At 44.5% G+C, this 144179-nt stretch overlaps 1 long non-coding RNA gene across 1 annotated transcript; it reads right to left on the bottom strand.

Moving 5' to 3' along the window:
- Positions 1 to 25381: 25381 nt before the first annotated feature.
- Positions 25382 to 66432, bottom strand: LOC121278319. The gene is made up of 3 exons (XR_005943102.1): positions 66266 to 66432; positions 51895 to 52024; positions 25382 to 27413 (listed from the first exon to the last, which is right to left on the bottom strand). It is a non-coding gene; the product is annotated as an uncharacterized LOC121278319 (long non-coding RNA).
- Between the last annotated feature and the right edge of the window lie 77747 nt (positions 66433 to 144179).

Raw genomic sequence — 144179 nt, 5'->3', positions numbered from 1 at the left:
CACATGAGCATCAACTGTGAGCAGTACTTCCCTATTTACATACACTGGTTATTTTATTTCAATCATTCCAAACAACGGATCTTTCTAGGTGTCCTGTTCAATGTCTCTCCAAATTGTCCTGTGACAGACAGATCTTGTTTCCCACCAAATTCGACTAAAAACAGGGGCTCTTCAATCCTGCTCCAGCATTCAGTTGGATCATGGCTGATCGTCTACTTTAACTCCACCTTCCCACACTATCCCTTGACTGTATAATCTGTCTAATAACCAGGCATTGCAGTCCCTCTAAGGAAAGTTCATCTGGCCTGAGGTAAGGAGACTAAAACTACTCATGTTGTCCAGGTATCTCTCCTCAACAACATACCAATCCACTGAAAATTGTACGGAGGTGGGTCTTCGAGTTTGATACTGAAGACTATATGAGACAGTATACTTTCGAAATTATATAAAAGTTGTTTCAGGAACTGAAAATGCAATTCAATTTTTATGGTAAATTAATCACAACATTGACAGTTCTAGGAAAAGTAAGTATATTCTTGACTCTAATAGAGAATCCAAATCTTATTCAAGTTACAAAGAAATATCCATTAATATCTATCGTTGTTTGGTAGTAGAGAACATGATCATTGGTAAAATAGAAACATGTCAAAGCTTTTTATCTTGCACTCATCAGGATACTTCTCAAGAATACCAATATAAGGGGAAAACAACTATTTATACTGTATGAGAAGAGAGTGCTGATTGTTTGCCAAGTGGATTCTAATTGGTAGAGGCATTGATATTATGTGAATCAGTATTCATTGAACCTATGAACTTGGCAACTTGTGCAGTTGAGTTCAGTTGTAACCATGCCATGTAGGCCAAAGTAGATGGTGTTGCCATAGGATCCCCTCTAGGCCCAGCTCTCATGACCATCTTTGTTTGGTTCCATGACAAATGTATCTTTGATGTAATGACACCTAATCATCTACCTCTCACACATTTCTGATATGTGGATGATACATTTGCCATATTTAAATCTGCAGCTGCATATAATAATTTCCTTACACATATTAATGGTCTCCACCCCGTGCTCTGATTATCCTGGAAGGGCAAGCTATCCCAATAATTTGTGCAGCAGCAATAAGAGTGGTATTCGCTAGTAGCAGGATGCTGCCATCAAGCCAATAGGTCATTCTGCCTATCACACAAATGAGTGATGTGGTATATGATTTTTCGTGCCAGTGTGATGCTAGGTATGTAGGCCGGACGTGCCAAAGACAGGGGATCACATCAAACAGCATGTCCCAGCTGCTGTTCACAACGGGCAGGGTACAGGCCGTATCCAATCAGCCCTTTCTTGCAAAAATCAAAACACAGTGTCCAACATTAGATGTGATTGGGTGAATGGACAACATTTGCTAATTAATCCTCAGTGTGCTAAGAATGACGCTGACAACCAATTGAAGATTGTCAGTTGGGCTCGCAGTGTGGCACTTTTACATGAACTGGAAGCTACACATGTTAATACACAGGGCCCTGCTCATTGCAGACAGAAAGAAGATGTACACATGGGGAGGTGATGGTGTTGTGGTATTTTCACTGGACTAGTAATCCAGAGACCCAGGGTAATGCTCTGGGGACCCACGTTTGAACCTGCCAGCGCAGATGCTGGAAATTGAATTCAAAAACAATCTGGAATTAAAACTCTAACGATTATCACAAAACCATTGTCGATTGTTTTAAAAAACCATCTGGTTCACTTATGCCCTTTCGGGAAGGAAATCTGCCATCCTTACCTGATCTGGCCTACATGTGACTCCAAACCCACAGCAATGTGGTTGACTCCTAAATGCCCTCTGAAATGGAGCCACTCAGTTGTTTCAAACTGTTACAAAATCTCAGAAAAGGAATGAAAACTGACGGACCAGTCAGCATCAGCCAAGCAACAGGCTGACATATTCATACTCACGGAATCATACTTTACAGATAATGTCCCAGACACCAGCAGCAGAGGTGGTGGCACAGTGGTATACAGGTGGGAGGCAGTTGCCCTGGGAGACCTCAATTTCAACTCGGGACCCCATGAAGTCTCATGGCATCAGGTCAAACATGGGCAAAGAAGCCTCCTGCTGATTACCACGCACAGCCCTCCCTCAGCTGATGAATCAGCGCTCTTCTATGTTGAATACCACTTGGAGGATGTTCGGAGGGTGGCAAGGGCACAGAATTTACCCTGGGTGGGAAACTTCAATGTCCATCATCAAGAGTGGCTCAGTTCCACCTCTAATGACTGAACTAGGCGAGTGCTAAAGGACATAGCTGCTAGACTAGGTCAGTGGCAGGTGGTAAGGGAACCAACAAAAGGGAAAAACACAGTTGATGCTCACCAGCACAGCTGCGTCCGTCCATGACCGTATCGATAGTAGTGACCAACGCACAGTCCATTTGGAGACGAAGCCTCATTTTCACATTGAGGGTACCCTCCATCATGTTGTGCGGCACTACCACAACGGCAAGTGGGATAGGCTTGAAACAGACCTAGGAACTCAAGACTGGGCACCCATGAGGCATCCAAGAGCAGCAGCAGAAACATGCTAGAACACAACCTGTAACCTGCATGGCCCAGCATATCCCCAGCTCCACTATTACCATCAAGACAGGGGATCAACACTGGTTCAATGAAGTGTGCAGGTGGACTTGGCAGGAGCAGCACTAGGCATGCCAAAAACTGAGGTGTCAGGCTGGTGAAGCTAGAACACAGGGCTACTTGCGTGCCCAACAGCATTACCAGCAAGTGATAGAGTTAAGGGATCCCACAACCAATGTATCAGGTCTAAAATTTGAAGTCCTGCTACATCCAGTCATGAATGGTGATAGACTATTAAACAACTCGCTGGAGGAGGAAGCTCCACAAATGTCCCCATCCTCAATGATAGGGGAGCCCAACACATCAGTGCAAAAGATAAGGCTGAAAATTTCTGGCTGAACAATCTTCAGCCAGAATTGCCCTGTGAATGATCATTCTTGGCCCTTCCGGAGGCCCCCAGCTTTACAAATGCCAGTCTTCAGCCAATTCGATTCACTCCACATCTGAAGGCACAATATTGTGCAAAGGCTATGGACCCTGACAGTATTCCAGCCATAGTATTAAAGACTTGTGCTCAAGAACATGCCATGTACCCAACCAAGATGTTCCAGTACAGCTCCAACACTGGCATCTACCCAGCAATATGGAAAATTGCCCAGGTATGCTAGACAAATCCAACCCAGCCAATTAATGCCCCGTCAGATTACTCTCGATCATCAGTAAAGTAATTGAAGGAATCTTCAACTGTGCTATCAAGCAGCACCTGCCAAGCATAACCTGCTCATTGATGCCCAGTTTGTGTTCCTCCAGGGCCACTCAGATTCTGACCTAATTACAGCCTTGATTCAAATATGGACAAAAGAGCTGAACTGCTGAGGTGAGGTCGGGGTGACTGCCCTTGACATCAAGGCTATATTTGACTGAGTGTGGCATCAAGAAGCCCTAGCAAAACTGGAGTCAATGGGAATCAGGGGGAAAACTCTCCACTGTTTGGAGTCATACGTCGCACAAAGGAAGATGGTTGTGGTTGTTGGAGGTCAGTCATCTCAGCTCCAGGGCATCACTGCAGCCATTCCTCAGGGTAGTTTCCTTGGCCCAAACATCTTCAGCTGCTTCATCAATGACCTTCCTTCCATGAGAAGGTCAGAAGTGGGGATGTTCGCTGATGATTGTACAACGTTCATCACCATTCATGACTCCTCAGATACTGAAGCAGTTCCATGTCCAAATGTAGTAACACCTGCACATTATCCAGGCTTGGGCTGACAAGTGGCCATAAGACCATACGGTGTAGGAGCAGAAGTTGGCCATTTGGCCCATCAAGTCTGCTCTGCCATTTAATGAGATCTTGGCTGATCTGATAATCCTTAACTCCACTTTCTTGCCTCTTCCCCATAACCCTTGATTCATTTGCTGATTAAAAGTCTGTCTATCTCAGCCTTGATTATACTTAACAACTCAATGTCTACAGCCCTCTGCAGAAAAGAATTTCACAGATTTACTAGCCTCTGAGAGAAGAAATTCCTCCTCATCTCTGTCTTAAATGGATGGCCCCTTACTCTGAGATTATGCCCTCTGGCCTTTGGCTCTCCAACAAGGGGAAACAATCTCTCAGCATCTACCCTGTCAAGCTGCCTAAGAATGTTATCTGTTTCAATAAGTTTGCCTCTCATTCTTCTAAACTCCAATGAGTACAAGCCCAAACTATTCAACCTCTCCTCACAAGAAAATCCCACCATACCCGGGATCAACCTAATGAAACTTCTATGGGCTGTCTCTTAAACCAATGTACCTTTCCTTAGATAAGGGGACTAAAACTGTTCATAGTATTATAGGTGTGGCCTAACTAGGGTCGTGTATAGTTTTAGCAAAACTTCCTTATTTTATACTCCAATCCCTTTGAAATGAAGGCCAACAGTCCATTTGCCTTCCCTATTACCTGCTGAACCTGTATGCTAGCTTTCTGTGATTCATGCACGAGGACCCCCAAATCTCTCTGTGCTGCAGCTTTCTGCAGTCTTTCTTCATTTAAACAATATTCAGCTCCTCTCTCCTTCCTGCCAAAGTGCAGAACCTCACATTTTCCCTCATTATATTCCATCTGCCAAGTGTGTGCTCACTCGTTTAACCTGTCTATATCCCTCTGTAGACTCTTTGTGTCATCCTCACCACTTGTCTTCCCACATATTTTTGTGTTATCTGCAAACATGGCGATAGTACATTGACTTCTCTCATCCAAGTCATTAATGTATATTATAAATAATTGTGGCCCCAGCACTGAACCCTGTGACACTCCACTAGTTACAGGTTGTCATACTGAAAATACCCCCCTTATCCCAACTCTCTATCTTCTTTAGTTAGCCAATCCTCTATCCATGCTAATATACTACCCTATACCCCATACTACACTATGGACACATCTTTTTAAGCATCCTTATGTGCGGTACCTTAGTGAATGCCTTTTAGAATTTGAAATAGATTACATCTACTGGTTCTCCTTTATCTAACCTGCTTGTGACCTCCTCAAAGAATTCTAATAAATTTGTCAGGTATGATTTCCCCTTCATTTCTCCCCTGCTAGATTATATTATGCATTTCTAAATGCTCTGTTATTGCATTGTTTATAATAAACAACAACATTTTCCCAATGACAGATGTTAAGCTAACTGGCCTAGAGTTACCTGTTTTTGTCTCCCTGCCTTTTTTGAATCAGGGTGTTACTTTGACAGTTTTCCAACCCTCTGGGACTTTTCCAGAATCTAAGATTTCTTGGAAGATTGCTATCAATGCATCCACTATCTCTGTAGCTACTTCCTTTAATATCCTAGGATGCAACCCATCAGGTCCAGGCTATCAGCCTTTAGCCCCATTAGTTTTCCTATTACTATTTGATAGGTATTGTATTCATTTCCTCCCACACTCCCCCTGCCACCCCCCCCCCCCCCGTCTTTTCCCCTTGATTATTTAGTATCTTTGGAACGCTATTAGTGTCTTCTAACGTGAAGACTGACGCAAAGTATTTATTCAACTCCTCTGCTATTTCCTGGTTCCCCATTATTATTTCCCCAGCCTCATTCTCTAAGGGGCCCATGTTCACTTTGGCCTCTCTAACTTTATTGACAAGACAGCAGCAGCAACTGCGCGTGTGCATCAAACTCCATAACTAAAGAAGAACTCTACTGCAGAGCTTCCCCGTGCTGCTAACATATTGGTTTACGCAGATCATGTGATCTTACAATGCAGGATTAATCTTAAAGCTACAGTCCAACATTTCCCAAAATGATAGTTACTACTTTCCTCCCCCTTTAACTTTTCTGCACGTTTTGAATGTACAAGGATTTTTATCTCATGACATTACAATGTTTACACAGGTTATGAAATTACAAGTTCAGTTTTTCAGGTGGTTTCCTGACTCCTGTGGAAAGTCGCAGATCCATAACTTCAAATTCTTTTGTAGGAAACACATTCTCTGGAACCGCATTAACGTCAGATACCTCATTAGGCACTTGCAGTTGTGTCTTCCACTCCCACAGAGACATCGGGCATGTCTGTCCTTGATCGAGCAACTTCAACAGGAAATACTGGCTCAGTAATGGTTACAAGTGGAACATCATTTTGCTGGGGTATCTCCATATTTCTTAAATGATCCACATGTTTACAGGTGATCTGGCCCTCCACTTCCACATGGTACAACAATGGTCCGGTAACAGAACTCACTTTACCAGGTAACCACTTCAATCCTCCACCGAAAATCTTTACATATTTTGCTTCTCCAGCTGTAAATTGTCACTCACGACTACGCAAATCATGAGTCGCTTTTTGGTTCCCTTGGCATTTCTTAGCTTACCCTCCAAATTGGGAAGTACTAGGCTTAGTCTTGTCCAAAGTCGGAGCCTCATCAGTAATCCTGTCGGTGTTGCTCTTGCCGTAGTGTGGGGGACTTGTTTTGTTGTGAAATAGAAAACAAGCAAGTTTGGTCTCCAACGAATCTGCTGTTAACTCTTTCATTCCCACCTTAAATGTTTGCACTGCCCTTTCCACCAGTGCATTTGATGATGGATTGTACAGTGCAGTCTTCATCTGGTTGATACCGTTGAGGTTGATAAATCATTGGAACTCAGGGCTTGTAAATGCCGAACCATTATCTGCGACGATTACCTCTGGCAATCCATGGATGGTGAAGCTCTAGCATAGTTTTTCTATAGTAATGCCTGATGTTGGCGACTTTACCTCATAAACATCTAAACACTTGGAATGAGCATCTATAATCAGTAGAAACATGGTTCCAAGGAAAGGACCCATGTAATCAATGTGCAATCGCACCCAGGGTCTACTAGGATACTCCCATGGGTGTAATGGGGCTGCCAAGGGCAACTTTTGTAGCCATCGACACTGCACACAGTGTTTAACCACCTTCTCAATATCACCATCCATCCCCGGCCACCAAAGATAACTCTGCGCTTTCATCTTCATTCGGGAGATCCCTGGATGGGCACAGTGTAGCTCTACTAAAAATGGTTCCCTTCCTTGTGCAGGAATTACTGGCCATGCAGCCCATAATAGAAAACCATCATGACTGCTCATCTTCTGTCTGCGGTTGAAAAATGGCTTCAAATCATCAGAGACTGTTTCCTGGGGTTAACCCTGTAACACTTGGTCTCTCACTCGAGGCAGGACAGGATCATGGTTCATCCAGTTTCTTATCTACCTGGCACAGACTGGTGAGGAATCCTGCAAATTTATCACTTACATGAGCTCCTGTGGGATTGGGACATGTTCATCATTCTCTTGTAAATGGAGGTGACTTAGGGCATCCGCATTTGTTTTATGAAGCCCTGGTCTTTATACAAGGTTGCATTCATGTACCACCAAAATTCGGGCCCATCTTTGTATTCTTGCAGAGGCTTTGGGTGGTATAAGGCTTTCCTCTCTAAGCAGACCCAAAAGTGGTTTGTGGTCTGATGCTATCATGAAATGTCACCCGTGCACGTATTGGTGTAATTTTTTTACACCAAACCTAATGGAGAGACCTACCTTTTTGATCTGAGGATATCCTTTTTCAGCTGTTGTAAATGTCTTGGATACATAGCCTAATGGCGTCTCTGTGCCATTGTCCATTTTGTGAGATAGTACTGCTCCCATTCCAAAGGGGGACACATTACAGTTTAGCACCAGTCCCTTCATCTGGTCGTAATGCACAAATAAATTTGAGGAGTGTGGGAGCTGTTTTACTTTCATGAAGACTTCTTTTTGGGGTGTCTCTCAGAACCAACACTGCTTTTTTCTTAGCAGTGAAAGTAGAGGGATTAGAATTGTGGACAAGTTTGGTAGAAATCACCCTTAATCATTTATCATCCCCAAAAGTGATTTAAGTTCAGAGGTGTTCTTGGGCCTCTCTGATTGCATTAACCCGATCTTCAACCAGGTGTAACCCTTGGGTATCTACCTGGTGGCCTAAGTAAATGACGTCATTTTCTTGAAAAGTGCATTTTTCCTTCTTCAGGCGCATTCCTGATTCTAGAAATTATTTCAGGATTTCCTCTAAGTTAACCAAGTGTTCCCCTTCAGTGAATCCAGTTATCAGTACATCGTCCAGGTAGGCTACAACCTGAGGTAGTCCCTGTAATAAGCTCTCCATTGTCCTCTGAATAATGACACAGGCTGAGGAAACACCAAAGGGCAGGCGTGCGTATTGGTATAACCCTTTGTGGGTACTGATGGTTACAAATTCCCAGGAGGTGTCACCCAGCTCCAGTTGCTCATGTCAAGCTTTGTATACATTGTCCCTCTTGCTAGTTTGGCATATAAGTCTTCAGTCTTGGGAATAGGGTAACTGTCCAGTTTGGCTGCTCTGTTGACTTTTAGTTTATAATCTCCACACATCCAGACGTCTGGTCTGATTTAGGGGCAGGGACTACGGGTCCTGCCCACTCTGAGAACTGAACTGCTTTTCAAGTCTAGCAAGATGCCTCTGCCCAAGTTAAGGGGTGAACGATCATCACTACACTATAGCAGCATACCTTCACCTTGAGAGATGCTGGAGTGAATCCAACAAATCTAAATATCCTACTGTGTAGTTCCAATATATGTTTACGGACATGCGAACAAGGAACAGGAATAGACCATTCAGCCAGCTGAGCCTACTCTGCCATTTAATAAAATCATGGCTGATCTGATAGCAACCTGAAATCGGCATCTCGCATACTGCCGATAACCTATCACCCCCTTACTTATCAAGAATCTATATATTTCTGCCTTAAAATATTTAAAGACTCTGGTTCCACCACTTTTCCAGGAAGAGAGTTCCAAAGACTCATGAATCTCTGAGTGAAAATCTTTTTGTCTCATCTCTGTTTTAAATAGGTGACCTCTAATTTTTAATCAGTGACCCCTAGATCTATATTTTTCCACAAGATCAAAAATCCTCTCCCCATCCACCCCATCAAGATCCCTCAGGATATATATTTCAATCAAATCACCTCTTACTCTTCCAAACTCCAGCGGATACAAGCCTAGTTTGTCCATAAGACAACCCACATATTCCAGGAATTCCGGTAAACCTTCTCTGTACTGCTTCCAATGCATTTATATCTTTCCTTAAATAAGGTTACCAATACTGTACACAGTGCTCTAAATGTAGTCTCACTCGTGCCCTGTAGAACTAAAGCATAACCTCCCTACTTTCATTCAGTCCACCTCACAATAAATGATAATGTTTCATTTGCTTTCCTAATTACTTGCTGTAGCTGTATTCTAGCCTTTTGCGATTCATGCACTAAGACACCCAGATTCCTTTGCATCTCAGAGCTCTGCAATCTCTTGCCGTCTAGATAATATATTTCTGTTTTATTCTTCCTGTCAAAATGGACAATTTCACATTTTCTCACATTATACTCGATTGGCCAGATCTTTGCCACTCACTTAACCTACCTGTATCTTATTATAGCCTCCTTATGTCCTCTTCACAGCTTAATTTCCTACCTATCCTTTTGTCATCAGCAAATTTGGCAAACATCCCTCCAATTCCTTCATCCAAGTCATTTATATAAATTGTAAACAGTTGAGGTCCCTGTGGCACACCACTCGTTAGATCCTGTCAACCTGAAAAAGACTCATTTATGCCTACTCTCTGCTTCCTATTGGCCAGCCACTCTTCCATCCATGCCAATTTGTTACCCCATATACCATGAGCTCTTACTTTCCACAATTACTTTTGATGTGACACTTTATCAAATGCCTTCTGGAAATCTAAATATAGTACATCCACCAGTTCCCCTTTATCCACATGTTACTTCCTCAAAGAACTCCAATAAATTGGTTAAACACAATTTCCCTTGCACAAAACCAATGTTGACTCTGCCTGATGACCTTGAGCTTATCCAAGTGCCCTGATATTTTCAAAGGTACCTCAGCAGCAACTACACGTGTGCTTTCACTTCAAACTCTCTCTCTATGCAACTAACTAGTAACTACAGAGGAAGCCTGTGCTTGTCTCCTATTGGGTCTTAAAGATTATGTGATCTTCCTTAACAAACATTCTTCTTAATGGTATATTACACATTAGATAAAGCCACAGTTAACACATCCCTTTAGTTCTTTGTTAATTATCTTCATTCTAGGTGGGCTGGTACCCAACCATGCTACCAGTGCAAGCAGTTTCCTATTTCAGAGAACCAGACTGCACTGATGGAGGGCCCTTGACCCATTGTGTCTGTGCCAGCTCTTGGAAAGCACAATCCAATTATTTCCACTCACCCTGGCTTTCCCTGTAGCCCTGCAATCTTTATCTTTTCAGTGCATGTCTGAATCACATTAGAATATAAAAGCTGCTTCCACCATCTTTTCAGACAATGTATTCCAGAATATAACTCACTGGGTAGAAAGTAAAATGGTGTGTGTCTCTCCTCCTGTTCTGTGAAAATAAAAATGTGATTCCGGTGTGATTCTGCGATTAGACAACACTTAATAAACAATCCCAATTATACTAAGAGTTACACAAACATCCAATTTAAGATAAAATTTGTGCTTACTATGTGGTTCACTTCTGCAGGTTAGAAGCTACATGTATTCACAGACAGAGGCCCCTACTTTTCAAACAAAAATAAACATGCCCATGCATTGCACCTTTTTCAACTAAGCAAAAGCTTGAGGGACAGACATTCCCTGGTTCATTCCCATGGCAACACTTGACCAATCAGTGCTGACTTGCCTGGTTTGAATTTAAACAGAATTTAAACAGAACAGGTAACTGTTCCTGACTTTCTATGGTGTATTCTCTATGGAAATGCCTCCACTAATCAGATTCCAGTCAGCACCCTTTTCTCATGCAGTATAAGTTGTTGTTCCCTTTGAAATTTGATATTCTTGAATCTGCTGTATGCATGCAGAACAAAAAGCTTTGACAGCATGTCTCTTTTTTTGCAATACTCGAGCCACTAAAGATAGGAAAGGAAGAAAAGGGGGAGGGGTGACAATATTGATTAAGGAAAGCATTGCAGGGCTGGAAGATGTCCCAGAGGAGCCAAGGACAGAATCAATTTGGCTGGAGGTAGGAAAAAAATGATGCAATTGCTTTGCTCGGTGAAGCCTGTAGGCTGCCAACTATTGGGAAGGATGTAGAGGAACAAATTTGAAAGAAAATTACAGAGAGGCACAAAAATTATAGGACAACATCTTCCGGTCGTCAATCGGTTTGGGGTGGGGCGGGGGGGAGGCGGGGTTGAGGTGGGGCCGGGGTGGGGTGTAGTGTGGGAGGAAGCCCACTTGCCAACGCATAAAATGATGCAGGGTTACATCAGGCGTGTGTCCCAACATCACCCCGCATCATTTAGACTTTCAGCTGCTAAACTGTCAAAGGCCTATTAAGACCATTAAAATAGTAATTAACCTGATTGATGGACCTGCCCATCTAACCTTAAGGCTGGCGGGCAGGCTGAGAGCCCCAGGAGGGCCTTGGAAAAAGCATGAAACTTCATCCACAGGCGGGATGTGGTTTCATGAGGGTATTTTACTTTTTATTAAAGGCTTCAATAAAAGTTATGGACATGTCCCAAATCATGTGACAGTTTCACATGAGGAGACATGGCATGGAAACTTTTTACATACCTTTATTTAAAGTTTCAAATTGGAGACAATCTCCCTGGGGCAGCACTTTGTCTCAGGGGGATCTGTGCGCTCTTTCGCATGTGTGCAATAAAGTGCACTCTTGGCTGAGGGAATCCTCCCCCAGCCCTCAAAGGAAGCGGGCTTCCTGGCGGACATCACGCTGGGCAAGCCTTAATTTGCCCGCCCACCCAAAATGGCGGCGGGCCCCCCAAAAGGGCATGCCGATCGGAAGGCTGCACACCCACGGCCGCTCCCACATTACTCCAGATGTGGCTTCACATGTGCCTTGCACGACTGAAGCAGAAGCTCCCCACTTATGTAATCAACTCCCCTCACAAAAAACAATAACATTCTATTGGCTTCCCTAATTACCGGCTGTACCTGCATTCTAGCCTTTTGTGATTTATGCACTTGGACACCCAGATCCCTCTGAATCTCAGAGCTCTGCAAACTCTCACCATTTAGATAATATGCTTCTCTTTTATTCTTGCTGCCAAAATGGACAATTTCACATTTGCCCACGTTATACTTCATTTGCCAGATCTTTGCCCACTCACGTAACCTATCGAAGTCACTTTGTAGCCTCTTTACCTCCTCTTTACAGCTCACTTTCCTACCTATCTTTGTGTTGTCAGCAAATTTAGCAAATGTGCCTTCATCCAAGTCATTGATCTAAGTTGTAAAAGTTGAGGTCCCAGCACTGATCCATGTGGCCACCATTTGTCATATCCGGCAACTAGAAAAATATTCAATAATGTCAACTCTCTGCTTCCTGTTAGCTAGCCAATCTTCTATCCATGCCAATATGTTACCACCTACTCCATGAGCTTTTATTTTCTTCAACAACCTCTGGCGTGGCAATTTATCAAATGCCTTCTGAAAATCTAAGTGCAGCACATCCATTGGTTCGCTTTTATCTACAACACATGTGACTCCCTCAAAGAACTCCAATAAATGTTGACTCTGCCTGATTGCCTTAAACATTTCTCAGTGTGCTGCTACAATATCTTTAACAATAGTTTCGAACATTTTCCCTCTGACAGATGTTAGGCTAACTGGCCTGTCGGTTCATTTCTGTATCCCTCCCTTTTTGAATAAAGGAGTTACATTTGCTATTTTCCAACCTAATGGAACTTTCCCCAGGTCTAAGGAATTTTGGAAAATTAAAACCAATGCATCAACTATCTCACTAGCCACTTCTTTCAAGACCTTAGTATGAAGTCCATCAAACCCACAGCTCCAACAATTGATTGTGGCAAGGACACAGAATGTACTCTGGGTGGGGGACTTCAATGTCCCTTATCAAGAGCAGCTCGGTAACACCACTACTGAGCGAACTGGCTGAATTCTAAAGGACATACCCACTAGAATGAACCTGCGGCAGGTGGTGAGGCAACCAAGAGGGAAAAACATACCTGATCTCATCCTTACCAACCTGTCTGCCACAGATGCATCTATCCATGACAGTATTGGTAGGAGTGACCACCGCACATTTCTTGTGGAGTCAAAATCCGTCTTCACATTGAAAGTACCCTCCACTGTGGATAAATTTCAAACTATTCTAGCAACTCAAGGCTGGGCATCCATGAGGTGCTGTGGGCCATCAGCATCAGCAGAACTGGATTCAATCACAATCTGGAACCTCATGGCCTGGAATATCTCCCACTCTACCATTACCATCAAGCCAGGGGATCAACCTGGTTCAATGAATAGTGCAGGAGGGCATGCCAGGAGCAGTAATAGGCATACCTTAAAATGAGGTATCAACCTGGTGAAGCTATAACAGAGGAAAACTTGCATGTTAAACAGCATAAGCAATAAGCGATGAACTGAGCTAAGGGATTCTCTAACCAACAGATCAGATTTAAGCTTTGCACTCCTGCCACATCCAGTCATGGATGGTGGTGGACAATTAAACAACTCACTGGAGATGGAGGTTCCACAAATATCCCCATCCTCAATGAGGGGGAGCCCAGTGCATCAGCGCAGAGGATAAGGTTGAAGCATTTGCAACAATCTTCAGCCAGATGTGCCGAGTGGATGATCCATCCTGGTCTCCTCTGAATTCTCAGCATCACAGATGTTGGTCTTCAGCCAATTTGATTCACTTCATGTGATATCTCGAAATGGCTGAAGGCACTGGATACTGCAAAGTCTATGGACCCTGACAATATTCTGAAGACGTGCTCCCAGCCAGGCTGTTCCAGTACAGCTACAACACTGGCATCTACCCAGCTTTGTGGAAAATTTCCCAGGCACGTCCTGTACACAAAATCAGGTCTAATCCAACCCAGCCCCATCAGTCCATTGTCGATCATCAGTAAAGTAATGGAAGGGGTCATCAACAGTGCTATGAAGGGGCACTTGCTTCGCAATAACCTGCTCACTGATGCCCAGTTTGGTTTCCACCATGGCCACTCAGCTCCTGACCTCATTACAGCCTTAGTTCAAACATGGAGAAAGGAGCTGAACTTCCAAGGTGAGGTGAGAATGACTGCCTTTGACATCAAGTCGGCATTTGACTGACTGTGGCATCAAGGAACCCTAGCAAAACTCCAGTCAATGGGAATCAGGGGGAAAACGCTCCTCTGTTTGGAGTTATAACTAGCACAAAGGAAGGTGGTTGTGGTTGTTGGAGGTCAGTCATCTGAGTTGCAGGATATCACTGCGGGAGTTCCTGAGGGTAGAATGTTGGCACAAACATCTTCAGCTGCTTCATCAATGATCTTCCTTCCATCATAAGGTCAAATGTGGGGATGTTGGCTGATGATCGTCCAATGTTACATACAAACATACAAACAAGCAGCAGGAGTAGGCCATTTGACTGCTTGTGCCAGCTCTGCCATTTAAAAAGATATTGGCTGAGCTGATAGTAACCTGAAATCTGCATCCTGTCTACCCCTGGTACCTATCACCCCCTTTCTTACCAAGAATCCATCCACCTGAACCTTAAAAATATTCAAAGACTTTGCTTCCACTGCCTTTTCAGGAAGAGAGTTCCAAAAACATACCACCCACTAAAAGAAACAAAATTCGCCTCATCTCCATTTTAAATGGATGGCCCTTATTTTTGACCAGTGACACTAACAGTGAATCTATTCTAGATTCTCCCACAAGAGGAAACATCCTCTCCACATCCACCCTGTTAAGACCCCTCAGGATCTAATATGATTCAATGAAGTCATCTCTTACTCTTCTAAACTCCAGCGGATACAAGCTGAGCCTGTGCAACTTTTTTCCATACGACAACCCACCCATTCCAGGTGTTAGTCTGGTAAACCGTCTCTGAGCTCCTTCCAATGCATTTACATTCTTCCTTAAATATGGGGACCAAAACTGTGAACAGTACTCCAGATGTGGTCTCACTAGTGCTCTGTAGAACCGAAGCATAACCTCCCTACTGTTGTATTCATTTCCCCTTGCAATAAATAATTGCTGTAGTTGTAGCTGTATACTAATCTTTTGTGATCCATACACTCTGCATCTCAGAGCTCTGCAATCTCTCACTGTTTAGTTAATATGCTTCTCTTTTATTCTTCCTGTCAAAATGGACAATTTCACATTTGCTGACATTATACACCATTTGCCAGATCTTTGCCCACTCACTTAACCTATCTAAACATTTTTGTGGCCTTTTAATGTCCTCTTCACAATTTAATTTCTACCTGTCTTCATGTCATTAGCAAATTTAGCAACTGTCCCATCCATCTCTTCATCCAAGTCATTTATGTAAATTGTAACAGTTGAGATCCCAGCACTGACCCCTGTGGCACACCATACTGCCAATCTGAAAAAAGAACCATTTATGCCTATTCTCTGCTTCCTATAAGACAGCCACTCTTCTATCCATTCCAATATGTTACCCCTGCTCCATGAGCTTTTACTTTCTGCAATAACTTTTCATGTAGCACTTTAACAAATGCCTTCTGGAAATCTAAGTACAGTAAATACATTGGTTCCCCTTTTCCACAGCACATGTTATTTCCACAAAGAACTTCAATAAGTTGGTTGCCTTTCACAAAACCATGTTGACTCTGCCTGATTACGTTGAACTTATCCAAGTGCCCTGCTATAGCTTCTTTAATAATATCCTCTAACACTTGCCCGATTACAGATGTTAAGCAACCTGGCCTATAGTTTCCCGCTTTCTGTCTCCCTCCATTTTTGAATAATATTGTTACATTTGCATTCTTCCAATCTAATGGGACCTTTCCCGAATATAGGGAGTTTCAGAAAATCAAAGCCAATGCATCAACTATCTAATTAGACACTTCTTTTAAGACCCGAGGATGAAGTCCATCAGGACCTGGGCACTTGTCAACCTGCAGCTCCAACAATTTATTCAGTACCATTCTCTGGTGATTGTAATTATCCTGAGTCTCTCCCTCGTTTCCATTTCCTGATTTATCACTGTTACTGGGATGTTACTTGTACTCTATATTATGAAGAGTGATGCAAAATACCAGTTCAGTTCATCTGCTATTTCCTTGTTTTCCATTATCAGTCCTCCAGACTCACTTTCTACAGGACCAACACTCACTTTGTTAACCTGTTTCTTTTTAAAATATTTATAGAAACTCTTCCCTACTTTTTTAATATTTCATGCTAGCCTTCTCTCGTACCCTAATTTTCCCTCATTATTAATCTTTTTGTCATCTTTTGCTGTTCCTTATATGCTGTCCAATCTACCTTTGCACATCTGACTTTCCCAATCTATATGTAGATTAAAATCTCTTATGATTATCGCTGTGCCTTTGTGACAAGCTCCTATTATTTCTTCCTTTATGCTCCATCCTACCTTGTAGTTACTATTAGGGGAGTTGCACATGACTCGCACAAGTGACTTCTTGCCTTTACCGTTTCTCACCTCTACCCAAACCATTTCCACACCCTGGTTTCCTGAGCTTTAGACATCTCTCCTTATTGTGCTAATAACATAATTAACTAACAGAGTCACCCTTCCACCTTTCCCTCACTTCCTCTCCTCCCTAAATATCTTATACCCTTTAATATTCAGCTCCCAATCCTTGTCCTCCTGCAGCTATGTCTCTGTAATGGCTATCAAATCATACTTATTTATTTCTATGTGCGCTCTCAGTTCATCTGTTTTATTCCAAATGCTTCCTGCATTCAGATACAGAGCCTTTAGATTCATCCTTTTATTCTTTTTATAACATCTTGTCTCATCTGTTGATTTATTGTTGGATTTGTATTCTCACTCCCTTTCTCTCATGGTCTGCTTTTCATTTCCGGTAATAATACCTTTCTTTTTAGTTTTGGCTCTACTCTTAGATTTACCACATCTTCCCAATTTTGTATCCTTGCCCCCACTATTTAGTTTAAAACCCTCAGCACCTTTCACGACTCTTCAGATACTGAAGCGGTCCCTGTTCAAATGCAGCAAGACCTGGACAACATCCAGGCTTGGGCTGTCAAGAGGCAAGTAACATTCGGAGTGGAGAATTGTCAGGTCATGACCATCTCCAGCAAGAGAGAATCTAACCATAGCCCCTGACATTCAATGGCATTGCCATCACTGAATCTCCCACTATCAACATCCTGGGGGTTACCAGATACTGAACTGGACTAGCCATATAAATATGGTGGCTACACGAGCAGATCGGAGGCTTGGAATCCTGTGGCAAGTAACTCACCCCCTGTCTTCCCGAAGCCTGTGCACCATCCACAAGGCACAAGTCAGGAGTGTGATGGAATACTCTCCATTTGTCTGGATGAGTGCAGCTGCAACAACACTCAAAAAGCTTCACACCAGCTAGGACAAAGCAGCGCACTTGATTGGCACCACATCCACAACCATTCACTGCCCCCACCACCAACCACAGTAGCAGCAGTGTGTACCATCAACAAGTTACACTGTAGAAACTCACTCCTGAGAGAGCACCTTCCAAGCACACGACCACTCTTATCTGGAAGGACAACGGCAGCAGATAGATGGGAACACCACCACCTGGAAGCTCCCCTCCAAGCCACTCACCATCCTGATTTGGAAATATATCACCGTTCCTTCACTGTCACTGGATCAACATCCTGGAACGCTCTTCCTACAGTACTGTGGGTTTACCCACATCACATGGTAAAGTGGTTCAGGAAAGCAGCTCACCACCATCTTAAGGGCAATTAAAGATGGACAAGAAATGCTGGCCCAGCCAACGATGCCCAGAGGGCTGTGCTGTACTGTGCAGGCCGATTGTAAAAGGAGAAAATCTTAACGGTGATTTAAAGGGGTCTTTGAGATAGTATGTGGAGAAGTTTGGGTCTGACATACCCCTACTAGCTGAGCATTTGAGTAGGTTATGAGAGGAGATAGACAAGATCCAGGAAAGCATATTATCAAATGCGACTTGTCAAACATCAGATTTTGCAGAGAATTAAAGATATTCCAGAAACATCTTGGTGAGATGCAGGGGATATTTTTGTAATATGTTCCTGCATGAATGTAATATTGTATGTTCTGGTAGGGGTACAGCTTCGAGTTGTAATGTATTTAGTATGCGAATCTTGTCAAAAGTGTAATGTTCTCAGATGAAATTATACACTTCAGGGTGGATGCTGTAAGCCAACATATCAATTCCCTTTTGAATTTACAATCGCTTTTTAACGATGTAACGGTTTATTTCTTTTATATTGATTAATGGAGACCGGTTGTGGTGTAAACCTGTATGTGGCATTTGCCTCATGGTGGAAACATAGAACATCAAGGCAATAGAAGAACCCAGACAAAAGATTTATCCAAAGAGTTGAAATGAACTGCTCCGTGTGCTCAAAATGCAAAGCATGATGGTTAATTTAGCCAAGTCAAAGCCTTGCCAGAATCAAGAAGTTCTGCAAAATGACTTAACCTGTAGAAGTGCTCGTACCAGGGAAGATAAACAGACTGAGATTCATTAAGGGACAACAGATTTGCCACCTTCTCCCAGCTCCCAGTGTTGGAGATAACAAACAAAATCCAAGCTTGTTATGGTCCCTCAAGTGTGACCTTCAAAGGAGGCCTGGCCAAGGATTAGCTGGAGAAAGCATGGAGATGGACAGTGATGTCATTAATAACCAATTAAAAGGATAAAAAGCAGGCTTTACCTTATATGGCACAGGAACACAGCAATAAAGATATATAGACAGAGCCCACAGAACCATCTCCACTGCAATGGTTAGAACAACTTGGTCAGTTGCTCAGAAGACACACACGGAGGATTCATCATTGGATTGGCCACTGAGATGGACTCCGCCTCACAGGGAAGCTAAGCAACCGGTATTATTGTGAGTGTGTAGACTTGCTTAGTGTTTTCATAAAGGGGAAATTTTAGTGAAATTTCATCCAAGTTGTTGTATGCTGTTGATATCCAAGAAAAGAGTGCTTAGACCAGGAACATGGTCTTACAATGGAATACTCTCCACCTTCCTGGATTAATGCAGCTCCAATAACAATCAAGAGGCTCAACACCATCCAAGACAGAGCAGCCCACTTGATGGGCACCCCATCCACCAGCTTCAACATATGTTCCCTCCACCACCAACACACAGTGGTAGCAATGTCTACCATGTACAAGTTGCACTGCAGAAACTCACCAAGGCTCCTTCAGCAGCACCTTCCAAACCCGCAACCTCTTTTATCTAGAAGGACAAGGGCAGAAGATACATGAGAACATCAGCACCTGAATGTTTCCCTCCAAACCGCACACCATCCTTACTTGGAAGTATACAGCTGTTCCTTCACTGTCGCTGGGTCATAAATCCTGGAACTCCCTCCTAACAGCATTGTGGGTGTACCTACACCACATGGACCGCACGTGTTCTTCTGTCTTTGTCCTTCTTCTCCTGCACACATATGCAGTGTCCCAAATGTTATGCCACACATTATTGACACTCACGTGATCTTATCAAAAGATCTTGACATCTTTGATTATCCCTCTACATATGGTCCTGATGTGTTGGGTGTTGGCCAGAAAATCAAATTCAGTTCTCTTAAAAAAACCCTAGAAAAGGACAAAAATATCACCAACTGAAAGCTATCAACTTACGAGCCTCATCTCTGCTTTCCTTTCACCAGAAAGTGCATCAGTACCAGATTGAAATGTTCCATTGAATTACACCCAATATAGATTATTCCAATTCTCATTGGGGGCTGTGTTCTCTTGTCTCCATCTTCCACCCTCAATTACTTCCTCTCATTCAATTTCACACATCCCACTAGTTACTACCCTATCTCATTCATGAGCCCTGGAGAAATTTTGCAGTCCAATAAAATATTCTCCTAACGTGTTTAAAACAGAAATCAAACATTTCTGTTTGATTCCAGGCATTAGTATGTTTTGCTTCTTTGTTCTGTATCTTAGATGACATCATAGTTTTACAGAAGTAACTTGCTCAATTAGACAGCACTTTTCACATCTCAAAATTGCCCCAAATTCAAACAATTGGGCTGATAGATTTCCTTTCACATTTAATTCATCTCTTCTTCAAATAAAACCTTGGGGAGAATTTTGCCCTTGATGGGTGGGCGGGACCGACTGGCTCGGTGGTGGGCGGGCAGCCGATTGCCGATGCTGAAACAGGCCCTGCCGCCATTTTGAGTGGGTGCAGATATGGATTGGGACCTGAATATTAAAGGGTATAAGATATTTAGGAAGGAGAGGAAGTGATGAAAAGGAGGAGGGGTGCCTCTTAATTAATTATGGTATTAGCACAATAAAGGGAATGAATTAAGTTCGGGAAACCAGGATGTGGAAATAGTTTTGGTAGAGATGAGAAATGGTAAAAGCAAGAAGTCACATGTGGGAGCCATGTACAAGCCCCCTAATAGTAACCACATGTTAGGATGGAGCATAAAGGAAGAAATAATAGGAGCTTGTCAGAAGGGCACAACGATAATCATGGGAGATTCTAATCTGCATATAGACTGGAAAAGTCAGATGGGCAAAGATAGTCTTGATGAGGAGTTCATAGAATGTCTCCGGGATAGTTTCTTGGAACAGCATGTTCCAGAGTCAACCAGAGAGGAGGCAATACTCCACCTGGTATCGTGCAATGAGATGGGATTAATTAACAACCTCATAGGGAAGGTGTCCCTAGATAGCAGTGACCATAATATGATTGCATTTTACATTCAGTTTTCAGGTGAGAGGAGTGGGTCTAAGACTATGTATTTAAACTTAAATAAGGGTATTTATGAGGGCATGAAAGCAGAGTTGGCTAAAGTGAATTAGCAGATTAGGGCAAAGGTTAGGTGAAAAGAGATACACATTGGCTAATACTTAAGGGGATGTTTCACAGAATAGATACATTCCAATGAGTAAGAAAAATTCAAGGGACAGACACACCATCAGTGGGTAACCAGAAAGATTAAAAATAGAATCAAAGTTAAAGAAAATGCATATCATTGTACAAAGATAGGTGGAAGACCAGGAGTTTCGACAGAATATAAGGAACAGCAAAGGGTGCCTAAAAGATAAATAAGGAGAGAAAAATTAGAATACGAGAGAAATCTAGCCCGAAATATAAAAACAGATGGCAAGAGTTTCTATAAATATTTGAAAAGAGAAATGAGATAACAAAGTGAGCATTTTTCCTATTGTAAGTGAGTCTGGAGAATTGATAATGGAAAACAAGGAAATGGCAGATGAATTGAACAGGTATTTTGCATCAGTTTTCACTATGGAGGATAAAAGTAACATCCCAGAAGCAGCTATAAATCAGGAAGTGGAAGAATGGGAGGAACTCAGGAGGCTACAATAAGTTATAGATAGGTTAAGTGAGTGGGTAAAGATCTGACAAATGGAGAATGATGTGGGAAAATGTGGAATTGTCCATTTTTGGCAGGAAGAATAAAAGAGAAGCATATGATCTAAATGGTGAGAGATTTCAGAACTCTGAGATGGAGAGGGATCTGGGCATCTTAGTACATGTATCGTAAAAGTTTATTATGCAGGTACAGCAAGTAATAAGGAAAGCTTTGGGGAAAACAAACACACTGTATGGTTTCTTCTGGCTAAATTTTAATGGCAATTTTGAAATTCAAATGACTCTGGTTTATCTAAAAATGCAAATTTCCCTTTACACCTCACATTCTAAAACTTCAGCTGTGTTTAACTATTTATAATTTCAAACCCGGCTTCACTTCTGTTACATCAAAGCCTTCAGACCAGCTATCTTTAATTCAATTAAGTCTTAACTTACAATAAATAGTGATACCATTATCAAAATTATTATAACAAAAACAAAATACTGTGGATGCTGGAAATCTGAAACAAAAACAAAAGTAGCTGGAAAAACTCAGCAGGTCTGACAGCATCTGCGGAGAGGAATACAGTTATTGTTTCGAGTCCGTATGACTCTTCATCAGATAAAAATTATTATATTTTCCTAACAAGGGGTAGGAGGTTCGGTGTCACTCCATCAAAGACACGTTTCTCATGGAAACCAAAAAAGATGTTTGAGAGAGCTGGGCCTTGAGTTAATCCTATGGCAACACCATCTATTTGGGCTTACATGATGTCATTAAATCTGAACTCAACTGCGTGAGTTGTCACGATCATAAGTTCAATGAGTACTGATTCACGTCATGGCAACGCCTCTACCAGTCAGAATCCACTTGCCAATCAATCAGCATTCTCTTCTCATACAGTATAAATTATTGTTTTCCCCTTATATTGCTATTCTTGAGAAGTGTCCTGATGAGTATAAAATGAAAAGCTTTGACATGTCTCTGTTTTCAGCAATAATCATGTTCCCTACTACCAATATTGCAATGTTAGTAAGACTGCATTCTATATTAGAGACAAGATTATACTAAGTTTTCCTCGAACTGTCAATATTGTGATTGATTTAACATAAAAATGAATTGCATGCTCGGTTCATGAATAAACATTTATATAATTTAGGAAGTATATTGTCTCATATAACCTTCTATATCCAAACCCGGAAACACATCTCTGTACAGCCTTCACTGGAGAGTTATATTGTTGAGGAGAGATGCCCGAACCTCAATAATATCTAGCCTGTTATAATCGAGTTTAAATTTGTTTAAAAGGCTCTTTGGAGGACAGCAATATTCTCTCCTTTCCTTCAGGGAGAGTTAGATCAGCTTTAAATATCTGTGAGGCCTGTTTGTCTAAACCTGAAGTGAGAGTGATCATCCGAGGAGTGTGTCTGATCTGGAATAGCCCAAAGAGGGGCTAGGATTATAATCCATTTCATCCTGACGCAGTTTTGACCCTGTCGGAGGCTACACTAAAAACATAATTGTCAAAATCCCAGCTCCCAACCTCCGGGATTCATCCTTGAATTGAGTGGTTGCTTCCTGGGAAGGATCATCATGGAGCAGAATATTTGGTTGCCCCATGGATATGCTGCTACTCTGCCTGGAATTCCAGGATGAGGACGATTGGAATATATTGGGGCTGTGGCTGTGATTTCCTCACTAATTGGTGTGTCTGTCTGAGTGGGGTTTGGAGGGATATCACTGTGTTATCTTGCTGTAATGCAAGTGGGGCCTTTTCCCTGGAACAAAGACCCTTAAAAAAATAACAAGACCTGATTTTAAATGTTTTGTTTTTGCAGCAGGGAAAGTGTCCTTTAGATGGAAAGCAGGTCTCACTCCAGCCAGGATCAGGCCCTGGAATCCTAGTCTCCCAGTTTCCTACAGGTGGAAGCAGCTTTCACACAATGGAGGTGGAACTGACAGAAATCCCAATTGATGAGATTCTCCCATCAGCTCAACCTCTTCCTGGAAATTGTGGAGGGAAGGAGTTTCGGACCCTTCTTGGGTGGAAATTTGAACATGTATGGAAAGGGGAAAGAGACCCGGATTAACCAGATCCCTCCCCAGAATCCTCCCTTACCTGCCCAGATTGGCAGAGTTTCCAAGCGAGATAAATTTCACAACACCCGGCCGATTATTGATCCATGATTTTTGTGTGTTGGACTCTGTCTATCCTGTGAGTTTATCAGTGAAATCCCATTGAGAGAGTTTTAAACACTGTTCAGAGTGGAGTTTGACAGGTTGAAGTGTCTGTCTGCATGGGGTGTGAGCTGTCACCTGGAGAATATGGAGCTCACTTACCAAGTGTTACATCTCTCAAGAAATTACTCCCTGTCTCTTTGTTCCTTCTCAGTCTTTCCTCTTACAACTTAATATCTTGACAGAATCATTTCACTGAAATGTGGAGAGGTTATTTAAGATATTTATTTCATCTTCCATGAGATATGGGTGTTCACAGAATGACAGAATCACACAGTGCAGAAGAGGCCCTTCGGCCCATCAAGTCTGCACCGACACTTGAGAATCACATGACCTACCTACCTAATTCCATTTACCAGCATTTGGCCCTTAGCCTTGAATGTTATGATGTGCCAAGTGCTCATCCAGGTCCTTCTTAATCAATGTGAGGCAACCCGCCTCCACCACCCTCCCAGGCAGTGCATTCCAAACCGTCAACACCCTCTGGGTAAAAAAGTTTTTCCTCACATCCCCCCACTGTTACCACAACAACGCTATCTCCCCAGATATAGCCAATGAGTGACCCAGATTTATTTCTGAGTAAGAATCTAACATGAGACCAAAAGTTGAATTGCATCACCCTCTTTATTTCACAGTGAGAATACATTCCCAGCAGTTTGAAAAATAAAAGACAAACAAAGGCAAGAAGACAATGGCTAATTTACTCCATGAGAGAAGCCTGTGAATGGGTCACCTGTTAACAGGGGTAATATCTGAATAGATCATGTTCTCAATCACAGGTTCAGTCTGTCGATGTTCCGAATGTGAGCTCCCAGTGTGGGTGTGAGGAGATGGGAATCTGAACTTTATTCCATGTTCAGTCTCTGGATTCTAATTTTAGATTGGGATTCTTTCTCAGTTTTAAGCTGCTTCAAACCAGAGTCGTCAAATCTTCCACTTCAGGTTCCTCACGATTCTAATGAAAATTTGAAGTGGTGGTGGTGTGCATGGGAGACGTGTGTGATCATGCTGCGGGGAAGCTTTTCAGTGGTGAATACTGTTGTCAGCTGACAATGCAGCAGGTACAGGTGCGTTATAAAGGAGTCTCCTGGACAAACAGGGAGCATCTTCATCATGACCACAACTTTCCTGCCCAGCTCCATTGCTATTAACGGGAGACTTATTGAGAGCAGAAAGGTGGACTGCGTGTTTTTCAAATTTAAACTTCATTGTAAGTATTTCACATTACATTGGTTTCTCTTTATTCATGTTTCATCATTATTGTTGAGGCGAATTTAATCAGAAAGCTGAATGTCCTAGCACAGCTCATAGTTGGCTCACCTTAAGGGTTACAGAAGAATTAGGGACATACAATATTATCTCTTCCACAGTAAAGGTGTTTTTTGATTCAGTCTTTACTGAATGTTCATGTTAGTGTCCAGTGTTGCACTCACTGCTCTGTGGAACATGACTGAAGTTGCCGGCTCAGCTGGTTCTCCTTTCTATGCATTGTAAAGGAGATTGTCGGAGATCACTCTCCGCAGGGATAATTGGAATCTTGTAGGTGAACTCAAGGACTCAGCCAACCAACAATTAGGAATGGATCCACATGTCCTGATATTGTCCTTTAGGTGCCTCATTTTCTGATCAAAAACTCCCTTTCCCCACCACCCCTATCCCCACCCCTACCAGACCCAAGATGTCAGGCCCCTCCTATTTCAACCCTCCCTGTCCCCAACTCCACCCTCCGCCCTTCTTGGATCTTTCTGTGTTTGATTTCTGTTTTGAAATTGCCATCTGTATGTATTGTTCACTGGAAGCTTCCTGACAGAAGTATACCCACAGAGGGAGTCTGCAGGAAGAAGTGGAGAGCCTGAAGAATATGTTTTAATAAAAGGAGCCATGTTGCTCATACACTTTAATTCTTGGTGTCTCTGGGTGTTTCTATTACCGAGCACCTCACACACTCTGTAACTCCACATAGCCCTCCAACACTGAGTCACTCGTGCCAGTCCTGGGCCTCAATGCAAGCTGCCATTCTCATGCTCCCTCCCTGAGCTCAGGTACAATGCCAAATCTGACCACTCCATAATTTCATTCGTAACAACTTCAATTCTCTCTGCTCTGCAACACATCCCATTTTCAATTAGCTCTTTTTGCTTCAACTTTAAACATTCTGATCAGGATGACTTTGATAAACATAAAGATAATTCATCACTGTATCAAGATAGACATCCTAGAACTATGTCAGTCACTAGGACCACCTCAATGTCAGTCTGTTCATGATTCATTTAAAGCAAGATTACAGAAAAGGCAAATTACTGCAGTGATGAATCCCTGTTCCCCAATGGAGAGCCCACTGCCCATGTCCAACTGGGATTAGGCCTGTGTATGTGCAGTGTGGAGATGTTAGACTCATTTCACCATTGCTGCCCACAGAGTTGGTTGGTCAGAAATGAACCTGCAACATGAGCAAATAATTTGGAATTGAAGGAGGAACCTAATTATAAACAACATGAAAAGCAACAGCAGCAGTCAGAGCTCCTCTGTCAGGGACAGTCAGATCTGCCAAGGCTGGATCCTCATGTCTGGTTAACGTGTGGGTAGAAGACCATGTGGTTTCTCCATATTTGGTTGATTAAGTGAATGGGTAAGAATGTGGCAGACAGAATATAATTTGGGGACGTGTGAAGTCAGTCAAATATAGGAAAAACATAAAAGTGGAATATTTTGCATGGGTGAGTGACTGAAAAATGTTGTTATTCAGAGGGGCTTGGGTGTCTTTACACATGAAGCATAAAAAGGTAATATGCAGTTACAACAAGCAATTAGGAAAGCAAATGGTATCTTAGCCTTTATTACAAAGATAGTAAAGAGAAATAAATTTGACTTCAATTATATAGGTGACACCACACCCATAGTTTTGGCCTCCTTACCGAAGGTTGGATGAACTTTCCTTAAAGGGACTGCAATGCCTGTTTATTAGACAGATTACACACTCGAGTGATAGTGTGGGAAGGTGGAATTGAGGTAGAAGATCAGCCATGATCTTACCGAATGGTGGAGCAGGATTGAAGAGCCTCTGTTTTATTTGACTTTGGGAAAGACAAGGAGGTACAGCCCCTGGTGAGAACCATGATCTCTCTGTCAAAGGATAGTGTGGGGAGACATTGAGCTGGACACCTGGAAAGAGCCATTGTTTGGAATCACTGAGCAAAACAACTAAAGGGACCAGTGTATGTAAATGGGAAGGAATGCTCACTGTTGATGCTAACATGTTCGTATAATTTTGAATGAAGAGTAAATGCAGCAGTGTGTGTGGAAGTTAGAGTTATCTATCAGTAGAGGGCAATATTCTAAACAGGGTTTCAGTGCTGAATGTGTTGTTGGTGGAATTGTTCATAACCCCAATAACGGCACATATATGTAATCTGTCTAATAAACAGTCATTGCATTCCCTCTAAGGTAAATATATCCTTCCTTAGGAAAGGAGACCAGAAATTTGCACAGTACTCCAGAATAAACCCAATGTGTAATTAGTGGAAGGTTCAATCAGTTTAAGAATAGAGTTAAGCACATCTCACTGTTCGATGTCTATTGAGGTAACAAAACCTACCCATGAGGATTTACTATCTTTCTAAAACCTATTTGCATGAGCCCATGTGTGTTTAAAAAAAAGCAATGATAAATCTCGGATCAAAGTGTTGATTGTCTTGTTCCAAGTCCTGCCGGAATTCAGTCACAAGTTTTTCATATTGTTGTACATCAACTTGCTGGTCAAAAACCCTGCAACAGAATTAAGAATATATAATTTTCATTTTTGTTCCTCCTGACACAGCCCGTATGGAAGCCAAATGGATTGTCAGGACAATCAGCCCACTGAGGACCCACCACCATTCAGTTCATCCACAGCTGTAGTAACATAATAGATAAGATAGCCGAATGGGCAGACAAGTGGCAGATTGGATTTAATACAGAGAAATGACATTCAATGGCATTATCATCACTGAATCCCCTACTACCAAATTCCTGTGGGTTACCGTTGACCAGAAACTGAACTGGACTAGCCATATAAATACTGTGTCTACAAGAGAAGGGCAGAGGTTGGAAATCCTGTGGTGAATAACTTACCTCCTGACTCCCCAAAGCCTGTCCACCAACTACAAGAATGTGACGGAATACTCTCCGCTTGCCTGGATGAGTGCTGCTCCATCAACACTTGAGCAGTTTGACATTATCCAGGACAAAGCAGTGTCCCATCCACAAACATTCACTCCCACCACCAAGGATCATTAGACAGCATCTTCCAAACTCACAATCGCTACCATCTAGAAGGACAAAGGCATCAGATACATGGGAACACAACCACCTGAAATTTCCCTTCCAACCCACTCACCATCCTGACTTGGAAATGTTTCACCATTCCTTCACTTTTTCTGGGTCAAAATCCTGGAACACACTACAACCTGCACCTTGTGTGTATCAACACCACATGGACTGCAGTGGTTCAAAAAGGCAGCTCACCACTACTTTCTCAGGGCAATTCAGAATGGGCAATGAATGCTGCCCTAACCAGCGATGCATACACTCTATGAATGAACTAAAAACAAAGTGAGGTGATGCATTTTGCAGAAGGTATAGGGAGAGGAAATGGATACAACATGAAACAATTCTAAAGAGTGTGCAGGGATAGAGGGATCTTGGGGTGCATGGATCTTTGAATGTGAGAGTATATATTGAGAAAATATTCAGCAAAGTTCATGAGAACTTGGGTTTCATAAGTAGAGGTATTGATTACAAAAGCAGCGAAGTGATGCTAAACCTTTATAAAGATCTGGAGAGGCCACAATTAGAGTATCAAGTTCAGTGGTGGTCACCACGCTTTAGGAGGGATGTGAGGCTCCTTGATGGGGTGCAGAGGAGACTTACTCGAATGGTTCCCCGGGTGGGTGATGTTAGTGACGGGGTTGGGTTGGAAAAGCTGGGGTTGTTCTCCTTGGGGCAAAGGAGGCTGAGGGGTGATTGGATAGAGCTGTACAAGATTCTGACAGGGTTGAAGAGGTAGAAAAGGAAAAGCTGTTCTCATTAGCTGATGGTACAAGAACTAGGGGAGACAGATAGAAGACTTTGGGCGAGAGATTCAGGGGGAATCTGAGGAAAAACCTTTTTATGCAGCGAGTGGTAATGATCTGGAACTCACTGTTTATTAGGGTGGTGGAAGCAGAGATGATGAATGATTTCAGATGGAAATTGGATGGGCATTTGAGGGGAATAAACTTGCGGGGTCACAGGGTTAAAGGGAGGGTTTGGGACTGATTGGATTGCTCTATATAGTCAGCATGGTCTCAATGGGCTGAATTACCTCCTTCTGTGCAGCCATGATTCTATAGGCCAAATTTATTCTGCTCCCTTGAGGCAGGGTTGCTGGCAGAGAGGGCATTTAATTGTACGTGTTGGTGGTGGGTGGGCACCCCGCTGCCTTACTGCCTCCACCAAGATTAAATCCAGTGATGGGAGATTCGTGCCCAGGCAGCCCAACCCTTCCCAACCTGCCCTCAATGGAGGCACTTAAATGGACAATTCATGTCAACTTAAGAGCCTCTTCTTGTAGCTGATGGCCTTAACCCAGAGGCAGGAGGGCCTGTCACTATGCTGGTCGCTTTTGACATTTTGGGGGGGGGCATTTTGTTGTCAGGGGACTGGCTTCGGGTAGGCAGGCTGAGCCGTGGAGAGCCACCCTTCTGCCCTTTATTACTACACACTTCACCCCCTCTGCTGTGACCCTCTTTGATGTGATTCTCTTCCTCCCATCACTCACCTGTTATCTTGGGGTCCAGCACTAATCCTAGGCCTCTCAGGAACAGAGCCAACAGCAGCCACTACACCTCCTTGATGCTGACAAGTGCTGAGACCTGCTGACCTCTGATTGGCCAGCAGCATTTGGAGGGTGAGGTCTCTGTCCCCTGGGGACATTGATTCCGAGAAAGACCTGTCATTGGCCACCTGAGTGGCACTTAATGCAGCAGGCCCTCCCTAAAGGAGGTGATGCAGGGCCCTTGTTAGCTCTTCAGCCGAGATCCCCATCGCCTCCATTAAAATACCGCCCTATGAGTCTATGATCCACACATCCACTCAATTTATTTAATTTAGCTCTGCACTTTAGAGTGAATAGATTTGTAGTGGGTGTAGGGGACAGTATAGTCAGGCAGATAGATACAGTGTTCTGCGGCTGTGGGCAAGAGTGCCAGGGTTAGTGACGTCTGATCAGGGCTGGAGATGAACTTGCAGTGGGAGGTGGAGGATCCAGTTGTCATAGTGCACGTGTGGACCAATGAAATATGTAGGATGAGGAAAGAGGTTCTGCTTAGGGAGAATGAGTAGCTGTGGCTTAAATTAAAAAGCAGAGCTTCTAAGTTAATATTCCTTAGATTATTACCTGAACCACGAGCAAATTGGCATAGGATAAATCAGATGAGAGATTTAAATGGGTGGATCAAGGTGAATATACAATGGTATACATCCTATCGTAAAGATAGGCAGGTTGGCAGAGGGGATGGGGTTGCTTTGTTAGTAAGAAATTAAATTAAATCAATAGCAAGAAACAACATAGGGTCAGATGTTGTAGAATCTGTGTGGGTAGAGTTGTGGAACCACAAAGGTAAAAAAACTATAACGGGAGTTAAGTACAGGCCTCTGGATAGTAGTCAGGATGTGGGGCATAAGATACACCAGGAGATAGAAAAGGCGTGTAGGAAAGGCAAGGTTACAGTGATCATGGGGGATTTCAATACGCAGGTAAACTGGGAAAATCAGGCTGGTAGTGGATCCCAAGAAGAGGAATTTGTGGAATGTCTACGAGATGGCTTTTTGGAGCAGCTTGTGGTGGAGCCCACTGGGAACAGGCAATTCTAGATTTAGTGATGTGTAATGAGGCAGATTTGATAAGGGAGCTTAAGGTGAAGGAACCCTTAGGAGGAAGTGACCATAATATGATAGAATTTACCCTGCAATTTGAAAGGAAAAAGCTGGAATCAGGTGTAATGGTATTACAGTTGAATAAAGGTAACTACAGAGGCACGAGGGAGGAGCTGGCCAGAATTGACTGGGAGATGAGCCTAGCAGGAAAGACAGTGGAACAGCAATGGCAGGAGTTTCTGGGAGTAATTTGGGAGACACAGCAAAAATTCATCCCTAGGAAGAAGAAGCATACTAAAGGGAGGACAAGGCAACCATGGCTGACAAGGGAAGTCAGGGACAGCATGAAAGCCAAAGAGAAAGCATACAGTGCGGTGAAGAGCAGTGGGAAACCAGGGGATTGGGAAGCCTACAAAGACCAACAGAGGACAACTAAAAAAGAAATAAGGAGGGAGAAGATTAATTATGAGGGTAAACTAGCCAGTAATAAAAAAGAAGATTGCAATATTTTCTTTAGATATATAAAGGGTAAGAGAGAGGAAAAAGTGGATATTGGGCCGCTGGAAAATGACACTGGAGCAGTAGTAGTGGGGAACAAAGAAATGGCGGAGGAACTGAATAGGTACTTTGCGTCAGTCTTCACGGTGAAAGACACAAGTAATATCCCCAAAGTTCAAGAGAGTCGGGGTAAGACGTGAGTATGGTGGCCATTACCAAGGAGAAGGTGCTAGGAAAACTGAAAGGTCTGAAGGTGGATAAATCACCTGGACCAGTTGAATTACACCCCAGAGTTCTGAAAGAGACAGCTGAAGAGATAATGGAGGCATTAGTGGTGATCTTTCAGAAATCATTCAAGTCAGGGAGGGTCTCAGAGGACTGGAAAATTGCTAATTTAACCCCCCTGTTTAAGAAGGGAGTGAGGCAAAAGACGGGAAATTACAGGCTGATTACCCTGACCTCGGTCATTGGTAAGATTTTAGAGTCCATTATTAAGGATGAGATTTCAGAATACTTGGAAGTGCATGGTAAAATAGGGCAAATTCAGCATGGTTTCATCAAGGGAAGGTCATGCCTGACAAATCTGTTAGAATTCTTTGAGGAGGTAACGAGTAGGTTAGACAATGGAGAACCAATGGATATTATCTCCTTGGACTTCCAGAAGGCCTTTGACAAGGTGCCGCACAGGAGGATGCTCAGTAAGATAAGAGCCCATGGGGGTGGAGGCAAGGTACTAGCATGGAAAGAAGATTGGCTGTCTGGCAGGAGGCAGAGAGTGGGGATAAGGGGGTCCATCTCAGGATGGCATCCGGTGATGAGTGGAGTTCTGCAGGGGTCAATGTTGGGACCACAACTTTTCACTTTATACATTAATGATCTAGATGAAGGAACTGAGGGCATCCTGGCTAAGTTTGCAGATGATACAAAGATAGGTGGAGGGACAGGGAGTATTGAGGAGGTGGGGAGGCTGCAGAAGGATTTGGACAGGTTAGGAGAATGGGCAAAGAAGTGGCAGATGGAATACAATGAGGGGAAATGTGAGGTCATGCACTTTGGTAGGAAGAATAGAGGCATAGACTATTTTCTAAATGGAGAGAGAATTCAGAAATCTGGAGTGCAAAGGGACTTGGGAGTCCTAGTCCAGGATTCTCTTAAGGTCAACTTGCAGGTTGAGTCGGAAGTTAGGAAGGCAAATGCAATGTTGGCATTTATTTCGGGAGGACCAGAATATAAAAGCAGGGATGTGCTACTGAGGCTTTATAAGGCTCTGGTCAGACCACATTTAGAATATTGTGAGCAATTTTGGGCCTTGTATCTCAGGAAGGATGTTTTGGCCCTGGAGAAGGTCCAGAGGAGGTTCATGAGAATGGTCCCAGGAATGAAAGGCTTAACATTTGAGGAACATTTGAGGACTCTGGGTCTATACTCGATGGAGTTTAGAAGGATGAGGGGGGATCTGATTGAAACTTACAGAATACTGAAAGGCCTGGATAGAGTGGACGTGGAGAAGATGTTTCCATTAGTAGGAGAGACTAGGACCCGAGGGCACAGCCTCAGAGTAAAGGGAAGACCTTTTAGAACAGAGATGAGGAAAAACTACTTCAGTCAGAAAATGGTGAATATGGAATTCATTGCCACAGAAGGCTGTGGAGGCCAGGTCACTGAGTGTATTTAAGACCGAGATGGATAGGTTCTTGATTGGTAAGGGGATCAAAGGTTACAGGGAGAAGGCGGGAGAAACTTATCAGCCATGATTGAATGGCGGAGCAGACTCGATGGGCCGAATGGCCTAATTTCTGCTCCTATGTCTATGGTCTTATGGTGTGGGAGAATTAGGTTTCGATTCATGGTCGCTGGCACCAGTATTGGGGAAAGTGGGAGCTGTACTGCTGGGACAGTCTTAATATGAACTGTGCTGTAACCAGTGTTCTGGCGAGCCATGAAACTAGGTTGGCAGCTAGGACTTTAAAATAATTAGTGGGGCTGAGGGATCTAGTATTGGAGGATGTGATGAGAGAAGACAAGGTAGGAGAGCAAGCAATCAATAGGGGAAATGATAGTTGGAGTGTGGCAGGAAGGGACAGAGGGTAGAAACTTGTAAGAGTCCCAGCAGATAGACTGGAGGTTGTGAAAATGGAAAAAGCATAGAACTAAAGGCTCTGTATTTAATTGCATGGAGCATTCACAATAAAATGAATGGATTGAGTCCAAACATAAATAAATGTGTCTGAACTGATAGCTATTGCAAAGACATGGCTGCACGGTGACAATGGCTGGGATGTGAATATTTGAGGGTATGTGACATTTCAGAAGGACAGGAGCTTGGAAAATGTGGAAGGGTAGCTCTGTTGATTAAGTTTGGCATGAGTACCTTAGAGAGAGATGGCTTTAGTTTTAAAGATCAAGATGTAGAATCAATTTGGGTAGAGATGGAAGTCAATTGTGGGAGTGGTTTATTGGCCCCATAACAGTAACCACACTATAGGAGCGGGTATCAGAAAGGAATAATGGGTGCTTGTGACAAAGGTACAGCGATAATCATGGGTAATTTTAATCTACATATAAATTGTCGGGGGTTAGAGAGTGTAGTCAGTGTGCTGCAGTTTTGTCGGGGTTAGAGAGTGTAGCCAGTGTGCTGCCGTTTTTTTGGGGGTTAGTGTGTAGTCAGTGTGCTGCCGTATTGTCGGGGGTTAGAGAGTATAGTCAGTGTGCTGCCGTTTTGTCGGGGGTTAGAGAGTGTAGTCATTGTGCTGCCGTTTTGTCGGGGGTTAGTGAGTGTAGTCAGTGTGCTGCTGTTTTGTCGGGGGATAGAGAGTGTAGTCAGTGTGCTGCCGTTTTGTCGGGGGTTAGTGTGTGTAGTCAGTGTGCTGCCGTTTTGTTGGGGGATAGTGTAGTCAGTGTGCTGCTGTTTTGTTGGGGGATAGAGACTGTGGTCAGGGTTATGGGGTGTGGTTGGAGGGTCAGGAGACCAGTCAGGTGTGATGGGATGGAACGCGGCGGTTGGTGGTCAGGTAGTGGAGAGTAGGTGGGAGGTTGGGCTTAGTCAAGGGATTCAGGGTATAGTTGGGGGATGTGTGAGGTCAAGGGCCGACCATCGGTGTTTCTGGGCGAGAAGGGGGAGGTCAGTATGATAGTTAGCCAGAATTTAATTTTGTTTTTAATTATTCTAACTTTCCCTGAGTAACTATTCTCCTAAGAGAGTTGGAGCCATCCAAAGTCTCTGAATTAAATTGGAGTATCGGATGGTTCCCAGCGCAGGGTAATTGCCAATGGGAAGTTTGAACTTGAATACAATCCTTGCATGGGGTCTTCCGCGGGATGCCCCAGTGCATCTTCTGGGCTATCTCCTGGGTTTGACGCCCCAGGGAACAGAAGTTATGGGCCAGCAGGTCTAAGTCTGATGCTTTAAACTTAAATAAGGGCAATTATGAGGGTATGAAGATATGGCTGGTTAAAGTGAACTGGGGAAATAGGTTTAGAGATAGGTCATTGGAGATGCAGTGGCAGATATTTTAGGAGATATTTTATCACACTCAGCAAAGATACATTCCAGTGAGAAAGAAAGATTCTAGGGGAGGAACACACAATCCATGGCTAACGAAGGAAGTTAAAGATAGGATCAAATTGAAGGAAAGAGCAGAGAATTCCATGAAGATCAGAAAATTGGACTCGAAATAAAAACAACAAAGTATGACTCAAAGAACAATGAGAATAATAATAATAAGAAGAAAAATAAAGAGAAAGTAGAACATGAGAGAAAATTTGCTGGAAGCATAAAAATGAATAATACGCGTTTCCACAATTATTTAAAAAATATTGGAATAACTAAGGCGAATGTTTGTCCTCTAGAGAATGTGTCTGGAACTAATAATGGAAAATAAGGACATGGCAGGTGAATTTAACATGTATTTTACATCTGTCTTCACTATAGAGTTGAAAATAACATCCCAGTGATAATTGTGAATCAAGAAGTGAAAGGGAAGGAGGAACTTATAACAATTACAATCACCAGGGAAAGAGTACTGAGAAAATTATTGGAATTAAAGACTGACAAGTCCCCAGGCCCTGATGGTCTTCATCCTAGAGTCTTAGAAGTAATGGCTGCTGAGATAGTAGATGCATTGGTTTTAGTTTTCCAAAATTCCCTAGATTCTGGATGGGTTCCTTCGGATTGGAAAATAGTGAATGTAATTCCTCTTGTCCACTTTGGCTGGAAGAATAGAAAAGCAGCAGATTGTTTAAATGGAAAGAGATTGCAGAACTCTGAGGCACAGAGGGATCTGGGTGTCCTGGTAGATGAATCACAAGAAGTTAGTATGCAGATACAGCAAGTGATTAGGAAGGGAAATGTTATCATTATTGCAAGGTGACTGGAATATAAAAGTAGGGATCTTTGCTACAGTTCTACAGGGTATTGGTGAGACCACATCGAGAGTACTGTGGAAAGTTGTGGTCTCCTAAATTAGGAAAGGGCAAAATTGACTCAGAAGCAGTTCAGAGAAGATTCACTCTAATGATTCCTGGGATGAGTTATCTTATGAGGAAAGGAAGGGCATGTTGGGCCAGTTGGAGTTTCGAAGAATGAGGTGATCTTATTGAAACATAAAAGATGCTGAGGGGGCTTGACAGAGTGGATGCTGAAGGATGTTTCCCCTTGTTGGAGAGACCTGAACCTGAGAGCAAAGTTTAAAAATAAGATCTCGCCTACTGAAAATGGACATGAGATGAACTTTTTTTCTCTCAAAGGGTCTTTACTCAGTGGAACCCTCTTCCCCGGAGAGCAGAAGAGTGTCATTCAATAGTTTTAAGGTGGAGGGAGATAGATTCTTGACTATTAAGGGAGTGAAATGTACAGGAGGTTGGCAAGAAAGTGAAATTGAGGCCGCAATCAGATCAGCCATGATCCCAGTGAATAGCAGAGAAGACTCCAGGGGCTGATGGCCTACTCCTGCTCCTAATTTATATGTTTGTATGATCTTGCTGTGCACAAATTGCCTGCAGCATTTTCTGCTCTCTTCAACTCTACCACATACTGCCAACCCATATAAAGGATGACCCACACCCAGCTGATATCTCAGAAACTCCTCCCACCCCAACTTCTGCTCTTTGAAGGGAACACTTCCACTTTCTTTGATCGTTTAAAATCTGAGGACAGAATCTGTGATCGGGAGTTCCTGGAGTGAATTGTTGTTCACAGGGGTCACTGCTTAGGAATTCACAGGACCCAAGTATGAAATTCTGTCAATAATTTAAACAAAGTGAAAACTAGGCCATAATTTTACCAAACAGCAATCTTTGCAATCACAATTGCTCACTGTAAAAGCTCAATATGCAAACTCCACAGATGACAAAATAGCATCACCGTTCATTGCAGCAGGAGGACAATGTCCACATCGGAGATCGTCCTGTGTAGTGACCCTCACTGATAGTGTGAATTAGTGAAGGTTGAGTGAGGAAAGGACTGGGCCCAGCTTGATCCTCTCTGAGATCAGCAAATCACACCGACATTCATCATCCAGACACAAATGAGGAAAATGACCCCTCCACAGGGTACGGGAATGGGGTCAGTAACATTGGAACTGTGCCATTTATGACTAAGCACAGAAAGAGCGGAGAAAGAGACAATTAAACTAATTAGAATAGAACATCAGACCTCAATAAGATGATGAAATGTAATGGTTTTGTGTGAGGCACTGATTAACCATAGAACCATAGAAAAGTTATAGTGAAGAAACAGGCCATTCAGCCCATCATGTCTACACCAGCCAAAAAAGAGGAAAACAAAACTAACCGCTTATTTTAATCCCACTTTCCAGCAATAGGTCCGTAGCCTTTCAGGTTACAGTGCTTCAGATGCAGATCCAGGTACCATTTAAAAGAGTTGAGCATTTCAGCCTCAACCACCAGCTTAAGCAGTGAATTCCAAAGTTTTTCCACAAATCCCCTCTAATACTCCTACCAATCACATTAAATCTATGTCCTTTGCTAATTGACCCCTCAGCCAGGGGAATCAAGTCTTTCCTGTTTCCCCATTCTAGGCCCCACATAACTTTGTACACCTCAATTAGCCTCCTCTGTTCTGAGGAAAACTACCTGAGCCTATCCAATCTCTCCTCTTAGCTGCAATTTTGAAGCCCTGGCAACATTCTTGTAAATCCCCTCTGCACTCTCTCCTGAGCAATTATGTCCTTCCTGTAATGTGGTGACCAGAACTGTGCACAGAATTCCAGCTGTGGCCCAATCAGCATTTTATAAAGTTCCATCATTACATCCCTGCTTTTATATTAAATAGCTCACCTGATAAAGTTAACCACCTTGTCTACCTGTCCTGCAACATTCAAGGACCTGTGGACATGCGCTCCAAAGTTTCTCACTTCCTCAACCCCACTCAATAATTTCCCGTTTGTTGAATATTCCCTTGCTTTCTTTGCCCTCCCCAAATGCGTTTCCTCACACTTTTTCGGATTGAATTCCATTTGCCATTTCTCCGCCCACTCAACGAAACCATTAATATAGTTTTGGAGTCAACAGCTGTCCACTTCACTATCATCTGCACAGCCAATTTTTGTGTAATTTACAAATTTCCCAATGATACCTCCCGCATTTACATCTAAATCATTAATAAATACAACAAACAGCAAGGTCCCAACACTGAGTCCTGTGGAAAACCACTGGAAACCCTTTGTTTCCTGTCACTGAGCCAATTTTGTATCCAACCAGCCACCTTCCCCTGTATCCAATGGGATCTCACTTTTCTGAACAGTCTGCCATGCGGGACCTTGTCAAATGCCTCACTAAAATCCATATAGATAACATCCACTGCACTACTCTCGTCAATCCCCCTTTTTACTTCTTGAAGAAATTTTTAATTAAGCTCGCAAGACACAATATTCCCTAACAAAGCCATGCTGACTATCCATGATCGATCTGTCCCAGTTCATCCTGTCTCTCAGAGGTGTCTCCAATAATTTGCCCACCACCAAAGTCAGACTGTCTGGCCTGTAATTTTCTGGCATATCCCTCACACCCTTTTTAAAAAATGGTATGATATTCGCAGGCCTCCAATCCTCTGTGAGCTCGTCTGTGTCTAGTGAGGATTGGAAAGTGACCCTCAGGGCAGCTGCGGTTTCTTCCCTGGCTTGATTCAACAGCCTGGATACAATCCATCCAGCCCTGGTGATTTATCCACCTTCAAGGATGCCAGTCCCTCCAATACTTCCTCTCCCACTATCCTTATTGTATCTATATAAAAGAAGGATGTGAATTTGTTCTTCCAAAAATAAACAACGTGGTGGTTGTGAGAATATCGGAAAAACAGGAGCCAACTCCATAGGAACCTGACTAATGTGAACAGGGAGGTCTTGCTCTGTTCTTAGAAGAAGGAACTGCAGATTGTGAGATATGAACCATTCCATTATATAATAAATATTGACCAATGTTCCCATGTACCCAGATGAGCCCATTAATCATAGCCTGATTCTAGGTTAGGTGATGTTGACAGAAGAGCTGAGTTAAAGTAATATCAAACTCAATGTATCAGTAACTAATTTCACCTGATATAGTACCAATCAGCTGGTCGACTCCTTAGTTGAACTGTTTGATCTGTTGGTTCTGGTGGATTGATGACTTCAGCAACTATCACAACAGATATAAAGAATGTCTGTTCCATTGTGCCATTTTTCATGGATCCAAAAACTACCCAAGGTGCAGAGATGGGAACAATTGTACTTGTAGACAAAGAAACACATGTTACAGCATTGCTACTGGTGAGTCAGGGAGACTTTGCTGAGATGTGGAAAACACTGATGTGGTTACATTGAATCATAGACACACAGAATGATACAGCCTCCAGGCAGGCTGCTCCTGTGTTGTTTGGTGGACATATCCCACTAATCACCCTGACCTCCTCTTTTCCCATAGACACACAAAAATGTTCCCCATTATCTCAAGAATTGTCTTTTGAATTTTACTATTGAACTTGCTTCACCACCAGTTCAGGCAGTGCTCTCCAGATCACAGTGACTCATTGCTTAAATAAATGTTGCACCTGATCCTTTTGCCAATCATCTTAATTCTATACACTCTGGTTATCGACTGCTCTGCCACTGGAAACAGTTTCTCCTTATTTATTCTGTCAAACCCCTTCCTGGTTCTGCAAACCTCTCTCAAATCTCCTGGCAACTTTCTCTGCTCGAAGGAAATGACCTCCCACCTCTCCAGTCTCTCCATGTAACTGAGGCCCATCCACATTCCTATTGTTCTAGTAAATCTCTTCTGCACCCTCTCCAAGGCCTTGATCTCCTTCCTATTGTAAAGAAACCAAAGATGTGTCTGGAGGAGGTGTGCTTGATGGAATCTAACTGCTACCGCCTGAAAACAAAAAGAGCAAAACAAGAGAGAAAAAAGGAAACCAGCAAAGAGAAAGGAAAGGAAATGGAGGCAGATGTTCTGATGAGAGTCATTGGAACATGGCAGGAGACTGTGGACAGCAAGATCAGCATGGAAACAAGATGGAGAATTAAAATGACAGGTGACCAGAGGCTTGAAGACTGAAGGGAATGTTTAGCAAAGCAATCGCCTGATCTTACTTTCATAAAAACATACAACTTCGGAGCAGGAGTAAGTCATTTGGCTCCTCGAGCCTGCCCCACCATTCAGTAAGATCATGGCTGATCTGATTGTGATCTCAACATTCTTACCTACCCCCTGTACCCTTTGACTCCATTGTTGTTCATGAATTTTTCTATTACTGCCTTAAAAATATTCAGTGACCTGCCTCTACCTATCTCGGGGAAAGTGGGTTATACAGACGCATGACCTTCTGAGAGAAAATAAAATTCTCTTCATCTGTCTCTTAAATAGGAAACCCATTACTTTTAAACTGTGTCCCCCAGTTCTAGTCTTTCCAACAAGGGGAAATATCCTCTCAACATCCACCCTGTCCAGTCTCCTCTGGGTTGAATATGTTTCAATAAAATCACCTCCATCTTCTAAACTTCAATGGATACAGGCCCAACCTGCCCATCTTTTCCTCATAAGATAATCTGCTCAGCCCAGGAATCAGTCGTCTGAACCTTCTCTGAACGGCTTCTCACGCAAATATGTCCTTTCTTAAAAAAGGAGACCAAAACTCTACACAGTACTCTAGATGTGGTCTCACAAATGCCCTGTAAAACTGCATGAAAAGCATCACTACCTTTATATTCAACTCCATTACTCAAGGAGAGTCTGGGCAGGAGGAGTGGGCCTGGGCATGCTGGAGTTTGAAATAAAATGTGAGAGAAAAAAATAAATCAAAATGTCTCATCACTGGAAAGTATGAATTGATTTGCTGGTGAATATTGTAGCTTGTTTCCCTATCTCCAAAGATAAGGAGATAGTTTAAGGAGCAGGGAAATTAAAACTATAAAAAGAAATTAAGAAAGTCAATGAGGTTTAAATAAAACATTTGGTTACATTCCCTATGTTTCAATGGCATCAGTAGAAAGGAAGTGAGTTGCTGCTGAGCCTTTATTTTTTTAAGTAGTAAGCTGTATTAGTGGTAGTAAGTTTCCTTACCTAACAGATAGAGGAATGAAAGGGCAGATCCGACCTCTTGAATGCACATCCTGTGCTATGTAGGAACTCCAGAATGCTTGTGCAGAAATTGTCATCAGTTGTAACAGCTCGAGCTCTGAGTTTCAAAGCTTGAGCAGCAGCTGTTATCACTATGGAACATCTGTAAAGTTGAGACATTTGCGATAGCATGTTTTTAGATGTGGTCACCCCTCAGTTTAAGAGTGTGTGGAGAGGAGGCGAATGGGTGACCACCAGGCAGTCAAGGAGAAATAGGCAGGTAGCGCAGGAGCCCCCTGAGTACACCCCACTCTCTAACTGGTATTCAGTTCTGAATACTGATGAAAATGATGGTTTCCAGAAGGAAAAAAACAATAAGAACTGGGAAATAAGAATACTGGTCTGAACTGGTCTTGTATACCTTAAAATGGAACACCAGTAAAACTAGGAAATAAGAGTTAAAAACAAAAAAACTGCGGATGCTGGAAATCCAAAACAAAAACAGAATTACCTGGAAAAACTCAGCAGGTCTGGCAGCATCGGCGGAGAAGAAAAGAGTTGACGTTTCGAGTCCTCATGACCCTTCGACAGAACTTGAGTTCGAGTCCAGGAAAGAGCTGAAATATAAGCTGGTTTAAGGTGTGTGTGTGGGGGGCGGAGAGATAGAGAGACAGAGAGTACTGGTCAAATCTGTTTTTACCTCATGGCAAGTCACCATTGGCCCAGCTGTAGAGGGACACATGAAGAAGACTGGAAGAGCAATATTAATAGAAAATTCAATAGGTAGGGGACAGATTGTTTTTGTTCTGTGACTGAAGACATGAATCTGGATGGTATATTGCCTCCTTGGTGCCAGGTTCAGTGATGTCACGGATCAGCCACTGAGCACCCTACTGGGGAAGGGTGAACAACCAGCAGTCTGGCCCATAGCAGTACCAACGGCACAGGTAGAAAGAGGAATATAAAGCCCTCCCTCCTGCTCTATCTCACCAGCTATGTGCTCATCTGCTCTGTACTCTTATTTCTACTCACTTGGATGTGGTACTCTGAGTCATCTGAAGATTGCAACTCTTGAGGTCCTGCTTGCTATCTTCCTACCTAGCTCTCTAAATCCTGACTGTAGGGTCATATTCCTCTTTCTACCTCTTCTCTATTCTTCTATTCTCTTCCAGTCTTCTTCATGTGTCCCTCTACAGCTGGGCCAGTGGACGTGCTAATGACTTTCCAGGAGGTAAAAACAGTTATTCCAGCATTCTTATTTCCTAGTTTGACTGGTGTTCCATTTTAAAGTATACAAGTGGGTTCAGAGTAAGGGGGGGAGTAATAATGTCTAAACTAATGTTACTGTGCACTCATGTGAATACATGGAGTGTGGTTAATAAGATTGGTGAGTTTCAGGCAGAAATGGTAATGTGATGTTGTGGCTCTAACAGAGACCTCGCTCAAAGAAGGGCAGAAGTGGGGATTAAATATTCCTGGATACAAGGTGTTCAGGAAAGATAGGAAAGGGGGAGCGTGGCAGCACTGATTAAGCAGAACATTGCAAAGCTGGATGGGAGTATGCCCCAGAGGGGTCAAGGACAGAATATATCTGGCTAAAGCTAAGGAATAAAAAGTCTTGTCATTACATTGTCTGATGTAGTCTAAGGCCACCAACGAATGGGGAAGATGTACATTTTGCAAGGAGATTATAGAGAGATGTCAGAAATACAGAGTATTCATAATATGGAACTTCATCTGAATATAGACTGGGATAAAAGGAATGGAGAGGACAGTGAGGGGCAAGAGTTCCTAGATTGTGATCAGGAGAATTTTCTACAGCAGTATTTTTCTAGTCCAACAAGAAAGGATGAAATGCTAGATCTGGTTCTTGGGAATGCGATGGGTCCAGTTGATCAGAAGGAGAGCATTCATGGGACAGTAATTATTGTGTTTAGGTTGATTATGGAAAAGGACAAAGAACAATCCATAGTCAGAATAATTACAGGGGGAAGCGATTTCAGTGGCGTAAGGGTGGATCTGGCCCAGATAAACTGGAGTCACAAGTTAGCAGTTGATTGGACAACAGGCTGCCTTAAAGGGAGAAAGTGATCACTCACCATCAAGGTATATTCCCACAGATAGGAAAGTTAGAGCTAACAAATCCAGAGCTACTTGGATGAAAAAATGGATAGAGATTAAGCTGAAAAAGAAAAAGTGTGCACATGACAGATGTCGGGTTGGTAATGCAGCTGTGAACCAGGCTGAATATAAAAGCTTCAGAGGGGAATTGAAAAAGCAAATGAAAATAGCAAAGGGAGAGAATGAGATGAGACTGGCAGCTAACATAAAATGGAATCCAAAAGTCTTCTGTTGGCTTTCATCTTTTATTTCATAATTGCATTTTGTAAAGAGGCCTTATTATGAGTGCTAACTTACAAGGAAACAGAGTTGGTCTGAAATGAGCATTTGGGGATAAGTTTTGAAATTGATTTGTTGCTGCTGCATTTCAAAGGAATCTCAAAGGTACAAGAACAGGAGATTTGTGAGTAAACAGGGGCAGGTGTTTTAAATTTTATGGACCCGAAATAGAGGTAAAATAGGAACATGAAAGATTTTGATATTTGGAAGCCTGAATTTTCAAAGAGATAATTAAAGACAATGGAGAACTAAGATGAAAGGGGTGAAAAGGTATTTATACAAATGGGTTTTCAGCTGTAGCAGTTGCTGTCCGACCGAAGGCCAACCCCAGTGTTTTGGAGTGTGCAGAAAAGCTCTGAAAACCTTTCAATTGATGAAATAAACTCAGTTTCGGGCCAGGAGAATATGTGTACTGAGAAACACTTTGTTCTAACTCTCCCTTTGGAAGAGCCACATAAGCGTGGATTTGTTCTGGGAAGTCGTGGGTTGTACTTCTGTTTAAAGTGAAAGCAATTTCTCTGTTTGGGGAATATTTCCTGGATTTTATAATTAAAAATCTGTAAAGGCTGTTGTGAAAAAATAGTTTTATTGTGTAACTTTGATAAAGCATTTTGGGTGTCATTTTGTACAATTTATATTCATGCTGTAACTTTTATTTTGCATGTTTAAGTTTCATCTCTTTTTTTTCTTTTAATAAACATGTTAATTTTTCAATTTTTAAAAGTATTAACTGGAGTCCTGTACTTTTGTGTTTTGTAGCTTTCCCTCCTCATTTCTACAATACAGAAAAATAAATTCTGATCAGCTGAGGGGGTTTCAATCTGAGATCTGGTTTGCTGAGCATCAACATCAGCTGCAGCTGAAACAAGACCTAAAGGTTGAGGAGCCCCCAGGACCGGATGGCCTACATCCGAGGGTCTTAAAGAAGTAGTGGCACAGATTAGAGATGCATTGATTACAACCTTGTAAAATTCCTTAGATTCTGAAAAGGATCTAGCGGACTGGAAAATAACTAAAGTAACACCTTTATTCAGGAAAGGAGGAAGGAAGAAAACAGGGAACTATGGGCCAGTTAGCCAAATATCAGTCAAAGGGAAAGTGCGAGAATCCATTATTAAGGAGGCTACAGCAGGATACTTGTTCAGGCAGAACCAACATGGCTTTGTGAAAGGGAAATCGTTTTTAACAAACCTGTTCAAATTTTATGACAAAGCAACACTCAAGATGGATGAAGGGGAACCTGTGGATGTGCTGCACTTGGATTTCCAAAATGCATTTGATAAGGGACCACATCAAAGATTACTACACAAGATAAGAACACTTGGTTTAATGGGTAACATATGAGCATGGATAAAAGATTAGATGGCTGACAGGAAGCAGAGAGTACAGATAAATGGTTCTTTCTCTAATTGGCAAACTAGTGGAGTTCCAGAGGGTTCAGTGCTGGGGCCTCAAATGTTTACAATCTATATCAATGACTTGCATGAAGGGAGTGAATGCAAATCCAGTTCTTTCACTGTGGCTGGGTCAAAATTCTGGAACTCCCTCCTTAACAGCACTTTGGGTGTATCTACACCATAGGGTCTGCAACAGTTCAAAAAGGCAGCTCATCATCACCTTCTCAAGGGCAATTATGGATGGGCTATAAATGCTGGCCTAGCCAGCGATGCCCACAACCCCTGAATGAATAAACAAAATATGTATGTTAGTTAAATTTGCCAAGGTCACTAAGGTATGTAGGAAAGTAAGTTGTCAAGAGGAGGTAGTAAGTCTGCAAAGGTATAAAGACAGATTAAGTGAGTGGGACAAATTTGGCAGATGGAGTGTAACATGGGTAAATGTGAGCTTGTTCACTTTGGCAGGAAGAATAGAAAAGCAGTATAGTATTTAAATGGAGAGAGATTGCAGAACCGAGTCGTACAGAGGGATCTAGGTGACCTCATACATGAATCACATAAGGTTAGTGTGCAGGTACAGCAAGTGATTAGGAAGGCAAATGGAATGTTGGTGTTTATTGCAGGAGGAATGGAATATAAAAGTCAGGAAGTTTTACTACAGCTGTACTGGGCCTTGGTGAGACCATATCTGGAGCACTGGGCAGCTTTGATCTGTTTAAAAATAAGGCATAATTGTTTTAAAAGCAGTTCAGAGAAGAATCACTGAAGATGTCTTATGAAGAAAGGTTGAACAGGTTAGACCTATACCCATTGGAGTTTAGAAGATTGAGTGGTGATCTTATTGAAACATACAAGATCCTGAGGAACATGACAGGTGGATACCCAGAGAATGTTTCCTGTTTTGAGGTGACTAAAACTGGGGAACATAGTTTAAAACTAAGAGGTCTCCCTTGAAGGCAGAGATTAGGAGAACATTTTTCTCCCAAAGGATCGTTGGTGTGTGGAATTCTCTTCCCCAGAAAGTACTGGAGGCTGGGTCTTTGAATTTATTTAAGGCAGGGTCAGAAGATTTCTGTTAGTCAAGGGTTATGGAGGGGCAGACAGGAAAGTGGAGCTGGGACCACAGCCAGATCAAACATGACCTTACTGAATGGTGGAGCAGACTCAAAGTGCCAAATGGCCTGCTCCTGCTCCCATGCTCCTCTGCTCATATTGGATGTACTGTTAGAGCCTCCTTATTTTTTGTTGCATTTCCCAACATTAATATCATCTGCAAATCTTGGCATTATACCTTGCATTCCCGATTCTAGGTCATCAATACTTATCAAAAGTGTAATAGTCCCTGACCCCTGGAGAACACCACTGTTTTCTTCCTTCCAGCCTGAAAAACAACTGTCCACCACTACTCTGTGTTCTGTCACTTAGCCAATTCTGTATTCACACTGACAACCCCTTTAATCCCATGGGCTTTAATTTTAATAACAGTCTATTATATATTAATTTGTCAAGCATCTTTTGAAAGTGTGTGGACATAATATCAACCATACTCTCATCCACCTTTAACCATTAAATATCTCAATGAAGCTCGTCAAACATGATTTATCTGTAACAAGACAGAATTTCCTGCCACTGAACCTCAGTCTGGACCCAGCATTCCAGCAGCTTCCAGTAACCTGAGAGAGATGCAATGTATCAGCTTCCACAAGGGTACATGTCGACTCCACTAGTGAGATTCAAGCCTGGCATATGAAGCCTTTATTATACCAGGAAAATTCAACTTGAGTTTGGAATCCCATCCCACTATGGGCAGGATTTTCTGTGCCCACTGGAGTCGGCATGATTGGTGGCATGAGCAGATAATATGGTGCGACTGGTTTCATGACAGCAGTAAACCAGTTCGCGATGGCCCGCTCAGCCCGCTATCAGACATCATTGTAACTCATTAGGAAACTCATTGTAAAACATCTGCATATCATTATCAGGCCAGCTCACCAGCTCACCCCCTCCCCTGGGTCATGCGTCCATGTCAGCAGGATAGTCCGCCAACGTGTTTCACAACAGCACATAAAAGGAGTGAGCTTGGCGGCTGCACTTTGAGGGGAACTCGGAGGTGAGTACACAGTAACTTTGTGCAGCTCTCGCCAGGGTCACCTGCTGGACTTCAAGCTTCAGGAGCATCAGGGGGGTCGGGCTTAAGGGCAGCCACGATGCTCACAGCTCCTTGCAAAGTCAGCATCCCAGTTTGGACCAGTCTCCCCAATAGCTCAAGCTAATAGGGCAGCCATGCAGTGCACTATTCTCTGACCATCCAAGTGGTGGCCAGCGCTGTCCGGGAAGTGTTAAGGGGCCATTACACTTAACCAAGACAGGTTCTTAGTGCACCCATGCTAACCACATGTCTCTCACTTTCATCCTGCAGGCTGAGTACATCAGGATCATGGAGCCTGGTGAACTAGCTGTATGCCTGATGGCCTACAGGATGCAAAGACGACAGAGGAGAGAGCGACTGAAGATCCTGGCTGCATAGAGGCAGGAGCAGCAAACGCAGGAAGAAGGGGCAGCTGGTGCTCCAGCAAATGTCACGCAAAACCCCCAGCGAGCCATTGCAGGCCAGCGCCTAGCCAGGGTCTATAGAAGTCGCCTTTCATTCCTGCAGATGATCGAGAACCAGTGTCGCCGAAGACTGCGCATGTCTAGGGAACTGGCCATTCACATCTGCCGGTTCCTGCAGGATTTGATACCACATGGACATGGAGGGTATCCACTGCCAGTGGCAATGAAATTGACAGTGTTGCTCAATTTCTGTGCCAGTGGCTTCTTTCAAGGCTCCACAGGTGACCTCTGTGGGGTATCACAAGCTTCCACCCACAAATGCATCCATGAGGTCACGGATGCCATCTTCACAAGGACACACAACTTCGTGCGTTTCACCTGGTACCAGGACAGCCAGGATGCAAGAGCGATTGGATTGACTCAGATCTTGGGTTTCCCATAGGTGCAGGATATGATTGACTGCACCCATGTGGTGCTCAGGTCTCCATTGCAACACAGTGGACTATATCAACCACATGTGTTTCCATTCGCTGAATATGCAGCTAGTGTGTGACCACCAGAAACACATCCTGCAGGTGTGTGCACGGTTTCCAGGGAGTGTGCACGATGCCTACATCCTCAGTCAGTCACAGATCCCTGGAGTTTTGCAGGGTCCTCAGAGGCTGCAGGATTGGCTCCTCGGGGACAAGGGCTACTCACAGAGGCCGGGGCTGATGACACCCGTGTGGCAGCCTCAGACTGCAGCAGAACAACGGTATAATGAGGCTCATGCTGCAACTCATAACTTGCTGGAGCAGACCATCGGGATGCTGAAGATGAGGTTCCGCTGCCTGGACCTGTCTGCTGGAGCCCTGCAATACAGCCCGCAGAGGGTAACACACATTGTTGTCATCTGCTGCGCCCTTTACAACCTGATCCTGCAACATGGAGAGGAGCTGGCTGAGGAGGAAATGGAGGAGCTGCACGTCTCCTCTGATGAGGAGGACACCGACAGGGATGAGGATGAGGGTGAGGGGGTACTCAGAAGCGACAATGATGGGCATGAAGCCCTCGCACTGACTAGATGAGGCAGGCGTGGTCAGGAGGTCCTCATAGCTGCTAGATTTGTGGAGGATGATGATGACATACAGTGAGGAGACACCATAGTTCATCCCATCGCATCTGTTAGTGTTTGACTCCTGTCTGGCTTATGGCAGTGCAAATACCCTCTGTGATAATGCACCTGTCATGGAGACAGAGTGGAGGCCCTAATAGTTGCTTGATTGCAGGAGGATGATGATGACATGCAGCGAGGACACTCCATAGAACTTCACATAGTCTCTGACAATGTTTGGCTCCTGTCTGGCTGAGAGGCAGGTCGTCTGTGCTCTGTGATCAGGGACATGTCATAGAGACGCAGCCATGAAATTTTAGAAGCATCTGATCCTTTGTCCACCTTCAGCACCTGAGCCCTTCAGGAGCACAGCGTCACTGGTCACAGGTGCTGAAGAGACGGGGGTCAGCCCCTCCTTAAAGGTGCTGAGAGCACACTGAGAGAATGAGCGAGCTCTGTGGCACCTGCCCACAACATTCTGGCAGCAATGACAGGCACTGTCGAGGTGCAGACATCAGTAATATTTCCCGGGGTAGAATTTTCCGCTCGTCGTGCAGGTGTGCGCCCGATCTGAACGTGTGTAAAATGACGCAGGATGACATCAGGCGAGCATCCCGACGTCATCGCTCACTCACCCGATATTTCAGTCGGCAACTCACCCGCCGACAATTAACAGGCCTATTAAGGACATTAAAGGTCTAATTGAATGAAATGTTTCACTGCCCGTCCGACCTTACGGTTGGTGGGTGGGTGAAAAGGCCAGGCGGCCTTTGGAGTTTTTGTGAATCTTCATCCACGGGCGGGATGAGGTTTGAATCAGTCATTCAAAAAAGAATTTAAATGTTTCAACTAATTGCCTTTGCAGCTCCAGCAACTGTGACATGACTGAGTCCAGAGGCTCGTCATCTGACTCAGACTCAGCACAATTCTGGCCTCCTGCATTCCTCCGAGTGCCAGACACCTCGGAGGTCACTGCCTCCACCTGCTGTGCGATGTGCTCACCAGATTGTGATCCAGGGGCTACTCTAAGCCTAGGTGCCACCGAAGTGTGTCTCTGCGCTGGTGGAGGGTGTGGGTCGGCACTGTGATGGGACTTCAGGGAGGGACCCTCCAGATTCCTGAACAGAGATTTCTTAGGGGCTTGATTGGTGGCGCTGGGTTGTGGACTCCATTGGCTTTTTGGCAGATGTGCTTGCGCAAGCAAGGAGAGATAATTAGTGCATGGCAGTGGCCTGTGAAAGAGAACATGTCATTCACAGCATAACTGACTGTTGTGAAGGGTTCTCAGAATTCCCACATTTTTCATATCATCAACAAGGATATGACTTTTGGACTTTTAAACTGCTGAGTTAAGTATAAAACCCTGCAGACAGGAGGCTGGGCCCATGAAGGCCTGAGGCTGGACATGCCGGGCTTATTGAGTGCAGTGTGGATTGTTTTGCCTGAAACCAGACAATGAGAGGGGACAGAATACGCATTCTTCCCTTTAATACAATCAACCCAGAGAAAGATTTCACCTCACACGAAACTGAAGCCCATCAAAATCTTGCATAAATAATTACTACAAACTATTAAGGCAGGAAAGCACAATCAATTCAATTATGCAGACCCATCAATACTCCATACATACAATGGCTTTCAGTTCAAAGCTAGTTACCAGGCAGGAAGCCAATGATAAACATCATGCGAACCCATTAAGAACAACGAGACATCAATCACCGGGGGAAGCCCACCAAAATCAAACAAAGAACTAACCTTGATTTGGATTCCGATAAGAAAATTGGAAAGACAGTATAGCTGGGCAGTTATACAAGAGGGAGAGAGGGAGAAACCAGCTAGCAGAAGGGTAAGCAGTTTTGAAAGCTGACACAGGACAGTGAGCAGTTGGGAGCGGTTGTAACAGAGTTTAGGCAAGAAGATCTGGAGGTTTGCAGGCCCGCAGGCAACATCACGGTGAGGGGCACGGGGTGGCAGGTTCAACCGAAGACAACAAGGCCGCAACCACAGCCCTCCACGAAGATCGACCACCCACAACCGCGCCCTCCACCCAACTGAAGAACCTTCGCAGATTCCACAGACCAGGACCATGTGGGGACGGCAGGCCCCAGAGGACACAAAGAGTGTACCCCAAAACTGCAACCGGCTTACCTGGCTGGATTTCGACTGTCAAGGGTCCCTGGTTGGTGAGCATGATCCCTGACCTCTCCTAGTTCAATTTAGTTAGGTTTTGGGGGTGGGACAAGGGTAAGGGGATTAGTAGCGAGATTTTCCCTTGTTATGCCGTGTGTTCCCCATTCTTTACTAAGTGTACTTTGTAAGTCTGTATAACCTCAGTATAATCCTAATGTTATAAGTTCATTTGTGACTTCAATAAACCCTGTTTTTTTTCTTACACCAAAACCAGTTGTCTGCTGCACTTTGTCACAACCCCCAAATAAGTCCAAGGTCCAGAACCCAGGGAGTGGGAGCGATTCGGACCACTCAGAAATGAAGCTGACTCACACCACCACCTCCTACAGTTGGATGTTGCACTGTTGGACCCTCAGTTGGTAGAGCACCACTGACCTCACCGTCAGCCAGGACCGGTCCAGATCATCACCGGCCCGGCTCTGTTTTCAAAGTCTGTGAGGACCTTGATTTCGGCCATTCCGCCAGCGGGCTCTTGAACCAGCAGTGAGTGATGGCCCTGTGGATGTGTGAAGGGTTTGTGAGTGTGTGAGTTGAAAGTGATGGAAAGAGTGACCTTTCTATTTTTATTCATTCATTGGGATGTAGGCGTTGCTGGCTAGGCCGGCATTTATTGCCCATCCCTAATTGCCCTTATTCAGAGGGCATTTTTAAGAGTCAACCACATTGCTCTTGATATTGGAGTCACATATTGGCCAGACCAGATGAGGACAGCAGATTTCCTTCCCTAAAGGGAATTACTGAACCAGATGGGTTCTTATGACAATCGACAATGGTTTCATGGTCATCATCAGACTTACAATTCCAGATAATAATTGTATTCAAATTTCAAATTTCACCATCTGCTGCGGTGGGATTCAAACCTGGGTTCCCAGAGCGTTACCCTCTGGATTACCAGCCCAGTGACAATACCACTACACCACCGCCTCCCCTAATTACCCTGGTAGAAAGGAGGAGGTATTTCATCCTCTTGTAGCACTGGGTGGCTGTCCTCTATTGAAGGGCGTTGGCACTGCCAACTGCTGCCACCTCCTCCCAAGCCGGGTTAGTGCTGTTGATGCCCTTCTTGTGGCCAGAGTGGGGGAGAGGACATCCCGGGAGCCCCCACGGCATCCAAACGGTTCCCGAGGGGCGCGTCACTGAACCTGTGGGCTGCAGTCTTTTCCGTTTCAGGGCCATGTCTTAGGTGCAGCAGTCATGGTCTGGAAGCACTGAGATGTGTGCCTGCAGCTGGACTTTAAATGTGGTGCCCGGCGTGATGCAGCGGGGGGGTAATGGTGAGAGGGTGAATGCCAGCCCGCCCGCCATGGAAATAGCGCGTTTCCTGGGAGTACATAAATAATGTGGTGGGCTTGGGATGATACAGAGTGAAAACCCGTCATCGTTTTACCTGCCTGCTTCTGTACTGAGTGTGAATCTGGGATGATTCCGCCCTATATGTGGGAAATCTTCCGATTCTGGGAGCATAAAGCCTGCAAATATCAAAGAAATAGCCCGAGTGGCACGTCTACCCCCTGGGAACAAGTGAACAAGGAAGGCTCTGGGATTGACAATGGTGGGATTTTTCAGTCAGTGTCTCAGTCTACACACTAAGTGTGAAACAAGATAGATCAAAGATCGAAAGGTTGTTTTCTATTCTTTTGTTATTTTGAGGGAACATTTGATGTACCTGCAGCATTAGAGAAATGTGAATAATTGAAAAGTCTGTCCAGGCCGGTCTCTATTGCACGATTCATATCCATTCCATGAACCATTGTTTAAACCCATTGAAAGTGTTGGAGTTCTTCCTCTTCATAATTCTAAGACAAAAAGAGCAGAATGTATTACCAAGTGACACAACTGACCTCCCTCTGTAAAGCGTCAGTGTTCAGAGGACATGCTAATTTCCCAGGTGTGGTAGCAGCATTCATGTCCTGGATGGGCTGGGATTGTAAGAGAGTTAGGAGGTTTGATGGAATTCTTGGCATTAACAGTTCCTGGTTCATTGTCCTTTCTCGTTCACTCTTTCAACTTTAGTGTTGTCCTGCACTATTGGCCTTGCTCCTCCTCTTGTGTTTTCAATAAAAAAAAATAGAGGGTGTTATTGGAAACCTTTTACACTGAATCACGTCCCTCTGAGTGTTCTCAGGACCAGGGAGAGAAGTGCTTCTCCTCTTTTTGGGCCCCTTATTCCCAACACCACCAATCCACCAACACCCCACGTGCTTCCCTCCACCACACCATTCCCCCCTCAATGATACATGATCATTTATCCCCATTCAACATTCACCAATTCATTCACCAAACAATCACACAAAGGTCCCAGTAAAATTGTAACTCCCATTATTGGCATCTGGTTGTAAATATCTTCTGATATTTATGCAGCATGGGTCAATAATATTAAGAGCTACAATGATACAATGCAGTGTTAGTTTGTGTGCACCTGAAAGGTGATCCCATCATGACCATTAAGCAGACCAGAGATTACAAAGTTTACTATAACAGCATCATGCAATATATCCCATTAGCTATTTAAAACACTACAAACAATAACACTGATTTTGTTCACTGCCTCGTCCCTCATTATAATATTCTGCGTGTTGTACCTTATGGAAGTGGTGACAGTAAATTAATATTTGTGGAAACTTGCAACTCAGATTAACTGCACAAGATCTTTTTCATTCTATGGAAGCAGTAGAAGACTTTACTCTGCCTTAGGTGCATGACATCATTCAATATAATTATTTCACGCAAGGGGTCATACAGACATAGAGTCATAGAGGCCTACAGCACAGAAAAAAGGCCCTTCAGCCCATCTTGTCTGTGCTGGTCAACAAGTACATAAGTATTCTAATCCCATTTTCCAAAACTACGGCCTTGTATGCCATGGCATCGCAAGTGCACACCCAAATACGTCTTAAATGTTATGATGGTTTCTGCCTCGACCACCTTTTCAGGCAATAAGTTACAGATTCCCACCACCCTATGGGTGAAAAAATTCTTCCTCACATCCTCTCTAAATGTCCTGCCCCTTACCTTAATAGATTCTACTTTACCAGTAAACTCACAGGCTAGAAATATCACATAGCTCCTGATCTACAAAGTGGAATGATAGCACAACATGGTCTTCACTGTCAGTGAGAAGCATTGGAGCCCAATGTGTCTCTGTGCAGCACAACATTTAAGAGGCCAAAGGACAAAGTCTGAATGGTTCACATTTGTATTTGTATTTTCTTGTTCAGCAAGTCTGAAGACTCTTCTGATTGCTGCTTCTTACTATGATATATTTTTAATATCTAGGATGCAATACAACTTTATCATCATATTTCAATGCCTCAAGAAACTCATTGAAGCACCAAGACAGAGTGAGGTAATAGGTAAGTAGATTAAAAGGCAAGATTAAAGTCAATGGAAAAGACTTTTGAGAATCATGTAGGGTGTAACACAGGTTACAGATTCACTATGAGCCCATTATGCTCTTGTGTCCTTGTAATTTCACCCCACAAAGCCTGCTCACAGTAAAATTCCATTGACAAAAAAATAAACAGAACTCCAGCAATGATTGATCTGCCTGACTGCAAGATAATTTGGATGATAAGGGCCATATAGACCAGCTTATTGGATCCATCCAGAATGACACACAAACATACTATTAGGAGCAGGAGTGAGCCATTTGGCCCTTTGAGCTTGCTCTGCCATTTAATAACATTCCCTAAATTATAACAATGATTACAGCTCAGAAGCACTTAATTGGCTAGAAGGTGAATTGAGACATTGAGAAAGGTGCTGCATAAATACATGTTTAACGTTCTTTCATTACACCTGCATTCAGTAAGCAGAGTGACTGCAGCAATGGTGATATTGCAGGACCAATGCTGATTCTCTTAGGATAATTAATCACAGAGCAATTGACTAGTGTTAGCAAAGCGGCTACAAAGAAAACGCTACATTTACAAAACAATTTAACTCTGTAACAATATAACCTTTCCATCTGACTTCACTGGCACCAACTCATTGTATACTTTAAATGGCATTGGTCCCTTGTATGTTAATGCCACTATCCAAGGGTTTGTCAATCAGACATCTACTCGCAGCTCAGAAAAAATGTAGAGAGAATCGTTGTTCTGAACTTTTCAGAGTAGAATGATACATGGTACAAACATTCTGTACGACCATCACTCAAGAACTGGATTGATTCCCCTGCCCCCAGAAGCTGTCGTACAAGTTGTGTTGAGCACTGAATTTACAACCTATCCACAGGTTCAATGTGATGTTGCATTTCATTTGCACTAAATAAATGTGTAAATAGTATTTTTTAAAAATGCTTTTGAGGTGTGTGGAAAACAGGGAAATTAAGCGGAAAAGTGTAATTAATAAAGAAGAATCTCCAAAAGGAAAAAAAAGTGACAGCAATTTTCAGTGTGACCGAGCACTGGAGTGTGACCTCAACAGAGTCCCAAGAGTTTGGTGAGTTGAGAGAACATTAAATCTCTTTCTAAATGTCTAATGATGTTTATATTTAGCATTTAACACTTAACTGCCAATACTGTTTAAATTCTAAATCTCATCCAGGGTCCCAAGCAGGGAGAGAGTAGCTAACCACTGGGGCACAGCTGTAGATAGCTTGAAATGTTTTTTTGTACCTGGGCTCAGCTAGTGCCGATATTTTCAGAGCACATGAATTCAAACATTTCAGTGCAACTTAGCACTGGACTATGACCTCAACACACTGCTGGGAGTTCAGTGAGGAGGGTGCTATTCTGCTTTTTCTCACTTTTTCACCTGTAGGAACTGGTTCTTGCTCTACTACAGGGTAAGGAGCTAGCTGTTTGGTGAGGATCTGGTCAGTGGTTCAGGTGGGTTCTTTTCCTAAGGTTTAAAATAGTATAGGAACTGGTGGTGAGATTAATAGAATACATAAAATAAAATAGCTAATTCAATAAAATAATTAAGTAGTTAATTTAATTAAAACACATAAAGAAGGCAGAACAGGTGATGTGTCATGGCTGCAGCATGTGGGATCTCCTGGATACCACTGTGATCCAGGGCAAACATGAAGTCATTCAAGTGGAGGGAGCTATAATGAATATAGTGATAGTCGGGGACAGTATGGTGAGGGAGAATGACACTGTTCTCTGCAGCAATGAGAATCCAGACAACTGTGTTACCTGCCCGGTGTCAGGGATAGTGCTATTTGCTCAGGGCTGGAGAGCAACTTGTACTGGGAGGGGGAGAATCCAGTTGTCATAATCCATGTACCAATGACATAAGCAGGAGAAGGAAGGAGGTATTACATTGTCAGTGTGAGGAACTAGGCACCAAATTAAGAAGCAGAACTCCAAAGGTGATAATCTCTGGATTAATACCTGAGCAATGTGCAAATTGGCACAAGGCAAATAAAATTAGAGAGATCAATGTGAGGCTCAAAGACTGGTGTGGGAGAAGTGGCTTCCAGTTTGTGAGGTATTGGCGTCAGTACTGGAGAAATTGGGGGCTTTATCGCTGGAAAGGCATACAGTTGAACTGTGCTGGGACAAGTGTTCTAGCGAGCTGCATAGCTAGGGAAATAGAGAGGGATAAACTAAATAAAGGGGATGAGGGATCAAGCTTGAGTGGATGTTGAAAATCAAGGCATAGAGTCAAGGCAGGAGAGCAAATTAATGACATGGGAAATGAGGGTTAGAGAATGGCAGGGACAGAGAGAAAAAAACCTAAGAATCCACCAACAATCAAGGCTGGATATTACAAAGATAACACAAAGACAAAACCAAAGGCTCTGTCTCTGAATTCGCATAGCATTCAGCACATAGTAAATGAATTGAAAGCGCACATTGAAGTAAATAAATATGACCTGAGAGTCATTACAGAGAATGGCTGCAAGGATGACAAGGATTGAGTTCTGAATACTGAAGGGCAAATGACATTCAAGAAGAATAGGAAGCTTGGTAAAGGGGGAGGGGTAGAGCTGTTGATCAAGAATGGCATTGATGCAATAGTTAGAGATGACCTTGGTTCAGGAGATCAGAATGTCGAATCGGTTTGTGTGGAGATGAGGAATAGTAGGGCAAAGAAGTCACTCATGGGACTGGTCTACAGGTCCCCTAAAAGTAGCCACAATATAAGACAAAGTATACAAGAAGAAATATTGGGTGTTTTTGATAAAGGAAGGGCAATAATCATGGGTGACTTCAAACTACATGTAAACTGGAAAAATCAGACTGGCAGTAGTAGCCTGGATGAAGAGTTCATGGAATGCATTCAAGATAGTATTTCAGAGCAGTACATTCTGGAATTAAACAGAGAACAGGTTATATTAGACCTAGCACCGTGTAATGTGGTAGAATCAATTAATGACCTCACAGTGAAGGCAAACTGAGGTAGCAGTGACCACAATGATTGAATTTTATGTTCGGTTTGAAAGGGAGGAGAGTGGATCTAAGACTGGTATTGTAAACTTAAATAAGGGTAACTACGTGGGCATGAAAACTGAGCAAGCTGAAGTGAAGTGGGATATTGGGCTAAGGGATAGATCGATAGCCAAGCTGTGGCAGACATTAACGGGGATATTTCAGAATACTCAGAATAAGTATGTTCCTATTGTAAGGAAAAATTCTAAAGAGTGGACTGATTTTCCGTGGTTAACTAAAGAAGTTAAGGAAAGCATAACACTGAAGTAAAAAGTCTATAACGGTACAAATTTGAGTGGCAGTCAGGTGATTGATCAGAATACTAAGAATAGCAGCGAATGACTAAAAGGCTAATCGGGGAAAGAAATTAAAGTATGAGAGGAAGCTAGCTATAAATGTAAAAAAGGATAGCAAAAGTTTCAACAGTAAAAAAAGGAAGGGGTTATCAACAGTGCTATCGAGAGGCACTTGCTTTGCAATAACCTGCTCACTGATGCCCAGTTTGTGTTCTGCCAGGGCACTCAGCTCCTGACCTCATTACAGCCTTGGTTAAACATGGACAAAAGAGCTGAACTCCTGAGGTGAGGTGAGAGTGAATGCCCTTGACACCAATGCAGCATTGACTGGGTGTGGCCCCGGCAAAACTTGAGTCAATGGGAATCAGGGGAAAACACTCCGCTGGTTGGAGTCATACCTGGCACAAAGGATGATGATTGTGGTTGTTAGAGGTTAGTCATCTCAGATCCAGGACATCATTGCAGGAGCTCATCAGGATTGTGTCCTAGGCCCAGCCATCTTCAGCTACTTCATCAATGACCTTCCTTCCAGCATAAGGTCAGAAGTAGGGATGTTGGCTGCTGATTGCACAATGTTCAGCACCATTTGCAACTCCACAGATACTGAAGCCGTCCATGTCCAAAAGCAGCAAAACCTGGAAAATGTCCAAGCTTGGGCTGACAAGTGGCAAGTAACATTTGCGCTACACAAGTGTCAGGCAATGACCATCTCCAACAAGAGAGAATCCAACCATTGCCCCTTGATGTTCAATGGCATTACCATCACTGAATCCCCCACGACTGTCAAAAACCTGGGGGTTACTAATGACCAGAAACTGAACTGGACGAGCTATTTAAATACTGTGGCTACAAGAGCAGGTCAGAGACAAGGAATCCTGCGATGAGTAGCTCACCTCCTGATTCCCCAAAGCCTGTCCACTACCTGCAAGGCATAAGTGAGGAGTTTGATTGAACACTCCCCACTTGCCTGGATGAGTGCAGCTCCCACAACACTCAAGAAGCCTGACACCTTTCAGGACAAAGCAGCTCACTTGATTGGGACCACATCCACAAACATTCACTCCCTGAAACACTGACGCACAATAGCAGCAGTGTGTACCATTGACAAGATGCATTGCATTAATTCACCAAGGCTCCTTCGACAGCACCTTCCAAGCCCATGACCACTACCATCTGGAAGGTCAAGGGAAGCCGATAGATGGGAATACCACCACCTGGAACTTCCCCTCCAAGTCACTCACCATCCTGACTTGGAAATATATCGCTGTTCCTTCACTGTCACTGGGTCAAAATCCTGGATCTCCCTTCCTAACAGCACTGTGGGTATATCTACACCACATGGACTGCAGTGGTTCATCACCTTCTCAAGGGCAACTAGGGATGGGCAATAAATGATGGCCCAGCCAGCGAAGGCCGAATCCCATGAATGAACAAAAAATAAGCTGCCAAACAAAGTCTTTTGCGGAAAATAAAAACGCCAAGTGCAGGTGGTAACATATTAGGCTGGACAGAGAATTGGCTGGCTGACAGAAAACAGAGAGAATGCATAAATGTGTCTTTTTCTTATAGCAGGATGTGATCAGTGGAGATCTCTGTGCTGGGGCTTCAGCTTTTTATAATTTATCAATGACCTAGATGAGAGGAGTGAAGGCACGGTAGTTAAATTTACAGGTGATAGGTAGGAAAGTATGTTGCAAGGAGGACACAAGGAGTTTGCAGAGAGATCTATATGTAGGTTGAGTGAGTGGACAAAAATCTGGCAAATGGAATATAATGTAGGAAATTATGAAATTGTTTACATTTCGGCAGGAAGTGTTACTTAACTGGAGGACGGCTGGACTGGGAACAGCTACTTGTGGGGAAATGTACAGAAGAGCAGTGGGGGGTTTCAAAAAGGAAATGGGGATGTTACAGGCCTCAAAATGATCCCTCCAGGGTGATAGGAAAATGTAACAAGCCCAGAGAATCATGGATGACCAGAGATATTCAGGATATGATGAGAAGGACAAGAGAGACTTTTGCTCCCCTTGTCCCTGCTAAATCAGTGGAGGCTTTAGTGGAGTACAGAAAGTGAAGGGTGGAGCTTAAGAAAGCAATTAGGAGAACGAAGAGGAGATATGAGAAAGCTCTGGCTGGTAAAAGTCAAGAAAATCCCAAGATTTGTCAGTAAGTATATCAATGGGAAGAGGGTAACCAGGGAAAGAGTAGGGCCCAATAGGGACCAAGGGGGCAATCTATGGGTGGAGCCCTGAGGACATCGGTGGAGTGTTGAATGAATACTTCACATCCATCTTCACCCAAGAGAATGAGGATGAAGGTATTGTACTCGGGGAGAGAGACTGCAAGGTTCTTAAGCAAATTGATATAGGGAGTGACAAGGTATTGGAGGTGTTGGCAGGCTTAAAAGTGGACAAATCTCCAAGTCCGGATGATTTGTGTCCCAGACTGCTGAGGGAGGCAAGGGAGGAGATCGCAGGGGCTCTGACCCAAATTTTTAATTCCTCTCTGGCCACGGGGAGGTGCCAGAGGACTGGAGAACAGCTAATGTGGTTCCGCTATTTAAGAAGGGTTGTAGAGATAACCAGGGAACTACAGACCAGTGAGTCTCACGTCAGTGGTAGGGAAACTATTGGAGAAAATTCTGAAGGAGAGAATCTATCTCTGCTTGAAGAGGTAGGTTTGATCAGGGATAGTCAGCATGGCTTTGTCAGAGGGAGGTCATGCCTAACAAATTTGACTGAATTTTTTGAGGAGGTGACCAGATGTGTCGATGAGGGTAGTGCAGTTGATGTAGTTTATATGGATTTCAGCGAAGCCTTTGACAAGTTCCCACACGGGCGACTTATGAAGAAGGCAAATACACATGGGATACAGGGTAATTTGATAAGGTGGATTCAAAATTGATTTAGTTATAGGAGGCAGAGTGTGATGACAGAAGGATGCTTTAGTGACTGGAAGCCAGTGTCCAGTGGCGTACCACAGGGATCTGTGCTCGGTCCCCTATTATTTGTCATTTATATAAATGACATAGATGACTATGTGGGGGGTAGGATTACTAAATTTGCAGATGACACAAAGATTGGCCGGGTGGTTAACGGTGAGGTTGAGTGTCTTGGGCCACAGGAAGATATAGACGGGATGTTCAAATGGGCAGATAAGTGGCAGATGGAATTTAACCCTGAAAAGTGTGAGGTGATACACTTTGGAAGGAGTAATTTGACAAGGAAGTATTAAATGAACAGCATGACAGTAGGAAGTTCTGAGGAACAAAGGCACCTTGGTGTGTGTGTCCATAGATCTCTGAAGGCGGAGGGGCATGTTAGTGGGGTGGTGAAAAAGCATTATGGGACACTTGCCTTTATCAATCGAGGCATAGATTGCAAAATTAGGGAGGTCATGTTGAAATTGTATAGAACCTTGGTGAGGCCACAGCTGGAGTACTGTGTGCAGTTTTGGTCACCACATTATAGGAAGGATGTGATTGCACTGGAGGGGATGCAGAGGAGATTCACCAGGATGTTGCCTGGGATGAAGCATTTAAGTTATGAAGAGAGGTTGGATAGACTTGGGTTGTCTTCGTTGGAGCAGAGAAGACTGAGGGACGACCTGATCGAGGTGTACAAGATTATGAGGGGCATGGACAGGGTGGATAGGGAGCAGCTGTTCCTCTTAGTTGAAGGGTCAGTTACGAGGGGACATAAGCTCAAGGTGAGGGGCAGGAGGTTTAGGGGGGATGTGAGGAAAATCTTTCTAACACAGAGGGTGGTTACGGTCTGGAATGTGCTGCCTGGGAGGGTGGTGGAGGCGGGTTGCCTCACATCCTTTAAAAATTACCTGGATGAGCACTTGGCACGTCATAACGTTCAAGGCTATGGGCCAAGTGCTGGTAAATGGGTAGGTCGGTAGGTCAGGTGTTTCTCACGTGTCGGTGCAGACTCGATGGGCCGAAGGGCCTCTTCTGCACTGTGTGATTCTGTGATTCTGGAAGTACAGCTATGTCATGGCAATAAACTGTTAAGTTAAAGAAGAGTAAATAATAAAAATGACCAGAGTGTGAGAGCCAGTGTGTGTGTGTGTGTGTGTGTGTGTCCAGCTCACTCCCAATCTCTGGGTGCTCACTCATTCACTCATCCTCACCCACTGTGAGAGGGTGTGTGTGTGTGTGTGATGGTGAGAATGAGTGACATACTTGTGACTGAATAAAAGTCACACACACACACACATATACACACACACACACACACACACACGCAAACACACACTCAGTCCCTTGGACTCCAACCCCCCACACACAAAGTCTCTTGCACTCCCACCCACACACTCGAAACTCCCTTCCTAAATGCACTTTAGGTGTACATACACTACATGGACTGCAGCGGTTCAAGAAGGTAGCTGAGCCAAGCGGAGGAAGGAGATCTGGAGGTTTGCAGACCCGCAGGTAACATCACGGTGAGGGGCACAGGGTGGCAGGCTCAACCGAAGACAACAAGGCCGCAACCGCAGCCCTCCACGAAGATCGACCACCCACAACTGCGCCCTCCACCCAACTGAAGAACCTTCGCAGATTCCACAGACCAGGACCACGTGGGGACGGCAGGTCCCAGAGGATACAAAGAGCGTACCCCAAAACTGCAACCAGCTTACCTGGATGGATTTCAAACTGTCAAGGGACCCTGGTTGGTGAGCATGATCACTGACCTCTCCAAGATCAGTTTAGTTAGGTTTTGGGAGTGGGACAAGAGTAAGGGGTTTAGTGATTTTCCCTCGTTATGCTGGGATGTTCCCCATTCTTAACTAAGTGTACTTTGTAGGTCTGTCTAATCTCAGTGTAATCCTGATGTTATATGTTCATTTGTGACTTCAATAAACCCAGTTTTTTTTTCTTGCACCAAAACCAGTTGTTTGCTGCACTTTGTCACAACCCCCCAAATAAGTCCAAGGTCTAGAACCCAGGGAATGGGAGTGATACGGACCGATCAGAGGTCAGAGGTGAAGCTGACACACACCACCACCCCCTACACTGCTTCAGTATCTGAGGAGTCGAGAGTGGTGCTGAACATTGTGCAATCATCAGCGAACATCCCCACTCCTAATGTTATGTTGGAAGGAAAGTCATTGATAAACCAGCTGAAGGTGGTTGGACCGAGGATACCACCCTGAGGAACTCCCGCAGTGATGTTCTGGAGCTGAGATGATTGACCTCCAACAACCACAGCCATCTTCTTTTGTACTAGGTATGACTCCAACCAGTCGAGAGTTTTCCCCCTGCTTGCCATTGACTTCAGTTTTGCTCGGGCTCCTTGATGCCACACTCATTCAAATGCGGCTTTGATATCAAGGGCAGTCAACTCTTTTGTCCATATTTGAACCAAGGCTGTAATGAGGTCAGCAGCTGAGTGTCCCTGGCGGAACCCAAACTGGGCATCAGTGAGCAGATTATTGCTAAGCAACTGTTGCTTGTTAGCACTGTTAATGACCCATTCCATTGTTTTACTGATGATGGAGAGTTGACCGCTGAGGCTGTAATCTAAAGATTCACAAGCCTTTGAGTGAGGAAATTTCTCCTCCTCCTCCTCTCAGTCCTCAAGGATTAACGTCTTATACTGAGTCTGTACCCCCGTGTTCTAGATTGCCCAACCAGGGGAAGCAACCTCCCTGTGTCTGCCCTGCCAAGCCCCTTCACAATCTTGTATGTTTCAATGAATTCATTTCTCACTCTTCTAATGCCAGAGAGCATGCTCCAATTTATAATTCCACTCATCATAGGATAACCCTCCCCCATCTCAGAAATCACCCCCGTGAATCTTCATGCATCACCTTTAAAGTGTGTACATCCTTCATTAGATAAGGAGATCAAAACTGCACCCAGTACTCCAGGTGTGGTCTCACTAAAGCCTTGTACAATTGGAGCAAGACTTCATTATTCTAGAACTCCAAACCCCTTTCAATAAGGAGCAACTTACTATTTGCCTTTCTAATCATTTGTTATACCCAAATACAAACTTTCTGAGTTTCTTGGATTAAGACACCAAATGCTTCTAAATACCAAAATGGAAATGTTCTTTATACCAATTAAAAAATTAGAGTCATCGAGATCTACAGCACAGAAAAAGGCTCTTCTGCCCATTGAGTCTGCGCTGGTCAAACAAGTACCTAACTATTCTAATCCCATTTTCCAGCACTAGGCCCATAGCCTTGTATGCCATGGCATTGCAAGTGCACACCCAAATACTTCTTAAATGTTTTGAGAGTTTCTGCCTCTACCATCCTTTCAGGCATTGAGTTTGCAGATTCACACCACCCTCTGGTCGAAAAAATTCTTCCTCACATCTCCTCTAAACCTCCTGCCCCTTACCTTAAGTCTATGCTCCCTGGTTATTGAACCCTCCAGCAAAGGGGACAAGTTCCTTCCTGTCTACCATATCTATGCTCCTCAAAATTTTATGCACCTCAATCATGTCCCCCCTCAATCTCCTCTGCTTCAAGGAAAATAACCCCAGCCAATCCGAATTCTCCTCATACATAAACCTCTCCAGCCCAGGCAACATCCTGGTCAATCTCCTCTGCACTCTCTGTAGTGCAATCAAATCCTTCCTATATTGTCGATTCCAGAACTGAACGCAATACTCTAACTATGGCTGAACCAGCATTTTATACAGTTCCAGCATAAGCTAACAGCTCTTTTATTCTATGCCTCAGCTAATAATGGCAAGTATCCCATATGCCTTCTTAACCACCTTATCCACCTGCCGCGCTACCTTAAGGGACCAGTGGGCATGCACAGCAAGGTCCCTCTGATCCTCAGTACTTCCCAGGTACCATTCATCATGTATTCCCGTGCCTCGTTTGTCCTGTCAAAGTGCATCACCTCACACTTATCCGAATTAAATTCCATTTGCCACTGATCAGCCCATCTGACCAGCTCGCCTATATCCTTCTCACTATTTACCACCCCACCATTCTGATGACCCTCTGATTTTCTTCTTATCAAAGTGAATAGCCTCACACTTGCTCACAAAATATTCCATCTGCCAACTTGTTGCCCAGTCACCTAACCATTACATATCTCTTGGCAGCGGAACAGACAGCACAACCTTTGGAACACCCGGTCATAGCTGCAGAGGATCGTATCGATCCACTGAACAGAATCCTAGGATGTAAACTATCAAGTACAGTGAATTGGTCAACTTTTAGTCTCATTAGTTTCTCTAGTGCTTATTTTCTTCTATATCAATTACTTTAAATTCCACACTCTCTTTCACCCTTTGGCTCCCCATTATTTTATGTGGTAAGCCTTGGGTGGACCAGTATTCCTGCAGAATTTATTGTTTCTCGATGGAATGTGTTTTCACGGAGAATTTGGAATTATTTCTTTAAAAGTTTACCACTGTTTTTTAACCTCCCAGAGCTCTGTCTGTCCATTATCCAATCCTCTATTCATGTTAATGGCTCACAACATCCGGGGAGTGACAATGACCTTCGGATTTCCACTCTGCTCCTTTTCACTCACACAGGTGTGGGGGAGGGTCAGGATGTCGGGAAGGGTTGGGAGCAGTGTGAGGTGGGGGGTACCCGGGGGGGGGGGGGGGTGGGGTGTGGGAGTTCAGGTGATAGTCAACGGGACTGATAGGATAGTTGGGTCAGTGTGGTTTAGTTTAGTTTTAGGGTCATCGAGGTAGGAAAGGGGTGTGGTGGTTTGGGGATAGTCAGGGGTGGGATGTATTAAGAGTGTTTTTGGATAGTCATGGATTGGAGGAGTGGGGGAGTACAGTGTTCGAAGGGGTGGGTTGTGGGGGTTATTCGGGGAGGGTTGTGGTATAAGCAGGGAGTGGGAGGGTCAGAGGATAATGGTGGTGAGTGGTCAGGGTGGTGGAAAGTCTTTCTGTCCTCTTTCCGTCTATTATCCAATCCCCCATTCACGCTTATGGCTCACAACTTCCTTAGGGTGCAGGGGGTGGGTCCAGTGGTTGGGGCGGTGGGGGTTGTCAGGGTATGGGGGTTAGTTTGTGGAGTTGTGGGGTAATCAGGAGGTGGGAGGACCAGGGGGTTGTCGGGGGGTAGTGGGGAGCAGATGGGGCAGGGGGTGGTTGTCGGTGGTCATGGTATGAGGGAGGATCTGGGGATTGGGTGGAAGATTTGGGGTACAGTCAGGGTTTGGGGGTGGTCAGAATGGTGGGCTAGTTTGGGGTATGGGATAGTTGGGGGTGAGCGGCATTGATGGTAATTGGGGGCTAGATAGTTGTGGAGGTAGTCGGAGATGGAGGAATGGTAATTGGAGAGGTGGGTGCAGTTGGGAAATGGTTGGGGGTGGGATGGTTACTCTAAGGGTGGTAATTGGAGGGGTGGGGTAGTCGGAAAATGTTTGGGGGTGGGGTGGTTAGTCCAGGGGTGACAATTGGAAGTATGGGGTAGTCAGGGGTGAGAGGTTTAGTCACGTGGGTGGGGGGTTAGTTGTGGTTGATGGGTAGTTTGGGGTTGGGGATAGGGGTAGTTGGGTAGTGGGGTGTGATCAGGGTGGTGGGGATGTGTTTCAGTGTGGAGTTGGAGGGTCAGTACCACACGGGGTAGCCAGGAGTTAGAAGTGTGTTTAATCTGTCTAACTTTTCCCAGGTAACTATTCTGCTCAGAGAGTCGGAACCATCCAAAGTCACTGATTAAAGTCGGAGTATCGGATAGTTCCCAGTACAGGATAATTGCCCATCATGAGCTTAAATATTCCCGGACATATCCTGTGCAGTCCCTGCCGGGGGACTTCCGGGATGTCCCCAGCTCATCTTCAGGGGAACCTCTTGGGTAAAATTCCCCAGAGGTCAGAAGTTCTGGGCCAACTTATATTATCCTAACAAGGATGGAATGTAATTCTCACAGCCAAAGCTGCTTTAAGGACACTGCTGCATTGATGTGACTTTCCAGGTATTTGTGGTGTGGGGGTATCGCCTAAAGCAAGACTTGGCTTCTTACAGATGTAACATAGTGAACTTAAGTCTGTTATAAATTTCAGAAATTGCATTAGATTCAGTGAATACAGGAGTAACAGGAATGTGTTCTGACACTACAGTCCTTTGCATCGTCCATCTAACCTCTCTACTACAATGCAAACCCCCCTCTAGACCCACTGCTGGAGACGGAAACCCTGATATTCTCACTACACAAGCTGGCAGTGGAGACCAATCAGCCGACGGCAGCTCATGTATAAAACGTTACTGAGGCCCAAGGACCAATTTCACTCCAGTCTCATGTTTCCGGGTTGGGGTGTGCACTGTCAGGGCACCAAAGGTTATTTACCCCAAAAACGGCATTGAATAATTTCCCCTGGTACAAACATGACAGAACGCAGTAAACTCTGAACTATACTTACCTTGTGTTGAATGACTTCTGCGGGCTCAATGCAGTTATTTTCATAACAGAAGTTGTCCACCTCATCCTGTGCAGCAAGTTGCTGCCAGAAGAGGACAGACACAGTTAGGAAGAGTCTCAGCATCCTAGTGTCTGCTCAGATCACTGGTGAACGCACTGAATGACTCTCAGCACCTTCAGGTGGGTCTGCAGATTGAGCAGAGAGCTCAGGTCTTTTTATACTGTTTTATGAAGATGATTTTGAATGAAGTTTAGCTGCAGGTAGCAACACCATGTGTTGAAGAAACGCACTTGCTGATTCATTATGGAAATGTTACTTGAAGTTGGGAACCATTAACTCTCTGAGTGCCAGTTCCCAGGAAGTCTGAACCCTCGGGAAGCTATTTTACAATTGATTCCAGTTCACACACTCAGGATTGTCAACCCTCCCTGTTTGGGAGTTGCCTGGAATGGAAGATTGATTTGCCGGTCGCTGATGTTAGTGACCCGGGAGAAAACAATTTCACATTCCGGTTTCATGTCTGCACAGTTTCATTTCTTGGGTTTCTGGCACCGGCAGAAAGTGGGAACCCAGTGGCCACGCTGCACTCCAACCGTGGGACAGACCACCATTTCCTCACTGAGTAGGTGAAGCTGATGTGGGTCTCACTGCCCAATGACTTGAGCATTTCACTCCATTCCTGTTTGTTTCTTCCCCTCCTCTCCTGAGGAAACTGAGACTGGCTGATGTACAATATCTTTTGTAGCAACTCCCATTGAAGTCCAGTTACTGACACGGCCTTAGGTTCGCTAATGATTGTACGATGTTCAGCAACTTTTGCTGCTCCTCAGATACTGAACCAGTCCATGTCCAAATGCAGCAAGACCTGGATAATGTCCAGGCTTGGGCTGACAAGTGGCAAGTAATATTTGTGCCACACAAGTGCCAGGCAATGACCATCTCCAGCAAGAGAGAATCTAACCATCACCCCTTGACGTTCAATGGCATTATCATCACTGAATCCCACACTATCAACATCCTGACCAGAAACTGAACTGTACCAGCCATATAAATACTGTGGCTACAAGAGCAGGTCAGAGACATGGAATCCTGCGACAAGTTACTCACCTCCTGATTCCCCGAAGCCTGTCCACCATCTACAAGGCACAAGTCAGGAGTGGGATGGAAAACACCCCACTTGCCTGGATGAGTGCAGTTCCCACAAGACTCAATAAGCTTGACATTGTCCAAGACAAAGCAGCCCGCTTGATTGGCACCACATCCACAAACATTCATTCCCTCCACCATCTACGCACAGTAACAGCAGTGTGTATCATCTACAAGATGCATTGCAGGAATTCAGCATGGTTCCTTACACAGCACCTTCCAAACCCACAACCACTACCTTATAGAAGTACAAAGGCAGCAGATAGATGGGAACACCACCACCTGAAAGTTCCTCTCCAAGTCACTCAGCATTCTGACTTGGAAATATACCGCTGTTTCTTCACTGTCGCTGGGTCAGAATCCTGGAACTCCTTTCCTAACAGCCCTGTAGGTGTACCTACACCACATGGACTGCAGTGGTTCAAGTAGGCAGCTCACTGTCACCTTCTCAAGGGCAACTAGGGATGGACAATAAATGCTGACCCAGCCAGCGAAGCTCACTTCCTTTAATGATAATTAAAAAAAGCTTTCCTGGCAAAGCCTCTCACTGGGTTACTTTATCCCTGGCACTGCCTCTCAAAGGGTTACTTATCCCTGACACTGCCTCTCACCAGGTTACTTATCCCTGGCACTGCCTCTCACCGGGTTACTTTATCCCTGGCACTGCCTCTCACTGGGTTACTTTATCCCTCGCTCTGCCTCTCACTGGGTTACTTTATCCCTGGCACTGCCTCTCACCAGGTTACTTTATCCCTGGCACTACCTCTCACCGGGTTACTTTATCCCTGGCACTGCCTCTCACCAGGTTACTTTTTCACTGGCACGTGGGTTACTTTTTCACTGGCGCTGCCTCTCACTGGGTTTTTGTTTCCTGGCACTGACATTCACTTGGGTGCTGATCCCCTGGCATTGATCCCACCTCGGTTTCTCTTTCCCTTGCACTTCCTCTCACTGTGTTACTTTTTCACTGGCACTGCCTCTCACTGGGTTTCTGTTTGCTGGGCACTGCCTCTCACTGGGTTTCTGTTTGCTGGGCACAGCCTCTCACTGGGTTTCTGTTTCCTGGGCACTGCCTCTCACTGGGTTTCTGTTTCCTGGGCACTGCCTCTCACTGGGTTTCTGTTTGCTGGGCACTGCCTCTCACTGGGTTTCTGTTTCCTGGGCACAGCCTCTCACTGGGTTTCTGTTTGCTGGTCACTGCCTCTCACTGGGTTCTGTTTGCTGGGCACTGCCTCTCACTGGGTTTCTGTTTGCTGGTCACTGCCTCTCACTGGGTTCTGTTTGCTGGGCACTGCCTCTCACTGGGTTTCTGTTTGCTGGGCACTGCCTCTCTCTGGGGTGAAATCCCCCTGGCTCCGACTGACTGGGGTAAAAGGGAACCTGCAATGGGGGGCACAGTGTAAAAATAAGAAGAAGCCTAGGCATGTGCATCTTTTTAATGTTTTGAAGGCTGGGGAAAGAGGACAGGGATAGACAGTACAACCCCTCGAGACTGACCATCCATTCAGGCCCAACAGTCTATCTGAGTGTAACTCCAGGGTCCACTCAGACCCCTTTTCCACCTCCGGTTCTGGCATCCCTTCACCTTCCCCAATTCCAATCATTTCCAGATCTTTTCCCTGACCACTTTACTAATGCCAGGGATCATTCTCTCCAGTCTCTGGTCGTAGCCTTTTAATGGTTCTGTTATTTTCAGCTCCCGGCAAGGTAAGCCAATTCCCTTCAACTTATTGCTAGCTTAAAGTCCCAGCTAGAAGAGGTACTAAGCATTAAAGGAACATAATCTTAGACTCGGTCCTCAAATACAAACCCTCTGCTCCAGGAGTCTCAGAGCTCACAAAATTATTTCAGGACAGGACATACATTGAGGCCTGTCTTAGCAGACCAGCTTCTTTGAAAGTCAAACAATATCAGCTCTTAGAAATCATAATAAGACTTCTGGAGTAGTGTATTTATGTGGATTGCCGAGATAATAAATATTTTGGATTACACGTTGCATATGCTTCAAAAACAAACACATTTTATTGAAGCCCATTTTACTTTATAGCTTATACATGTAGTTATAAATGATAATTAAAGCTAAACATAACATGTAAATAATAGAATTAAATACATGAAATTTATAAATCCAAATTACCCACAAATATTGTTGGATAACTCAAACAGTAACAATTAAGAAAGATATTTACTCACGAATTCAATATGGCGATATTGAATTTTGATATATCTCTGTCTCAACCCGGGGTAATTCTCAAAAGAGAACACTGACCCTTTATGTTCCAAAGGTGCCTGACTGACCTAATCCTCATGGTGTGAACTTTAAAATGCATTGGGTGGAATCGTCTGTGCCTGCTGGCATCGGGCGTGTTCGGTGCTGTAAGAGGACAATATGGCAAGAAGGTCAAAAATTGGTTCCAGGGAGTTGAGCTAGACCTAGGGACTATACGAGAATCAGGATGCAAGAGTGATTAGATTTATCCAGGTCTCAGGTTTCCCACAGGTGCAGGATACCATCGACTGTACTCATGTGGCACTGAGATCTCCTTCGCTACACACGGTCCACTATGCGACCCATAAGGGATTCCATTCGCTGAATGTGCAGCTGATGTGCAACCACCCCAAACACATCCTGCAGGTCCGTGCACCGTTTCCAGGGAGTGTTCACAACTCCTAGATTCTCAATCAGTCACAGATCCCTGATATCTTCCAGGGTCCACAGAGGCTGCAGGGATGGCTCCTCAGGGACTAGGGCTACCCACAGAGGATGTGGCTGATGACACCCATGCGGCGGCCTCAGACTGTAGCAGAGCAACGCTATAGTGAGGCTCATGCTGTAACCTGGTGCAGCAAACCATCGGGATGCTGAAAAGGAGGTTCCGGTGCCTGGACCGGTCTGGAGGAGCCCTGCAATCCAGTCCCCAGAGGGTGTCTCCCATCATCCTCGCCTGCTGCACCCTTTACAACCTGGTGCTGTAAAAAGGAGAGGGGCTGGCTGAGGAGGAGATGGAGGAGCTGGAGGTCTCCTCCTCCTCCACCACCTCCGAGGACATCGACTGTGATGAGGGTGAGGAGGGCCTTGAAGGCAACCATGACTAAGATGAGGCCCTCGCACTGGCCAGACGAGGCAGACGTGCTCGGGAGGCCCTCACAGCCTCTAGACTTGTGGAGGATGATGACAACGTGCAGTGGAGAGACACCATAAGATCCTCACATTACATCTATGAATATTTGAATCCAGTCTGGCTTATGGCAGGACACATACCCTCTGTGATAATGCTCCTGTCATGGAGATGCAGTGGAGGCCCTAATAGTCACTTGGCTGCAGGAGGATGATGACAACATGCAGTGAGGACTCACCTAATATCTTTACATAGCCTCTGAGAATGTCTGACTCCTGTCTGGCTAAGGGCAGCTCGATTCCGCTCTGTGATCAGGGTCAAATCAAAGAGACACAGCCCTGAAACTTAAGGAGCATCTGATCCTTTGTCCACCTTCAGCACCTGAGCCCTTCAGGAGCACAGCGTCACTGGTCACAGATGCTGGGGAGATGGGGGCCAGCCCCACCTTAAAGGTGCTGAGAACACACAGAGAGAATGACGGATCTCTGGGATGCCTGCCCACAACATTCCAGCAGCACTAACAAGCACAGCCGAGGTGCAGGCATCAGGAATGTGTCCAGGGAGCGTGAGGACACAGCATTACTTTGGTCTGAAGGCTGCACAGAGCACAGGGAATAGGCCATGGACTGAGATACCTGCCTTTATCTTATGCAGAAAGGTTTCATATCTGAGTGACATGATTACTCATCAGAAAAAGGAGGCAGAGGATTGGCGTCCTCTGGAGTCTGAGACCTGGAGGGCCCCGGCCTGCTTTCAGGGTCCTGCAGTGTGGTAGTGGAACCCTCCTCGGCCTTTGCTGCTGGAGCTGCTGACGCCACAGGAAGGGGGGATTAAGATGTGCCGGATACTCCCGGAGTCACCTGGATGGATGGCCTCAGGCTGTGCACCTGCTGATCCTCCCCACTATGGAGATCCAAGTGCCCCTGGCTGACCCTGTGAGGAGAAAGGGTAGACTAACCCTGGTGGAATGGGGGAGGTCATTCATCCTCTTGTGGCACAGGGTGGCAGTCCTCTTGTGCAGGGCATTGGAACTGACCACGCTGCCACAGCCTGCCAAGCCGGATTGGTGATATTGCTGCCCATCCTGTGGCCAGAGTGGGGGTTAGAGGACATCACGGCGACTGTCCAGTGTGTCCAAAAGGTGCTGGAGAGACATGTCATTGAACTGGGAGGGCTGCAGTCTTTTTTCCATTCAGGACTATGTCTTCTGTGCAGCAGCTGTGGGCTGGAAGCACTGAGAGGTTTTGCTGCAGCTACACTTTAAATATGGTGCCGGGTGTGATGAAGCAGTGAGATGACGGTGTGGAGGGCAAATGAGAGGCCGCCTGGCATGGAAACGGTGTGTTTCCTGGGAATGCACAAATAACACGGTGGGTTTGGGACAATAAACTGTTTTCTGGCCGATGGCTAAAATGTTGTTTTACCTGCCCGCTACCGCACTTAAAGCAAATCTGGGACGATTCCTCCCAGTGTCTGCAGAGACAAAACAAGCTCCTATTGTCTATTTTATTAATAAATCTTATCATTGAAGAATTAGTGAAGGCTAAATATTTTCTTTCCAACCTGTGTAATGGGGTGTTTTGAAGTGATTGGCTGGTTGGCTCCCTTCCAGAAGTAATTTAGCTTCAGGGTTTAGCTGTACTCTGTGTTTCTTTCAATATTGGCTTATACAAATGAACATACGAATTAGGAGCAGGAGTAGGCCCCTCAGCTCCTCGAACCTGCTCTGCTAATCAATAAGATCATGGCTGATATGAATGTAAACTGAACCCCACATTCCTGTCTACCCCAATAACCTTTCACCCCTTTTTAAATCAAGGATCTATCCAGTTCTGCCTTAAAAATATTCAAAGACTCTGCTTCCACCTCCTTTGGAGGAAGAGAGTTCCAAAGACTCACAACTCTCTGAGAGAAACAATCTCTCCTCCTCTCTGTATAGAATGAGCAGTCCTTATTTTTAATCAGTGACCTCTAGTTCTTGATTCTCCCACAATGGGAACATCCTCTCCACATCCACCCTGTCAATACTCCTCAGGATCTTAAAGGTTTAAATTAAGTCAATTCTTACTCTTTTAAATCCCAATGGATACAAGCCTAACCTGTCCAGCCTGTCCTCATAAGACAACCTGCCCATTCCTGGCGTTTGTCTCGTAAACCTTCTCTGAACTGCTTCTAACGCATTTACATCTTTCTTTAAGTATAGAGAATGGTGCTGTTCACAATACTCTAGATGATTCATGCACTTGGATCCCCAGATCCCTCTGAATCTCAGAGATCTGCAATCCCTCTCCATTTTCGATAATAAGCTTCTTTTTTATTCGCCCTGATAAAATGAACAAGTTCACATTTGCCCACATTATACTCCATTTGCTAGATCTTTGCCCACTCACTTAACTATGTCACTTTGCAGCTCCTTACATTCTCTTCACAATTTACTTTCTGATCTATCTTTGTGTTGTTAGCACATTTAGCAACTATTCCTTAGGTCGCTTAATCAAAGTCATTTATATAAATTGTGATAAGTTGAGGCTCCAGCACTGATTCCTGTGGCACATAGAAACATAGAAACTAGGAGCAGGAGTAGATCATTTGGCCCTTTGAGCCTGCTCCACCATTCAATATAATCTGCTGATCCTCTATCTCAACACTTTCTCTCCATACCCCTTGATGCCACTAATATCCAAAAAAATATCAACTTATTTCTTGAATATATTCAGTGGCCTGGCCTCCACACCCTTCTGTGGTAGAGAATTCCACAGATTGAGCATCCTCCGAGGGAAGGCATTATTCCCCCTCTCAGCCCTAAATGCTCTGCCCGTATCCTGAGAGTGTGGTCCCTGGACTCCCCAACCAGGAGAAACACCCTCTCTGTATTCAGTCTGTCTAGCCCTGTTAGAATTTTATATGTTTCAATCAGATCCCCTCTCATACTACTAAACTCTAGTCAATACAGGCCCAGTTGAACCAATCTCTTCTGCTATGACTGTCCTGCCATCCCCGGTATCAGTCTAGTGAACCTTTGCTGCACTCACTCTATGGCAAGTTTATCCTTTCTTAGGTAGTGAGACCACAACTGCACACAACACTCCAGGTATTGTCTCACCAAGGCCTTGTATAACTGCAGTAAGACATCCCTACTTCTGAACTCAAATGCTCATGCATGAAGGCCAACATACCATTTGCCTTCCCAACTGCTTGTTGCACCTGCCTGTTTACTTTCATTGACTGGTGTACAAAGACACCCAGATCCCTTTGTACGTCTACATTTCCCAATATATCACCATTTAAATAATACTCTGCCTTTCTCTTTTTCACACTGAAGTGTATAACTTCACATTTATTCACATGATCCTGCATCTGCCATATGTTTGTCTACACACACAACTTGTCTAAATCGTCCTGAAGCCTCCTTGCATTCTCCTCACAACTCACAACTCCATCCAGTTTTGTGTCATCAGCAAACTTGGAAATATTGCATTTGGTTCACTCATCCAAGTCATTTAGATTTCTCCTGAATATCTGGGGCCCAAGCACTGATCCCTGCGGTACACCACAAATCACCACCCACCATCCGGAAAAAGATCAATTTATTCCCACTCTCTGTTTCCGGTCCATCAACCAATTCTCAATCCATGCCAGTATATTACCACCAATCCCATGTGCTTTAATTTTTCCCATTAGACTCATATGTGGGACCTTATCAAAAGCCTCCTTGAAATCCAAATGTATCACATCCACTGGTTCTCCCTTATCTATTCTACTAGTTATAACCTCAAAAAACTCCAGTAGATTAGTTAAGCACGATTTCCCTTTCATAAACCAATGCTGACTTTGTCCATTCCTGTGAATGCTTTCCAAGTGTTCTGTACCATGTCTTTTATAACAGACTCTAGCATTTTCCCCACTAATGATGTTACGCTAACTGGTCTGTAAGTCTCTGTTTTGTCTCACCCTCCTTTTTTAAATAGTTACATTTGCAACCCTCCAATCTGTATGAACTGCTCTAGAGTCAATAGAATATTGAAAGTTCACCTCCAATGCATCCAATATTTCCAGAGCCACTTCCTTTAGTACTCTGGGATGTTGATTATCAGGCACTGGGCATTTTTCAGCCTTTAAAACCATTAATTTCTCTAGCACCATTTTTTTACTTATACTGATCTTCTTCAATGCCTCCCTCTCATTAGACCCCTGGTTCCCTAACATTTCTGGGAAATTATTTGTGTTCTCTTTAGTGAAGACAGAACCAAAATGTATGTCTAATTCTTCTGCCATTTCTTTGTTCCCCATTAGAATTTCCCCCGTTTTTGACTGTAAGGGGCCTACATTTGTCTTTGCTAAACTTTTTCTCTTCACATGTTATAGAAGCTTTTACAATCAGTTTTTATGTGCCCTACAAGTTTACTCTCATACTCCATTTTGCCCTTCTTGATCAATCTTATTGTCCACTTTTGCTGAATTCTAAACTGTTCCCAATCCTCAGGCTTGCTGCTTTCCTTGGCAATTTTATATGTCTCCTCCAAGGATTTGATACTATCCATAATTTTTTTTTTGTAATCCATGTTTGAGACACCTTTCCTGTTTTATTTTTGCACCAGACAGGAATGAATGACTGTTGTAATCCATGCATATGTTCCATAAATATTAGCTATTGCCTATCCACCATCAAGACTTTTAGTAAGGTTCCCCAGTCCATTATTGCCAACTCACACCTCATACCCTCGTAGTTCCATTTATTTAAATTCAGGACCATAGTTTCAGATTCAACTTCTTCACTGTCCATCTTAATGGGCAATTCTATCATTTTATGGTCGCTCTTCCCCAAGGGATAAGATTGTGAATTAACCCTTTCTCAGTGCACAATACACAGTCTAGGATAGCCTGGTGTCTAGATGGTTCCTCAATGTTTGATCTAAGAAACCATCATGTATACACTCCAGGAAATTCTTCTTCACAACCTTATTACTAGTTTGGTTAGTCCAATCTATATGTAGATTAAAGTCACTCCTGATTACAGTTGTACCCTTATTTCCTGTTTAATGCCTTTCCTTGCATCTGTGTTACTGTTTGGGGGCCTAGAGACAACCCCCACCAATGTTTTCTGCCCCTTGGTATTTCTTATTTCCACCCAAACAGATTCCACATCATGATTTTCCGAGCCAATATCCTTCTTCACTATTGCATTGATTTCATCCTTTACTAACAATGCTCCCCCAGCTCCTTTCCCTATTTGTCTGTCCTTCCTAAATATTGAATAGTCCTGGATGGTCAGTTTCCATCCTTGGTCACCCTGCAGCCATGTCTCGGTAATTGCAGCTATTTCAGAACTGTTTATATCTATTTGCGTTGTTAATTCAACTACCTTATTGTGAGCGCTCCATGCATTAAGAGACAATGCCTTTAGACATGTCTTTCTAACCTTGTTAGTCATCTTAGCTTTATTTTGCACCATTTGTTTTACACCCTTGTTTTTTCTGCCTTCCACTTTTGATTCTTGCTTTTCTGTCTTTGGTTTCTCTCCTTGTTTCCCCCTCCTCTGTCTCCCTGCTCAGGTTCCCATCCCCCTGTCATTCTAGTTTAAACCCTCCCCGACCGCGTTAGCTAACACACGCTTGAGGACATTGGTCCTGGTCCTGCCCAGGTACAACCCGTCCTGTTTGTATTGGTCCCACCTACCCCCGAACCAGTCCCAATGGAATCCCAGGAATCTGAATCCCACCCTGCTACACCATTTCTTCAGCCACGTATTCATCCGATATATCCAGTTATTTCTACTCTCGCTAGCATATGGCACTGTTAGTAATCCTGAAATTCGTACATTTGAGGTCCTACTTTTTAATTTATGTCCTAACTCCCTATATTCAGCTTGTAGAACTCATCCCTTTCCTTCACCTATGTTGTTGGTGCCAATATGTACCACGACCACTGGTTGTTTGCACTCCTCCCTCAGAATGCCCAGCAGCCTCTCTGAGACATCCTTGACCCTGGCACCAGGAGACAACATACCATTCTGGAGTCTCTTCTGCGGCTACAGAAATGCCTGTCTGTTCCCCTTACTATGGAATCCCCTATCACTATAGCCCTGCCACTCTTCTTCCTCCCCGCTTGTGCAGCAGAGCCACCAGTTGTACCATGGACTTGGCTCCTGCTGCTTTCCCTTGAGAAGTTGTCTCCCACAACAGTATTCAAGTAAGTATATCTGTTAGAGAGGTGGATAAACATTGAGGTCTCCTGCACTACCTGCCTTCCTCTACTCTGCTTGGTGGTGACCTATCCCCTTTCTACTTGTTCAGTTTTTACCTGCGGTGTGACCGCCTCAATGAATGTGCTGTCCACAACAATATCAGCATCGCGGATGCGCCACAATGAATCCACCTGCAGCTCCAGCTCCATAATGCAGTTAGCCAATAGATGCAGCTGGACACACCTCCTGCACACATGGTCACCAAGGACACTGGAAGCATACATGCCTTCCCACCTAGTGCAGGAGGAGCATATCACGGGTGTGAGCTCTGCTGCCATGACTTCCATTTCAATTAAGCTCATTAGCTACTCCCTTTAAAGAATACTAACTATGCTAGGGACCTTATTCAACCCAAACACTACCACTAGTGTCCAAAGTCCTCACCCTATATTGTTTAAGCTAATGGACTGCAGCAGTTTAATTAGTAGAAAAAGTAGAAGTAGAAGTGCTCACCTGACCATACCTACCAATCAGCTGCCTCCACTGTGTCGTGTCAGTTTTTGAATCGTTACGTCACTTCGAAATCCACTGCCTGAAGGTCCTGAGGGTACAGCTCTCCTCACTGGTCTCGACCTCTGTTTCTCATGCCCTTTTGTCCCGCTGTATGGAATGAAAGACTTAACATATGAGGAACGTTTGAGGACTCTGGGTCTATACTCGATGGAGTTTAGAAGGATGAGGGGCGATCTGATTGAAACTTACAGAATACTGAAAGGCCTGGATAGAGTGGACGTGGGGAAGATGTTTCCATTAGTAGGAGAGACTAGGACCCGAGGGCACAGCCTCAGAGTAAAGGGAAGACCTTTTAGAACAGAGATGAGGAGAAACTTCTTTAGCCAAAGAGTGGTGAATCTATGGAATTCATTGCCACAGAAGGCTGTGGAGGCCAGGTCATTAAGTGTATTTAAGACCGAGATAGATAGGTTCTTGATTAATAAGGGGATGAAAGGCTATGGGTAGAAGGTGGGAGAATGGGGTTGAGAAACTTATCAGCCATAATTGAATGGTGGAGTAGACTTGATGGGCCGAATGACCTAATTTGTGCTCCTATGTTTTATGGTCTTATTGTCTTATGGTCTCTGGCCTCTCCTCTCCAGTCTTAAACTCACCTTCCCCTAACCCTAACAGCAACTTCTAGTTAATTGTTAAATTAAAGAAAGACTAGAGTTTAGATAGAATTTTACCCTTAATTTAACCCTTATACTCCCTCAGTCACCAATCTCCAACAGAGGCTCTATACTGCAGCCAAACACAGCACTCCAGTGCAGACAAAAGAACACTTGTCACATCCTGTCAACCAGAAAAGGACCCATTTATGCCAACTTTCTGCTTCCTGTTAGCTAGCCAATCTTCTATCCATGCCAATATGTTACCCCCTACACCATGAGCTTTTATTTTCTGCATTATCATTTGATGTGACACTTCATCAAATGCCTTCTGGAAATCTAAGTACAGAACATCCACCGGTTCTCCTTTCCACAGCACATGTGACTCCTTCAAAGAACTCCAATAAATTGGTTAAACATGATTTCCCTTTTACAAAACCATGTTGACTCTGTGAGTTTGCCTTGAATGTTTCTAAGTGCCCTGCTATAGCATCTTTAATAATAGTTTCTAACATTTTCCCTATGACAGAGGCTAGGCTAAGTGGCCTTTATGTTCCTGCTTTCTGTCTCCCTCCCTTTTGGAATAAAATAATTATATTTGTTACTTTCCAATCTAATGCAACTTTCCCCAAATCTAGGGAATTTTGGAAAATTAAAGCCAATGCATCATCAATCTCACTAACCACTTCTGTCAAGACCACACAGTGAATTCCATCTGTACCTGGGGATTTGTCAGCCCGCAGCCCCAACAATTTGCTCAATACCACTTTTCTGGGGATTGTAATTTTCCCGAGTTCTTCCTCGCTTCCATTTCCTGATTTACAGCTAAGCCCATGATGTTACTTTTGTCCTCTATAGTGAAGATCGAAGCAAAATATCTGTTTAATTCTTCCACCACCTCCCGACTTTCAATTATCAATTCCCCCGATGCACTCTCTAAAGGACCAACACTCACTTTGTTAATTCTTCTTATTTAAATATCAATAGAAACACTTACTATCCATCTTTATATTATGAGCTAGCTTTCTCTCATTCTCTAATTGTTCCCTCCTTGTTAATCTTTTTTACATCCTTTGCTGTTCTTTATATTCTTTCCAATCTTCTGACCTTCCAGCCGTCTGTGTGTAATTATATGTTTTTACTTTAAGTTTGATGCTGTCTTTAACTTTTTCAGTTAACCACAGATGCTGGGCCCTCCCCTTGGGATTTTTCTTTCTCATTGGAATGTATATATTCTGTATATTCTGAAATATCCCTTTAAATATCTGCCACTGAGCTACTATTGGCCTATCCGTTAGAGGGTGGTGAGGTGCCAGAGAGAATCACGAAGGTACAGAAGGCCAATCGGATGACCTGTTTTAGGGATTTGTCTTATATGCCAAAGGGGAAGGGGCCATTGTGAGAAAAAGTGTATAAACGTCAGAGCCCAAGAAGACATCAGCACTGCAGGTGGAGGATAGGGGCCTGGTCAGTCACTGGGAGACGTGGGGAGACATCGTCCAATGGGCGGTCCACCTGAAGGAGTGACCAAGCACCCGGTACAGTGAGTACGAGCTGTCACTATTGAATGAATAAAGGTTTCCCACCTGAAGTAGAAATTGCATCCAAGACTAGTTTTGTGTTGTTGATACCCAGAGAACAGGTCCCAAACCTTGTACACTCCCTGCTTCTAGTGTCTTACACCTCCAGGACAGCCGTTGCAGTTCAGAGCTGCATACAGCAGACCTGGACAACAACCTGGCTTGTCTGATGAGGGGTAAGGAAAATTCATGCCATCCCAGTGCCAGGCAGTGACCATGAACAATGGCATCACCATTGCTGAGACTCAAGCACCAACCTCCTGGGTGTCACCATTGAGCAGAAACTGAAATGACCAACCTCACAAACACTGTTTCTATCCACCCAGTTTAGAGACTTTATACTGGATCACCTCCTGCACACCCGATCCTCACTGCAAAGCAGACGTCTGGGTGTAATGTAATCCTCAACACTTTCCTAGATGCTCAGGGCTACCTGTGTGCGCTGGGGAGGAGGGAGAGTCGGGGCCTGCACTCTTTCACACACATGGAGCTGCCTCAGGGACATTAAGGAAAGTCATAAAAATTGATCAACAAAAAAATAAAATTATTCAGACACGTCCCCTCATGTGACATTGTTACATGAGGTGGGATATGTTTATCAATTCATATGAAACAATTTATTAAATTCATAAAGCCTTCATGAAATCTCATCCCGCCCGTGGATGAGCTTCCATGTAAAATGCGAAAGCCGCCTGGGCTCTTCGTCTGCCCAATAACCTTCAGGTTGGCCGGGCAGTCCTGTTAATTACTTCAATTAGTTTTTAAATGGCCTTAATAGGTCTTTGACAGCTCGATGGGCGCACAGACGATTCCGCTGTGCACCTGCCAAACTCAGGATCAGAATGATGCGCGGTGACATCAGGACACACGCCCGACATCACCGCGGGTCATTTTACCTGTGGGTGAGTGGGCCCCACCCCCACACGCCGACCAGAAGTTTCAGGCCTTTGTGATTGAAGAGCACTTGAACAATTTCAAATATAAAAATCAGCTCCAGTTATTGCTCTGAAATGTAGGCCCTGTAAATGGCCGGAAGGACAATTGGGATATGTTTTCAGATTTGTCTTCGGAGGCAGCTTTTCTTCAGTGATCATTGGGTGGTCCAGATCTTACCCACATTTACAATGACCCTGTTTTTGAGTGAGGTACTCAGCTGATTTTATTACTTTGCATTGAGAGAGCAACAAGTCATTTCTTGGCCTCTCTTCTCAGTAACATTTACAATGAGAGATGTAGAAAAACAACATCACAAGAGATAAAGTGACTTCATTTGCACCTGGACAAACCAAATACCTGAATTTTAATAACTGGAGATTTTACAACCTGAGACACAAAATGTACTTGTAGTTCTCTCTGACTGTTTATTCTCTGGCTTAGTTACAAAGCTTGTAGTCAAAACTGAATCTAGCAGACATGAGGAGGTGGGCGGTGGGTAGCAGTGCGATTGCACACGGCATGAGGCTGTAAATTAAGCTACAGATCAGGTGGAAAAATTAAGATTTGAAGCTGTTAATCCCAGGATTAGCAACACCAGATTAGCAGCATCAGGTTAGCAACATAAAAAGGCAGAATTGACTTTAACTACTTAAGATGGTTGATAACTTGAATTCTTGCCAATGTAACAGAAGAATATAAGAACAAAAAGAAATAGGAACAGGAGTAGGCCATTCGGCCCCTCGAGCCTGTTCCACCATTCAATAAGGTCATGGCTGATTTCTTGTGTTTTGAATTCCATTTTCCCATCTATCCCCGAAAACCTTTGTTTCCCTTGTCGAACAAGAATCTATCTACAACAAATATAAAAATACCTGGAAAAACTCAGCCGGACTGGCAGCATCTGCGGAGATGAACACAGTTAACGCTTCGAGTCCATATGGCTCTTCAACAGAACTAAGCAAAAATAGAAAAGAAATGAAATATAAGCTGGTTTAAGGGGGTGGGGGGGTGGGGGGTGTGGGTGGGTGGCCCAGGTAGAGCTGGATAGAGGGTCAGTGACAGGTGGAGATAGCCAAAAGATGTCATAGACAAAAAGACAAAGAGGTGTTGAAGGTGATGATATCTAAAGAACGTGCTAATTAATGGTAGAAAGCAGGACACGCAAGGTACAGATAGTCCTAGAGGGGGTGGGGTGAAGGGAAGAGATTGAAATAGAAATTAGCACATTCCTTAGATAGTATCACCTCTTTGTCCTTTTTGGCTATCTCCACCTATCACTGGCCCTCTATCCAGCTCTACCTGGGGCACCCACCCACATCCCCCACCCCCCCACCCCTCCTTAAACCAACATATATTTCACCTCTTTTCTATTTTTCCTTAGTTCTGTTGAAGAGTCATACGGACTCAAAACGTTAACTGTGTTCCTCTCTGCCGATGCTGCCAGACCTGCTGAGTTTTTCCAGGTATTTTTATTTTTGTTCTGGATTTCCAGCATCCGCAGTTTTTTTGTTTTAATGCAAGAATCTATCTACATCTGCCTTAAAAATATTCAATGACCCCGCCTCCACCATTTTCTGAGGCAGAGAATTCCAAAGTCGCACAACCCTCTGAGAGAAAAAAAATTCTCCTCATCTCTGTCCTAAAACGGCACCTCCTAATTTTCAAACAGTGCCCCCTAGTTCTGGACTCACCCACTAGAGGAAACATCCTTTTGATACCCACCTTGTCAAGGCTATTCAGGATCTTGTAGTCTTCAATCATATTAGCCCTGAATCTACTAAACTCCAGTGGAGACAAGCCCAGTCTGTCCAACCTTTCCTCATCAGACAAAGGAAGCTTCAGATGGTGAGAAATTAGAATGTAGCCAAAATGGACATCTACGCTCAGAGTCAGTCTGAACATGAAATCACTTCAGATAAGCAAACATTTTTTAAAAGTACAGCTAAACCTTGAAGTGAAATTATTTTTGGAAGGTGGCCATCCAACTAGCCATTTTAAAACACCCCATTACACTGTTTGGAAAGAAAACATTTAGCCTTCATTAACTCTTAAATTGAAAAGATTTATTAATGGAATAGACAATAGGAGCATGTTTCATCTCTGCAGACTGTCTATAAAAAGTACACACCATTAGCTTTCGGTCAGTCAGCCATCTTTGGAACATAAAGGGTCAGAGGGCAGTCTTTTGAGAATTCCTCTGGGTTGAGACAGAGATGTATCAAAAGTCGATGTGACCATAGTGAATTTCTGAGTATATAACATCCTTAAATGTTACTGTATGCATGAGTTATCAAACAACATTTGCTGATAGGTAGATTTATAAATTCTATGTATTTAGGACTACATTATTTACATTTTATGCTAAGCTTTAGTTATCATTTATAACTTAAGGTATAAGCTATAATCTACAATGGGCTTCAATAAAATGTCTATGTTTTTGAAGCATATAGAATGTGCAATCTGAAATATTTATTATCTCACCAATCCACATCAATACGTTATTCTAGAAGTCTTAGTAAGTTTTCTAAGAGCCGATATTGGTTAACTTTCAAAGAAATTGGTGAACTAAGACAGTCCTCAATGTATGTCCCATCCTGAGATAATTTTGTGGGCTTTGAGACTCCTGGAGGAGAGGGCTTGTATTTGAGGACCCAGTCTAAGACTATCTTCCCTTAATGCTTAGAATCTCTTTTAGTTGAGACTTTAAGCTGGCAATAAGTTGAAGGGATTGGCTTACCTTGCCAGGCGTTATAAATAGTAGAACCATTAACAGCTGGCGCCCAATGTGGGGCTCGAGACAATTTTAATGAAAACCATCCGAAACTAGAGTTATCCTCTGAGAGATAAGGGCCTGGATTTTCCAGTTGTCGAGCAGGCATGTTGTTCACCAAGCAAATGTCCCTGTCAGGTACTGAGTATGGAGCCTGCAGCCCTGGCATGTGCTGGTGGTTCTTCTTTGGTAATCTAGCTGATGGACTGTTGGATCAAAGCCTCCCGGGTGTCCCTGCCTCCCTGGAGATTACCCAGGTCAGTGTCTATCCCCACAGCGTTGTCCTAACCGTGCTCGTCTTCAGACTTACGATTTGACTCATTGTCTGCAGCCAGAGCAGCTGCATCAACATCTTCATCTTCCACTGTGTCCCCCCTTTCCAGCGCCAGATTGTAGAGTGCGCAGCGTGCAGCCACTATCAGTGACACACAATCCAGGGGGTATTGCAGTGAGGCCCCTGAACGGTCCAGGCATCAGAATCTCATCTCGGAAAGACCGATGGTTCTATCTACCACTGCCCTTGTGGAGGCATGGCCCCTATTGTACGGCTGCTCGGCCTCTGTTCTTGGGTGACGGAGGGGCAGCATGTGCCACCTTTTGAGGGGAGAGCTCTTGCTGCCCAGGTACCATTCATCCAGCTGGGCTGGAGCACTGAAGAGCCTCGGCACCTGGGAGTGTATCAGGAGTGGAATCCCTTCCTGTTGACAAAGGCACCCAGATGACCAGTAGAGAGAGTTGGTTCTAAAGCAGAAAGTATTCTAGGCTTCATTAACAAGGGCACAGAGCACAAGATCAGGGGGCTAATGATGAACTTATATAAGGTACTGGTTAGACTCAGCTGGAGTACTGTGTACTGCTCAGGGCACCACACTATAGGAAGGATATGAATGCATTGAAAAGACTGTAGAAGAGGTTTATAAGTATGATTCCAGAGATGAGACACTTAAGTTATGAGGAAATATTGGAGAAGTTGTGACTGTTTTCCTATGAAAAGAGAAGGCTAAGAGGAGACTTGATGAAAGTTTTCAAAATTTTGAGAGGTCTGGACAGAGCAGATGGAGAGAAATTGTTCTTGCTGGTAAGTAGGCTGAGACCCAGAAGGACAGTTTTAAAGTGTTTTGCAAAAGAAGCAAATGCGAGGTGAGAAAAATCTTTTTCACACAGCAAGTGGTTAGGGTTTGGAATTCACTGCCTGGAAGTGTGGTGGAGGCAGATTTGATTGAGGCATTCATGAAGGTATTGGTTGATTATTTAAATAGAAACAATGTGCAGGGTTACCAGGAAAAGGCAGGAGATTGGCCCTAAGTTAAAATGCTCAGAGAGCCAGTGCAGACACGATGGGCTAAATGGTCTCCATTTACACTGTAACAATAAATAAATTCATGCTTGAAGACTAAGGGGCATCCCTCACTAGTGCTCTGCAATGTTTCTGTGCACTCACCTCCGAGTCCCCTCAAAGTGCAGCCCACCAAGTGCACGCCTTTTATCTGCTGTTGTGAAACACATCGGTGTGGGCAGCTGGTCCAGCGGCGGGGGGAATGAGTCCGGCGGGCGAGCCTTATGATGATGTGCAGATGGACCACAATGAGGTTCCCAACGTCCGATGAAAGGAAATGCAGCCGCTATCGATGGGCTGAGCAGACAATCGCAAACTGGTTTCACAACGCCAGAGGGTACGGACGATTCCACCCACTGTTTTTTAAAGTACACACCATTAGCGTTAGGTCAGTCAGTCATCATTGGAACATAAAGGGTCAGAGTTCCCTTTGGAGAATTTCCCTGGGTTGAGACAGAGATATATCAAAATTCAATGTAACCATATTGAATTTGTGAGTAACTAACTTTATTAATTGTTGCTGTTTGTTTGAGTTATCCAGCAATATTTGCTGATAAGGTATATTTATAAATTCCATGTATTTAAGATTGCATTATTTACATGTTATATTAGCTTAAATTATCATTTATAACTTCATGTATAAGCTACAACTTATAATGAGCTTCAGTAAAATGTATTTGCTTTTGAAGCATATAGAATGTGTCGTCTGAAATATTTATGATCTCGTCCATCCACATAAATACACCAATCCCGAAGTCTTAGGAAGATTTCCAAGAGTTGATGTTGGTAAATTTTCAAATAAGTTGGTCCGCTAAGGCATGCCTCAATATATGTCCCCTCCTCTGATAATTATGTGGGCTTTGAGAGTTTGTTCCTTTAATGCTTAGAATCTCTTTTAGTTGAGACTTTAAACGAGCAATAAATTGAAGGGAATTGGCTTACCTTGCCGGGAGCTAAAAATATTCAAACCATAAAAAAGGCCACCACTTGAGACTGGAAAGAATTCCCTGGCATTGGGAAAGTGTCAGGGAAAAGGTCCGGAAGTGATTAGAATTCGGGAAGGTGAAGGGATGCCTGGACTGGAGGGTGGACAAAGGCTTTGAGTAGATCCTAGGGTGACACTCATATGGACCGGAGGGCCTGAATGGAGGGACAATATTGCGGGGTTGCGTTATCTTTTCCTGTCCTCTTTTGCCCAATAGGGAGCCTTCAAAACATTAAAAAGATGCACATATCACGGCTCCTGCTTATTTTTACACTGTGCCCCCTTGTTCCAGGTTCCCTTTCACCCCTGTCAGTCCGTGTCAGGGAAGGTGCACCCCAGTGAGAGGCAGTATCCAGGAAACAGAAACCCAGTGAGAGGCAGTATCCAGGAAACAGAAACCCAGTGAGAGGCAGTATCCAGGAAACAGAAACCCAGTGAGAGGCAGTATCCAGGAAACAGAAACCCAGTTAGAGTCAGTATCCAGGAAACAGAAACCCAGTGAGAGTCAGTGCCAGGAAACAGAAACCCAGTGAAAGTCAGTGTCCAGGAAACAGAAACCCAGTGACAGTCAGTGTCCAGGAAACAGAAACCCAGTGAGAGTCAATGTCCAGGAGACAAAAACCCAGTGAGAGGCAGTGCCAGCAAAACTGAACACAAGTCAGGAACTGGACCTCAGTGGGAGTTGCTACAAAGGGTTATGTACCTCTGTACAATCTCAGTTACCTCAGGAGTGGAGGGGAAGAAACAAACAGGAATGGAGTGAAATGCTCAAGTCATTGGGCAGTGAGACCCACACCAGCTTCACCTACTCAGTGAGGAAATGGTGGTCTGTCCCACGGTTGGAGTGCAGCATGGCCACTGGGTTCCCACTTTCAGCTGGTGCAGGAAACCCCAGAAATGAAACTGTGCAGACATGAAACCCGAATGTGAAATTGTTTTCTCCCGGATCACTAACATCAGCGACCAGCAGATCAATCTTCCATTGCAGGCGACTCCCAAACAGGGAGGGTTGACAATCCTGAGTGTGTGAACTAGAATCAATTGTAAAATAGCTTCTCGAGTGTTCAGACTTCCCGGGAACTGGCACTCAGAGAGTTAATGGTTTCTAATGGAATCAGCAAGTGCATTTCTTCAACACATGATGTTCCTGCCTGCAGCTAATCTTAATTCAAAATCATCTTCATAAAACAGTATAAAAAGACCTGAGCTCTCTGCTCAATCTGCAGATCCACCTGAAGGTGCTGAGAGTCATTCAGTGCGTTCACCAGTGATCTGAGCAGACACCAGGATGCTGAGACTCTTCCTAACTGTGTCTGTCCTCTTCTGGCAGCAACTTGCTGCACTTGATGAGGTGGACAACTTCTGTCGTGAAAATCACTGCATTGAGCCCTCAGAAGTCATTCAGCACAAGGTAAGTATTGTTCAGAGTTTACTGTGATCTGCCATGTTTGTACCAGGGGAAATTATTCAATGCCCTAACTCCAACCCTGAAACATGAAGCTGGACTGAAATTGGTCCTTGGGTCTCAGTAACATTTTATACATGAGCTGCTGTCGGCCGATTGGTCTCCACTGCCAGCTTGTGTAGTGAGAATATCAGGGTTTCCGTCTTCAGCAGAGGGTCTAGAGGGGGGGTTGGTGTGGAAACAGAGTGGTTAGAGGGATGATGCGAAGGACTGTAGAGTCGGGACACATTCCTGTTACTCCTGTATTCACTGAATCTAACCCAATTTCCGAAATTTATATCAGACTGAAGTTTACCATGTTACATCTGTAAGAAGCCAAGTTTTGCTTTAGGCGATACCCCCACACCACAGATACCTGGAAAGTCACATCAATACAGCAGTGTCCTTAAAGCAGCTTTGGCTGTGAGAATTACATTCCATCCTTGCTGGGGTAATATAAATTGGCCCAGAACGTCTGATCTCTGGGGAGTTTTACCCAGGAGGTTCCCCTGAAGATGGGCTGGGGAGACCCCTGACGTTCCCGTGCAAGGACTGCACGGGTTTTGTCCGGGAATGCTCAAACTTCCGATGGGCAATTATCCTGTACTGGGAAGTATCCGATACTCCGATTTACATCAGTGACTTTGGATGGTTTCGACTCTCTTAGCAGAATAGTTACCCAGGAAAAGTTAGGCAGATTAAAACCACTTCTAACTCTGAGCTACCCCCTGTGGTACTGACCCTCCAAGTCCCCACTGAAACCACTGCCACCCTACCCCACCCCAGCTAATGTTCCCACCCCCATCCCCTGCAACCCGACTGCAGGGAATTGGTGAGAAGACTTTGAGCCATTTTGATCTCCTTATTTAAGGAAAGATGTAAATGTGTTGGAGGTGGTTCAGAGCCAATTTACTAGATTGACGCGTGGAATGACTGCTTATTTTCTTCTAGATCGATTACTTTAAATTCCACACTCTATTTCGCCCTTTGGTTCCCCATTTATGTGGTAAGCCGTTGGTGGACCAGTATTCCTGCAGAATTTATTGTTTCTCGACGGAATGTGGTTTCACTGAGAAGTTGGAACTATTTCTTTAAATGTTTACCACTGTTTATCAAGCTCCCATAACTATTTCTGTCCATTATCCAATCCCCTATTCATGTTAATGGCTCACAACATCCGGGGAGTGACAATAACCTTCGGATTTCCACTCTGCTCCTTTTCACTCACTCAGGTGTGGGGGAGGGTCAGGATGTCAGAAAGGGTGGGGAATAATGAGGGGAGGTGGGGGTGTTCAGCAGGGGGTGGGGTGGGGTGTCATGTGGTAGTCGGGGGTACAGCTGGGGTAGATGGGCTGGTGTGGGGGTATTCTTGGGCCATGGTTGGTGGATAGTCAGGGGGTTGGTTGTACTCGGAGTGTTTTGGGTTAGTCAGGGATTGGAGGAGGGCTGGGAGTGTCTAGTAGTGAGTGTTAGTCAGGGTGTGGGGGTTAGTCAGGGGTGTTGTGGGGTAATCAGGGAGGGTCAATGGGGAGTCAGGCGGGTGGGGAGTAGCATGGGTGGGATCAGGTTGGAGGGGATCTGGGGTTTGGGTGGTGAGGTTGGGGTGCAGTCAGGGGTTGGGAGTGGTCGAGGTGGTGGGGTAGTTTGGGGTACAGGATAGTGAGGTATGGGGGGTTTGGATAGTAATTGGGGTGTAGGGGTGGGGCGTAGATTGTGGCAGTCATTGGAGTGGTGGAGGTAGCTGGGGGTGGGGGATGGTGGTTGGGTGTAGTGAGGTTAGTAAGTGGTGATAATTGGCGGGATGGGGATAGAGAGGGGAAGGGAGGGTTAGTCAGGTGGGTGGCTAGATAGGGGTTGGGGATGGGGGTAGCTGGGGTGTTGGCGGTGTTCAGGTGATATTTGGTGTGACTAGGGTGCAGTCAGGGGGGAGTCCTCGGGAAAGGCAGATGGGAGACATGTCAGAAGCGCCGATTTGGAAGGTGGCATCAACAGAACAGATGCGACAGAGGCGAAGGAACTAAGAGAATGGGATGGAGCCCTCACAGGAAGCAGGGTGTGAGGAGCTGTAGTCGAAGTAGCTGTGGGAGTGGGTGGGCTTGTACTGAATATTGGTAGACAGTCTAACACCAGGAGCAGAGACAGATGTCAAGGAAGGGAAGGGAAGTGTCAGAGATGCATCTCGTGAAGGTGATAGAGGGGTGGAAGTAGAAAGCAAAATTGATAAATTTTTCCAGGTCCGGCTAATAGCATGAAGCAGCCCCAATACAGTCATCGGTGTACCGTGAAAAGAATTATGGGAGGTGTCCTCATGATGTCGCCTTCCAAAGTGCACTTTTGACATGACTTCCTTCCTCCTTAACCGAGGGTTACCCCACCCCCGTTGTGATTGACAGGACCTCAACTGCGTCCGACCTGTTTCCTGTGCCTCTGCACTCACCTCTTTCCCTCCTTCCTAGAACCATGATAGCGTCCCCCTTGTCCTCACCTTTCACCCCACCAGCCTCTACATTCAAAGGATCATCCTCCGCCATTTCTATCAACTCCAGCATGATGACACCACCAAAAACATCTTCTCCTCACCCCTCGCCATCAGCATTCTGTTGAGTCCGTTACCTCAGTGAAACCCTGTCCCACTTCTCCATCACCCCCAACACCTCATCCCTTCCCCATGGCATCTTCTCATGCAATCGCAGAAGGTGCAACACCTGCCCCTTTCCTTCCTCCCTCCTCACCGTCCAAGTGTCCAAACACTCTTTTCTGGTGAAGCAGCACTTCACTTGCACCTCCTTCAATTTGGTCCACTGCATTTGCTGCTCCCAATGCGGTTTCTTCTCCACTGGGGAGACCAAACGCAGACTGGGTGACTGCTTTGCGGAACGCCTTCAGTCTGTCTGCAAGCATGACCCAGACCTTCCTGTCCCTTGCCGTGTCAACACCCCACACTGCTCTCAGGCCCACATGTTCGTCCTTAGACTTCTGCAATGTTCCAGTGAAGCTCTACACAAACTGGATGAACAGCACCTCATCTTCCAATTAGGCACTTTACAGCCTTCCGATCTTAACACTAAGTTCAACAACTTCATCATATCTCCTCCGTTTTCACCCCCTTTTAATCCATTTTTAAAAATGTATTTATATTTCAAAAGTTTATTATTCATTTATTCATTGTTTTACCCTCCTTCAGTGAAGGAAATCTGCTTGGCTACATGTGACTCCAGACCAAAGCAAAGTGGTTGACTCTGAACTGCCCCGAAAGCAATAAATGCTGGCCTAGCCAGCGACGCCCACATCCCATGTACCAATAAAAAAGAATGCGTCTACAGAGTGAAGGTGTCCCTAGGTCGCAGCAACCACAATCTGATTGAAGTTTACACCCAGTTTGAAAGGGAGAGGAGTGGGCCTAAGGCCAGTATTTTAACTTAAATGAGGGTAACTACATGGGCATGAAAGCTGAGCTAGCTGAAGTGAGCTGGGATACTCGACTATGGGCGAGAACAATAGAGAAGAGTGGCTGACATTTGAAGGGGTATTTGAAAGGGGCATTTGAAGGCCTTTACCCACAGTGCATGTGACTCCTTCAAAGAGCTCCAAACATTTGGGTAAACATGATTTCCCTTCCTCAAAACCACGCTGACTCTTCCCACTTACCCTGAGTTTCTCTTAGTGCCCAGATATAACCTCCTTACTGATCAATTCTAACACCTTCCCCATGACAGGTGTCAAGCTAACTGGCTTATAGTTTCCTATCTTCTGCCTCCCTCCCGACTGGAATAGAAGGGTTAAATTTGCTACTTTCCAGTCCGATGGAACCTTTCCAGAATCTAGCAACTTGTGCAAAATAAGCACCAATTAGCTCATTTGCCGCCACTTTTGTGACCTGAGGGTGAAGTCCATCAGGACCCGGAGACTTGTCAGCCCGCAGCCCCATCAGTTATCCCAATACCGCTTCCCTAATGATTGCAATTTCACCAAGATCCCCTCTCCCTTCCACATTCTGATTTACAACTATGACTGGAAGGTTTGTTTGTATCTTCTTTAGTGAAAACAGAGCAAAATATTTCTTCATTTCATCCACCATTTCCTTATGATTTACTAATAACTCCCATTCTCACTCTCTGGAGGACCCACACTCACTTTACCTACTGTTTTCCTTTCTGAAACTTTTGCTATCCATTTTTACAATTCTAGCCAGCTTCTTCCCATTATCTAATTTCTTTCTCTTGATTAACCTTTTAGTCATTCTTTGCCGTTCTTTATATTCTGACCAATCATCGGACCTGCCACTCATCTTTGCACAGTTATATGCTTTTTCCCTAAGTTTGATATTTTCCTTAACTTCTTCAGTTAACCACAGATAGTGGGTCCTCCCTTTAGATTTTTTCTTTACAGTAGGAATGTTCTGAGTATTCTGAAATACTCCTTCAAATGTCAGCCACTCTTCTCTATTGATCTAGCCCACAGTCGAGTATCCCAGTTCGCTTTAGCTAGCTCAGCTTACATGCCCACGTAGTTACCCTTATTTAGGTTAAAATATGAGTCTTAAAACCACTCTTCTCCCTGTCAAAGTGGATGTAAAATTCATTCAGATTGTGGTTGCTGCTACCTAGGGGTACCTTCATTCTGAGGTCATTAATTAATCCTGTCACATTACACAATGCCAAGTCTAATATAACCTGCTTGCTGGTTGGTTCCAGAATGTGTTCCTAAAAAAAACTATCTTGGAAGCATTCTATGAACTCCTTATCCAGGCGACTACTGCAAGTCTGATTTTTCCAGTTTATATGTGAATTATAATTAAACATGATTATTGCCGTCCCTTTATAACAACCCAATATTTCATCTTGCATCATTTGCCCTATATTGTGGTTACTTTTAGGGGATCTGTAGACCACTCCCATGAGTGACTTCTTTGCCCTACAATTCCTCATCTCAGCCCAAACCGATTTGCCACCCTGATCTCCTGGACCAAGGTCATCTCTAACTATTGCACCAATGCCATTCCTGATCAACAGTGCTACCCCTCCACCTTTACCGAGCTTCCTATTCTTCTTGAGTGCCCTATGCCTTTCAATATTCAGAGCCCAATCCTTGTCATCCTAGCAGCCACTTCTCTGTAATGACTATCAGATTATATTTATTTACTTCCACGTGCGCTATAAACTAATTTATTATGTTCTGAAGGCTAGGTGCATTCAGATGCAGAGCCTTTAGCTTTGCCTTTTTTGTTCTCTTTGTAACATCTAGTCTTGACTGTTGGTGAACTGTTAGGCTTTTTTCTCTCTATCCCTGCCATTTTCTGTTCATCTCCCAAATTACTATTTTGCTCATCAGCTTTGACTCTACCCAAGCTTGGTCCCTCACCCCACACCCCCATCCCCCACCTTGTTTAGTTTAAAACAATCTCTACTTACCTAATTATGTGGCTCACAAGGAAACTGGTCCCAGCACGGTTTAGATATAGGTGAAGCCCCCACTTTCCCCAATACTGACGTCAGTGCCTCACAAACTGGAACCCACTTCTCCCACATCAGCCTTTGAGCTACACATTCATTACTCCAATCTTATTTGCCCTACGTCAATTTGCACGTAGCTCAGGTAGTAAACCAGGGGTCATTACTTTTGAGGTTCTGCTTCTTAATTTAGCACTTAGCTCCTCATACTGACTATGTAGAAACTCTTTCTATGTCCTGATTATGTTGTTGGTTCCTACATAGACCATGATAACTGGATCCCCACCCTCCCACTGAAAAGTTCCTTTTTAGCCCTGAGCAAATAGCCCAATCCCTGACAACAGGCAGATAACACAGCTGTCTGCACCCTCACTCTTTGCTGCAGAGAACAGTGTCAATCACCCTCACTATACTGCCCCCTGCTATCACTACATTCATTTTTGCTCCCCGCACTTGAATGGCTTCCCAACCGAAGCACCTCGAGCCGCAGACACTTATTGCAGATGGGTTTACCCTGATCACACTGGTATCCAGGAGATCCCACATGTTGCAACCATGACACATCACCTATCCTGCCTTCATCATATGTTTTAATTAACTGCTTAATTATTTTATTCAATGATGTATTTTATTTCATGTATTCTATTAATCTTACCAAGTTCCTATACTAGTTGCAAACTTTGGAATAGAAAAGACCTGAACCACTGACCAGATCCTCACCAAACACTTAGCTTATTCACCTGCAGTAGAGCAAGAACCAGTTCCTACAGCTGAAAATGTTAGAAAAAGCAGAGGAGCACCTCCCCACCTCCTCATCAAACTCCCAGCACTCCATTGAGGTCACACTCCAATGCGAGGTTGCACTGAAATGTTTGAATCTATGTGCTCTGAAAAGAAAGGTACTAGCTGAGCCCAGGAACTGAAAAACAATTTCAAGCTAATTTGCTTAATTAACTATCTACAGCTGCATGCCAGTGGATAGCTGCTCTCTCACTGTTCAGGTCCCTGGATGAGATTTAGAATGTTAAATGTTAAATGTTAAATACAAACAATATTAGACATTTAGAAAGAGATTTAATGTTCGCTCCACTCACCAAACTCTCAGCGCTTTGTTGAAGTCACACTCCATTGCATTGTCACACTTATAATTGTTGTCAGTTTTTTTTGCTTTTGGAGTTTCTTATTTATTAATTACATTTTTCCAATTAATATGCCTGGTTCTGTCACAGCTCAAAAGCAATTTAAAAAATTACTATTTGCACATTTATTTAGTAGAAATAAAATGCAACATCACATTGAACCTGTGGATAGGCTGTAAATTCAGTGCTCAACACAACTTGTACTACAGCTTCTGGAGGCAGGGGAATCAATCCAGTCCTTGAGTGATGGCCGTACTGAATGTTTGTACCATGTATCATTCTACTTTGAAAAATTCAGAACAACGATTCTCTCTACATTTTTTCTGAGCTGCTGGACAAACAGGAGCTATCGACTAACTGAGTGAAGACTTGGGTCTCAATTTTGCCCTCGTTGGGCGGGCAGAGTGGGCAGGCCCGGGAGTGTCCACGAAACTGACCGCTACCCGCGATCAGGCCCCGACTGTGATTTCACTCTGGTGGCCTAATTAAGGCTCGTCCAGCATGAAACATGGCCCCGCATTGGTCAGAAAGGGCCGAGTTGGGGTGGGGTCCTGTCGGCTGCTGGGTCCAATGGTGACCCGGAAACCTGTTTAAAAACAGCCCTGGCAGCCCCTGGAAGGACGTCAGTTCTGTGGTGTCAGCATCGAAGTAATGAAGTTGGGTGTGGCTGGACACGGCAGGCGGGAGGGCAGGTCGGATGAGAACTCGGCTGGCAGCTTTTCCGATGAGTGCCTCACCGTCCGGCTGAAGGAGGTGACTCCCAGAGGGACAACCTTGTTTCCAGAGATGGGAGGAGGAGTACACCACACCGCACGAAAAGTGCATGGGACGAGGTGGCGTGGTGGCCTAGGCAACTACAGGGAACCCATTTAGTGCTAAGAGGGTTAATGGGTAAGTTGAATTATATGCTTAGGCCTAAGAGAAAAATACTGCAGCCTTGAGAACAATACCATCTTGTCTGACCACAGTTGTAGGATGAGCCCTGAGACATTCCATTTTGTTCTTTCTCGGGCCAATGTAATCAGGATTGTGATAAGCATTTGTGTAAGAACAACATCTGCTGTGCTGGGAATGAACATTTACTGAAATATGGATTGGTCAGTTATCTTATGCAAATAAGCAGATAGGTTTGTGCAAAATTTGCTGATTGGCTATAAGAATGCTTTTAACAGGTCTGCGTGTATTCTGCTACCAGACTGTACAGTAGCTCTTTTGTGTGCTGTCTCCCTTGTGCACAAGTAATAAATGGGGTTTCTATGTATGAACCGATGCGTTGGTGTGATTAATCTCCGACAGTGTTAGCTCGCGTGAGAAGCCAGGATGTGGTGCAGCGCACACGGGTGCAGTGCCAGAAGCCCTTCAATGACCTGAAGCCCTCAGGAAGGGTGAGTACCATGTTGGCATGGGTCAGTGTGCAGATGTTTTGAGGGCTGGCCGTACCCCTGTGGACCTCAGTGGTGCTAGAGTCTGAATGCCAACTGTCAATGACACCAGAACTGGCCAAGGGGGTGAGCCCTAGCTGCTTGGACTGAGTGCCTTGCGGCTGGAGGGCCATGACTCGGATGTGCCCTGTGAGGGGTTCCTCAGCTGGGGTTGGCCAGGCTGCATTAGAGCTGCAGGTAGAGAGTGGACTGATCAATGCTCCTCTGTCCATTCAAGAGAAGACAATCCATCACCAAGCAGAGAGGTCACGTACAGGAGGAGCCCCGTCCAACCTGCTGCTGGCCTCCCGGTTCAAGCAGGACACCCTTGAGCTGGAGAGCCAGCACCCACCCGTGTAACTGGGCATGGACAGGCGAGGGTGCCAGATGAAGGTAAGAGCTCAGTGCACAGAGGTGACACTCTCGGATTGTGCAGCCATTCTAGTGCAGTCTCCTCATTGATGGTAGTCTTGAACCTGGTGTTCCCATTGATCACTGGAAGACAATGGCACCATGATGCAGATCTCTGGTATCTCACCAGGATGCCTGGAATGCACAGTGACAGAATGATTTCAGTAATTACAGGCTGATTAGCCTGACCTCGGTTGTTGGTAAGATTTTAGAGTCTATTATTAAGGATGAGATTTCAGAATACTTGGAAGTGCATGGTAAGATTGAGCAAAGTCAGCATGATTTCATCAAAGGGAGGTCATGCCTGACAAATCTGTTAGAATCTTTGAGGAGGTAATGAATAGGTTAGACAAAGGAGAGCCAATGGATGTTATCTACTTGGACTTCCAGAAGGCCTTAGACAAGGTGCCGCACAGGAGGATGCTCAGTTAGATAAGAGTCCCTGGTGTTAGAGGTAAGGTACTAGCATGGATAGAAGATTGGCTATCTGGCAGGAGGCAGAGAGTGGGGATAAGGGGGTCCCTCTCAGGATGGCATCCGGTGACTAGTGGATTTCCGCAGGAGTCAGTGTTGGGACCACAACTTTTCACTTTATACATTAATGACCTAGATGAAGGAACTGAGGGCATCCTGGCTAAGTTTGCAGATGATACAAAGATAGGTGGAGGGACAGGGAGTATTGAGGAGGCGGGGAGGCTGCAGATGGATTTGGAGAGGTTAGGAGAATGGGCAAAGAAGTGGCAGATGGAATACAACGTGGGGAAATGTGAGGTCATGCACTTTGGTAGGAAGAATAGAGGTATGGACTATTTTCTAAATGGGGAGAGAATTCAGAAATCTGGAGTGCAAAGGGACTTGGGAGTCCCAGTCCAGGATTCTCTTAAGGTTAACTTGCAGGTTGAGTCGGAAGTTAGGAAGGCAAATGCAATGTTGGCATTTATTTCAAGAGGACAAGAATATAAAAGCAAGGATGTGCTACTGAGGCTTTATTAGGCTCTGGTCAGACCACATTTAGAATATTTTGAGCAATTTTGGGCCCTGTATCTCAGGAAGGATGTTTTGGCCCTGGAGAGGGTCCAGAGGAGGTTCACGAGAACGATCCCAGGAATGAAAGGCTTAACATATGAGGAACATTTGAGGACTCTGGGTCTATACTCGATGGAGTTTAGAAGGATGAAGGGGGATCTGATTGAAACTTACAGAATACTTAAAGGCCTGGATAGAGTGGACGTGGGGAAGATGTTTCCATTAGTAGGAGAGACTAGGACTCGAGAGCACACCTCAGAGTAAAGGGAAGACCTTTTAGAACAGAGGTGAGGAGAAACCTCTTTAGCCAGACAGTGGTGAATCTATGGAATTCATTGCCACAGAAGGCTGTGGAGGGCAGGTCATTGAGTGTATTTAAGACCGAGATAGATAGGTTCTTGATTGGTAAGGGGATCAAAGGTTACGGGGAGAAGGCGGGAGAATGGGGTTGAGAAACTTATCAGACATAATTGAATGGCGGAGCAGATTCGATGGGCTGATTGGCCTAATTTCTGCTCCTATGTCTTATGGTCTTATGGTCTTAGGGTCTTATGATGACTTTAACTAATGAAATGTCCTTCATCTCCTTTTTAGGTTTGCCAGCTGGCGTCCGATCTGTAGACCATGAAGGGCCTCCCCCTAACGGCAGAAAACCTCTGGGCATCACTGTCACACCCACTCACAGGCATCAGCGCAGATACCAGCACCTCGGTGGGCATTAGTTCAGTGGCTAGTAATTTGGTGCACTTTGGTGAGGGCACTTCAAACTCTCTAGAGGTGTGTGCGGAGGCAGAGAGTGCCCAGGGGGCCGGCAGTCAGAGGATTAACGGGGGCCAGGACGATGCTCAGTTGAAGGCTGAAAATGAGCCTCTGCAATCATCCATTAGGCAGCAGATGCTGGATGTCCAGTGAGATGTACGAGAACATCGAGCGGTGATCCATGAGGATATGCGTGCCATGCTCTCTGTGATGGAGGAGTCCATTTGGAGCGTGCACACTGCATTGACCGTGATGGGTGAGTGCACTGCCCCCTCCATTGAGACAGTGATGTCTCTGATCGAGAGGCAGGTCCAGGGACAGAATGAGGGTTTCCTGGGGTTATGCTTGGACCTGCAAGCTCTCACACAGGAACTGACCTCAGGTGGTCACTGACAGTTTGGGCAAAGGATAAGGCACCCAGTATCCCAGCTAGGCGCATGTCCATTAATGTTGTGCAGGGAGGTCCACAGCGACCTTAGATTAGAGCACAAGCTGCCAGCCATCTCTGCGGACTCCTCTCAGGGTGGTCCAGGTGACAGCAGCAGCTTCTCTGCCCCTCCACCGGTGACCATGGCACCAGATGAGGCTGTGGTGATTGGAGAGGTGCCAGCTGTGGCACTGGCCGCTCCATCCCAGGCGGGGCCAGCATGGGCGCCACTGGCCTGAGGACAACCGACAAGGTCATCAAGGCCAACAGGACGGCAAGGTCATCAGGCTGTCTCCGAGACCAGTGCCAGCGAGGGGGGGGGCACCTAGAGAGAGCACTCACAAGTGTAAGTTAAAGACACATGAGCACAAGAGGGACAGGTCAAGGGTGATTTTATATTCATTTATATTTAGTTAATGTAAACTGGTCTGGGACTTCAGGCCAGAGGGTTTGATGTAAGTAGCCTGTACTTGTCAAAATGATATAAATCTGGTTTTGTCATCATGGTCTGAGTATCTTCACCTTTTTAATTCATTGTTGTGTGGAACGTCAGTATGTAATTCTGGACATAGGTGGCTGAGAACTTTATTGCTGAGTGTTCTTTGTGTTGAAATGAAAGAGTCCTTTCAGACATCCAGGTTGGAGGAGGCAGCCCTGACATGAATTTGAAGCTGATCTTTGGTAGCCTCGCTGAAGGAGCGTTGGATCAAGGCATCCCTGGTGTCTCTGCCTTCCTGGAGGTTACCGAGGTCAGGCTGCATACCCACAGCATTCTCCACTCTGTGCTCATCTTCCAACTGACCACTGGACCCATCATCTGTGGCTTATGCAGCTGCATCAAGATCCCTTTCCTTCAACGTGTCCCCCTTGCTAGTGCCAAACCACAGTCCCCATTAGCAGAGTAAAGGAAGGCTGTCTGATACCTGGAAAGGTCCACATGGTTTGAACCCTCCTGGCAGACAGCAATGAGTCCTGAAATGAGGCCGGGAAATGCTAAAAATGAGGACCTGAATAGAGATGAAGCTGCCAAATACCAGTAAACAACCAGCTGCAAACTATCTCCAAAACTCCTCACTACTCACACTGGCAATGCTGCTGACCCTTTTTATCCTGCCCTTAGATGAGGTTTGAGGAAATGTCAGCTGACCACCTGCCTGTTTTGCCCGTGCAATGAGCAGAAAATCGCTCGGGCAATGAAAAATCTCAGACAATTGCATTGTTCAGGGCCTTGAGTGGCTTGTTAATTAATAGTGGGCACCGCTCTGGCACGCGCACGCACCCACCGGGTGAATGATCGCAAGAGAGCGCCGTGACATAGGGAGGGTCACCCAGGAGGGAAACATTCTGCCCTTGGAGTTTGGTGAGAGGGGAGTTTTAAGTGTTAATTTTGTTCTTAAATTTTGCTCTTAGAATCTAGTATATAATTAGCAGTAACTGGAAAGTGCTGTGTCAGCAGGCTAAGTTCTTTCTTGCAGTTTTGACAGGGTAAGCTCACTCTCGGCTGTAAGAGCTGAGTAATTAATTAACTAACTGGTTCAATCTAGTTACTGTTGCCCCAATTCAGTTTACTATAAATTCAGGGTTCTTTCATGCAGCTGACAAACTGAATGAAGACTTGGAGTTTGGTTGGAGGGAGGAGTTGTTCATTTCCTCTTTCTACCATTCTCAGCCTATAGAAATTGGTTCTTGCCCTACTACAGGGAGAGAAGCTAACTGTTTGGTGAGTATCTGGCAAGTGGGTAAGTTCTATTCTATTGTTAATGTTTAAAATAGTACATAATTTGTTGGTAAATTTAATCAAATAAGTAAGAAAGCCAAATTAAACAAGTGATTAATGTAAAACTAAAACAGAATTACCTGGAAAAACTCAGCAGGTCTGGCAGCATCGGCAGAGAAGAAAAGAGTTGACGTATTGAATCCTCATGACCCTTCAACAGAACTGATTTTTCTTTACAATGAGTGGGGTGACATATAAGCTGGTTTAAGGTGGGGGGTGGGGGGGTGGTGGCGGACAGAAGTGGAGGGGGGGTGTTGTTGTAGGGACAAGCAAGCAGTGATAGGAGCAGATCATCAAAAGATGTCACAGACAAAGGAACAAAAGAACACAGAGGTGTTGAAGTTGGTGATATTATCTAAACAAATGTGCTAATTAAGAATGCATGGTAGGGCACTCACGGTATAGCTCTAGTGGGGGTGGGGGGGCATAAAAGATTTAAAAATAATGGAAATAGGTGGGAAAAGAAAAATCTATATAAATTATTGGGGAAAATAAAATAAAAGGAAGGGGTAAGAAACAGAAAGGGGATGGGGATGGAGGAGGGAGCTCAAGACCTGAAGTTGTTGAATTGAATATTCAGTCTGGAAGGCTGTAAAGTGCCTAGTCGGAAGATGAGGTGCTGTTCCTCCAGTTTGCGTTGGGCTTCACTGCAACAATGCAGCAAGCCAAGGACAGACATGTGGGCAAGAGAGCAGGTTGGAGTGTTAAAATGACAAGCGACAGGGAGGTTTGGGTTATTCTTGCGGACAGACCACAGGTGTTCTGCAAAGCGGTCGCCCAGTTTATATTTGGCCTCTCCAATGTAGAGGACACTGCATTGGGAGCAATGAATACAGTAGACTAAGTTGGGGGAAATGCAAGTGAAATGCTGCTTTACTTGAAAGGAGTGTTTGGGCCCTTGGACGGTGAGGAGAGAGGAAGTGAAGGGGCAGGTGTTACATCTTTTGCGTGGGCATGGGGAGGTGCCATAGGTGGGGGTTGAGGAGTAGGGGGTGATGGAGGAGTGGACCAAGGTGTCCCTACAACAACACCCCCCCTCCACTTCTCTCCCCCCCACCCCACCCTCCCACCTTAAACCAGCTTATATTTCACCCCTCTCATTGTAAAGAAAAATCAGTTCTGTTGAAGGGTCATGAGGACTAGAAACGTCAACTCTTTTCTTCTCCGTTGATGCTGCCAGACCTGCTGAGTTTTTCCAGGTAATTCTGTTTTTGTTTTGGATTTCCAGCATCCGCAGTTTTTTGTTTTTATCCAAGTGATTAATGTAATTATTTAAAATATATTAAGGGTGGCAGGGCAGATGATGTGTCAAGGCTGCAGCATGTGGGAGCTCCTGGATAACATTGTGATCCATGACAAACACGTCTGAGGTGAGTGTTTGTGCCTTGAGGAACTTCCGCTCAGAGTCATTGATCTGGAGGCTGAGCTGCAGACTTTGCAACACATCAGGGAGGGGGAAATTTACTTGGATGCTTTATACCAAGAGGCAGTCACACCACTTAGGATAGGGTCTTGTGATTTGGTTACTGGCCAGGGACAGGAGGGTATGATTATGAGTGAGGCAGGCAAGGGGACCCAGAGGGCAGGAGTGTGAGACTCTGCAATCGTCCAAAAGGATTGCAGTTCTCTCAATTTGTTTGTATGAGAGTGGAAGCTTCAGGTGGATGAGCAAACTGACCATGGCACCGTGGTACAGGGAGCCATTCAAGTGGGGGAGCAACAAGGAATGTAGTGGTGGTAGGGACAGCATAATGAGGGGGATTGACACTGTTCTCTGTCGCAAAGAGTGAGTCCAGACAGCTTTGTTGCCTCCCTGGTTCCAGGGTCAGGATATCTGCTCAGGGCTAGAGATAAACTTGCAAAGGGAGGGGAAGGATCCACTGCTCCATGTAGGTACCAACAACTTAGGCATTCAAAGCAAAGATGATGAACTGATAGCGCAAATCGAAATAAATAAGTACAATCAGATAGCAATTATAGCGACATGGCTATGGGATGTCAAAGATTGGCAACTGAATGTTGAAGAGTATGTGACATTTAGGAAGGACAGGAAGGTGGGAAAAGGTGGAGGCCTGGCTCTGTTAATTAATGATGGTGTTAAAATGTTAGAGAGGGATGACCAAAGTTCAGGAAACCAGGATGTAGTAGTGGTTTGTGTTAAGATGTGGAATGTTAAAGGCAAGAAGTCACTTGTGGAAGTGGTGTACAGGCCTCCTAATTGTAACTACACACTAGGACAGAGCATAAAAGAAGAGGGAATGGGGGCATGTCAGAAAGGTACAGTAATAATCATGGGGGATTTTAATCTGCATAAAGACTGGAAAAATCAGATGGGCCAAGATAGCATAGGTGAGAGTTGATAGAATGTTTTCAGGATAGTTTGTGAGAACAGTGCATTCTGGAGCCAACCAGAGAGCAGGCGATACTAGACCTGATATTAAAAAATGAGATTGGAATAATTGATAACCTCCTAGTGAAGGCACCCCGGGTAGCAGCGATCATAATATGATTGACTTTGACTTTCATTGTGAGGGAGAAACGAGAGCGAAAAAGACAAGTATTTCAATCTAAAATAACGGCAATTATGGGGGCACGAAAGCAAAGGTAGCTAAAGTGAACTGGCAAATGAGGTTAAGGGATTGGCCAATAGAAGTTCAGTGGCAGACATTTAAAGGGATATTTCAGATACACAGAATATAAATACATTCCAATGAGAGAAAAATTCCAAGGGGAGGTCACACCATCTGTCATAAACTAAAGCAGTATCAAAGTTAAAGAAAAAGCATATAATTACGCAAAGATGGGTGGCAGGTCAGAAGATTGGAAAGAATATAAAGAACTGCAAAGTATGGCAAAAAGTTGAAGGAGGGAAAATTAGAGTATGAGAGAAAGCTTTCTCATAATATAAAGACAGATAGTAAGAATGTCTTTCGATATTTAAATAAGAAAAGGGTTAACAAAGTGAGCATTGGTCCTATAGAGAGTGTGTCTGGGAATTGAAAATGGCAAGTTGGGGGATGTCGAATGAATTAAGCAGATATTTTGCTTTGGTCTTCACTATAGAGGGCACAAGTGACATTCCGGAAATAGCTGTATATCAGGAAATGGAAGGGAGAGAGGAACCCGGGAAAATTACAATCACCAGGGAAGTGGGATTGAGCCAACTGTTGGGTCTGTGGGCTGACCAATCCTCAGGTCTGGATGGACCTCACCTTAAGGCCTTGAAAGAAGTGGCTAATGAAATAGTTTTTGCATTAGTTTCAATTTTCCAAAATTCCCTAGATTCAGGAAGGTTCCATTAGATTGGAAAACCACTAATATAACTCCTTTATTCAAAGAGGGAGGGACACAGAAAGCAGGGAACTTTTGGCCACTTAGCCAAAAATCTGTCAGAGAAACATGAGAAGTTATTAGGAAAGATATAATAACAGGGCACTTAGAAAAATTCAAGGCAATCAGGCAGAGTCAACATTGTTTTGTAAAAGCGAAATCATGTTTAACCAATTTATTGGAGTTGTTTGAAGGAGTCGCATGTGCTGTGAATAAAAGGGTAAATGTACTGTACTTATATTTTCAGAAGGCATTTGATAAAGTGTCACAACAAAAATTATTGCAGAAAATAAAAGCTCATGATGTAGGGGGTAACATATTGGCATGGATAGAAGAAGCTAACAGGGAGCAGAGAGTTGGCATAAGGGAATCTTTTACTGGTTAGCAGGATGTGACAAGTGGTGTGCCATAGGGATCAGTGCTGGGGCCTCAACTTTTTACAAATTATGTAAATGACTTGGATGAAGGGACCGAAGGAATGGTTGCTAAATTTACTGGTGGCTCAAAGATAGGCAGGAAAGTCAATTGTGAAGAGGATGTAAGGAGGCTATGCAGTGACATGGAGAGGTTAAGTGGGTGGGCAAGGATCTGGCAAATGGAATATAGCGTGGGCAAAAGTGAAATTGTTCATTTTGGTAGGAAGACTAAAAAATATACTTTACCTAAACAGTGAGAGATTGCAGAGTTCTGAGATGCAGAAGGATTTGGGTGTCCTAGCACATGAATCATTAATGTTTAGTATGCAGGTGGAGCAGGTAATTAGGAAACATAATCGAGTGTTATCATTTATTGTGAGGGGAGTTGAGAACAAAAGCAGGGAGTTTATGATACAGTTGTACAGGGCATTGGTGAGACCACATCTGGTGTACTGTGTACAATATTGGTCTCCTAAAATAAAAAAAAATGTAAATGTGTTACAAGCAGTTCAGAGAACATTTACTATACTAATGCCAGGCAGAGACAATTTGTCTTATGAGGAAAGGCTGGACAGGCTAGGCTTGTATCCACTGGGATTTACAGGAGGAAGAAGCAAATTTATTGAAACCTTTAAGATCCTGAGGAGTCCAGACAGGATTGATGTGGAGAGGATGTTTCCTTTTTTGGAGAATCTGGAACTAGGTGTCAGTGTTTAAAAATAAGGGGTCACTCATTTAAGACAGAGATGAGGAGAATTATTTTTCTCTGAGGGTTGTGTGTCTTCAGAACTCTCTTCCTTAGAAGGCAGTGGAAGCAAAGTCTTTGAATATTTTTAAGGCAGAGCTAGATAGATTCTTGACCAACAAGGGGGTGAAAGGTTATTAGGGGTGGGCAAGAATGTGCAGCTGAAGTTACATTCAGATCAGCCGTGAACTTATTGAATGATGGGACAGTTTTGAGGGGTTGAGTGGCCTACTGCTGTTCCTAATTCATAAGCTCGTATGTTCATATGTCTGACTGACGAATCCTTGGATAGTTTCAGTAGCATCAAAGTGGCAGATGTCATTTAGGGTGTGCTGTGATTTGGTGCCAGAGAAGTCAGAATGGTAAGGTTGTATTAGTTACAGAGTTGAATTGTTTTGTAAATGTAGTGATTTTTTTGTAGCCACTTTCTGACAGCAGTTGATTGCTCTGTGATTAATTATCCCCAGAGAATCAGCATTGATATCCAATATCACTATTGCTCCAGTTCTGTCTATTGCCTGCAGTAGACAATGAAAGAAAGGCAAAAGCTGCATTTACACAGCACCTTGCACAGTGTCTCAAATCTCATTGCCAATTAAATGCTTTTCATTGTAGTCACTGTTATGTTTTAGGGGATGTTATTAAATGGCAGAGCAGGCTCAACAGGCTAAATGGCTCACTCCTGCTCCTATCAGTATGTTTGTGCCATTCTGGACAGATCAGATGAGCTAGTCTCGATGACGTTTGTCATCTATAATTATCTTCTGCTCAGAGTATTGAATAATTGCTGGAGATCTCTTTATTTTGTTGCTAATGGTTCTTTACTGTGAGCATGTTTTGTGGGTGAAATTACAAGGACACAAGTGGACAATGAGCTCATTGTGGATCATTAACTTTTTATTACGCTCTGCATGATTTTCAAGGTTCTTTTCCATTCTGTCTACTCACCTATTAGCTCATTCTATCCCGGTGCTTTTATGACTTCCTGGAGGCATCGAAATATTGTGATAAAGTTGTGTTGCATACCAGATATTAAAAATAAAGAGTAATAAGAAGCAGCAATCAGAAGAGTCTTCAGACTTGATGATCAAGAAACCCAATACAAATGTGAACCATTCCGTCTTTGTCCCCTGGCCTCTTAAAAGTTGTGTTACAAAAAGACACATTAGGGCACCAATGCTTATCACTGACAGTGAAGACTGTTGTTGTTCAATGATTCCACTTTGTTCCTCAGGAGTTATTTGACATTTCTAGCCTATGAGATCACTGGTAAAGTAGAATCCAGTTACACCTCTTGTGTGAAATAATTATATTGAATAATATCATGCACCCAAGGCAGGATAAAGGAAAGATCTTGTGTACTTTATCTGGGTTACAAGTTTTGAATCTTTCCCCTAACTATTAATTTACTGTAACTGCTTCCATAGGATGCAAAATGCAGAATATGTTAATGAGGTCTGAAGCAGTGAACAAAATCAGTGTTATCGTCCGCAGTGTTATAAATAAATAATGGGATATGTTACATGATGCTGTTACATGAAAATTTGTACTCTCTAGTCTGTTTAATGGCCGTGGTGGGATCACCTTTTTGGGTGCGCACAAACGAACAATGCATTGTATCATTGTAGCTCTTAATGTTAATGACCCATGTTGCATAAATATCAGTCGATGTTGGCATCTGGCTGCAAATAATGGGAGTTATCATTTTAGTGGGACCTTTCTGTGATTGTTTGGTGAATGAATTGGTGAATGTTGAATAGGGATAAATGACCTACATGATTGAATGGGGAGAGTGTGGTTTGTTGGGGAAGCACGTGGGGTGTAGGTGGGATTGGGATTAAGGGGTCCGGAGGAGGAGCACTAGTGCTCATGGCTTCTCTCTCTGACCCTGAGAACACTCAGAGGGAAGTGACTCAGTGTAGAAGGCTGTCAATGACACTGTTTTTTATTGAATACTCAAGGGGAGGAGCAAGGCCAATAGTGCAGGACAACGCCAAAGTTGAAAGACTGAACGAGAAAGGAAAATGAACCAGAAAGTGTTAATGCCAAGAGTTTAATCAAACCTCCTAACTCTCTTTCAATCCCACCCCATCCAGGACATGAATGCTGCTACTGCACCTGTGAAACCAGGATGTACACTCAACCCTGGTGCTTTACAGGGGTAGTTCAGTTGTGTCACATGATCATACATTCTGCTCTTTTTGTTTTAGAATTATGAAGAGAAAAAATTCCTCCATCCCCAATGGCTTGAAACAATGGTTACTGGAATGGATATGAATCGTGCAATAGAGACCGGCCTGGACAAACTTTTCAATTATTCGCAATTCTCTAATGCTGCAGGTACATCAAATGTTCCATCAGGGTAACAACAGACTAGAAAACAACCCTTCAATCTTTGATATCTCGTGTTTAAATCTTTGGCTGGGATTTTCCTTGCCTGCCGGTGTTGGGCATGTTCGGTGACGTGACCGGACAATATGGCGCGATTGGTTTCATAACCGCGTGAAACCTATTTGCAATTGTCCGCTCTGCCCACCCATGGGGGGCCATGTTCCCTGCCATTGGACGTCGGGAACCTCATTGTGATAGATCAGCAGATGTTTATAAGCCCAGCCGGCCGGCATCATCCTCCCCCGCTGGATCGTCAGCCCGTGTTGGCTGGAAAACACGCTGAAGTGTTTCATAACAGCACATAAGCGATGTGCACCTGGCAGGCTCCACTGTGTCTGGACTTAAAGATTTGTTTGCCTACTTTGCTTCAGGCAGCACTTGAAGGGTTCTCAAAATTCGCACATTTTTCATATCTTCAACAAGGATATGGCTTTTGGACTTTTACCTGAAACCAGACGAGTGGAGACAGAATATGCATTCTTCCCTTTGTAGGGGGTGGTGTGTGTGTCAGTTTCACCTCTGACTTCTGAGCGGTTCGAATCGCTCCCACTCCCTGGGTTCTAGATCTTGGACTTATTTGGGGGTTGTGACAAAGTGCAGCAGACAACTGGTTTTGGAGCAAGGAAAAAAAAAATTGAGTTTATTGAAGTCTCAAATGAACTTATAACATTTGGATTACACTGAGATTATACAGATCTACAATGTACACTTAGTTAAGAATGGGGAACACATGGCATAATGAGGGAGAATCATGCTACCATTTCCCTTACTCTTGTCCCACCCCTAAATCCTAACTAAATTGAACCGGGAGAGGTCAGGGATCATGCTCACCAACCAGGGTCCCTTGACAGTTCGAAATCCAGCCAGGTAAGCTGGTTGCAGTTTTGGGGTACGCTCTTTGTGTTCTCTGGGTCTTGCTGTCCCCACGTGGTCCTGGTCTGTGGAATCTGCGAAGGTTCTTCAGTTGGGTGGAGGACGCGGTTGTGGGTGGTCGATCTTCATGGAGGGCTGTGGTTGCGGCCTTGTTGTCTTTGGTTGAACCTGCCACCCCGTGCCCCTCACCGTGATGTTGCCTGCGGGTCTGCAAACCTCCAGATCTTCTTGCTTAAACTGTTTCAACCACACCCAACTGCTCAATGCCTGCTAGCAGGTTTCTCCCTCAACTTTCAAAATTGCACCCCTTCTGCTAGCTGGATTCTCCCCCTCCGCTTCATAACTGACTGCCCAGTTATACTGTCTTTCCAATTTCTCATCTCAATCCAAATGAAGGTTAGTTCTTTGTTTGATTTTGGTGGGCTTTCCCTGGTGATTGTTGTCTCATTGTTTTAATGGGTTCGCATGATGTTTATCATTGTCTTCCTGCCCCCATAACTAGTCTTGAACTGAAAGCCATTGTATGTGTGGAGTATTGATGGGTTCGCATAATTGAATTGATTGTGCCTTAGATTATTTATGCAAGATTTTGATGGGCTTTAGTTTTGTGTTGATTGTTTTAAAGGTGAAGGTTTCTCAAAATTCCCACATTTTTCATATCATCAACACGGATATAACTCAGCAGTTTAAAAGTCCATAAGGTATATCTGGGTATCCACCTATCATGTTCCCTCAGGATCTTGTATGTCTCAATAAGATCATCTCTCATTCTTCTAAACTCCACTGGATATAGGACTAACCTGTTCAACCTGTCTTCATAAGACAACTCCTTCATTCCAGAAATAAGATCAGTGAACGTCCTCTGAACTGCTTCCAAAAAAATTATATATATATTTTTTTAAATAAGGAGATCAAATCTGCCCAGTGCTCCAGATATGATCTCACCAAGGCCCAGTACAGCTGTAGTAAAACTTCCTGACTTTTATATTCCATTCCTCTTGCAATAAACACCAACATTCCATTTGCCTTCCTAATCACTTGCTGTACCTGCACATTAACCTTATGTGATTCATGTATGAGGACACCTAGATCCCTCTTTACAACTAGGTTCTGCAATCTCTCTCCATTTAAATACTATACTGCTTTTCTATTCTTCCTGTCAAAGTGAACAAGCTCACATTTACCCATGTTACACTCAATCTGCCAAACTTTTCACACTCACTTAATCTGTCTATATCTCTTTGCAGATTTACAACCTCCTCTTGTCCACTTACTTTCCTAAATACCTTGGTGTCATCGGCAAATTTAGCGCCTATACATTTGTTTTCTTTTTCATTTATAGGATGTGGGCATCGCCAGCAATGCCCGCATTTATTGTTCATCCCTAATTGCCTTTGAGAAGGTGGTGGTGAGCTGCCTTTTTGAACTGCTACAGTCCCTGTGGTGTGGGTACACCCACAGTGCTGTTAGGGAGGGAGTTCCTGGATTTTGACCCAGAGACAATGAAGGAACTGGGGTCAACCGAAATAATGAGGACGATCACCCAACATCATCACGCGTTATTTTACCCTGGTTCAGGTTGGGTGTGCGGACACCCAACAGGAGGAAAATTCTGCCCTGAGGACTTTTACAAGATTATAACCAATGCATCTGTTATCTGCACCAACACTTCTTTTCAGACCTCTGGATGTAGGCCATCCAGTCCTGGGGGGCTCCTCAACCTTTAGATCTTGTTTCAGCTGCAGCTGATGTTGAAGCTCAGCAAACCAGATCTCAGGTTGAAACCGCCCTCAGCTGATCAGAATTTATTTTTCCGTATTGTAGAAACGTGGATGGAAAGCTACAGAACTCAAAAGTACAGGACTCCAGTTATTACTTTTAAAAATTGAAAGAATTAACATGTTTATTAAAAGAAAAAAAAACATGAAACTTAAACACAAGTTAAAAGATACAGTTAGAAAAGAAATCTTACAAAATAACACCCTTTGTCAAAGGTACACAATAAAACTATTTTTTCACAACAGCCCTTATAGATTCTTAACCATAAAATCCAGGAAATATTCCCCAAACTGAGAAATTGCTTTCACTTTAAACAGAAGTACAATCCATGATTCCCAGAACAAATCTACACTTACGTGGCTCTTCCAAAGGGAGAGTTCGAACAAACTGTTCTCAGGACACATATTCTCCTGGCCCAAAACTGAGCTGCTTTCTTCAATTAAAAGATTTTCAGAACTTTTCTGCACACTCCAAAATACTGGGGTTGGCCTTCGGTGGGACGTCCCCCACAGCAACTGCTACAGCTGAAAACCCATTTGTATAAATACATTTTCACCCCTTTCTTCATAGTTCTGCATTGTCTTTAATTATCTCTTTGAAAACTCAGGCTCCCAAATATTAAAATTTTTCATTTTCCTATTTTAACCCTATTTCAGGTACATAAAATTTTAAACGCCTGCCCCTGTTTACTCACAAATCTCCTGTAAAATGCAAATGTTCTCGTACCTTTGAGACTCCTTTGAAATGCAGCAGCTACAAATCAATTTCAAAACTTATCCCCAAATGCTCATTTCATACCAACTCTGTTTATTTGGATGTTAACACCCACTATAAGGCCTCATTACGAAATACAAGAAATAAAAGACGTCTTTTGTGCCTTACACTCTACAGAAAATCTGACTCCACTAACCTCACTTTGATTAACCCTGGACACGGACACAAATTATCCTTACCTACACAGAATATACAGATAAACACAAAATATAAAAATGCACTCCTATCATCATAGGCTAATAGTTTAAAAGCAAAATATTGTGGATGTTGGAAATCTGAAATAAAAACAGGGAATGCTGGAAAAATGCATCAGGTCTGGCAGCATCTGTGGAGAGAGAAACAGAGTTAACGTTTCGAGTCCGAATGATTCAGCTCTGAGAAAGTATCATACAGACTCAAAACATTAACTCTGCTTCCCTCTCCCACAGATCTTGCCAGACCTGCTGAGTTTTTACAGTATTTTCTGTTTTTATTTTAGGTTGAATAGTTTTCCTAGCATCTTTCCCAGGTGATGGTGACTGTATTATGTTCACCCTTCCCGATCATCTCTTGATTTTCAAGACTCTTTAGGAAGTTATCTAAGTCCTCGACTGTGAAAACAGACACAAAATACCTGTTCAACGCCTCTGCCATTTCTTCATTTTCTGTTACCAATTCCCCAGAATCACTCTTTAGTTTTGGTTATTCTTTTGCTATTCAAATATGTGTAGAAACTTTTAATATCTAAGTATCGATTATTAGCTAGTTTTCTCTCATACTCTGCTTTCTCCCACTTCATTTGCTTTTAAGTCATTCTTTGCTCTTAAAATCTGTCCAATCCTCTGACCTACAGCTAATCATTGCAGATTTGTACAGTTTTTCTTTGAATGTAAGGCTATTCTTTAAATATCTTGTCAAGAATTTGCCACTGCAACTTTACTGAACTATGTTTTAACCCAGTTTCCCAGTTTACCTGAGCTACCTCTGACTTCATACTCTCATAGTTACCTTTATTTAGGTTTAAAACACTAGTCATGGACCCACACTTCTCCACTTCAAACTGAACAAGAAATTCGACCATGTGTTCGCTGTCCCTATTCATTTATCCTGTGCCACAGATCTTGCCTGTTCCCTGGTTGGCCCTCGAATCTACTGCTCTAAGAAATTGTCCCAAGAATTCCTGGTTCCAGGCTACCTTTGCCAATCTGATTTCCCCAATCTACATGTAGATTAAAGTCACCCATGATTATTGCAGTACCTTTCTTAAACACTCTATTGATCTCTTCCTGTATGCTCTATCATACAGAGCTATGTCATTGGTACCTATATGACTCACAACCATTGGGTCATCACCCTCCCACTGCAAGTTCTCCAGCCCAGGCAGGCAACACAGCCACATGGGTTCATGCTCTCGACTGCAGAGAATGTATCTATCCCCCTGACGATACTGTCTCCTATCACTACCACATTCCTCTCTGCTCGCCCACTTGAATGACATCCTTCACCATGGTGCCATGGTCAGTCTGCTCATCCAACTTGCAGCCCTCCTCCTCATCCACACAGATCGCAAGCACCTTGTATCTGTTGGATAACTCCACTGGGAAACTCTTCTATGCACCTTCCTCTAGTTTCTGTTTCCTGTCACTCAGACAATATTCTATCCATGTTGCTACTGTCCCTTTTATTCCAGAAGCTAAAGCTTTGCTCAGCAGTCTGGTGTGTGGAACTCTGTCAAAAGCCTTTTGGAAGCTTCGGTACACAACACCAAACCCATTATCTTCATCAACACTTTCTGTTACTTCATCGAAAAACTCAAGTAAGTTAGTTAAACACAATTAGTCCTTAACAAATCTGTGCAACTTTCCTTCAGTAACCCCACTTGCATTAACCCACTGCTATGAGCCAGACTGCTGGTTGTTCACTCTTCCCCATCAGGGTGCTGGGCAGTTGGCCAGTGACATCATTGACCCTGGCACTAAAGAGGCAATATAACATATCCAAATTCACATCTATAGTCACAGAAACACTTATCTGTCCCCTAACTATTGAATTTCCTATTACTATTGCTCTTCCAGTCTTCTTCATGTGCCCCTGTACAGCTGAGCTGCTGGTGGTGCTATGGACTTGACTGTACTCTCCAGTTAAACCATCACTTTCATCAATATTCAGAATTGAATACTGGTTGGAGAGTGGGGTGCACTCAGGGGACTCCTGCCTCTTTTTTCTTGACTGCCTGGTGGTCACACATTCCCTCTCTCCCTGCATGCTCTTAAGCTTTGGGCTGACCACATCTATAAACATGCTATTGCAAAGCGCTCTAACTTACAGATGTGCCATAGTGATAACAGCTGATGCTCAAGCTCTGAAACCCGGAGCTCGAGCTGCTGCAACTGACGACAATTCCTGCACAAGTATCCTGGAGTTCCCATGTAGCACAGGATGTTCATTCAAGAGGTCAGATCTGCCCTGCCATTCCTCTATCTATTAGGTAAGAAAACTTACTACCATTAATAAAGCTTACTACTTAAAAAAATAAAGACTCACCAGCTACTCAATTCCCATCTGCTGTTGTCATTTAAACATAAGGAAGGGAGCCAAATGTTTTATTTAAACCTCATTACCTTTCTGAATTTTTTTGATGCAGTTATTAATTTCCCAGTTGCTTAAACTATCTCCTTAACTTTGGAGACAGGGAAACAAGCTACAGCACTCACAAGCCAATCAATTCATATTTTCCAGTGATGTGATATTTTGAATTTTTTCTCTCGTTTTATTTCAAACTCCAGCATGTCCAGCTCCACTCCTCCTGACCAGACTCTCCTTGCGTAATGGAATGGAATATAAAAGTAGTGATGTTTATCATGGGGCTGAATTTTACCCCTGTCGGGGTGAGGTTGAATGGCGGGTGCGCACAGTTGCACTTCCGATTAGCGCCTGAGATTGCGAGCGGGCTGCCATTTTACGTGTGCCGGACAATTAAGGCCCGCCCAGTGTGACATCCGCATGGAAGCGCTATGCACTCCCTGTCTGAGTGGGGAGGAGAAATCCCAAAATCATGGGTGCACTCTTTCCCGCATGCACACGAAAGAGCACATTCATCTCCTTGAGGCTAAGTGCTGCTTCAGGGAGATCAGCTGTAAATGTCAAAAAGCTAAGAATAGAAAAATAAAATTTCCATAACATGTCTCCTCATGTTACAATGTCAGTTGTGTTGGGACATGTCCAGAATTTTCAGAAATATCTTATTAACACTTTTAAAAAGCTACATGAAACCTCATCCCGACCGTGGATGAGGTTTCATGCTTTATCCAATTCGTATCGGGGCTCCTGGTCTGCCCGCCAACCTTAAGGTTGGATGCGTAGGTCCTTTAATTACTTACTAGCCTCTGTCAATGGCCTCAATTGGCCCGTGACAGCCCAGTGGTTGTGTAGCTAATTTCACTGCGCCCTTGCCTTCCTGAAAATTTAAATGGGACACAGCGAGGTTGGGCGTTCCCCCCTGATGTCACCGCACGTCATTTTACCCGTGGGTGAGTGGGCCCCACCCCCGCTTGCTCACATGTAAAATCCTGTCCATATAGTGTTACAGATCATTAGTGAGATCACATCTCGGATACAGAGTACAGCTTTGGTCTACTTATTTAAGAAATGATATCATTGCATTAGAAGAAGTTCAGAGAAGGTTCAGACGACTGATTCCTGGGATGAGGGGATTGTCTTATGAGGAAAGGTTGGGCAGGTTGGGACTGTGTCCATTGAAGTTTAGACTGAGGTGATTTTATTGAAACATATCAGACCCTGAGGAAGCTTGACAGGGTGGATATTGAGAGGATATTTCCCCTTGTTGGAGAGACCAGGACTAGGGGACACTGTTTAAAATTAATGGGTCTCCCATTTAAGAGAGAGATGAGGAGAATTTTTTTCTCTCCAAGGGCCGTGTGTCTATGGAACCCTCTTCACCTGAGACCGGTAGATGCAGGTGATTAAATATTTCTAAGGCAGAAATAGATAAATTCTTGACTAGCAAGGAAGTCAAAGTGTGCAGGGAGTAGGAAGGAATGTGGAGTTGAGGCCAAAATCAGGTCAGCCATGATCTTACTGAATGGCGGAGCAGGCTCGAGCAGCCAAATGATTTACTCCTGCTCCTAATTTGTATGTATGAATGTAAGTAAGATAAGGCGATTGCTTTGCTAAACACATCCCTTCAGTCTTCAAGCCTCTGGTCACCTGTCATTTTAATTCTCCACCTTGTTTCCATGCTGATCTTACTGTCCACAGTCTCCTGCCATGTTCCAATGACTCTCATCAGAACCTCCGTCTCCATTTCCTTTCCTTTCTCTTTGCTGGTTTCCTTTTCTCTCTCTTGTTTTGCTCTTTTTGTTTTCAGGCAGTAGCTGTTCAGATTCTGTCAATTGCACCTCCTCCAGGCACATCTTGGTTTCCTTACAAAAGGAAGGAGATCAAGGCCTTGGAGAGGGTGCAGAAGAGATTTACTAGAATGATAGGAGTGTGGATGGGCCTCAGTTACATGGAGAGACTGGAGAGGTCGGAGGTCATTTCCTCAGAGCAGAGAAATTTGCCAGGAGATTTGAGAGATCCAAGGTGTGCAGAACCAGGAATGGATTTGACTGAGTGAATAAGGAGAAACTGTTTCCATTGGCAGAGCAGGCGATAACCGGAGGGCAGAGAATTAAGATAATTGACAATAGAACCAGATGCAACATTTATTTAAACAATGAGTCGCTGTGATATGGAGAGCACTGCCTGAACTGGTGGTGAAGCAAATTCAATAGTAAAATTCAAAGGCAATTGTTGAGATAATGGGAAACATCTTTGTGTCTGTGGGAAGAAAGGAGGTCAGGGTGATTAGTGTGATAAGTCCACCAAACAACACAGGAGCAGCCTTCTTCTAGGCTGTATCATTCTGTGTCTATAATTCAATGCCCACATCAGTGTTTTCCATATCTCAGTTTATTCATCTCAGCTTTCACCTTCCGAACCCATGACCACTCCCATCTAGAAGGACAAGAGCAGCAGATAGATGGGAACACCACCAACAGGAAGTTCCCCTCCAAGTCACTCACCATCCTGACTTGGAAATATATCATCATTCCGTCACTGTCACTGCGTCAAACTCTTGGAACTACCTTCCCAATAGCACTGTGGGTGTACCTACACCGCATGGACTGCAGCGGTTCAAGATGGCAACTCGCCACCATCTTCTCAAGGGCAATTAGGGATGGGTAGTAAATGCTGGCCCAGCCAGCGAAGGCCACTTCCTGTGAATGAATAAAAGAAAAGCAAAGTCACCCTGTCCCCTCACCTGTAATTTCTGATTCACCATGGGCAATGCTGTAACAATGTGTTTCTTTGTCTACAGGTACAATTGTTCCCATCTCGGCACCTTGGGGAGTTATTGGACACTTGGCAAGTGGCAAAGTACAACAGACATTCAGGGTATATGTTACAATAGTTACTGAAGTCATCAGTCCACCGGAACCAATGGATAAAACGGTCAAAACAGGAAGGGAACCTGTTAGTTCATACTATGTCAGGTAAATTTAGTTACTGATATATTGTGTTTGACATTTCTTTACGTCAGCCCTTGTGTCAACATCACTCAATCTAGAGTTGGACTGTGATTATTGGGCCCATCCGAGTACATGGGAACATTGGTCAATATTAATTGTATAATGGAGTGATTCATATCTCACAATCTGCAGTTCCTTCTTCTGAGAACACAGCGAGACCTCCCTGTTCACATGAGTCAGGTTCATATGGAGTTGGCTCCTGTTTTTCTGACATTCTCACATTCACCACCTTGTGTATTTTTGATAGACCACTTTCACATCTTTTAATCAGTGCCTCAGCCAAAATAAAACATCAGTTTTTTTTTTCTTGCACCAAAACCAGTTGTCTGCTGCAATTTGTCACAACCCCCAATTAAGTCCAAGGTCTAAAATCCAATGAGTGGGAGCGATTTGGACTGCTCAGGCATCAGAGGTGAAGCTAACATATACCACCACCCCTTATAGGCTCCATCCATAGATTGCCCCATTGGTCCCTTACGGGCCCTATTTTTTCCCTGGTTATCCTCTTCTCATTGATATGCTTATAGAATATCTTGGGATTTTCCCTACTTTTACCAGCCAGAACTTTCTCATATCCCCTCTTTGCTCTCCTAATTGCTTTCTTAAGCTCCACCCTGCACTGTCTGTACTCCATTAATCCCTCTGCTGATTTGCTTCCCTTGTACCTGCTAAAAGCCTCTCTTTTACTTCTCATCGTAACCTAAATATCTCTGGTCATCCATGGTTTTCTGGGCTTGTTACTCCTTCCTATCACCCTAGAGGTAACATGTTGAGCCTGTACCCTCCCCATTTCCTTTTTGAACACCCCCCGCTGCTCCTCTGTAGATTTCCCCACAAGTACCTTTTTCCAGTCTACCTTGGCCAGATCCTGCAGTATTTTACTAAAATCCACTCTCCCCCAGTCCAAAACATTTTTTTGCAACTTGTCTATTTCTTTGTCCATAACAAACTTAAACTGTACCATGTTGTGGTCGCTATCACTAAAATGCTCCCCCATCACCTCAGCCACCTGTCTGGCTTCATTCCCCAGAATTAGGTCCAGCAATGTGCCATCCCTTGTTGGACCTGTTACATATTGACCTAAAAAGTTCTCCTGTACGCGTTTCAAGAAATCCACTCCATTCAAGCCCTTAACACTCTGTCTATCCCAATTAATGTTGGGAAAGTTGAAATTGCCCAATATAATGACCCTATTGTTATTGTTTTTAAACACCTCCACAAATTGAGCACATATTAAAAACACCTAATAATGTGGTTGCCCCTTTTTTATTCTGAGCTCTACGCACAAAGCTTCATTTGATGCCCCATCCAAGATATCATCTCTCTTTACTGCAGTAACTGACTCCTTAACTAATAATGCAACACCTCCTCCTCTTTTACCCCCTCCCCTGTCTTGCCTGAAGATTCTATATCCTGGAATGTTGAGCTGCCAATCCTGCCCTTACCTCAACCACGTCTCAGTGATGGCTACTATTTCACAATTCCACATGTCAATTCTCACCCTTAACCCATCCATTTTACCTGTAATGCTCCTGGCATTAAAGTAGAGGCCATCCAGCCTTGCCTTACTCCCTTGAAGCTTATTGCAGCTGTACTCCCTCTGACTTGATTGTTTTACTGTATTATGATGTGTCCCTATCCTGCTAAAATTCTGTGTCCCCTAACCCTGCTGAATTAGTTTAAACTCCTCCCAACAGTACTAGCAAACACGCCTGCAAGGACGTTAGTCCCGCTTTGGTTCACATATAGACTGTCCTGCTTGAACAGGTCCCACCTTCTCCAGAAAGGGTCCCAGTGATCCAGGAATTTAAAACCTTCCCTCCTGCAACAAGTCTAAAACCATATATTCATCTGTGCTACTCTCCTATTTCTGAGGTCACTAGCATGTAGCACTGGGAGTAATCCAGAGATTAAAACCCGAGAGGTCTTGCTTTTTAGTCTACTGCCTAACTCCCTGAATTCTTGATGCAAGATCTCATCTCTCTTTCTACCACTGTAATTGGTACTAACATGTCCCATGACCTTTGCCTTATCACCGTTCCCCTTCAGGATGCCCTGCAGCTGTTCAGTGACATCCCAGGCCCTGGCACCAGAGAGGTAACATACCATCCTGGAGTCACGTTGATGGCCACAGTAGTGCCTATCTGTTCCCCTGGCTATAGAATCCCCTATTACTATTGCTCTTCCTCTCTTCTTCCCCTCCTGTACAGACAGGCTGCTTATGGTGCCAGAATCTTGGCTCTGCCCGCACTCCCTGGAGGAACCAGCGCCCTCATCAGCCTCAAAAATGGAATACCGATTTGCGAGTGGGACCCCAAGGGACTCCTGAACTACCTGCCTGTTTCTCTTGGACTGCCTGGTGGTCACCCATTCCCTTCCTTCCCTAAGTCCCTTCATCTGTGGTGTGACCACCTCACTAAACTTGCTATCCATGATGCTCTCAGATATGCGGATGCTCCACAGTGTCCCCAGCCGCCGTTCCAGCTCTGAAACCTGAGCAGTAACTTCTAAGACTCTAGGATGAAGTCCATCAGGACCTGGGGACTTGTCAGCCTTTAATTTCAAAAATTTTCTTAGTACTCTTTCCCTGGTGAGTGTAATTGATTTAAGTTGCCCCCTCCCTTTCACCTCTTGATTCACAATTATTCCTCAGATATTACTTTTTCCTCTGTAGTGAAGACAGATGCGAAACAACATCTGTTAAACTCACCTCCGGGTCCTCATTTTCGATTATTAATTCCACACTCACCCTCTAGAGGACAAATGTGACATCTTTTGATGATCTGCTTCTATCACTGCTTGTTTGTCCCTAAAACCACAGCAACCCCCTCCACTTCTCTCCTCCCACCCAAACCGCCCCCCCCCAAACACCTTAAACCAGCTTATATTTCACCCCTTTCTTGGATTCACCTAGTTCTGTCAAAGGGTCATGAGGACTCGAAACGTCAACTCTTTTCTTCTCCGCCGATGCTGCCAGACCTGCTGAGTTTTTCCAGGTAATTCTGTTGTTGTTTACTCACTTTAGTTATTCTATTCCTTTTTGAATACTTGTCGTAACCCTTACTATATATGTTTTTTTCCCAGCAAACTTACTCTCATATTTTAATTTTCCCTCCTTATTATTCTTTCATCATTTTTAGTTTTTTTATATACTAAGTCCAATTTTCTGATCTTCATGAAATTCTATGTTCTTTCTTTCAATTTGATGCTACCTTTAACTTCCTTAGTTAGCCACGGATGGTGTGTTCCTCCCCGAGAATTTCTCTTTCTCACTTGAATGTATCTTAGCTGAGGGTTATGGAATATCTCCCTAAATATCTGCCGCTGTATCCCTACAGACCTATCTCTAAAGCTATTTCCCCAGTTCACTTTAGCCAGCTCTGTCATCATGCCCTTATATTTGCCCTTATTTAAGTTTAAAACATTAGTCTTAGACCCACTGGCCCATAACTTCCAATCTCTGGGGCATCATATCCATAAGGTGCCCTTGGATCTCCCCATGCAAGGACTGGATGGGAATTCCCCAGGAAGCTCAAACTTCCCTTTGGCAATTACCCTGCACTGGGAACCATTCCATACTCCACTTTAAATCGGAGACTTTGGAAGGTTCCAAACTAGTTATCCAGGAAAAATTAGAAGAATTAAATGCACATCTAAATCCTGGACAACTATCGTACTGTCCACCTCTGCCTGACCACCCTGGGGCCTCTTCCAACACCCTCAACCATTCCCCAACTAGCACCTCAAAGTCCTGACTACCTCCCAACTCCCCCAAACTACTCCCCAACTCTCCGACTGCACACCAACTTCCTATCGCCCGAATGCCCTCCTGACCGTAAGACCACACCCCACTCCCAAAACCCTGAAAACCCCTTTCAGCACCCTGGCGACAATCCTGACCCACTAACTAAACCCTAGCCTCCACAATGACCCTTCCGACCCACCAACAACCTTCCACCACCCACACAACTACACCCCTGACCTCCTGAATACTCCCCACCCCACCAACTAGATACCCATCACCTCCTATTATCCTCCTCATCCAATGACCAACCCCCTAAACTCTCCTCCCATCCCCCCCACCAACCCCAGACCCATTCTACACCACACTGCCTTCCCACTGACCACTCGACAACTCCCTATCCTACCCACTTGCATTGAACAATTACCTTCCCACTGGCTTCTCAAAGTGGCTGGGTATTTTAAATTTAGCTGCTTTATGGCAGCTAGTGCTGTAAAAATGGGTGTGGCCTCCTCTCACCTGACTCTGCTGCCCTTGACTGAAGGCCTCGGGAACTCGCTGCAATGCGTATTTCTCACGCGGCCCGAGGTGGAAGCTCGGGTGAGGAAGGTACCCACATGGACCAGAACCACTGGATCCTCCACCTCCCACTGCAAATTCCCCTCCAGCCCTGATCAGGTGTCCCGAACCCTGGCACCAGGCGGCAATCCAGCCTTCTGTACTTTCACTCTCAGCTGCAGGAAACTGTGCCTAAACCCCTGAGTATACTGTCCCCTACACCCACTACATTCCTATTCACTCCCCCTATTTGACTGGCTTCCTGTACGATGGTGCCATGGTCAGTTCGCTCAGCCATGCTGCAGTCCCCACTTTCATCCCTACACACTGCAGGAACTCAAATCTGTTGAACAACTGCAAGGATTGAGTCTCCTCCACTTCTACCTTCTCAATCCCTTATCTGCCTCACTCACAGCGACACCCTCCTGTCCCTGACCACTGACCAAATCAGCTGATCCTATCCTACGGGGTGTGATCGTCTCCTGGAATGAAGAATCCAAGTAACTTTCCCCCTCCCTGAAGCTTCGTAGTGTCTGCAGCTTGGCCTCCAGCTCAAAGACTCTGAGCCGAAGCTCCTCGAGTCTCTGGCACTTACTGCAGACATGTTTGCCCTGGATCACACACGTGTCCATGAGCTACCGCATTCTGCAGTCGCAACACATAGATCCCACGAGAATTCCCACAAGGGGCATTCTCTCAATTTCTTGCAAGTACAAAGCTCTATAAACTGGGAATAAACTTGTGATTCCTTCAGGAAACTTTTTAAAAAAAATTGCTGTCCCAAGATTCACGTTTGCAAATCAGACGTTGTAGAAGAAAAGATGTGACTGGGTTTTTTTTCCCAAAGGTGGTGCTGTGAGTAAATAGAGTAGAGGTGTGGATTCTAGGCTTACAAGGTCCTATTTCAATGGAGGTGATGGGGATCTCAGCTAAATAGGGCCCTGGGTCACCTCCTTTAGAGAGGGCCTGCTGCATTAAGTGCCTTTCAGGTGGCCAATGACAGGCCTTCCCTGGGACCAAGGACCCCAGGGGGCAGAGGCCTCACTCTCCAAAAACTGCTGGCCAATCAGCGCTTGTCAGGGTCAAGAAGGTGTAGTGGCTGCTGTTGGCTCTGTTCCTGAGAGGCCTAGGATCAGTGCTGGATCCCAGGATAACAGGTGACCAATGGCAGGAACAGGATCGCGGCAAAGGGGGTCATGGGGGAAGGGGTGAGGTGTGTAGGAAAAAAGGGCAAAGGGGTGGCTTCCTGCAGCTCTGCTCACCTTCCTGGTGCCAGTCCCTCGACAACAAGGTGCTCCCTCCGACAGAAAGCAACCCGAGTAGTGATAGGTCCTCCTGCCTCTGGGTTAATGCCTTTGGCTGCGATTAGAGGCTCTTAGGTTGACATGAATTGTCCACTTAAGTGCCCCCATTGATGGTGGGTTGGGAAGGTTTGGGATGGCCGCCCACGAGCGTCCCTGCAATGGATTTAACCTTGGTGGATGCAGCAAGGCAGCAGGGTGCCCACCTGCCACCCTCACATACAATTAAATGCCCTGTCCATGACCAAACTTGCCTGAAGGGAGCATATTAAATTTGGCCTATAAATTCCTGATTGCACAGAAGGAGGCTATTCAGCCCATTGAGACCATGCTGACGATATAGAGCAATCCAATCAGTGCCATACCCTCCCTTTAACCCTGTGACCCTGCACATTTATTCCCCTCAAATGGCCATCCAATTTCCTTCTGAAATCATTCATCATCTCTGCTTCCTCCGCCCTAATAAACAGTGAGTTCCAGATCATTACCACTCGCTGCATAAAAAGGTTTTTCCTCAGATTCCCCCTGAATCTCTTGCCCAAAGTCTTCTATCTGTCTCCCCTAGTTCTTGTACCATCAGCTAATGAGAACAGCTTTTCCTTTTCTACCTCATCAACCCTGTCAGAATCTTGTACAGCTCTATCCAATCACCCCTCAAACTCTTTTACTCCAAGGAGAAGAACCCCAGCTTTTCCAACCCAACCCTGTCACTAACATCCCCTACCCAGGGAAACATTCGAGTAATTCTCCTCTGCACCCCCTCAAGGAGCCTCACATCCCTCCTAAAGTGTGGTGACCATCATTAGATGCAATCCTCTATTTGTGGCCTCTCCAGAGCGTGATAAAGGTTCAGCACCACTTCCTTGCTTTTGTATTCAATAGCTCTATCCACGAAACCCAAGTACCTATGTAGTTTGTGAAACATTTTCTCAATATGTGGTCTCACCTTCAAAGTTCCATGCATCCCAAGGTCCCTCTGTCCCTGCACACTCTTTAGAATTGTTCCATGTCGTCTTTATTGTCTCTCCCTATGGCTTATGCAAAATGCCTCAGCTCACTTTGTTTTTGTTTCATTCATGGAGTGTGGGTGCTGCTGGCTAGGCCTGCATTTATTGCCCATTCCTAGTTACCCTTGAGAAAGTGATGGTGAGCTACCTTCCTGAACCACTGCACTCAATGTGGTGTATGTACACCCACTGTGCTGTTTGGGAGGGATCTCCAGGATTTTGACCCAGCTACAGTGAAGAAATGGCCATATATTTCCAAGGCAGGATGATGAGTGGCTCAGAGGGGAACTTCCAGGCATTGGTATTCCTAGGTATCTGCTGCCCTTGTCCTTCTCGATGGTGGTGGTTGTGGGTTTGGAAGATGCTGTCCAAGAAGTCTTGGTGAGTTCCTGCAGTGCATCTTGTATTTGGTACATGCTGCTGTCACTGTGTCAGTGGTGGAGGGAGTGAAAGTTTGTGGATGTGGTGTAAATTAAGTGGGCTGCTTTGTCCAGGATGATGTCAAACCTCTTGAGTGTTGTTGGAGCTGTACTCATCCAGGCAAGTGGAGGGTGTTCCATCACACTCCTGACTTGGGCCTTGTTGATGGGTGACAGGCTTTGAAGAGTCACGAAATGAGTTACTCATCACAGGATTTCTACCCTCTGACCTGCTCTTGCAGCCAACATATTTGTATGGCTAATCCAGTTCTGTTTCAGATCAATAGTGACACCAAGGATGCTAATAGTGGGGGATTCAGTGATGGTAATGCCATTGAATGTCACTTCTCTGTAGTAAATCCAATCTGGCAATTGTCTGCCCATTCGGATATCTTATCTATTATGTTACTACTGCTGTAGATGAACTGAAAGGTGGAGGGTCCTCAGTGGGCTGAATGGCCAACTCCTGTTCCTATTGTCCTGACAGCCGACTTGGATTCCAAACAGGATTTGTCCGGAGGAATAAAAATGAAAATTATATATTCTTAATTCTGTTGCAGGACTTTTGACAGGAAAGTTGATGAGCAACAATATGAAGAACTCGTGACTAAATTCCAGCAGGACTTGGAACAAGACAATCGACACTTTTATCCGAGTTTTTTCATTGCTTTTTATAACACACATGGGCTCATGCAAATAGGCTTCTTAAAGAAAGTAAATCCTCTTGGGTAGGTTTTGTCACCTCTGTAAACACCAACAGTGAGATGTGCTTAACTGTATTATTAAACTGATTGAATCTTCCACTAATTACACTTTGGGTTTAAGCTGGAGTACTGTGCAAAGTTCTGGTCTCCTTTCCTAAGGAAGGATATATTTACCTTAGAGGGAACGCAATGACTGTTCTTTAGACAGATTACATATATGTGCTGGTTTTGTGGTTTTGAACAATTCCACCAATGACATATTCAGCACTGAGACCCTGTTTAGAAATATTGCCCTCTACTGACAGATAACTCTGACTCCCACACACACTGATGCATTTAATCTTTATTCAAAATTATACCAACACATGATCATGAAAAGTGAGCAGTTCTTTCCTATTTACATACGCTGGTTCCTTTAGTTGTTTAGTTCCATCTTTACAAACAATGGATCTTTCCAGATGTCCAGTTCAATGTCTCTCCACATTGTCCTGTGACAGACAGATCTTGTTTCTCACCAAATTCGACAAAAAACAGGGGCTCTTCAATCTTGTTCCTCCATTCATTAAGATCATAGCTAATCGTCTACCTTAACTCCACCTTCCCACACTATCCCTCGAGTGTATAATCTGTCTAATAAACAGGCATTGCAGTCCCTCTAGGGAAAGTTCATCCCTTAGGTAAGGAGAGCAAAACAACGGTTTTACCCAGCTCGATAACTGATGTAAGATTTCACTGCTGTTTACTCCCTTTGTAATATAGGCTAAGATACTATTTGTTTTCTTAATCGATTGTTGTAACTGCATATTACCTTTCTATGTTTCATGTATAAAGACACCCGAGCCCCTCTGAATACCAACATTTTCCAGTCACTCACCCGTGCAAAATATTCCACTTTTATATTTTTCCGATGTTTGACTGACTTCACACGTCCCAAATTATATGCTGGCTACCACAATTCTTTCCCATTCACTTAACCAACCAAACATGGAGAAACCACATGGTCTTCTACCTTCATGTAACCAGACATGAGGATCCAGCCCTTGCAGATCTGACTGTCCCTGACAGAGGAGCCCTGACTGCTGTTGTTGCTTTTCATGTTGTTTATAATTAGGTTCCTCCTTCAATTCCAAATTATTTGCTCATGTTTCAGGTTCATTTCTGACCACCCACCTCTGTGGGCAGCAAAGGTGAAATGAGTCTAACATCACCACACTGCACATACACAGGCCTAATCCCAGTTGGACATGGGTAGTGGGCCCTCTATTGGGGAACAGGGATTAATCACTGCAGTAATTTGCCTTTTCTATAATCTTGCTTTAATTGAATCATGAACAGACTGAGATTGAGATGGTCCTAGTGACTGACATAGTTCTAGGATGTTCTATCTTGACACAGCAATGGATTATATTTATGTTTATCACAGTCATCCTGAACAGAATGTTTAAAGGTGAAGTGAAAGTATCTCATTGAAAATGGGATGTGTTTCAGAGCAGAGAGAATTGAAGTTGTTATGAATGAAATTATGGAGTGGTCAGATTTGGCGTTGTACCTGAGCTCAGGGAGGGAGCATGAGAATGGCAGCTTGCATTGAGGCCCAGGACTGGCACGAGTGACCCAGTGTTGGAGGGCTATGTGGAGTTACAGAGTGTGTGAGGTGCTCTGTAATAGAAACAGCCAGAGACACCTTGAATTAAAGTGTATGAGCAACATGGCTCTTTTTATTAAAACATATTCTTCAGACTCTCCACTTCTTCCTGCAGGCTCCCTCTGTGGGTATAATTCTGTCAGGAAGCTTCCAGTGAACAATATGTACAGATTGCAATTTCAAAACAGTAATCAATGACAGAAAGATCCAAGGAGGGCAGAGGGTGGAGTTGGGGGCAGGGAGGGGTGAAATAGGAGGGGCCTGGCATCTTGGATCTGGTAGGGGTGGTGGGGAAAGGGAGTTTCTGATCAGAAAATGAGGGACCTAAAGGACAATGTCAGGCCAAGTGGGTCCATTTCTAATTGTTGATTGGTTGAGTCCTTGAGTTCACCTGCAACATTCCAATTACTCCTGCTGAGAGTGATCTCAAACAATCTCCTTTACAATGCAAAGAAGGGAGAGCCAGCTGAGCCGGCAACTTCAGCCATGTTCCACAGAGCAGTGTGTGCAACACTGGACACTAACATAAACATTCAATAAAGAGTGAACCAAAAAAAACACCTTTATTGTGGAAGAGATAATATTGTATGTCCCTAATTCTTCTGTAACCATCAATGTTTGCCAACTATGAGCTGTCCAGGACATTGAGCTTACTGATTAAATTAGTTTCAATAAATAATGATGGTGCCAACAAAAATAAAGAGAAACCAATGTAATGTGAAATACTTACAAGTGAAGTTTAAATTTGAAAATCACGCATGCCACCTTTGTGCTCTCAATAATTCTCCTGTTAGTAGCAACGGAGTTGGGGAGGAAAGTTGTGGTCATGATGAAGATGCTCCCTGTTTGTCCAGGAGACTCTTTTATAAACCACCTGTACCTGCTGCATTGTCAGCTGACAACAGTATTCACCACTGAAAAGCTTCCCCGCAGCATGATCACACACGTCTCCCATGCACACAATCGGCACTTAAAATTTTCATTAGAATCGGGAGGAACCTGAACTGGAAACTTAACTGCTTAAAACGGAGAAAGAATCCCAATCTAAATTAGAATCCAGAGACTGAACATGGAATAAAGTTCAGATTCCCATCTCCTCACACCCACACTGGGAGCTCACATTCGGAACATCGACAGACTGAACCTGTGATTGAGAACATGATCTATTCAGATATTACCCCTGTTAACAGGTGACCCATTCACAGGCTTCTCTCATGGAGTAAATTAGCCATTGTCTTCTTGCCTTTGTTTGTCTTTTATTTTTCAAACTGCTGGGAATGTATTCTCACTGTGAAATAAAGAGGGTGATGCATTTCAACTTTTGGTGTCACATTAGATTCTTACTCAGAAATAAATCTGGGTCACTCATTGGCTATATTTAGGGAGATAGTGGTGCAGTGGTAATATCACTGAACTAGTAATACAGAGACCCAGGTTAATGCTCTAGGAGCATGTGTTCAAATCCCAACATTGCAGCTGGTGAACATTAAATTCAGTTAATGAAATCTGGAATTGAATACTAATTTCAGTAATAGTGACTCTGAAAAAATCATTGATTGTTGTAAAAATCCATCTGCTTCACTAATTCCCTTACCTGGTTTGGCCTACATCTGACTCCAGGTCCACAGCAATGTGGCTGACTCTTTACTGCCCTCTGAAATGGCCTAACAAGACTCTTAATTCAAGGGCAATTAGAGATGGGCAACACTGTGTGAGCCTTGCCAGCAACACCCACATCCCATGAAAGAATAAATAATAATATTAGATAAACTCTCTGCATTTCAGTGAAATGATTCTGTCAAAATATTGAGATGTAAAAGGAAAGAACGAAGAGACAGAGAGTAATTTCTTGAGAGATGTGACACTTGGTGAGTGAGCTCCAGGTGACAGCTCCCACCCTGTGCAGCCTGACACTTCAATCTGTCAAACTCCACTCTGAACAGGGTTTAAAACTCTCTCAATGGGATTTCACTGATAAACTCAAAGGATAGACAGAGTCCGACACACAACAATTCATGGATCAATCATCAGCCGGGTGTTGTGAAATTCTTCTTTATTGGAAAATCTGTCAAACTAGGCAGGTAAGGGAGGATTCTGGGAAGGGACCTGGTTAATCCGGGTCTCATTCCCCTTTCCTCACTTGTTCAAATTTCCACCCGAGAAGCGTCCGGAACTCCTTCCCTCCACACTTTCCATTGCAGGGGTGACAGGAAGAGGTTGAACTGAAGGGAGAATCTCATCAATTGGGATTTCTGTCAGTTCCACCTCCATTGTGTGAAAGCTGCTTCCACCTGTAGGAAACTGGGAGACAAGCATTCCAGAGCCTGATCCTGGCTGGAGTGAGACCTGCTTTCCATCTAAAGGACACTTTTCCTGCTGCAAAAACAGAACATTCAAAATCAGGCGTGTTTTTTTTCTCAAGGGTCTTTGTTCCAGGGAAGAGGCCCCACTTACATGGCAACAAGATCACACAATGATATCCCTCCAAACCCCACTCAGACAGACACACCAGTTAGTGAGGAAATCACAGCCACAGCCCCAATATATTCCAATCATCCTGATGCTGGAATTCCAGGCAGGGCAGCAGCATATCCATGGGGCAGCTGGATATCCTGAATCATGATGATCCCCTTCCCAGGAAGCAATCACTGAGTTCAAGGATGAATCCCCGAGGTTTGGAGCTAGGGTTCTCACAATTGTGTTTATGCTGCCGCCTCTGACAGGGTCAAAACTGGGTCAGGCTGAAGTGGATTATAATCCTAGCCCCTCTTTGGGGCTATTCTGGATCAGATGCATTGCTTGGATGATCACTCTCACTTAAGGTAGAGAAAAACAGGCCTCACGGATATTTAACTGTGCCTGAAGAACTGATCTATCTCTCCCCAAAGGAAAGGAATTAAAAGAGATTATTACCATGCACCAGATAGCCTTTTTAACAAGTTTAAAGCTCGATTATAACAACCTGGATATTACTGGAGTCTGGGCATCTCTCCTCAACAATATACCTCACCACTGAAGATTGTATGGAGATGGGTTTTTGAGTTTGATACAGAAGACAATATGAGACTATACAATTTCAAAATTATTCTAAAGTTGTTTTTGGAACTGAAAATGCAATTCACTTTTTATGGTAAAACAATCACAATATTGACAGTTCTAGGAAAAGTAAGTATCTTCTTAATTATAATGGAGATTCCAGATCTTATTCACTTACAAAAAAAAAAATCTATTAACATTTGTAGTTGTTTTGTAGTAGAGAACATGATCATTGCTAAAACAGAAACATGTCAAAGTTTTTCATATTGCACTCATCAGGACACTCCTCAAGAATACCAATATAAGGGGAAAACAACTGTTTATACTGTATGAGAAGAGAGTGCTGATTGGTTGGCAAGTGGACTCTGATTGGTAGAGGCATTGATATGATGTGAATCAGTATTCATTGAACCTATGAACTTGGCAACTTATGCAGTTGAGTTCAGTTTTAACCACGTCACGTAGGCCCAAATAGATGGTGTTGCCATAGGATCCCCTCTAGGCCCAGCTCTCATGAAGATCTTTGTTGGGTTCCATGAGAAACATGGCTCTGATGTAATGACACCTAATCATCTACCCCTCCCACATTTCTGATATGTGGATGATACCTTTGCCATATTTAAATCTGTAGCTGCATATAATAATTTCCTTACACATATTAATGGACTCAACCCCGTGCTCTGATTATCCCGGAAGGGCAAGTTAAGCCAATAATTTGTGCAGCAGCAATAAGAGTGGTATTCGCTAGAAGCAGGATGCTGCCATCAAGCCAATAGGTCATTCTGTCTATTACACAAATGAGTGATGTGGTATATGATTTCTCGTGCCAGTGTGATGCTAGGTATGTAGGCCGGACGTGCCAGAGACAGGGGATCACATCAAACAGCATGTCCCAGCCGCTGTTCACAACGGGCAGGGTACAGGCCGTATCTAACCAGCCCTTTCTTGCAAAAATCAAAACACAGTGTCCAACATTAGATGTGATTGGGTGACTGGACAACATTTGCTAATTAATCCTCAGTGTGCTAAGAATGACGCTGACAACCAATTGAAGATTGTCAGTTGGGTTTGCAGTGTGGCACTTTTACATGAACTGGAAGCTACACATGTGAATACACAGGGCCCTGCTCATTGCAGACAGAAAGAAGATGTACACATGGGGAGGTGATGGTGTTGTGGTATTTTCACTGGACTAGTAATCCAGAGACCCAGGGTAATGCTCTGGGGACCCAGGTTTGAACCTGCCAGCACAGATGGTGGAAATTGAATTCAAAAACAATCTGGAATTGGAAGTCTAAAGATGATCACAAAACCATTGTCGATTGTTGTAAAAAACCATCTGGTTCACTAATGCCGTTTAGGGAAGGTAATCTGCCGTCCTTACCTGATCTGGCCTACATGTGACTCCAAACCCACAGCAATGTGGTTGACTCCTAAATACCCTCTGAAATGAGCCACTCAGTTGTATCGAACTGTTACAAAGTCTCAAAAAGGAATGAAAAACGACTGACCAGTTGGCATCAGCCAAGCAACAGCCTGACATATTCATACTCATGGAATCATACTTTACAGATAATGTCCCAGACACCAGCAGCAGAGGTGGTGGCACAGTGGTATATGGGTGGGAGGGAATTGCACTGGGAGTCCTCAACTTCAAGTCGGGACCCCCATGCAGTCTCATGGCATCAGGTCCTCCATGGGCAAGGAAACCTGCTGCTGATTACCACACACAGCCCTCCCTCAGCTGATGAATCAGCGCTCCTCTATGTTGAATACGACTTGGAGGAAGTTCTGAGAGTGTCAAGTGCACAGGGTATTCTTTGAGTGGCAGACTTCAATGTCCATCATCAAGAGTGGCTCAATTGCACCACTAATGACTGAGCTAGGTGAGTCCGAAAGGGCATAGCTGCTAGACAGTGTCTGCAGCAGGTGGTGAGGGAACCAACAAAAGGGAAAAACACACTTGATGCTCACCAACACAGCTGCGTCTGTCCATGACAGTATCGACAGTAGTGACAAACGCACAGACCTTTTGGAGACGAAGCCTCATTTTCACATTGAGGATACCCTCCATCATGTTGTGTGGCACTACCACAATGCCAAGTGGGATAGATTTCAAACAGATCTCGCAACTCAAGACTGGGCATCCATGAGGCATCAAAGAGCAGCTGTAGAAACATGCTAAAACACAACCTGTAACCTCCATGGCCTGGCATATCCCCCACTCTACCATTACCATCAAGACAGGGGATGAACCCTGGTTCAATGAAGAGTGCAATGGGCATGCCAGGAGCAGCACCAGGCATGCCATTAACTGAGGTGTCAGGCTGGTGAAGCTACAACACAGGACTACTTGCGTGCCAAACAGCATAAGCAACAATTGATAGACAAAGCTGAGCGATGCCACAACCAATGGATCAGATCTAAGCTCTGCAATCCAGCCACATCCAGTCATGAATGGTGGTGGACAATTCAACAACTCATTGGAGGAGGAGGTTCCACAAATATTCCCATCCCCAATGATGGGAGAGCCCAGCACATCAGTGTACAAGATAAGGTTGAAGGATTTGCAACAATCTTCAGCCAGAAGTGCCCTGTGAATGGGCATTCTTGGCCCCTCCGGAGGCCCCCAGCTTCATGGATGCCAGTCTTCAGCCAATTCGATTCACTCCACATCTTAAGGCACTATATAGAGCAAAGGCTGTGGGCGCTGGAAACATTCCGGCCATTGTTCTAAAGACTTGTGCCCAAGAACATGCCATGCCCCTAGCCAAGATGTTTCAGTACACCTCCAATGCTGGCATCTACCCAGCAATGTGGAAAATTGCCCAGGTATGCAAGACAAATCCAATCCGGTCAATTAATGCCCCGTCAGTCTACTCTCGATCATCAGTAAAGTAATGGAAGGGATCATTAACTGTGCTATCAAGTAGCACTTACCTCGCAATAACCTATTCATTGATGCCCAGTTTGTGTTCCTCCAGGGCCGCTCAGATCCTGACCTCATTGGAGCCTTAATTCAATCATGGACTAAAGAGCTGAACTGCTGAGTTGAGGATGAAGTAACTGCCCTTGACATGAAGGCCACATTTGATCGAGTGTGGCATCAAGGAGCCCTCACAAAACTGGAGTCAATGGGAATCAGGCACGATATTCTCCATTGGTTGGAGTCATACCTCAAACAAAGGAAGATAGTTGTGGTTGGTAGAGGTCAGTCATCTCAGCTCCAGGACATCACTGCAGCAGTTCCTCGGGGTAATGTCCTCTGCCCAACCATCTTCAGCTGCTTCATCAATGACCTTCCTTCCAACATAATGTCAGAAGTGGGGAGGTTCACTGAAGATTGCACAACGTTTATCACCATTCATGACTCCTCAGACACTGAAGCAGTTCCATGTCCAAATGTAGTAAAACCTGCACAACATCCAGGCTTGGGCTGACATGTGGCCATAAGACCATACGGTGTAGGAGCAGGAATTGGCCATTTGGCACATCGAGTCTGCTCTGCCACTTAATGAGATCATGGCTGGTCTGATAATCCTCAACTCCACTTTCCTGCCTTTTCCCCATAACCATTGATTCCCTAATTTATTAAATATCTGTGTATCTCAGCCTTGAATATACTTACCAACCTAGTCCCTACAGCCCTCTGCTATAAAGAATTCCACTGGTTCTCTAGCCTCTGAGAGAAGAAATTCCTCCTCATCTCTCTCTTAAATGGGTAGCCCCTTACTCTGAGATTATGCCCTCTGGCCCTAGACTCTAGCACAAGGGGAAACAATCTCTCAGCATCTACCCTGTCAAGCCGCCTAAGAATGTTATCTGTTTCAATAAGTTTGCCTCTCCTTCTTCTCAACTCCAATGAGCACAGGCCCAACCTACTCAACGTCTCCTCAGAAGAAAATCCCTCCATACCCAGGATCAACCTAATGAATGTTCTCTGGGCTGCCTCCATTGCCAGTATATCTTTCCTTAGATAAAGGGACCAAAACTGTTCATAGCATTCTAGGTGTGGTCGAACTAGGGCCTTGTATAGTTTTAGCAAAACTTCCTTATTTTCATACTCCATTCTCTTGAAATGAAAGCCGACAGTCCATTTCCCTTCCCTATTACCTGCTGAACCTGTATGCTAGCTTTCTGTGATTCATGCACAACGACCCCCAAATCCCTCTGTGCTGAAGCTTTCTGCAGTCTTTCTCCATTTAAATACTATTCAGCTCCTCTCTTCTTCCTGCCAAAGTGCATAACCTCACATTTTCCCTCATTATATTCCATTTGCCAAGTTTTTACTCACTCGCTTAACCTGTCTATATCCCTCTGTCGACTCTTTGTGTCATCCTCACCACTTACCTTCCCACATTTTATTGTGTCATCTGTAAATGTGGTGATAGTACATTCACTTCTCTCATCCAAGTCATGAATGAATGTTGTCAATAGTTGTAGCCCCAGCATTGATCCCTGTGTTACAGGTTGTCATCCTGAAAATGCCCCCCTTATCCCAACTCTCTGTCTTCTGTTCGTTATCCGATCCTCTCTCCATGTGAATATACCACAAACACGATGGACTCTTATCTTATTAAGCAGCCTTATGTGCAGTAGCTTATCAAACTTCTTTTGGAATTTCAAATAGATTACATCTACTGATTTCCCTTTGTCTATCCTGCTTGTGACCTCAAAGAATTCCAATAAATTTGTCAGCCATGATTTCCCCTTCATGAAGCCATGTCCACTCTGCTAGATTATATTATGCATTTCTAAATGCTCTGCTATTACACTGTTTATAATAAACTCTAACATTTTCCCAATGACAGATGTTAAGTTAACTGGCCTTTAGTTAACTGTTTTTTCTCTCTGACCCTTTTTGAATCAGGGTGTTACATTGGCAGTTTTCCAACCCTCTGGGACTTTTCCAGAATCTAAGGATTCTTGGAAGATTGCTATCAATGCATCCATTATCTCTGTAGCTCCTTCCTTTAATATCCTAGGATGCAACCCATCATGTCTAGACTATCAGTCTTTAGCACCATTAGTTTTCCTATTACTATTTGATAGTTATTGTATTCATTTCCTCCCCTGCTCCCCTCTTTTCCCCTTGATTATTTAGTATTTTTGGAACGCTATTAGTGTCTTCTAACGTGAAGACTGATGCAAAGTATTTATTCAACTCCTCTGCTATTTCCTGGTTCCCCATTATTATTTCCCCAGCCTTATTCTCTAAGGGGCCCATGTTCACTTTGGCCTCTTCCTTCCTTTTTATATATTTAAAGAAGCTCTTACAGTCCATTTATATATTACTTACTAGTTTACCCTCAAAGTTTATTTTCTTCCTCTTCATTTTGTTTTGGTCATCTTTTTTGGTTTTTAAAGCTCTCCCAATCCTTTGCCTTACCACTAACATTTGTCACATTGTATGTTTTTTCTTTCAATTTGCCATTTGGCTTTGGGACATGTTCATCATTCTCTTGTCAAGGGAGGTGACTTAGGGCATTGGTATTTGCTATATGAATCCCTGGTCTATGTACAAAGGTATGCCTCCAAAATCCGGGTCCATCTTTGTATTCTTGCAGAGGATCTGGGTGGTATAAGGTTTTCCTCACTAAGCAGACCCAAAAGTTGTTTATGTTCTGATGCTATCATGAAATGTCGCCCATGTACGTATTGGTGGATTGTTTTTACACCAAACATAATCGAGAGACCTTCCATTTTGATCTGAGGATATCCTTTTTTAGCTTTTGTGTCCTGGGTACACAGCCTATCGGCGTCTTTGTGCCATCATCCATTTTGTGAGATAGTACCGCTCCCATTCCATAGGGGGAGTGCAGGTCAGCTCCACTTCCTTCATCTGGTCATAATGCACTAAAAAATTTTAGGAGCGTGAGAGCTGCTTTATTTTCATGAAGCCTTCTTTTTGGGGTGTCTCTCAAAACCAACACTGTTTTTTTACTTAGCAGCGAAAATAGAGGGATTAGAATTGTGGACAAGTTTGGTAGAAATCGCCCATAGTCATTTATCATCCCTAAAAGTGATTGAAGTTCAGAGTTGTTCCTGGGGGCAGGTGCCTCTCTGATTGCTTTAACCCGATCTTCAACTGGGTGTAACCTTGGGCATCTACCTGGTGACCTAAATAAATGATGACATTTTCTTAAAAAGTGCATTTTTCCTCCTTCAAGTACACTCCTACTTCTAGAAATCGCTTCAGGATTTCCTCTAAGTTAAACAAATGTTCCCTTTCAGTGAATCCAGTTATCAGTACATCATCCAGGTAGACTACAACCTGAGGTAGTCCCTGTAATAAGCTCTCCATTGTCCTCTGAATAATGACACAGGCTGAGGAAACACTAAAGGGCAGGCGTGCGTATTGGTATAACCCTTTGTGGGTACTGATGGTTACAAATTCCCAGGAGGCACCACCCAGCTCCAGTTGCTGATATCCATGACTCATGTCAAGCTTTTTATACATTGTCCCTCCTGCTAGTTTTGTACATAGGTTTTCAGTCTTGGGAATAGGGTAACTGTCCAGTTTGGTGCTCTGTTGATCTTTAGTTTATAGTCCCCACACATCTGGACGTCTGGTCTGATTTAAGGACAGGGACAGAGCATCATCCCTGACCTCTCCCGGTTCAATTTAGTTAGGTTTTGGGGTTGGGACAAGGGTAGGGGGATTAATAGCATGATTTTCCCTCGTTATGCCGTGTGTTCCCCATTCTTAACTAAGTGTACTTTGTAGGTCTGTATAATCTCAGTGTAATCCTAATGTTACAAGTTCATTTGTGACTTCATTAAACTCAGTTTTTTTATTGCACCAAAACCAGTTGTCTGCTGCACTTTGTCACAACCCCCAAATAAGTCAAAGGTCTAGAACCCAGGGAGTGGGAGCGATTTGAACCACTCAGAAGTCAGAGGTGGAGCTGACACACACAGCACCATCCACTACACCATATGCCTTCTTAACCACCTTATCCACCTGGCTCGCTACCTTCAGGGACCAGTGGGCATGCACAGTGGAGTTCGGGATAGGGGTAGTTGGGCATTGGGGGGCTCCTCTAATCTAAGGCAATCCTCCACACTATTTACCACCCCACCATTCTGATGACCCTCTGATTTTCTTCTTTTCAAAGAGATTAGCCTCACACTTGCTCACAAAATGTTCCATCTGCCAACTTGTTGCCCAGTCACCTAACCGGTATATATCCCTTCGCAGCAGAACAGACAGCACAACCTTCAGAACCCCAGCTCTGAGCTGCAGAGAATCGTATCGATCCACTGAACTGAACCCTAGGATGTAGACTATCAAGTTCTGTGAATTGGTCAACCTTTATTCCAATTAGTTTCTCTAGTGCTTATTTTCTTCTATATCAATTACATTAAATTCCACACGATCTTTCACCCTTTGGCTCCCGATTATTTCACGTGGTAAGCCATGGGTTGACCAGTATTCCCACAGAAATTATTGTTTCTCAATGGAATGTGTTTTCACTGAGAATTTGGAATTATTTCTTTAAATGTTTACCACAGTTTATCAAAACCCCATAGCTCTGTCTATCCATTATCCAATCCCCTATTCATGTTAATGGCTCACAACATCTGGGGAGTGACAAACACCTTCGGATTTCCACTCTGCTCCTTTTCACTCATCCACATGTGGGGGAGGGTCAGGATGTCGGGAAGGGTTGGGAGCAGTGAGAGGCGGTGGGCGGTATTCGGGGGGTGGGTGGTCAGGTGATAGTTGATGGGACTGGTAGGAGAGTTGGGTCAGTGTGTGTTAGTTGTAGGGTCATCAAGGTAGGAAAGGGGTGTCGTGGTTTGGGAATAGTCAGGGGTGGGATGTATTCAGGGTGTTTTGGGATAGTCATGGATTGAAGGAGGGGCGGGGAGTTCAGTGTTCAAAGGGGTGGGGTGTGGGGGTTAGTCAGGGTGTTGTGGCATAATCAGGGAGTGGGAGGGTCAGAGGATAATCGTGGGTTGGATGGTGAGTGGTCAGATTGTTGAAAGATCTTTCTGTCCTCTTTCTGCCTACTATCCAATCCCCCATTCATGCTAATGGCTCACAACTTCCTTGGGGTAGAGGGGGGCTGGGGTGGGGGGTGGGCCTAGTGGTTGGGACGGTGGGGGTAGTCAGGGTGTGGGTGTTAGTTTGTGGAGTTTTGAGGTAATCAAGGGGTGTGAGGTCCAGGGGATATTTGGAGAGGATGGGGATCAGTTGAGGTGGAGGGAGGTATTTGTGGTGTGGGAGGAGGGACTGGGGTTTGGGTGGTGCGGGTATCAGGTGGGAATGAGAGTACTGGGGTGGGGGGGGGAAGTCAGTGCGTTATGGGCAAACCATGAGGGGGAGGGCCAGGGGGTTGTCGGGAGGTGGTGGGGAGTAGACGGGGCAGGGGGTGGTTGTCGGTGGTCATGGTATGAGGGAGGATCTGGGGATTGGTTGGAAGAGTTGGGGTACAGTCAGGGCATGGGGCTAGTCAGGATTGTGGGCTAGTTTGGGGCATGGGATAGTTGGGATGAGCGGCTTGGATGGTAATTGGGGGCTAGATAGGTGTGGGGGTAGTCGGAGGTGGGGGAATGGTAAGGTGAGGTGGGGATAGTCGGGAAATGGTTGGGGGTGGGATGGTTAGTCCAGGGGTGGTAATTTGAGGGGTGGGTGCAGTTGGGAAATGGTTGGGGGTGGGATGGTTAGTCCGGGTTGGTAATTGGAGGGGTGGGGTAGTTGGGAAATGTTTGGGGGTGGGGTGGTTAGTCCAGGGGTCACAATTGGAGGGGTGGGTTAGTGAGGGGTGAGAGGTTTAGTCAGGTGGGTGGGGGGTTAGTTGTGGTTGATGGGTAGTTTGGGGTTGGGGATAGGGGTAGTTGGGCAGTGGGGTGTGGTCAGGGTGGTGGGGATGTGTTTTAGTGTGGAGTTGGAGGGTCAGTACCCCAGTGGATAGCCAAGAGTTAGAAGTGTGTTTAATCTGTCTAACTTTACCCAGGTAACTATTCTGCTCAGAAAGTCGGAACCATCCAAAGTCACTAATTAAAGTCGGAGTATCGGATAGTTCCCAGTACAGGATAGTTGCTCATCACAAGTTTAAATATTCCCAGACATATCCCGTGCGGTCCTTGCGTAGGGACTTGCAAGATGTCCCCAGCACATCTTCAGGGGAACCTCTTGGGTAAAACTCCCCAGAAATCAGACGTTCTGGGCAAATTTATATTACCCTAGCAAGGATGGAATGTAATTCTCAGCCAAACCTGCTTTAAGGACACTGCTGTATTGATGTGACTTTCCAGGTATCTGTGGTGTGGGGGTATCGTCTAAAGCAACACTTGGCTTCTTACATATGTAACATAGTGAACTTAAGTCTGATATAAATTTCCAGAATTGGGTTAGATTCAGTGAATGCAGGAGTAACAGGAATGTGTCCCGACTCTACAGTCCTTCGCATTGTCCCTCTAACCTCTCTGTTTCCACACCAACCCCCCTCTAGAACCTCTGCTGGAGACAGAAACCCTGATATTCTCACTACACAAGCTGGCAATGGAGACCAATCAGCCGACAGCAGCTCATGTATAAAATGTTACTGAGACCCAAGGACCAATTTCAGTCCAGCCTCATGTTTCAGGGTTGGGGGATGCGCTGTGGGTGTACCACAGGTTATTTACCCCAAAATCAGGCATTAAATAATTTCCCCGGTACAAACATGACAGAACGCAGTAAACACTGAACTATACTTACCTTGTGCTGAATGACTTCTGCAGGCTCAATGCAGTCATTTTCATAACACAAGATGTCCACCTCATCCTGTGCAGCAAGTTGCTGCCAGAAGAGGACAGACACAGTTAGGAAGAGTCTCAGCATCCTGGTGTCTGCTCAGATCACTGGTGAACGCACTGAATGACTCTCAGCACCTTCAGGTGGATCTGCAGATTGAGCAGAGAGCTCAATTCTTTTTATACTGTTTTATGAAGATGATTTTGAATTAAGTTTAGCTGCAGGTAACAACACCATTTGTTGAAGAAACACACAATATTGAAATGTTACTTGAAGTTAGAAACCATTAACTCTCTGATTGCTGGTTCCCAGGAAGTCTGAACACTCGGGAAGCCATTTTACAATTGATTCCAGTTCACACACTCAGGATTGTCAATCCTCCCTGTTTGGGAGTCGCCTGCAATGGAAGTTTGATCTGCTGGTCGCTGGTGTTAGTGACCCGGGATAAAACAATTTCACATTCGGGTTTCATGTCTGCACAGTTTCATTTCTTGGGTTTCCTGCACCAGCTGAAAGTGGGAACCCAGTGGCCATGCTGCACTCCAACCGTGGGACAGACCACCATTTCCTCACTGAGTGGGTGTGGGTCTCACCGCCCAATGACTTGAGCATTTCACACTGTTCCTGTTTGTTTCTTCCCCTCCTCTCCTGAGGTAACTGAGACTGGCTGAGGTTCATAACCCTTGGTAACAACTCCCACTGAAATCCAGTTCCTGACACTGCCTTGGGTTCGCTGATGATTGCACGATGTTCAGCAACATTCGCTGCTCCTCAGATACTGATGCAGTCCATGTTCAAATAGAGCAAGACCTGGATAATGTCCAGGCTTGGGCTGGCAAGTGGCAAGTAATATTAGTGCCACAAATGTGCCAGGCAATGACCATCTCCAGCAAGAGAGAATCTAACCATCGCCCCTTGACGTTCAATGGCATTATCATCACTGAATCCCCCACTATCAACATCCTGACCAGAAATTGAACTGTTCTAGCCAAATAAATACTGTGGCTGCAAGAGCAGGTCAGAGACATGGAATCCTGGGACAAGTTATTCACCTCCTGATTCCCTGAAGCCTGTCCACCACCTATAAGGCACAAGTCAGGAGTGGGATGGAAAACCACCCACTTGCCTGGATGAGTGCAGTTCCCACAAGACTCAATAAGCTTGATATTGTCCAAGACAAAGCAGCCCGCTTGATTGGCACCACATCCACAAACATTCATTCCCTCCACCATCTACGCACAGTAACAGCAGTGTGTATCATCTTCAAGATGCATTGCAGGAATTCACCAAGTTTCCTTACACAGCACCTTCCAAACCCACGACCACTACCTTATAGAAGGACAAAGGCAGCAGGTAGATGGGAACACCACCACCTGGTCATTCCCCTCCAAGTCACTCACCATTCTGACTTGGAAATATACCGCTGTTTCTTCACTGTCGCTGGGTCAGAATCCTGGAACTCCTTTCCTTACAGCACTGTAGGTGTACCAACACCACATGGACTGCAGTGGTTCAAGTAGGCAGCTCACCACCACCTTCTCAAGGGCAACCAGGGATGGGCAATCAATGCTGACCCAGCCAGTGAAGCCACTACCCTTTGTGAATAATTAAAAGAAGCTTTCCTGGCACAACCTCTCACCGGGTTACTTTATCCCTGCCACAGCTTCTCACCGGGTTACTGGGGAAAGAGAACAGGGATAGACAGCTCAACCCCTCAAGACTGACCATCCATTCAGGCCCAACAGTCTATCTGACTATTACACCAGGATGCACTCAGACCCCTTTTCCACCTCCAGTTCAGGCATCCCTTCACCTTCCCCAATTCCAATCATTTCCAGATCTTTTCCCTGACCACTTTACTAATGCCAGGGATCATTCTCTCCAGTCTCTGGTCGTAGCCTTTTTAATGGTTCTGTTATTTTTAACTCCTGGCAAGGTAAGCCAATTCCCTTCAACTTATTGCCAGCTTAAAATCCCAGCTAGAAGAGGTTCTAAGCATTAAAGGAACATAATCTTAGACTGGGTCCTCAAATACAAACCCTCTGCTCCAGGTGTCTCAAAGCCCACAAAATTATCTTAGAACAGGATATACATTAAGGCCTGTCTTAGCAGACCAGCTTCTTTGAAAGTCAAACAATATCAGCTCTTAGAAATTATAATAAGACTTCTGGAGTAGTGTATTTATGTGGATTGCCGAGATAATAAATATTTTAGATTACACATTGCATATGCTTCAAAAACAAACACATTTTATTGAAGCCCATTATGATTTATAGCTTATACATGAAGTTATAAATGATAATTAAAGCTAAAAATAACATGTCAATAATAGACATATATATGAAATTGATAAATTCAACTTATCTACAAATATTGTTGGATAACACAAACAAGCACTTGACAGGATGCACTTTGAGACAAACTTGGAGGCGAGTGCACAGTAACATTGCGGAGCACTCACCAAGGATGCCTGTTAGACTTCAAGGTTCAGGCGTGCTTTTCAGGGGGTTTGGAGCAAGGGCTGCCCTACAGTTGAAGGTAGCGCACAAGCCCGTGTGGGGTGGTGGGTGGGGGATTGGGTGAGGGAAGTGGTCACCCATTAGGGACACCTTGTATAAGGTGACCCTTACTCTGCAGTGAGACAGTTCAGGAGAAGCCACATTGATATGATTGGAGTCAGGCCTCAAGCTTATATGCCCACTCAAGCAACACAAAGGCATTAAAGTGCCACCAAGTGTTCCAGAGTTTATTATCCCTCGGGCACAGACTGTAAACTAATGAGCATTTTAGTGAACTGCAGAACTGTTGGACGAATGGGCACATTGTACAATCTCCTTGCTAAAGCTGGCCATGGAGCAGTCACTGGTGGAGGCACTCACAGCCCTTTGCATTGTCATCATCCCGGTTTGGACCATTCCCCCCCGTGGTACAAGCTAACAGTGCAGCCTTGCAGCACGGGTTAGGAGAATGCCTGTGCCTGAGCTGAGAGCACAGCATGCAGTCCAATGGGCAAAGCTGCCGCCAATCGGCCGGGTGGAGTGGGGCGGTGGAAGGTGGGGTTTCGGGCAGCCATGCAGCGGAATAATCTCTGGCCATCCAAGTGGTGTCCAGCTCCCTCCTGGATGTGTTAAGGGGACTTCAAATTTAACAAAGAGAGGTTCTTTGTGCACCCATGTTAACCCACACCTCTCTCTCTCTTTCATCTTGCAGGAGGAGTACATCAGGATCACGGAGCCTGGTGAACTAGCTGTATGTCTCATGGCTTACAGAGAACAAAGACAATGGAGAAGAGAGTGACTGAGGCACTGGCTGTGCAGAGGGAGGAGTAGCACCCTCAGGAAGAAGGGGTGACTGGGACTCCCGCTCATGCCGCTGAAGGGCCACAGTGAGCCATCGCTGGTCGGCACCTAGCTAGACCTAGGGACTATACCAGAGCCAGGATGCAAGAGTGATTAGATTTGTCCAGGTCTCAGGTTTCCCACAGGTGCAGGTTGCCATCGACTGTCCTCATGTGGCACTGAGATCTCCTTCGCTACACACGGTCCACTATGTGAACCATAAGGGATTCCATTCGCTGAATGTGCGGCTGATGTGCAACCACCACAAACACATCCTGCAGGTCCGTGCACCGTTTCCAGGGAGTGTTCACAACTCCTAGATTCTCAATCAGTCACAGATCCCTGATATCTTCCAGGGTCCACAGAGGCTGCAGGGATGGCTTTTCAAGGACTAGGGCCACCCACAGATGACGTGGCTGATGACACCCGTGCGGTGGCCTCAGACTGTAGCAGAGCAACGCTGTAGTGAGGCTCATGCTGTAACCTGGTGGAGCAAACCATCGGGATGCTGAAAAGGAGGTTCCGGTGCCTGGACCGGTCTGGAGGAGGCCTGCAATCCAGTCCCCAGAGGGTGTCTCCCATCATCGTCGCCTGCTGCACCCTTTACAACCTGGTGCTGCAAAAAGGAGAGGGGCTGGCTGAGGAGGAGATGGAGGAGCTGGAGGTCACCTCCTCCTCCACCACCTCCGAGGACATTGACTGTGATGAGGGTGAGGAGGGCCTTGAAGGCAACCATGACCAGGATGAGGCCCTCGCACTGGCCAGACGAGGCAGACGTGCTAGGGAGGCCCTCACAGCCTCTAGACTTGTGGAGGATGATGACAACGTGCAGTGGAGAGACACCATAAGATCCTCACATTACATCTATGAATATTTGAATCCAGTCTGGCTTATGGCAGGACACATACCCTCTGTGATAATGCTCCTGTCATGGAGATGCAGTGGAGGCCCTAATAGTCACTTGGCTGCAGGAGGATGATGACAACATGCAGTGAGGACTCACCTAATATCTTTACATAGCCTCTGAGAATGTCTGACTCCTGTCTGGCTAAGGGCAGCTCGCTTCCGCTCTGTGATCAGGGTCATATCAAAGAGACAAAGCCCTGAAACTTAAGGAGCATCTCATCCTTTGTCCGCCTTCAGCACCTGAGCCCTTCAGGAGCACAGCGTCACTGGTCACAGGTGCTGAAGAGACGTGGGTCAGCCCCTCCTTAAAGGTGCTGAGAACACACAGAGAGAATGACGGATCTCTGGGATGCCTGCCCACGACATTCCAGCAGCACTAACAAGCACAGCTGAGGTGCAGGCATCAGGAATGTGTCCAGGGAGGGTGAAGACACACAATTACTTTGGTCTGAAGGCTGCACAGAGCACAGGGAATAGGCCATGGACTGAGACTCCTGCCTTTATCTTGTGCAGAAAGGTTTCATATCTGAGTGACATGAACAGTGCTCATCAGAATAAGGAGGCAGACGATTGGCGTCCTCTGAAGGCTGAGACCTGGAGGGCCCTGGCCTGCTTTCGGGGTCCTGCTGTGTGTCAGTGGAACCCTCCTCGGCCTTTGCCGCTGGAACTGCTAAGGCCACGGGAAGGGGGGATTAAGATGTGCCGGACACTCCCGGAGTCACCTGGATGGATGGCCGCAGGGTGTGTACCTGCTGATCTTTCCCACTATGGGTGGCCAAGGGCCCCTGGCTGACACCTTGAGGAGAAAGGGTAGACTTACCCTGGTGGAATGGGGGAGGTCATTCATCCTCTTGTGGCACAGGGTGGCAGTCCTCTTGTGGAGGGCATTGGAACTGACCATGCTGCCACAGCCTGCCAAGCTGGATTGGTGATGTTGCTGCCCATCCTGCGGCCAGAGTGGGGGTAGAGGACATCATGGCGACTGTCCAGTGCGTCCAAAAGGTGCTGGAGAGACATGTCATTGAACTGGGAGGTCTTTTTTCCATTCAGGACTATGTCGTCTGTGCAGCAGCTGTGGGCTGGAAGCACTGAGAGGTTTTGCTGCAGCTACACTTTAGATATGGTGCCGGGTGTGATGAAGCGGTGAGATGATGGTGTGGAGGGCAAATGAGAGGCCGCCTGGCATGGAAACGGTGTATTTCCTGGGAATGCATAATTAACACGATGGGTTTGGGACAATAAGCTGTTTTCAGGCCGATGGGTAAAATGTCATTTTACCCACCCGCTACCGCACTTAAAATAAATCTGGGACGATTCCGCCTGGTGCCTGCAGAGACAAAACAAGCTCCTATTGTCTATTTTATTAATAAATCTTATCATTGAAGAATTAGTGACGGCTAAATGTTTTCTTGCCAACCTGTGTTATGGGGTATTTTGAAGTGAATGGCTGGTTGGCTCCCTTCCAAAAGTAATTTAGCTTCAGGGTTTAGCTGTACTCTGTGTTTCTTTCAATTTTGGCTTATACAAATGAACATACGAATTAGGAACAGGAGTAGGCCCCTCAGCTCCTCGAGCCTGCTCTGCCAATCAATAAGATCATGGCTGATATGAATATAAACTGAACCCCACATTCCTGTCTACTCCAATAACCTTTCACTCCTTTTATAAATCAAGGATCTATCTTGCTCTGCCTTAAAAATATTCAAAGACTCTGCTTCCACCGCCTTTGGAGGAAGAGAGTTCCAAAGACTCACAACTCTCTGAGAGAAACAATCTCTCCTCCTCTCTGTATGAAATGAGCAGTCCTTATTTTTAATCGGTGACCTCTAGTTCTTGATTCTCCCACAAGGGGGAACATCCTTTCCACATCCACCCTGTCAAGACTCCTCAGGGTCTTAAAGATTTCAATAAAGTCAATTCTTACTCTTTTAAATCCCAGTAGATACAAGCCTAACCTGTCCAGCCTGTCCTCATAAGACAACCTGACCATTCCTGGCATCAATCAAGTTAACCTTCTCTGAACTGCTTCTAACGCATTTACATCTTTCTTTAAGTATAGAGAGCGGTGCTGTTCAGATGATTCATGCACTAGGATCCCCAGATCCCTCTGAATCTCAGAGATCTGCAAACTCCCACCATTTAGGTAATAAGCTTCTTTCTAATTCTCCCTGACAACATGAACCAGTTCACAGTTGCCCACATTATACTCCATTTTCTAGATCTTTGCCCACTCACTTATCCTACCTATGTCACTTTGTAGCCTCCTTACATTCTCTTCACAATTTACTTTCCGATCTATCTTTGTGTTGTCGGCACATTTAGCAACTATTCATTAGGTCCTTTCATCAAAGTCATTTATATAAATTGTGAAAAGTTGAGGCTCCAGCACCGATTCCTGTGGCACAAGAAACATAGAAACTAGAAGCAGGAGTAGATCATTTGGCCCTTCGAGCCTGCTTCACCATTCAATATAATCACTACTGATCCTCTATCTCAACACTTTCTCTCCCTACCCCCTGATGCCACTAATATCCAGAAAATGATCAATTTATTTCTTGA

The sequence above is a fragment of the Carcharodon carcharias genome, chromosome 5 (assembly GCF_017639515.1).
Source record: "Carcharodon carcharias isolate sCarCar2 chromosome 5, sCarCar2.pri, whole genome shotgun sequence".
Taxonomy (NCBI): Eukaryota; Metazoa; Chordata; class Chondrichthyes; order Lamniformes; family Lamnidae; genus Carcharodon; species Carcharodon carcharias.
The sequence above is the reverse complement of the archived record's forward strand: the minus strand, read 5'-3'. Positions and strand labels throughout refer to the sequence as shown.